The sequence below is a fragment of the Mauremys reevesii genome, unplaced genomic scaffold (genome assembly GCF_016161935.1).
Source record: "Mauremys reevesii isolate NIE-2019 unplaced genomic scaffold, ASM1616193v1 Contig1, whole genome shotgun sequence".
Lineage (NCBI taxonomy): Eukaryota > Metazoa > Chordata > Testudines > Geoemydidae > Mauremys > Mauremys reevesii.
In genome coordinates, this window is record NW_024100715.1 from 4088434 (window position 1) to 4229747 (window position 141314).

Consider the following 141314-nt stretch of genomic DNA (forward strand, 5'->3'; position numbering starts at 1 on the left):
AGAACAGCAAAAAAAAAAAACTTCCCTCCACCCGGATTTGAAAATAATCTTGTCCCTCATTGGTCCTCTGGTCAGGTGTCCACAGGTACTGCTTGTTAACCTTTTACAGGTTGACAAAAACCTTAACCCTTAACTAACTGATTATGACAGTTTCAATGGACCCAGAATGAATTTTTGGTTTGGTTTATTGACTCTTGACTCTTCATCTTGATTTGGGATGGGATACAATTTTGAAATCTCCCAAAGTCTCATGGATGGGAAAGGAGTTTCCCACCTAATTCCACCCCAAAGCCACATGGTCACTTTTGAAAATCACATACTCTGGGCCCAGTTGTGTAGAACGAGGCATCTCCAAGCTCTGCCTATACACCAGCTCGGCTGAGTCTCCAGGGTTGGCAACTCCTGCAATTTTTTGGCACTGTATTTGTTGCTTTTCGGCAAACCCCGGTTCTTAGAATGAGCTGATATGAGAACCTCAGCTTTCTGCTGTGTAATTTTTTTTTAAGCAAGTTTCTAGCCCACAGCATCATGGTGAAAAGCTTAAAATTATGACTCAAGTTCTCCCTCAAGACTCACAAACCAGAAGGCAACGAAAAAGAACCCAACGTTTTTAATACACATTTCATTTTTCATGATTTTTGTACATCTGGAGTTGGCAATAGTGGGTCTTGGGCTGTCATTGACCAGAAGGGATCTCTGTGAGAATCTCAGCTGACCTGTATAACACAAGCCGTAGGCCTGGCCTGGATTAATCCCTGTTTGAACTAGAGCAGATCTAGAAAAACATACAATCTGGATATTAAAAATTGACCATGCTGGAGAATCCACCACGACCTTTGATACATTGTTCCATTGGTTAATTATCCTCCCTGTTAGAAATTTACACTTCATTTCTAGACTGGGTTAGTCTGTCAGGTGTTTACACATTGTATTTATTGCACTATATAGTTGTTTGATTACAAGGTGTGAAGTAGGTAACTAGCTCACTAGTATGCAAATGTTACTGTTCATATCCTTTATCTGTAGTCCTACACGTGTCTTTGCCTCACTGTATATTCATGGGTATTTCCATTAGTTCCCTCTTTGAAATTAATATAATTAAATCCTGTTGTTCAAAATGGACTGGGGAGTTGTGAATAAAGCAGATTTCACCGTCACACTGACTCTACTTCACTGCCTCTGCCCTCCGTCATTATCAAAATTGGGCTGAACCATTTTTTGCCTTTGCTTAGACTTCACCCAAAAAAATTCACCTTTAGGCAAGAGCTCAGACATGACAGTTTTCAGCCCCAATGGAAGAGTTCAGTAGCTGCTGAGCTAGAGGAGTCGGTGGTATTCTCACAAACTCCATCAACAAAAATGAACTCTGCCCATTCCACATGCCAGAATGAGAAGCCACTCTCAGGAGCGGGTGCACGTGTTCAAAAAGGTGACATGAATGATCCCTGAACTCCCTGGGTTTAGATAAAACAAGTTTATTGTAGAAAAATATATTTTAAGTGATTACAAGTACTGAGGCATAAAAGTCAGAATTGGTTACAAAGAAAATAAAAAGATAAACCACATGCTAATGCTTAACGCAACACGCTAAATGAACTTAGAAGCAAAAAAATTTCGCACAATAAGCTTACAGCAGTCTGGCTGGATTGCTTCAACCAGGACCTCCCACACAGTTCAATGATGCTTCCTTTGTCTTTCAAACATTGTAGCTGCCATGAGTTGAGATGAGGGGAGAGACGTAATTTGTGTTTTGTGTGTGCTCTATTTTTATACAATTCTCCCTTCTTTGAGGATTATCTCCAGCTGGGGTTCAGGCAACAGACAGTCTGTTAACACAGGACGTCCAGCTGTTTCCATTGCCAATATGTAAAGTTCTTGCTCACACTCTTCTTCCTGGCAAAGAATGGCCACTTAACTAGGTGATAGTCCATGATACTTCATTTGATTATGCTGACATCTGCCTGGGACACCGGTGTGTCTTTGTCTCTGAAGAACAGGTTTGGGCCTGATTTTCTAACTCTGGAATATGTCACAGCAATGCTATACAGTAGAATCTTATAAATATACAAACAATGATACTGCAAATATTTTATCTGGACAATAATGTTCAGCAGATTATGAGGTCTCAAATGATACCTCACAAGGCATACTTTGGTGGAAGGGGATACAGGGGGAGGAAGAGGCGTGTTCTTGCTGGACCAGAGTCACTGGTGCAGTGTTTTCATCCATGAGATGTTCCTTTGCCCTTGGGCCTGATTTGCACATGCATGTACCTGAGTTGAAGATAAAAATAGCTGGTCTGAGGATGCACATACATGTATCTGCAGGCACATCCGCTCCTGGAAGTCTGGCCCGAAGACTGAAACCCAAGGCAGTGTACTGGTCTGTTACAGGAACAAGTGTCTCTAATGCCACTGTTTAGAGCAGCACGGCTTCCTTCTGGCAAATCCATTTGAATTCAGCACTGCAGGTTTCAGAGTGAATCCGATTCCCTTTTATCACCCCACAGCTGTTCACGTCGGTAGGACTCGTTACTGGGAACCTGTAAAACAGAGGAGAAAGGAAGCCAATGAGCCAAATTCAGAGCCTCTGTAACTCTGCCGAAATCAATGGAGTTGATTACATCAGGACAAATTTGTCCTTATTGTGCTTAGATTAAATGACAGGAACCTAGAGTAGTTGGGTCTTTATTCTAATCCAATGGGCAGTTTGAATTCTTTCATGAGCTTTGTGTAACACGTGCTAGCAAATCTGATATTTTTTCTCCAATTTGGGAGCTAAACTGAAAAAAAAAATTGTTTGGTTCAAACCAAAACTGATTCCCCCCCCCCCCCTTGGTTTTTCTTTCTGGAATGAAAAACTGAACAGGAAAAAAAAATCATCACGAGTCGAAAAACATCCCTACCTTAAATGAAATGCAAATATTTCTATATATGCGTTATTTTTTGTTTTGTTTTGGGAACATATTACATTTTTTTAATACACATTGCTACATTTTGAAACAAAGCATCATTTCAAAATGAAAAGTTGCAACGCTGCATTTCCAACAGCTGAACAAACCATTTTAACTTTTTGGTGGGGAAAAATGGGCAGCCAAAACTATTTGTTAATTTGGGTTGACTTCACAAACAGTTTAATTGCCCTAAAAATGCATTATTTTTTCCAGTGAATTTACTGGTCACTGATAAAAAAAAAAAAACACCACTGTAGTTGCGCAGGGGTCGGCAACCTTTCAGAAGTGCTGTGCCGAGTCTTCATTTATTCACTCTGATTTAAGGTTTCGCGTGCCGGTCATACATGTTAATGTTTTTAGAAGGTCTCTTTCTATAAGTCTATAATATATAACTAAACTATTGTTGTATGTAAAGTAAATAAGGTTTTTCAAATGTTTAAGAAGCTTAATTTAAAACTAAATTAAAATGCAGAGCCCCCCAGACCGGTGGCCAAGACCCAGGCAGTGTGAGTGCCACTGAAAATCAGCTCACGTGCCGCCTTCGGCGCACGTGTAATAGGTTGCCTACACCTGTGCTAGAGTCTCTGCATTCATAGAGCTGGCCCTGGAGCTGAAAGAATCTTGCAGTTTGGTTTGTTTAGATACCCGGCTGCATGTGCTCGAGGCCTATGAATAGCTAAACCAGACGGTGCCATTACATGTGCTTAAAAAAAATAAAATAGCAACCACCAGGCAACACTCACAGAGTTTGGTCTAACACAGAGTTGTCCACCCAGGTCCAGTCCTTCTCTGCAGATGGAACACTGAGCCCGAGCCAGACGTAATATTTACCCTGTGTGACGTTCTGTATGAACTCCTGCGGGGTGAAGACAGAGGGTGAGGACAACCTGCCAGAGCTCTAGGGTTCTTGGCTTCAGCCAGCAAACTGGACAGACTGTTCTCCAACAGACACTTGAGTATTTAGGATTTGTCTACACTAGAATTTCTTTTGTTGTTATAATGTCCCAGCACTTCTACCATCTGTGTCGCGGCACCAGTGGGAGCGCTCATGTAAACGGGGCTCAGGGCTAGATGACACAGGGTGGGAGTGCCAAGTGTCTAGGGGAATTAGGAGCAGAAGTAACAGTGGCAGTCACTTGTCACCCCATTGACAGGGACTTATGCTCCTAACTCCCTTTTGAGCTTCTGAAAATCACACCCAGAGTAGTTAATATACCTCTCTGCCTCCCGCCCTGCTGTTCCCCATGCTTAGATCCTGATGGGGAGGGGGCATCCATCAGAATGAGGCAAGAGGAGGAATACGCAGAGGCAGTGGGGACAGACAGGGTTGGGGCTCTCCCTGCTCTGTCACCTCTTGCACATCTGGTACCACGTAACCAGTGATCCCTCCAGCAGAAGTCTAGGACCCTCTGTTTTACATTACCATCTCCTCCTGGTCCTGGAGCACTAGCTTTCGAGAGCTCTTCGCTGAGCAGTCAGCACGGCTCTCGGTCCAGTTTTTGCTGTCTTTGGAAAACCAGTAACACTTTCCCCTGCGTGACAGCCAGTCCATGGGGCAGAGTTTGCAGCTGGAGCCGTCTGGAGAGAGATGTGGCGAGACACAGCATTAATGATCCTTAGCCCCAGGGAACGTGTGTGCTTATAACAGCTCAGAGAGGGTACAAATCTCACTGAGTTAGGCATTATTGGTGATCCCATCCAGAGGCTCTCTCAATATTTAACAACGAGAGCTGGGCAGAACATTTCCCTCAAAACCGTTTTCTAGCAGAAAAGCCGTTTCAACAAAATGTTCTCATGAAACCGTGTCAATTTTGACACATTCTCACAGAAAAAAGTTCCAGAATAACAAGTTTTTTTATTGTGGAAAAATGTTCAGCTCCGAACATTTCAAAATTTCACTTTGAATTTTATTTTATGGATTCTTATTTTTATAGGATTGGTATTATTTTATACATTGTTTCATGCCGTGTCATAATACGTTGAAAGATTCTGTGATTTTATTTTAATTTAATTTTATAATTCATTACGGGCAGCTGCTACTTTGTGCTGATCAAAAACAATGTTGATAAACTGCGGAGGGTTCAGAGAAGAATCACGAGAATGATCGGAGGATTAGAAAACCTGTTGTACAGCGATAGACTCAGAGCTATTTAGCTGAACAAAGAGACGGTTAAGGGGTGAGTTGATCACAGTCTGTAATTATCTGTGTGGGAAACAAATATTTCATAATGGGCTTTTTGATCTAGCAGAGAAATATAATGTGATGGAACCTGAAGCTAGACAAATTCAGATTAGAAATAAGATGTACATTTTTACCAGTGAGGGTAATTAACCAGTGGAACCATTTACCAAGGGTCATGGTGGATTCTCCATCACTGACCATTCTGAAATCAAGATGGGATGTTTTTCCGAAAGATCTGCTCTGGGAATTATTTGGGGCAGTTCTCTGGCCTGTGTCCTACAGGAGGTCAGACTAGCTCAGCGGTTCTCAAACTTCATTGCACTGCAACCCCCTTGTGATAACAAATGTTACTCCCAGGTGGGAGAACCGAAACCTGAGCCCTCCCCAGCCTCCCCACCCCAGGGGGTGGGGGTGCAAAGCCTGAGACCCGTCACCCAGGGCTGAGCTCCTCAGGCTTCGGCCCCAGGCTGTGGGGTTTGGGCTTCGGCCCTGAGCCCCAGCAAGTCTAACGCCCGCCCTGGCCACCCCATTACAATGGGGTCACGACCACTTCGGGGTTCTGACCCCCGGTTTGAGAACCGCTGGACTAGATGATGACAATGGTCCCCTCTGGCCTTGGAATCTACCAGTCTATGCTTGAAACATCGGGTCGTCTTTTCTTTTCTAGATCAGCGCGTCTCCGGTTTGTGCTGTAATGAAACAGTCTGGCACTTTGTGTCAAACTCTTTTCATTGCACGGCAAGGAGGAGACCCTTTGATCTCAGTCTCAAACTGTTTCATTGTTTAATTATGACACAAAGTGGCACAGTTTCAACAGGAGAGATTTCCCCTACACGACTCAATAGCCCAGGGTTGGGGGCACTGGGTGCGATTCCCCAGGTCCAGATCAGGCAGAATTCTGGGTTTCCCACATCCGGGCCGAGGGCTGTAGCTAGTGGGTATAACAGAGATGTGCTACCAGCCAAAATCCTGCTCTGTGCAGCTCCAGCTGTCCTTGATGTTAGGCACCTACAGGGTTAAGTGGCAGCTGGGAGTGGGTGTTGAGGATCCCAGCAGTATCGAAATGTTGGACTTAGGCTCCTCGAGTGACCATTAGTCATCTAAGTCCCTTTATGGATCCAGCCATAGGGTCCTCACTCAGCGTCACCCACTGTCACTATCGCTGCATCCTCGAGCGTCACCCAGAACCACCCAGGCATTGTCAGCCACTGGCATCAGCCAGAACTAGCTCTGCACGCTCAGCCTCAGCCGTACACGGCTACCTCCACGCTGCCCCGATCTCCGCTCCTCCCGCAGGCCGGCACAAAACCTGCATGATGCCCTCAGCCTGACAAAGCAGAGCCACCTGCTTCCCAATGCACGGGCCGTGTAACAGGCAGACGTGCTGCTGGTGTTACAAGAGAGCATCTGAAGTCACTGCTCAGGTTTCTGTGTGAGAGGTGGGTGAAGCTGGGATGCCTAGTGCTTTCTGGTGGGGGTGAAGGCCTTACAGCCCACTGGAGTGTGTTACTGACAGTGCTGTAGCAACATGGCTGTGCCTTTGTGGGGAAGGCTACGGGATACCCTGGTGAAATCTGAACTATCACTAAATACCGTCTTTGTTGGAGTATCTTAGAACAACCTGTCCTGCCGGGGGGAATTCAGCAAATAGTAAATTTGCCAAATAATGCCCTTGTTTTTGCACTCTGGCTATTCACAATTTTGGGTTGAATTCCACAAATCGTTTTGGCCCTAACTTTTTTTTTTTCTGGAAAAAGACAAATTGGTTCATTTCAGCCATATCAAAATGTGTCATTTCAACCTCTCATTTTGAAACAGTATTTCAACTTCCAGTCTGGCTAGTATAAAATAAATACATTTTTAAAGGGCAAAATACCCCTGAAAAATGAAAAAAAATAGTTTTAGGTTGACAAAATGAAGCCAAAATGAAGCTTTTTCATTTTTTTTCAATACATTGAACATTTTCCAAAAAATCCAGTTTTGGTTTGAACTGAACTGGTGTTTATTTTTTCTCCCCCCTGCCCCCCTTAGCCTGTTGTTTTGGTTCAGCCCCTGAACCGAAAAATCAATTATTCGCTCAGCAATTCTGTCACCCTGACAATTTCCCTGACTGACCACTGGAGGTCACTGTGCCCCACAATCCCCAGTGAGAGGTGTCTGCCATTGGTGCTAGTTGGCCTGCAAACATTGTCCAAATTAGATCACAAAACTATTTGCTTGTCTGTCCGTAGCCAGCACTTCTCCCCTTCCCCTGATGCCACCAGACTGGGAATTCAGGCACCCAGTGTCTGCCCTACCTCCAGCCACTGCCGAGGAGGCTTGGAAAGAAATTTCCTTCCTCTGAGCCCACTTGGATGGGGGAGGTCGGATATGGCCGTGTCTCCTACCCCTGGCCAGTGCTTTCTCTGATGGCCTGGCCTCTGCTGGGACCTGGTGCCAGATGTTAATATCCATGTTTCTGCCCCACCTCCCTGATCCACCTCTGGCCTCCCTCCTGTTGGTGGGGATGGGGAAAGATGCCCCAGGCTCATCTTCTCCTGGTCTGAGGTTGGAGGAAGGAGACTCTCTCTCAGCAGCACCACTTCTCGCAGACTCATAGAAATGTCGGGCTGGACGGGACCTTGAGAGGTCATCAAGTCCAGCCCCCTGCACTGAGCACGACCAGGTAAACCTAGATCGTCCCTGACAGGTGTTTGTCCAAGCTGTTCTTAAACATCTCCCGTGATGGGGATTCCACAACCTCCCCTGGAAGCCTGTTCCAGAGCTCAATTACCCTCAGAGTTAGAACGTTCTTCCCAATATTTAACCTGATTCTCCCTTCCTGCAGATGAAGCCCGTTAGTTCTCGTCCTGCCTTCAGTGGCCATGGAGAACAACTGATCCCCGTTATTTTTATAACAGCCCGTAACGTATTTGTTATCCTTGGAGGAAATATGGGAGAAGATCCCTTTCCTGCATCCCCCATCCACAGCATCCCCCCCCCTTCCCCCAGTCTCACTGTGTGAGAGAAAATCTCCAGGGCCCCCTGAGAACTGGGATGGGAGGAGGAGAGAGGTTAGCAGGCTGGCCTGCCCATGGCCGGCCTCCTTCAAACAGGCCCCTCTCTGCCTGCGCGGTGCATGGAACATGCCGTTGTGGTTACCTGCTGAGGGGCTCTGGGCTGAGTGACACAGACTCTGCTTCAGGCGAGACACCAAATCATCCAGGCTCCTGTTGCATTCTCTGCCGGGGGAGTGTCTCTGAGCGACACCGCTGCTCTCAGGGACCGATGAGACTGCGCCGGTGTCCGTCTGCAGGGAGCGGCCCTGGAAAACTTCCGAGCAGCGGGCAGGTGAGTGGTTGTTACTGCTGCTGTTATGGCCGCAGGAGCTCAGGTTGTGCACTTTAGGGGTCACTGATGTACGAGCTCCCAGGGGCCACAGGGCTTTCCCAAGGTCCCTTGTGCTGCACAGCAGCTGCCCCTAAGGAGGGCTAATGGCCAGGACACCTGTCCAGACCATGCAGTCCTAGGTGAGCGGCTCTGACTATGGGGGTTTCCCCAGGGCCGAGGCAGGAACAAGGAACAGGGTGAGAGTGCAAGAGACACAGAGGATACCTGCTTCTTGGTGACCGGCACTGGGGCTTCTGCAAGGGGGCGTTGCCAGGGAGCAGTTTATGACCAGGAACCCAGATAGCTGTCTGTCTGTCTATCCCCATGCACACCCTCCCTCCCTCCCTCTCTAGTAAATAAACAAATGGCACTAGGAAATACCCTGGATCTGCATTACCAATCTCTCCTCCAGACAGGAAACTGACCTGCCAGACCCTGAAATCTGCCAGCACCCAGCAAAGAGTGGAATGATCATCACTATTGAGGGATCTGAACAGTGAGAATGTGATGATGTGAAAAATCACCAAGGAGCATCTGTTGACCCTGGTAGGGACAGAGGTGATGATGGAGTGCGGCAGGCAGGAAGGAAGAGCTTTGTTCATGATGAATATTCTAATGCATTCCATGTTTTCCTTCATATCATGATGTTGAAAGTTCTCATCCAGGGGGTGTTTGACCCAAGGACAATCACTGGCCTAATGAAAGCCAGTGGGGAGCTAAGCAACCTCCTTCAACCTCAACAAAAGGGGCAATTAAGCCCCTTTATACGGCAGAGACAGCTGCAGGCAGCAGAGGTTACCACCCACTGCAACAGATCAGAGCTAAGCCAGGTGGGCGGAGAGGTTTCCTGGTTGGAAACGCAGGGGCTAGGTTATTGGCTGTAGCCTGTGTGTGTTGGAGGGGAGGAGCCAGGAGAAGCAGGTGTGAGCATGACACCTGAGAGGAAGCACGAGGACAGAACTTCTTGGGCACAGAGCTCAGTGGAGAGGCAGGCTTGGGGATTTCTGAGCAAGGAGACTTCCTGCTGCTGTTTGTTTCTCCTGTGATCAGAGAAACGGGACTTGGTGCATGTTTTTTGTAAATAAACAAGATGACACTAAGAACAGACCTGACTCATATTGATTTCTCCTGATGGCCATGGACAGCAGCGAACCATTCGGACCAAAGGGGCAACAATATTTGACAAAGACGACGTTTCCCCCCCAACTGGATGACCTGAGTTTCAGGAACCAAGCTCAGACTGGACCTTGTTCTTGTAACACTTTGCCCTGGCCGTGATGATGCGTCCAGTCATCACTGACAAGTGGAGCAAAATCTCAAGGGATTTATGCCCGGACAGGAGAACTGGGGCTACGTCGCTGAAGAGTTAGTCAGCTAACGGATTCTCCACGTCCAACATTTAGAAATTTGTTTTCATTCTGAATTGGAATGAAAAGTCAAAATTTTGACCTTTCCCGCAAAATGGAAACTCTGGAAAAAAAATTCTGTTCAGAAACATTGAACCAGTTGTTTCGATAATGTCAAAAGGTTTCACTGTGATAAGGTAAAAAGGCATTTCGTTATGACAAGTCAAAACATTTTCTTGTCATAATCAATATGATGATAAATGTGTAACATTCTGAAATTTAAATATATCATTATCATTTTGCTTTTTATAGACTGTAAATGTAGAAACAAAATGAATCAAAATGGGAAAGTCAAAACAAAACTTTTTACCTTATCGAAATGGAACATTTTGACCTTACTGAAACAAAATAAGTCAAAATGAAACATGGTTACCTCATCAAAACAAAACATTTCAACATTATTGAAACTCAATGAAAAAAAAATTAAAATTTGTTTGGATGTTTTTCTGGTGACAATTTTATAGACATTGACACATTCCCCTCAAACTTTCATTCTGATGAAACTGCATTTTCCAATGGAAAACCATTCCGTTGAAAACTTCCCAACCAGCTGCAACCACTAGGCACCTGTTCCAATGAAGAGCAGGCCTTGAGCTACTCACCCTGAACACCCAGTGCAATTACTGCTGTAGCCAGGATCACGTCGCCAGCCAAAGCAATCCACAGAACGAACCCGTGCCGGCGTGCAAATCCCCGGAGATCTGTGAGATGCAATATTCAGTGAAGCACTTTCTGTAGCTACTTAAGGACGTGTTAAACAAAGAGGCATATGTGCTTATCTACATTGCAAACAAAAACACGCCGTGCCAAATCTCAGAGCCTGGATCGATTGACTTGGGCTCATGGGGCTCGGGCTGTGGGATCAAAAATAATAGTGCAGATGCTCTGGCTGGAACTCAGGCTCTGAATCCATCACGGGATTTCAGAGACTGGGGTCCAGTCCAAACCTGGATATCTACACTGCAATTTTTAGACCTGCAGCCTGAATCACTTGGTCTGGGCTCTGACACTCAGTGCCACGGGTGTTTCTCTGCAGTGTAGACATGAAGGCAGTGTGCTACTGAGGCCGGTTGTAAAGCTGTCAGACAGGGATACACTATTCTGAGGAGTTCCCCATTGACTGGCTGGCCAGAGTGTTGGACTGTTATTTCCAGAGCAATGTGAAACTATTGGAAAAGTGGGTCAGATTTGAGCAGTGGTTTTAATCAGTCTTGTCTAGTCAGCCCATGAGAAAAGCCGCCAGCACCAGGAGTGATTTGGGGCGATAGACCAAACGGACACATAATCCATTGCAGTCAATGGGTCAGATTTGAATTGTATCTAAACATACTGTTCCTGTCTCGCACTCAGCATCCTGCTGGTTGGCTTAGTCCCTGCTTTCAGCGCTGGGCCACGAAGCCGAACCCTTCAGCATCTGTTCAGACTCCTCGTGTCCTTCTCTTCGCTATGTGCTGGTGGGACTTGCGATCGCTGGTGATGCTGAACATAACAACTTGCTTCAGAGGTGAGATCTGTGCTGGCAAGTATAATAGGTACCCCTCGGGCTGAGCCTCCTACACAGGCATCGGGCTAAATTCGTTGTGAGGTTTTGTCAGTTTCTGGTGGTGTGAACTGTGATGGAAATTCTGCTGGGGGAACAGGTGGCAGCTGCACAAAACATCCTCCCCCACTGGTGCGAAGGGGTGAATGCACACAGACACGTACACACACACACACACACACACAGACGCGCGCACACACACACACACAGACGCGCGCGCACACACACACAGAGACACGCACAATGGGCTTAGCTGGCAGGGAGAGAGACACTTTAGAATTCCCTGCACCAACAGTGATGAATTTGGCCCATTGTTTGCCCGACGATTAACGGACTCTGGATTTTCTTTGAGCCTTTGAGCTGGGAGACCTAAACAGTTTCTAAATCAAGCGACATTTCACTTGCTAGTCAAAGGGAAGAGAGACGTTTCTCCTCAGCCGGTTCAGATGTGAACACATCTAATGGCAGCCACTGGGATAACCTCACTTTGTCCTTCTGTCCCTTCCACCCTTCTACACAACTTCCATCCATCCCAGCCCCCGTCGGACTCCCTCGCTAGTTTCATTTGCAGCCTCGACGCCTGTCTCTGCCGCGCCATCTTGTCCTGGCTCCGGATTCTCATCTCCGTTGCACTCACTGAATTCAGCACCTGGGCCTGAGGCCGAGGACTGCAGTGGGGTCACCGGGTTTACACTGGGGTCACCAACATCAGGAACCTGGCTCCTCCCTCCAAATCCAATCATCAAACTCCGCTCACTGAGTCTCCCAGGGTGTTCGTGCTCAATTGCCACCCTGAACTTGCCCCTTCCTTTCCTCACTCCCAGCTAGACCCTTTGGGCCCGATCCCCAGCTGGGGTATCAATATAACTTACTGAAATCCCCCAGAAGATGTATAAAAGCTGCTGTTACATTTTACTGCCCTGGCATGTGAGTGTAAAGGAGGTTCCCAGCTGCAAAGATTCCAGTGATATTTATACACTCATGTGGCTGTTGAGAGAAATCAAGTGTTCTGTGTTATGCCAAAGAGAGGCAGATACCAGGACAAGCTTTTTCTGAGCACCGCCTGGTAGCTAGGGAATTGCTCTCTGAACTCTGCCGGCTAAACTTTAAACTTAGGACAAATCGGGAGAGAATAAAATCAAATACACTTACCGTGGTGCTTAAGGGAAGAGGGTTGGCAGGCAGGGGATGCATCTTCCAGAACGTTTATATCCGCGTAGATAATCTCCTCAGTCATGGTCCAGACAGCAAAAGACGACAGCACCCAGCAAGGGACGTTGTGTGGAAGGGCAGCCGCTGAGATGTACGTGCAATCCAAGGCGAGTGGTGCCTCCTAAATCAGGAAGTAGCACCTGGCCTATTTCTGTGCTGGGGATTTCCTTCATTAGCAGGTTACCCAAGAGCAATTGACACCAGAGGCAGAAAGCCGTCCTGTTGAGCAGCGAGCCCCCGACACAAGAAATTCTGCCTTCAAAATGGCCGTGACAATAAAGCGTTCAACGGTTCAGTGGTGGTTTCCTGCTGGGGTCGGCCATCTTGAATCCAGACACGTTGCCTTTTCTTTCCCAACAGTTTTGGGATGGCCAGGCCCATGCGTCGATACTCCCATGTCTACACAACTGGTGCGCTCGATGGACGCTGGGCGTGAATCCCCCTTTCACGGGGGTGGCTGCTCTGCTGCAGCGAGGTGAACTTGAGCGTGAGTCACAGCCGTGTAGAACCTGGTGTTAAGTGACTGGGTTCCCACAAGCAGCGGGGGCTGAGTTTTGAGGGGGCCTTCTCACCTTTATACACCCCCGAGGGCCCTGCAGCCGTCCCCGCTCATGTCAGCGTTGTGACAGCCGACTCAATGGCCACCCAGAACCAGCAGGGGTGGAAGTTCAAGTTAAGTTTCTATTACACCCAACCCAGCCACGACTCCGCTGCCGCTGGGCCAACGTGTGGCTTGGAAGCGAAGAGGCCAACGACTGGGCCCGTCCTGTGGGGAGAACAATTGTTATTTCATTTCCCCCCCCAAGCCCCGGGCACTTGGCGCTCCCCAGAAATGAGCCGGGCCCCTGCCTCCCAGCACTGGCCACGTATGCTCAGCTCTGAGACACCCAGTGAGGGTCAGCCACTGGCCCACGCGAGAGGAAGGATGAGGGTAACACTAACAGGTTCCCACGGTTGCTCAGTGTATGTGTGAAGGTCGTTGCTTATGCAGATGACAGCCAAGTGAGCTGTTAGAAGGGCTTTGAAAGAGGCTGGGACCTGGTAACAGGGCTTTGGTGACCCCATAAGGGCAGCATGGGAGAAGGTATATTCGGGGCCACTCCCCTCCCTGCTAACTCAAATTTAGCCAGCTGTGGGAGCTGCTCATGTTCACAGCTACAGGCCTCGGCAAACCCCTTCTCTGCTCAGCTACTGGACCTGCCCGCATCCATCTGCTGCTGGAGACCCCTCCGCAGCTTTTGGGGAGAGGGGAGCATGGACGAAACGAACAAGAAAAGACAAGAAGGGTGGAAAGGCAGGAAGGAGCGAGAGCGAAGAAGACTCCAGACTCATTGATGAGCCGCTGTTCTGTTTCCAGCCTGCAGGGGAGCCCCAGTTTGGGACAAGCGTGCTTGGGAAGGGGGTGCTCCAGAATTGGGAGTGTCCTGGAACAAGAACTCTGGGGCGCAGCGCAAGCTCATCAATCCGTGCACACCGCGTTCGCCCTACAGGGGTAGGTAACTCCCTGGGAAAGAAAATTATGTGCAGAACACAAGTGGCATAACCGGCTCTCCCAGGGGCAGGGCTGGACTGAGGTGCACTGGCAGAAATGTGGGTGAGATGACCCAAGGCTGAGACATGGGGGGCCCTGTGCATTGGGTTTGATGGGCGAGGCAAAGCTACATTTGTATGGGAGAAGCTAGCGTGGCACCTGCCAACTCCAGGCTTGGCTCTAATCAGCCCCTGAGTGAATTCACTCGCATGAACATTTTAAGAATAAAATGCAGATTCTTTCGGAGGCAGCACTGCCAGGCACTGGCCAACAGGAACTGTGGCATCAGCAGCCCTGATTCTTTCTCTTATCATCCAAAACTCATTCTGCTTTCCATGGGAGGAGAGGTGCTGAGCCAGGACGCAAGGGAGCGAGGTACCCACCTCTGCCACAGGCTCTCTTTGTGCCCTTGGGTGAGACACTTAAAGTGTCTGTTTCCCTTTAAGAACATAAGAATGGCCATACTGGGTCAGAGCAATGGTCCATCCAGCTCAATATCCTGTCTTCCAACAGTGGCCAGTGCCAGGTGCTTCAGAGGGAATAAACAGAACAAGACAACTATCAAGTGATTCATCCCCTGTCGCCCATTTCCAGCTTCTGGCAAACAGAGGCTAGAGACACCATCCTTGCCCATCCTGGCTAATAGCCATTGATGGGCCTATCCTCCATGAACTTATCTAGTTCTTTTTTTGAACTGGTTGTAGACTTGGCCTTCACAACATCCTCTGGCAAGGAGTTCCATGGGTTGACTCTGGCAGCATCAGAAAAAAACCCTCAACCTTCATGCCTCAGTTTCCCTTATTTAGACTGGTCCTCCTGTTGAGAGAAAGTGTGGCCTGGTGGCTACTGGAGAGGGACTCAGGAGGCCTCAGTTCTGCCAGCTGGGTGACCTTGGGCCCCGCTCTGTGACTCAGTTTTCCCATCTGTAAAATAGGGATAATAACACTGGTGTTCCTTTGTGAAGCGCTTGGTGCTTTATGGATGAAAAGTGCTAGCTAGGAGCTAGGGATTATTATCAGTCTATGTGAGGGGCTCAGCTAGTCCAGTGAGGAGGGACTGAGTCTGTTCTTGCGCCTTTGGCCTGGCGAAGTTGCTCCACACTAGTCATTTCCCTAGTGCTAAAAGCAGGCAGTATTTTTAGAACAGACTCAACTACTCTGCTTCAAGGCCTGTTCTGTGCAGGTATTGGTCAGTGAGCTCTGCAGTCTGACTGGAAATTACCTTACCACACAGCCGGGCTAACCCACAAATGACCTTATGGGTTTGGTTTTTTCCCCTCCCGTGTGGGCTCTGCTCACCTTCTTCCGCTTGCAATAGGTGCTGAAAGATGTTGTCTCTCAGATCTAGCTTGTGATGGCAGCTCCCTGACTTGCGCCCTCTTGATCTGTGGACCCGCCTCAAAATGTTGTTACTCAGGGTCCACACTCGACAGCCGCCCCTAGGGGTGAAGACCGGTGCCGGGAAATGGTTTTCTTTTTCCTCTGTGGAAATGTCAGATTGGTGAAAAAAAATCAAACCCCGAAATATTTAAGAGTCCCAAGTGTCGCTGCAGTGCCTCGTGGGATTTGTAGTTCCCCATAATATATCGATTGCAAACCTAGAAGAGGGACCACTGTGATCATCTATACCTCAGGTATAGCAAACACCAAGCAACTTCCCCAAAATCATTCTGATCTGAACTAGAGCGGGTCTTTTAGGACTAGCCTACACTAGATGTGCTACGGCGGCGCAGCTGTATCTATGCTGACAGGTGAGAGCTCTCCCGTCGGCTTAATAAAACCACCTCTGCGAGAGGCAGTATCTATGTCAGTGGGAGAAGCTCCGTCATACACTGGTGCTTAGGGCTGGTGTAATTTACGTTGTTCGGGGCGGGGGGTGGCTTATTCACAGCCCTGAGCAACATAAGCTATACCGACATAACCTGTAGTGTAGACAAACCCTTAGAAAAACATCCAATCTTGATTTAAAAATTAGTAGTGATGGAGAATCCACCACAGCTCTTGGTAAGTTGTTCCAATGGTTAATTACATTCACTGTTAAATATCTTGCACCTTATTTCCAGTCTGAATTTATCTAGCTTCAACCTCCAGCCACTGGATCTTGTTTGATCTTTTTGCCTGCTAGATTGAAAAGCCCATTATCAAAGATTTTCCCCCAGGTAGATACTCACAACCTTCTATTTGTTAAGCTAAATAGATTGAACTCCTTGACTCTATCACTATAATGATATGACCAAGTTGCAACTTTGTGGATGAAACCAGACAATCACTATGTTCTTCAATGAACTCACACAGGAGAATGGTAACTAACAAAAACACCCTGTCACCTGTGGATGAACACTTTTCACAGAGTGATCACTCCATATCTGACCTCTCAGTGCTCCCCCTCAAAGGAATCCTCCACAACACCTTCAAAAAACTGAGCCTGCGAGCTTAAATTCATTACTCTGGTAGGCTATGTCTACACTACCACAGTAAGTTCACCTAAGTTACACTGCTCCAGCTATGTGAATAATGTAGCTGGAGTCAATGTAGCTTAGGTTGACTTACTGTGGTGTCTACACCGCACTGGGTAGATGGGAGACACTCTCCCATTGACTTACCTTACTGTTCTCATTCGGGATGGAGTACTGGAGTCAATTGTAGAGCGATCTGCAGTCAATTTGGCAGGTCTTCACTAGGCCTGCTAAATCGACCCCCAGTGCATTTATCACCAGAGCATCAATCCGATTGTAGTGTAGACATAGCCTAGACACTAAAAATCCTGGACTGAACAGAGACACCAGATTTATTACTTATTACAACAATCGGTAACCTGCTAACCCCCCAACTGCCTTTTTTGTCCTGTGACTGCAGAGGTGTTAATGGGCCATTCCACCTTGAATGGTCCCTTTCAGTGTGTGCTAATTAGTTATGCTACTTACAGGCAACAAAATGGCAGATGAAATTCAATGTTGGTAAATGCAAAGTAATGCCCTTTGGGAAACATAATCCCAACTATACATACAAAATTATGGGGTCTAACTTAGCTGTTGCCACTCAATTAAGAGATCTTGGAGTCACTGTGGATAGTTCTCTGAAAACATCCACTCAATGTGCAGCGGCAGTCAAAAAAGCAAACCGAATGTTTGGAATCGTTAGGAAAGAAATAGAGGATAAGACAGAAAATATCATATTGCCTCTGTATAAATCCATGGTACACCCACATCTTGAATATTGTGTGCAGATCTGGTCACCCCATCTCAAAAAGATATACTAGAATTGGAAAAGGTTCAGAAAAGAGCAACAAAAATTATCAGGGGTATGGAACAGCTTCCATATGAGGAGAGATTAATAAGAATGGAACTTTTCATCTTGGAAAAGAGACGACTAAGAGAGAATATGATAGAGGTCTATAAAATCATGACTGGTGTAGAGAAAGTAGATAAGGAAGTGTTGTTTACTACTTCTCATAGCACAAGAACTAGGGGTCACCCAATTAAATTAATAGGCAGCAGGCGTAAAACAAACAAAAGGAAGTATTTCTTCACGCAACACACAGTCGACCTGTGGAATGCCTTGCCAGAGGATGTTGTGAAGGCCAAGACTATAACAGGGTTCAAAAAGGAACTAGATAAATTCATGGAGGATAGGTCCATCAGTGGCTATTAGCCTGGATAGGCAGGGATGCCAAACCATGCTCTGAAGTGTCCCTAGCCTCTTTTTGCCAGAAACTGGGAATGGGCGACAGGGGACGGATCATTTGATGATTATCTGTTCTGTTCGTTCTCTCTAAAGCAACCTGGCATTGGCCACTGTCAGAAGACAGGACACTGGGCTAGATGGATATTTGGCTTGACCTAGTATGGCCACTCTTACGTTCTTAATCTGTTGCACCCTGTATTTTGCTGTGATGCTGGGAGAACCTTTCCTAGCCCTGAAGAAGAACTCAGGCTGCCTCAAAAGCTTCTCTCTCCCCGCAGCAGAAATTGTTCCAATAAAAAATATCAGCTCACCCACCTTGTCTCTCTCTGTCACTCCCAGGCAGGGTTTCTAATCCTTTTAATCGTTCTTGTGAACCTTCTCTGACACCTCTGCAAGGTATCAACACCCTTTGTGAACTGTGGGCGCCAGCTCTGGACACAGGATTCCAGTAGCAACCGTACCAGTGCCGAATCCAGAGGTAAAACCATTTTCTACTCGTACTTACGATTCCCCTGTTTACGCATCCAAGCATCACAGCATCGCACTGGGAGCTCGCATTCAGCTGATTATCCACCAAGGCTCCCCAGGACTTTTTCAGAATTCCAGGATAGAGCGCCCAGCCTATCGGCAAGGCCCGGTTTCTTTGCTCCTACACGGATGGCTTTACATTTTTGAAGTATTATCATTAAGGGACTGAGCGGCTGGTTGGAGTAGGAAATTCCCTTTGATCAGTAAGCCCTGTGGTACGTGGGCAGTGTTAGTATTTGCACTACAGACATCCTGTAGATTGTATCAGCATTAGAATATGGGCTAGATGCAGGAAGCAGTGGGTGTGTCACTGCTGATACTGCTGCCTGTCATATTAACTAATATTGTCTCGTTTCCTTGTAAACTTCCCCTCCCTCCCCCAATCTGTCTGTATCCGCCTCTTATCGCTTGTCTTAGAATCATAGACTGAAAAGTTGCTGCCTTTCTCTTTTTTACCATGTAGAATAATAAAATAAATCGATTGGAATATAAATATTGTACTGTGTAGGCTATAGAGCAGCATAAACAAGTCACGGTGTGAAATTTTAGTTTGTGCTGACTTTGCTAGTGCTTTTGATGCAGCCTGCTGTAAAACTAGGCAAATAGCTAGATGAGTTGATGTGCCCCCTGGAAGACCCCTGCGTACCCCCAGGAGTACGTGTACCCCCAGGAGTATGTGTACCCCTAGTTGAGAACCACTGAACTAGTCTAACCTCCTGCCAAGAAAGATGCAGGATTTGTTGTGTCTGTTCCATCCAAGACAGATGGCTTAGACTTGGCTTGTCAGCTGTTTGGGGAAGGGACTATCTTTTCACCCTTCGTTTGTAGAGAGTTTAGCGCAACAGTGGCCTGGGACATGCCACTACGATAATGCAAAATAATAAATAATAACAACAAATCTCGGGCAGTGGAGCCTAGTGGGTCAAGCACAGGACTGGGACTCAGGAGACCTGGGTTCCATTCCCTGCTCTGCCACTGGCCTGCTGGGTGACCTTGGGCACGTCACACCTCTCTGTGCCTCAGTTTCCTCATCATTATGTAAGCGGAGGAATGGTCCCGCTATTGCGGGGAACTTTCCTGGCTTCTGCGCTACCCCGGTGAAGTGGGCTAGCGAAAGGATCTGAGTCCTCGCTCCCACTTCCTTTACCCAGAGGCCTCCCTGCCCTTGAGGACTCTCCTTCCACTCTCCTGTCTGGCAGAGTCCTCGTAACCCCAACAAGGCTGGGCCCTGGATTCCTGGGGGGCTCGACCCCCAACCCTGCTGTGGTAACCCAGGACAGGGGCTAGGGTGTCCCCACTCCGGGGTGCTCTCTCTGCACTGGGCACCTCCCCTGACCCACTGATTATTCCATACAATTTAAAGCAAATACAAGTTGTTTAATTAACAATTAATTTTCAAAAGGAATAAGGAAAAATGGGAAAGGTTAAAGAAAAACACATCACCCCGCTCTGTGGCAGGGAACATCACAACCAGTGTCTCTGGAACGTCAGAGCGGTTCACAGGCTGTTCCTTGTAGGTCCCAGGCCTCCTTCTCCAGCCCTGGCTGTGCTGCAGGGACGCTGCGGGTTGGACACTTGCTCTGGTGGTGGCCACACGCCCTCAGGCTCTAGGTGGCAGGACCCTCTAGGTTGCCCCTGCCCTGTCAGGGTTACGATCCCCCCCAAGTCTGGCCTGCAGAGCCTCTTGGCTGAGGCGTCTCCCTGCGCTGGGCCCACTGCCCAGGGTCCCCCTCGCTCTCCCCAGCTGCTCACCGCACCTGGCTCCGGACTGCTCCAGGTCCAGCTCCAGCTCCAGCCCCAGCCCCAGCTCCGCTCTGCCTCAGCACGGCTGCTGCTGCTGCTCTGCCTCCAGCTCCCTGGATTGCTCCTCTGGCCCCTCTGGCTCTGGTTGCTGCAGCTCTGCTCCCAGCACAGGTCTGCTCCCTGGGCTGCTTCTGTGACTCTGCTCCCAGCTCTGACCTGCTTCCTGGGCGGCTTCTCTGGCCCCTCTGGCTCTGGTGGCTGCAGCTCTGCTCCCAGGGCAGGGCTGCTCTCTCTGGGCTGTGCTCTGGCTTTTGAGCTGCAGCTCTGCTCCCGGCAGCTCAGCTCACTGCCCTGCTCTCTCCTTAGCTCAGCCCCACTCCAACTGCCCCAGGCAATTCCAACTCACATGGAGGATGGGACCCCCCCCCCCAGCCTCCTGACTCCCTGATTAGCTGCCCGCCCTGTCAATCAGGCTGACCTGGAGCATTGGCCTCTCCCCATTGTTCCTGGGGACTGTCAGTCTCAGGCTCCTGATTTCCAATTGACTGTTCCCCTTTTACTGATGGGAGCTAGCAACCAACCCCCCACACTGAATGTTAGTAAGGGGGCAACAGTCCCCTTACATGTAAAATAAGGCTACTGCCCGCGTTTGTAAAGTGCTTTGAGCTCTGCTGCTGCAAGGCACTAGGGAAGTGAGGTGTTGTTCGGCAGGAGGTCTGACTCAGTACTGCCAACCTCCAACGTCCCAAAATCGTGAGTCAGACACTAAAACAATCGCAGGAGATTGGCTACGATTCGTTAATAAAGTCGCCGCTTTCGTCTCCCCCCAAGCAGGAGCCCAGACGCTCAGCTGGCAGCGTTTGCTTTGATTAAAGACAGGCAGCAGGGCTGGCAGATAAAGGGAAGTTGCTCCCAGGGCTTGTCTGCCCAGCGAGAGGATACGCGCTTACGGGGATGTGAATGCTGAAGCTCACTGAATCGCTAACTAGTCCACGTAGGCCCTGCAGGTGCATGCTAGTTCCCGTAGCGTGTTTTAATGTTGTGTTGACTACATTAAAGCACACTAGGGAATGGCTGATGCACCAGCCTACACAGATCAGTTAATGTGTTACACGTGAGCAGGGGCGCTGGGTATCACAGGCCTCCCCAAACAGCCCGGCGTGGCCCCGCCCATGCTCCACCCCCTGGCCCCATCCTCCCTGTTTCCAGTCCCCGCTCTTCCCCCGTGGCCAGGCCGGAGCGGGGCAGGCTGGCCTGCAGCCAGGACTCTGGGCGGCTGGTGCTGGTGCTCGCGTCACCTGGCGCTGGGGGCTGCATCACCCTCCTGGTGCTCTGTGCTGGGGCCGCACCGCTCTCCTGGTGCTCCGGGGCTGGGGCTGTGCCATTCACCCAGTGCTGTGGGGCTGGGGCTGGAATCACGCCACCTGCCCAGGGCTGGGGCCTCGCCGACTGCCTGGTGCTCCAGGACTGGGGGTGCTCAGGCAGCTGGGGATAGGGCAGGGGGCCCAGTGGCCACGGTAGGGGTCTCTGGGTCTCTGGTGGGGGAGAGGGTTGGGAAGGGGCCTTGAGCAGAAGGGGAGGAGCCAGGGACTAGTCTCCTCCAATGGACGGTTCACACGCTGCCCATGTATGCTGATGAAATCACCCCCCTGGTAGTGTACAGTGCCCCACCGTGTAGACAAGCCCCGTGGCATCATGTACGGCTAGGCCGAGATCTTCAAATGCGACTAGTGATTGGAGGTGGCCAATCTGAAATACTTTAAAGGGGCCTGATTTTTAGAAGGTGGGTGGTCAGGTCCCTTTAGATGTCACAGGTTGGGCTCCCAAAAAGCACTAGTCACTTTTGAAACTCACAGCCAGGTAAGGTGTGTTTTTCAAAAGAGTCTAACATAACATCGGCGCCACCAGTCCCATGGATTTTCAGCAGGACTTGTGCTCCTAGGTAGAGCTGGGCACAAAAATTTGAATGAAACTTGTTTTGGAAAAAAAATGCAGATTCAGGTTTGACAGAAACATTTCATGACTTCAGGCCAAATTCGCCAAATTATTTCAGTCCACGTCCACCTGGCCCAAATCTGAAAACATTTTGTTTCAACATTTTTTTAAAAAGAATCATTTTGATGTTTCGATTTGAAATAACTTTTTGTTTAGAAATGTCTTAGTGTTATAATTGTAAAACCCCCTTAAAATAGCTCAAAATCAAACAATTGTTTTCATTATTATTATTATTAGGAACTGCCTCGGAACCAAAACCTCAGTTATTCCCCCAGATCTATTCCTAGGTCACTTAGATGCTTTTTGAAAATTCAACTAACTTAATAAAGTTCTAGGCAGGGCTTAATTTGTAATGAAAGAGGTGCTGGGAATCAAGCAATTTTTTTTACATTCATAACTGATGCAGCAGGCCCAGGGGCACCGGAGCTCACTCCTGGCACAAATTAAATACTGGTTTCAGAGTCATTTTTGGCCTGCAGTCAATCTTTTGATTCATTTTTGTCTTTCGCCTCACAAAAAAAACTCTACTCCATTTTACAGAGCTGAGAGGTCCCTGTTTAACAGCCATAGCTCTCATGTGTCCATCATCTGAGCTTCCTGTGTGGTTTCAGTCAGAACCTTTGAGGAGCTCTGTGGGCTACAGAGCTAAACCAAACCGGCCTTGTGACCAGTCAGAGCTGGTTGCTTTTCTAAAAGATGTAAGAGCAGGAAAAGACAAGACAAGACTCTGGGTGAGTTTTGGATGGTGCGGGATGAAGAATGATTCCTGGTGATGAATTTCTGATGGATGAGGAAGAACCCAAAACACCTGTCTCAAGGTGAGACCCTAGGGCGGAGGTCCCCAAACTGTGGGTCAAGGCCCTCTAGGGGAACTGGGGAGGAATGTTCCAGGGGGCGTGGCAGGGCACCCACATGAGGCGGGGAGGGAGCAGCACCCAGCCCCATGCCACTCCCGCCTCTGCTCCGGCCCTGCCCCCAGCCACACGCCTGGCCCCGCGCCCAACCTCAGCCCTTGAACCGCAGTCCGGCCATGCCGCTGGCCCCGGCCCCGCCCCCGCCCCTAGCCTCGACCCCTGGCCACGGCTCTGTTCTCGGCCCCAGCCTCAGCCTCCTTATCTCTGTCTGCATCTCCCCAACCCCAGAGCTGCAGCCCCACTTGGGGGCGGGGGGAAGTGGCAGACAGGGTAAGGGGGGGGGCACGACACTGAAAAATGTGGGGACCACTGCCCTAAGGACTAATTTCAACCCACGTCATGGTATTTCTAGTGGCAGTGCAGGAACGTTCTGAAGGGGTGTGGAAATCTCGCTCCGAGGGTACGTCTACACTACAGCTGGACGTGTAAATCCAGTTCAAGTAGCCATACCTGAGCTAGCGCCGAGCGAGCTAGCGCACTAAAAATAGAAGTGGAGCCTGTTGTAATAACGGGGCCCACATCTTTTGACTAATTCATCCACAGCTGTAAAAGTTTATAAAATGTCACAATAACCTGTAACAACAAATGAGGGGTGAAGGTACACGAGGGGAAAAGAGAGCCTACATTAGTCCAAACAAAAAGGCCGCCTGATATAATTCAAGGCATAGACACCGACTTCTCTACATAGGGGTTGCTTGAACCCCCGCTCCTGCCCCAGGTCCTGTCCCCACTCCACCTCTTCCCCCAAGACCCCACCCTGCCTCGTTCCGCCCCTGCTCCGCCCCACGCCCAGCCCCCACTCCACCCCTTCTCCCAAATCCCTACACTTGCCTCTTCTCACCCAGATCCGCCCCTCCCCCAATCACGGCCCATCCCCGCTCCCCCCCCCTCGCCCCCAGAGAGAGGGAGCCAGGGGACATGGCAACCTCCACCAGCTCTGGATAAATCCTGAATATCACCTGGGATACGAGAATTTGTCATCTCCTTTTCCCCCTGTGCCCTTTTCCTTCCTTACCTTTTTTCTTTCCTCTCCTCTCCCTCTTCTGTTGACTTCTGTGTAAGATCCCCCAGCTGGTGTCAATGGGCCGTATCTTCACTGGACTCGATGGGGCCAGATCCCAGCTGGGGTGAATCAATGAAGCTCTGTTGCCTTCAGAAGAGCGATACCAATTTACGCCACCAGGGGACAGGGCCCGTGGCGTTGTTTATTGCATGTTTAGAGATGTGTTTCTTATCACTGACAGGCGCAGCAGGGCGTGGGGACGGACTCAAGAATAGCCCCCCCAGTGCCTTGGCTGTTCTCGGTCCTGCCTGCAGCCTGCAACTTCCCTGTGACTTATTTCAGGGCATCGGGTCCAGCTTTGCCCTGTGATTGCTCCCTTTACGTGCTCCCCCACTTAGCGTTATGTTCTGACCCACGCTCCCATCCTCTTGCCCTTTCACAGTGCCAAGCCCTGCAGCTCGCGAGCAGGTTGGTCGGCCTCTTGCGTCTGAGCAGCTCCTGTGGTTTGACAGCTCGAGGTGGGGCTAGCGCTTCCTCTGCAGCCTTGAGTGCTCAGTCGGACAGGGTGAGTCTGTGGAGGGTCGTTGCTTTCTTCTCTTCTTGTCGTTTTCTGGGCAAGGCTGGAAGATGGAGGATGAAGAAGGTTACATGGTATTAAACCTCCGACGGCAGGAGAAAACCACCACCCGCCCATCATCAGGGAGGATCCAAGGTACGGACGTTAGAAAGTTGTGCTTCATGAGCATGTGGCAGGGAGAGAATGAGTGCAGAGCAGAAGTGCAGAGCGCCATTATTCTGATGTGTGTCAGACAGGCTTTTCTTTCACCCCGTGACCAGCCATTCCCTGTTCCTGTTCCGAAAGGGATATTTGCACTTTACGGTGGAGATTTTCAATGCTGCCTAAGAGATTTGGACACCCAAATCAAATACAAATGAATGGGATTTGGACATTCAGTTCCCATAGGCTCTGATTTTCAAAGGTCTCTAAATTTGGGCACCCAAAATCATCTGTCCCTTTTGAAAATCTTATTTTTAGGGTGTAGAACTGATGAATGAAATTGTTTTTAATTGTTCACTTTATTAACGTAACTTCATAAGTAAAGTTTTATGAATGAAACAACGTTCATTCATAAAACCGGTTACCCCAATAACTGGCTAATTGACAATAAAAATGCTTGTTAAGAGCCATAGCTGTTCAGTCAGCTGCCTTTGTAAGTTTCACTATCGTTCCAATTCCTGCTTAAATCATTGAGACTTGCACTGTTTCAGTATTGTAACTTCTGTTTACTGTTTGCCATCCACTACACTTGTCTATATTGTAACTTCTGTTTAGACAAGTGTAGTGGATGGCAAACAGTATATTGTGACTTCTGTTCACGGTTTGCCATATTGTAATTCAAACCCCATTTTAAAACACTCACTCCATTTTGTAAAAGCTTCCTCCAACCTTCCTTTTTTGCAAATCCTGCTGTAATCTTATTAGTTTAGTTTAGATGTGTGACTGAGGTATGTATGGATGATGGAATCAACCTCCAGCCCCAGCCTGTCCTGATGAAATAGAGTTCAAACACCACCGGCTGAAGATGCAGACAAGAGCCCTAACAAAGGAAGAAGTGTCCACCCTAAAAAGAAAAGGTGCAATAGAAGCAAGATCAAAGTCAGGTCCAAGGCTGAAAGTCACGCCTGCAACTGACAGGTGATCAATCACCAAACCCAGAGGCAGCGTGACAAAGCAAGACCTATAGACTCTGGATTCAAACTAAAGCCTACAAAAAGGATGGGCGAGATGGAAGACTTTGGAGGGTAACATTCTGCTGCCAACATGGAAGGGCATCGGTGCAGGCCCAACAGAGACCCAGCTCGTCCTTGTGCCCGGCTTTCCTGGCCAGTTAGCAGCTACAAGCTACGAACCCAAGCTATGTTCAGGACTGGTAACTATGCAGCAGCTGTGTGTGTGTGTGTGTGGGAGATTAAGATATTAGTTATTGGTCATTGTAAACGGGTGGTACTCACCCCTGCCGCGCCTCCTGCTGGTTGGGCTCAGATTGTCCCGCAGTTCTGCTCTGGAGCGCCCTCGGCAGGCTGGTGACCCGCCTGTTCGCAGGCCCCGGCGTCCCTCCCTGGACCCGGTGCCCCCTTTCTCTAACTGGGTCTCCCCCTCCCAGGGGAACCCCCACGCTACTATCCCCACTTGCCTCAGTAGTGGCCACTGACAGTCATGGTCTAGCCCCACACCCTGGGGCAGACTGCAGTATCAGCCCACTCATCACAGGCAATAGGGGTTTGGACCTGCTGCTTTGTCCTACCCCTGGGCTGCCCTCTGCAACTCCCAGTACCCTTGGCCCTTTGCTAGGCCGCAGCCTGGGTCTTTCCAGGCTGGAGCTTCCCTAGCCCCTCAGCCTGTTCCCAGCCCTGCTTCCCTCAGGTAGCTAGCCTCAGCCTCTAAGCAGCCAGGCCCATCTCTCTCTACAAGCAGAGAGAGACTGTCTGGCTTCCCTGCCTCTTATAAGCCCCAGGGCTTCAGTTTGGGGCGTGGCCCCCAGCTGCAGCCACTTTCCTAGCCAGCTCAGCCAAAAGCCCCTTCCCAGGGCTGTTTTAAAGCCCCACCAGGCGGGAGCCGATAGCCACTCCGCTACAGTCATAAATCAAATTATCATAATAAATGTGGCATCTTTGTCTTGTCCCCTGAAAAGATCCCGTGTAGTTTTGTCTGTACAACAAGGGCTGGCTGGACAACAGGAATTCCCTTGTGTGAAAAATGTAGCGGTCTCGGCATTTGTTTTAATTCTGCAGCAGAACAAAAATAAGATCCTTTGATATAGCAGGGATGTGAGCCTGGCTCCCTCACATCCCAGGGGAAATGCCATAACCACCCCTGAACCTGAGCAAACTTTGCTGGAACTGATATGCTTCCATGAGAAGTTTTGATGATTCTGCATTTTTCCAACAAAAACAGGTTTTTTTGACAAATTCCCGACCAGCTGAATGTGAGCTCCCAGTGTGGGGCTGCAACTGAACGCAAAGGTGATTCTTGGAGCCATAAATAGGAGAATACTGAGTAGGAGTAGAGAGGGGTTTTTACCTCTGTATTTGGCACTGATGTGACTGCTGCTAGAATACTGTGTCCAGGTCTGATATCTACAATTCAAGAAGGATCTTGATAAACTGCAGAGGGTTCAGAGGGCGGGTGCTCAGTGCTTTCTGAAAATCAGGGCCTTTTAAGGTCTCTAAATTTGAGCACCCAAAATCTCTTGTCACTTTTGAAAATCTTCACCCATAACTTGAAAAATTGCTGCGGCATTTTCTTCACTTGACTTTAGTAGATTTCATTTAGGCTAAAAAAAACCAAGCCAAGACTGGTTATGCAACTGTAAATTACTGCACATAGGGTTGCATGAGAAAGTTCGGTTTGTATTGCATTATGGATATTATCTGGATAACAATGCCTTAATGACATAACGTGAGACTATATTTTAAAAGGCAAAGATAAGGTTGACACCATCTCAAACTTTGCATGTTTTACAGATTCTCCTTTGAGTTCCCAGTGCTATAAACGCATGCTAGGGATTTTGGGGGCCGTTTGCATCATTCTGACATTAGCCGTGATCATTTTGACTGTCCTGGGTAAGTGTCTGGATCCCGTCTGTTTTGTAAATACGCAGGTGGTGAAGTTTCTTATGCCTTAGTAATTCAGCTTAGCTATTTTCTATCCATCGATCGGGGATTCTCAAAGATTTCCATGGCGCAGTCCGCCTGTGAAGGTCCATCTACGCTGCACACTCTTTTCGGTGGTGTGCAGAGCACATATACCCAAGTTAGGGGGGACATGTGGTGTAAGTGGCAGTGTAGATGGTGAGGCCCTGCCTAGGGGAACAGAGTTAAGATTACATACCCCAGGGTTCAGTGTCTCAGGTATGCCCCCTACACAGCTCTCTACTCACCCAAGCAGTGTCTCCCCATCTCCATTTCTATTTCAGTGTCCCACTCCCAGAGTCTTTCCCCGCCAAAGGGGAAGGTTCAGAAGTGGGAAAGACTCTGGCAATGAGAAGTCAGCAGTGAAAGGCTCCGGCAGCTCCCTGCTGTGGAGCCTTTACCCATTGCAGGGAGAGACTCCAGCAGTGGGGAAAGTCTCTGGCAATTCCCTGCTACCGAGCCTCACCCCACCGCCTCCTCCCTGCCAGAACCGTTCCCTGACACGTAGCTGTGCACCACAGCATGGACCAGTGCTGGGCAACCTGCAGCCCAGGGGCTGCACACGGCCCATCAGGGTAATCCACTGGGAGATTGCGAGACACTTTGTTTAGACTGACTGTCCGCAGGCACGGCCGCCCGCAGCTCCCAGTGGCCGCGGTTTGCAGTTCCCGGCCAATGGAAGCTGCGGGAAGCGGGGATTACAGATTCCCTGGTGCACATAATCTCTTACATTTATAATCCCTGTGCCAATGACAGCTATTGCTTATGTGGAAAGAGTAACATTAGGAAAATAATGTAATTGTTGCTCTTGTGTAAAGGAATTTAGCAGGTAAAAGCAAAGAGATTTAGTCCTGTGTGGCCAGCTTTTGCTACCACCAAGTGCTCACTGGTTCATCATGGGTTACAGTTTGAGAACTGCTGTCCTATACTCGGATACCACATCATTAGTAACATCAGGAAGAAATGGCCCCTGAGCAGGAAATGGCCCCAGTTCAGGTAAGCACATACGGATGCTTTGAAACTGAAGGCTGTGCTTCAGTGCTTTCCTGATTAGGGGCCTTAAAGAGACCAAGCTGAGAGGGGTTTCCAGCAGGGCCACCCGGGGGGGGGGGGGGGGGGGAAGTGGGGCAATTTGCCCACAGGGGCCCCCCATGAGAGTTTTTCGGGGCCATTGGAGCGGGGTCCTTCACTTGCTCCAGGGACCCCGGAAAACTCTCGCCGGGCCCGGGACCCCGGAGCTTCTTCTGCTCCGGGTCTTTGACGGCGGGTTCTGGGACGGAAGGACCCCCAGCCACCGAAGGGCCCTGAAGACCCGCGACAGGGGACCCTTCCACCCTGGGACCTGCCGCCGAAGTGCCGGGTCTTCGGTGGCAATTCGGTGGCAGGGGCCCCCCGCCACTGAAGACCTCAGGCCCCCTGAATTCTCTGGGCAGCCCTGGTTGCCAGCACTTTGGAGACAGGATCAGAATTCAAAACAACCTTGACAAATTGGAGAATTGGTCTGAAATCGACATGATGAAATTCAGTAAACACAAGTGCACATGCTACACTTAGGAAGAAAAAAATAATCAAATGGACAGTTACAAACTGGAGAATAAGCGTCATCAAGTCCAGCCGTCTGCCATGAGGCAGGAGCAAATACACCTAGACCATCCCTGACAGGCGTTTGTCCAACCTGTCCTTAAACACCGCCAGTAATGAGGACTCCACAACCTCTCTTGGAAGCCTGGTCCAGAGTTTAACTTCTCTTACAGTTAGAAAGTTCTTCCTAATATCGAACCTGAATCGCCCTTGCTACAGATTCAGCCCATTACTTCTCGTCCTGCCTTCAGTGGACATGGAGAACAATTGATCACCCTTCCAGGGATTTCCCTAGACCCTCCTTGGGGGGGGTGTACACCCCCCCCCCCCGAATTTCCCCAACACTCCCTCCCCATTACATGCAGTGTTGCCAATTTAGTTGGTGGTTGGAAATTTGAATTGTCATTCAAACATTAATACCCACTTTAAAAGCATACACAGTATATGAGAAAACACTTGTACCTGAGAAAGCACCATGGGTTTGAAAAGTCTGAACAAAGACTAGCCTCCTCACACAGCTGTTATTTATGACAATGCCGGCACGTTGGTTTCAGCAATGTTGGCCGACCGAATCATTTCATATTATGATTTGTAAGCCAGGTCTGACTGAGCTCTCCCCTGACAGCTAGTGATGAGTCAGATGAGGGGGAAAAGGCTTCAGGACCAGATTGTATGTACATGAACTCACCTGCTCTGCCCAGGTATCCAGCAGACAGAGCTGTGCTGCCCAAGTGATCGATTTTGGCTGGTGTTGGGTCCAAATCACTTATTAAATGTGGGGATAATGAAATGTTGGTCTCCTTATTGTCTGAGTAAAGGGCAGCAGAACTGTGCTTAGCCTGCCTGAATGAGGGGGTCTCCCTCAGGGCTTAATCTGTGCTAGGACTTCTCTAGGCTGGGCAGTTCATAGCCCTGGGACCTCTGGGCTGGTCACATCAGTTATGAAAGTAACAAACTTGCTTGAGCCCCGGCACCTCTTTCATTACAAGTTAAGCCCTGGTCACCCTCAACTGAACTGCACTTGCTAAGCAGGAGATTTGGGTGCCAGATCCTAGCACAGGGAGAGAGGGTGGGGCACAGGTGTTTTGCTTGGTGGTGTGGGCTCTGCCTAAGAGTCTGGGGACTTGGCTACACTGGAGAGTTGCAGCGCTGGTGGTGGCTTTACAGCGCTGCAACTCACAGGCACAATTTGACCTGCCCCCTCTCCTGTTTAGAGATAGAGCTGAGTAGGCTCCATAGAGTCTCTTGGTTTGTTAAGTGACCACTAGAGCTGAAATCACTGATAACAGGTCTAAGTGCTTAGACCTGCTGCAGGAGAGCATTTCTGTGGATGAGATGGCCCAGCCTGCACTAGCAGCGAGGTTCCCCTACTGAGAGTTCAGCTGAAATCACTGAGAGCTGGGTGGAAGCTCGAGAGACCGACTCGCAGAGGTCACAGTGGCAGGTGGCAGCAGAAGGAGGCAGCGCAGGGCATTGGGGACGGAGCGGTAGAGTGAACGGTGGCACAATGAACAACAGTGGCCAGAGCACTGGACTATGTTTTAGTGACTTCACTCCAGAATGCTAGATTTGTGACTGGGAAACTTATATAAATATATATTTCCTAGTATGCCAAGATTTTTAAAATGCATTATTTGCCAAGGCCATTATCTCACATAGTCGCTATCTCAAGAGGTCGTTATCTTGGGGAGTTTCTGTATTATTTTTTATATAAGAATGGCATACTGGGTCAGACCAATGGTTCATCTATCCCAGGATCCTGTCTTCCAACAGTGACTATTCCAGGTGCTTCAGCGGGAATGAACAGAACTGGGAATCATCAAGTGATCCATCCCCTGTCGCCCATTCCCAGCTTCTGGCGAACAGAGGCTAGGGACACTCAGAGCACGGTGTTGCATTCCTGCCCATCCTGGCTAATATAGTTCCATTGATGGAACTAACCTCCATGAACTTATCTAGTTCTTTTTTGAACCCTGTTATAATTTTGGCCTTCAGAACATCCCTGGCAAAAAGTTCCACGGGTGACTGTGCGCTGTGTTTGTTTATTTGTTTGTTTTAAACTTGCTGCCTGGTTCTTGTGTTAAGTGAAGGGGTAAATAACACTTCCTCATTCATTTTCTCCACATCAGTCAAGATTTTATACGCCTCTATCATATCCCTACTTAGTCATCTCTTTTCAAAGCTGAAAAGTCCCAGATTTTTTTTTTAATTTCTCCTCATATGGAATCTGCTCCATATCCTTAATTTTTGTTGCCCTTCTCTGAACCTTTTCCAATTCCAATATATCTTTTTTGAGATGGGGTGACCAGAACTGCTCACAGTATTCAAGCTGTGGGCATATCATGGATTTATACAGTAAAAGTGGAGGAGCTTGGTTTGCCAGACTGCTGAGCTAAGCCAATATTGACAACCTATATGAAAAGGCTGCAAAACACCAATCCTCTGGACTGCATCGACATGCAGAAAGCCTTATAAGCCAGTCACTGTCAAAGCCAATTTTAGAAGAACTTAATGAGGCTGATAAGAATGCAGGACACACACAACTCAGTTTATGTGACCAAACATGGTTGTTGCATCATACTTTCTATTTAAGCAAGAGATACCACACACTACAAACTGGAGGCCAATGTAAGTGGATAGATGATAGATAGATAGATGGATGGAGAGGGAGGGTGTGCATGGAGATAGATAGATGATATCTTGGTTCCTGGTCATAAACTGCTCCCTGGCAACGTCCCCTTGCAGAAGGCCCAGTGCCGGTCACCAAGAAGCCAATATCCTCTGTGTCTCTTGCACTGTCACCCTGTTCCTGCCTCGGCCATGGGGAAATCCCCATAGTCCAAGCCACTCCCCTAGGACTGCATGGTCTGGATGGGTGCCCTGGCCATTAGCCCTCCTTAGGGGGAGCTGCTGTGCAGCATAAGGGACCTCGAAAAATCCCTGGGACCCCAGGGACCTCATACATCAGTGACCCCTAAAGTGCACAACCCGAGCTCCTGTGGCCATAACAGCAACAGTAACAACCACTCAGCTGGCTGCTGCTTGGAAGTTTTCCAGGGCCGCTCCCTGCAGACGGACACCGGCGCAGTCTCATCGGTCCCTGAGAGCAGCGGTGTCGCTCAGAGACACTCCCCCGGCAGAGAATGCAACAGGAGCCTGGAAGACTTGGTGTCTCGCCTGAAGCAGAGTCTGTGTCACTCAGCCCAGAGCCCCTCAGCAGGTAACCACAACTCACTGTGGCCCTAAGCCCCTCGGCATGTTCCATGCACCGCGCAGGCGGAGGGGGGCCTGTTTGAAGGAGGCCGGCCATGGGCAGGCCAGCCTGCTAGCCTCTCTCCTCCTCCCATCCCAGTTCTCAGGGGGCCCTGGAGATTTTCTCTCAGTGAGACCGGGGGAAGGGAGATGCAAGAAAGGGATCTTCTCCCATATTTCCTCCAAGGATAACAAATACGTTACGGGCTGTTATAAAGATAACAGGGGATCAGTTGTTCTCCATGGCCACTTAAGGCAGGATGAGAACTAACGGGCTTCATCTGCAGGAAGGGAGATTCAGGTTAAATATTGGGAAGAACGTTCTAACTCTGAGGGTAATTGAGCTCTGGAAGAGGCTTCCAGGGGAGGTTCTGGAATTCCCATTACTGGAGGTGTTTAAGATCAGGTTGGACAAACACCTGTCAGGGACGGTTTAGGTTTACCTGGTCGTGCTCAGTGCAGGGAGCTGTGAGAAGTGGTGCTGCTGAGAGAGTCTCCTCCTGGTCTGAGGCTGGAGGAAGGAAATGAGCCTGGGACATCTTTCCCCATCCCCCACCAACAGAAAGGAGGCCAGAGGTGGATCAGGGAGGTGGAGCCGAAACATGGATATTAGCCTCTGTCACCAGATCCCAGCAGAGGCCAGGCCATCAGAGAAAGCACTGGCCAGGGGTAGGAGACACGGCCATATCCGACCTCCCCCATCCAAGTGGGCTCAGAGGAAGGAAATTTCTTTCCAAGCCTCCTCAGCAGTGGCCGGAGGTAGGGCAGACACTGGGTGACTGAATTCCCAGTCTGGTGGCATCAGGGGAAGGGGAGAAGTGCTGACTACGGACAGACAAGCAAATAGTTTTGTGATCTAATTTGGACAATGTTTGCTGGCCAACTAGCACCAATGGCAGACACCTCTCAGTGGGGATTGTGGGGCACAGTGACCTCCAGTGGTCAGTCAGGGCAAGTCTCAGGGTGAGCAGGATTCCTGAGCGAATAATTGATTTATGAGTTCAGGCATTGAACCAAAAAAGGGGGCTAAAGGGACAGAGGGGGGGAAAAAAAACTTTTTTTTTTCCATTTTTCAGGGGTATTTTGCCCTTTTAAAATTTATTTTATACTAGCCAGACTGGAAGTTGAAATACGGTTTCAAAACGAGAGGTTGAAATGACACATTTTGATATGGCTGAAATGAACCATTGTCTTTTTCCAGAAAAAAGAAAAAAAAATTTTGGGGCCAAAACGATTTCTGGAATTCAAGCCAAAATCGTGAATAGCCTGAGTGCAAAAAAAATGCATTATTTGGCAAATTTACTATTTTCTGAATTTCCTCTCCCCTGACCCAGCTCTAGGGAGCAGGACAGGTTGGTCTAACATACTAGTATAATGAACTCCAACAAAGACCGTGTTTAATGATAGTTCAGATTTCATCAGGGTACCCCATAGCCTTCCCCCCAAAGGCACAGTCATGTTGCCACAGCACTGTCAGTAACACACTCCAGTGGCCTCTAAGGCCTTCACCCCCACCTCCAACGGATACCAGAAAGCACTAGGCATCCCAGCTTCACCCAACTCTCACACAGAAACCTGAGCAGTGACCTCAGATGCTCTCTTGCAACACCAGCAGCACGTCTGCTTGTTACATGGCCCATGTGTTTGGGAAGCAGGTGGCTCTGCTTTGTCAGGTCGAGGGCATCATGCAGGTTTTGCTCCACTCTGCGGGAGGAGCGAAGATCAGGGGCAGCGTGGAGGTAGCCGGGTATGGCTGAGGCGGAGTGTGCAGAGCTAGTTCTGGCTGATGTCAGTGGCTGACAATCAGGGCCGACGGGAGGGGTGGGAAGCCGGTACAAACCACCGGGGCCCAGAAGGAAGCCCAGGGCCCGGCTTCCCCAGCTTCCCCCCCCCCCCCCCATCAGCCCTGTTTAGCTGGTCCGCCCTTGCTGGGGGGCCCCAAAAAAAAATTTCACCGGGGCCCAAACCTGCTCTCGGCAGCCCTGCTGACAATGCCTGGGTGGTTCTGGGTGACGCTCGAGGGTGCAGCGATAGTGACAGTGGGTGACGCTGAGTGAGGACCTGGGGCTAGATCCACAAAGGGACTTAGATGATTAACTGCCACTCGAGGAGCCTAAGTCCAACATTTCGATACTGCTGGGATCCTCAACACCCACCCCCAGCTGCCACTTAACCCTGTAGGTGTCTAACATCAAGGACAGCTGGGACTGCACAGAGCAGGATTTTGGCTGGTAGCGCGTCTGTTATACCCACTAGCTACAGCCCTCTGCCCGGACGTGGGAAACCCAGAATTCTGCCTGATCTGGACCTGGGGATGGCACCCAGTGCCCCCAACCCTGGGCTATTGAGTCGTGTAGGGGAAATCTCTCCTGTTGAAACTGTGCCACTTTGTGTCATAATTAAACAATGAAACAGTTTGAGACTGAGATCAAAGTGTCTCCTCCTTGCCCTGCAATGAAAAGAGTTTGACACAAAGAGCCAGACTGTTTCATTACAGCACAAACCGGAGACGCGCTGATCTCGAAAAGAAAAGACGACCAGAAGTTTCAAGCACAGACTCGTAGATTCCAAGGCCAGAAGGGACCATTGTCATCATCTAGTCCAGTGGTTCTCAAACCGGGGGTCAGAACCCCGAAGTGGTCGCGACCCCATTGTAATGGGGTCACCAAGGCGGGCGTTAGACTCGCTGGGGCCCAGGGCCGAAGCCCAAACCCCACAGCCTGGGGCCGAAGCCTGAGGACTTCAGCCCTGGGTGACGGGTCTCAGGCTTTGCACCCCCACCCCCTGGGGTCATGTAGCAACATTTGTTATCAGAAAGGGGTCGCAGTGCAATGAAGTTTGAGAACCGCTGAGCTAGTCTGACCGCCTGTAGGACACAGGCCAGAGAACTGCCCAAATTAATTCCCAGAGCAGATCTTTCGGAAAAACATCCCATCTTGATTTCAAAATGGTCAGTGATGGAGAATCCACCATGACCCTTGGCAAATGGTTCCACTGGTTAATTACCCCACTGGTAAAAATGTACATCTTATTTCTAATCTGAATTTGTCTAGCTTCAAGTTCCATCACATTATACTTCTCTGCTAGAAGAAAGAGCCCGTTATGAAATATTTGTTTCCCACACAGAAAATTACAGACTGTGATCAACTCACCCCTTAACCGTCTCTTTGTTCAGCTAAATAGCTCTGGCGCTTTGAGTCTATCGCTGTACAACAGGTTTTCTAATCCTCCGATCATTCTCGTGGTTCTTCTCTGAACCCTCTGCAGTTTATCAACATTGTTTTTGATCAGCACAAAGTAGCAGCTGCCCTTAATCAATTATAAATATTAAAATAAAATCACAGAATATTTCAACGTATTATGACACGGCATGAAACAATGTACAAAATAATACCAATCCTATAAAAATAAGAATCCATAAGTAAAATTCAAAGTGAAATTTTGAACTGTTCAGAGCTGAACATTTTCCACAATAAAAAAAACTTGTTATTCTGGAACTTTTTTTCTGTGAGAATGTGTGTCAAACTTGACACGGTTTCATGAGAACATTTTGTTGAAACAGCTTTTCTGCTAGAAAACAGTTTTGAGGAAAATGTTCTGCCCAGCTCTTTGTTAAACATTGAGAAAGGCTCCAGATGGGATCACCGATAGTGCCTAACTCAGTGAGATTTGTATCCTCTCTGAGCTGTTATAAGCACACACGTTCCCTGGGGCTAAGGATCATTAATGCTGTGTCTCGCCACATCTCTCTCCAGACGGCTCCAGCTGCAAACTCTGCCCCATGGACTGGCTGTCACGCAGGGGAAAGTGTTACTGGTTTTCCAAAGACAGCAAAAACTGGACCGAGAGCCGTGCTGACTGCTCAGCGAAGAGCTCTCGAAAGCTAGCGATCCAGGACCAGGAGGAGATGGTAACGTAAAACAGAGGGTCCTAGACTTCTGCTGGAGGGATCACTGGTTACGTGGTACCAGATGTGCAAGAGGTGAAGGAGATTTCTTACTGAGGATGCTAATGCAGCATAACGGCTGGCGTAGCTCCCACACGCTTTGCTCCCCATCTTCAACGGTGGGATGGGAGAGCCAGGAGAGCCCCAACTCCGTCTGTCCCCACTGCCTCTGCTTATTCCTCTGACCTGCCTCATGCTGATGGATGCCCCCTCCCCATCAGGATCCAAGCACGGGGAACAGCAGGGCAAGAGGCAGAGAAGTATATTAACTGCTCTGGGTGTGATTTTCAGAAGCACAAAAGAGAGCTAGAAGCATAAGTCCCTGTCAATGGGGTGACAAGTGACTGTCACTTCTGCTCCTAATTCCCCTAGACACTTACCATTCCCACCCTATGTCATCTGGCCCTGAGCCCCATTTACATTAGCAAAAATAAATGAGGTGTTCTTGTGGCACCTTAGAGACTAACAAATTTGTTTGGGCATAAGCTTTCCTGAGCTAAAACCCACTTCATTGGATACATGCAGTGGAAGATACAGTAGGAAAATATATACACACAGAGAACATGAAAAAATGGGTGTTGCTATACTAACTGTAATGAGTATGGCAAAACCCATTTTTTTTCCTGTTTTCTGTGTGTATATATATATCTTCTTACTGTATTTTCCACTCCATGCATCCGATGAAGTGGGTTTTAGCCCACAAAAGCTTATGCCCAAATAAATTTGTTAGTCTCTAAGGTGCCACAAGGACTCCTCGTTCTTTTTGCGGATACAGACTAACATGGCTACCACTCTGAAACCTATTGTGACAAATTCCTCCTCTACCTTGGTGGGTCCTGCACTTATTGGCAGATTTACTCGCCTCAGTGATCTTCCCCTCTGGTAGAACCCACAGTCCGGGTCAACTCCTCCTGTGTCAGATCAGGAGTTGGGAGGTTTGGGGGGGGGGGGAACCCAGGCCCGCCCTCTACTCCGGGTTCCAGCCCAGGGCCCTGTGGATTGCAGCTGTCTAGAGTGCCTCCTGGAACAGCTGCATGACAGCTACAACTCCCTGGGATACGTCCCCATGGCCTCCTCCCAACACCTTCTTTATCCTCACCACAGGACCTTCCTCCTGGTGTCTGATAACACTTGTACTCCTCAGTCCTCCAGCAGCCCAGCCCAGCCCACTCCTTGCACCTCTTGCTCCCAGCTTCTCACACACACCTCACTAACTGGGAGGCTTTTAACTAGTTCCAGCCAGTCCTTGATTGGCTTCAGGTGTCCCAATCACTCTAGCTAGCTCCACTGCCTTCTAGAAGGATCTTAATTGGCCCCAGGTGTCTTGATTAACCTGGAGCAACTGCCATTTGGTTACCATGGTACCAGGGATGTGTTTAGCCTGGGGCTAACATACCTGTTCCTCACTACTTCACTGTAGCCATCCGGCCTTGCCCCATCACACTATTTACATGAGTGCTCCCACTGGTGCTGCTACACAGATGGTAGAAATGCTGGGACATAATAACTACAAAAGAAATTCTAGTGTAGATGAGGCTTAAATGCTCAAGTGCCTGTTTTGAGGCCAGTCTGTCCAGTTTGCTGGCTGAAGCCAAGAACCCTAGAGCTCTGGCAGGTTGTCCTCACCCTCTGCCTTCACCCCGCAGGAGTTCATACAGAACGTCACACGGGGTAGATATCACGTCTGGCTCGGGCTCAGTGTTCCATCTGCAGAGAAGAACTGGACCTGGGTGGACAACTCCGTGTTAGACCAAACTCTGTGAGTGTTGCCTGGTGGTTGCTATTTTATTTTTTTTAAGCACATGTAATGGCACCGTCTGGTTTAGCTATTCATAGGCCTTGAACACATGCAGCCGGGTATCTAAACAAACCAAACTGCAAGATTCCTTCAGCTCCAGGGCCAGCTCTATGAATGCAGAGACTCTAGGAACTACAACAGTGAATTTTTGTCAGTGACCAGTAAATTCATTGGAAAAAATAATGCATTTTTCGGGGCAATGAAACTATTGGTGAAATCATCCCAAATTAGCAAATAGTTTTGGCTGCCAATTTCCCCCCCCCCCCCCAAGTTAAAATGGTTTGCTTGATTGTTTGAAATGCAGTGTTGCAACTTTTCATTTTGAAATGATGCTTTGTTTCAAAATTGAGCAATGTATATTAAAAAAAGATGTAAAAGTTCCCAAAACAAAACAAAACAAAAATATTTATATCTTTGCATTTCATTTAATGTAGGGGATGTTTTTCGACTCATAATGTTTTTTTTTTCCTATTCAGTTTTTCATTCCAGAAAGAAAAACCTAGGGGAAAAAATCAGTTTTGGTTTGAACCAAACAAATTTTTTATTTTATTTTTCGGTTCAGCTCCCGAACTGAAAAAAACCAATTATTTGCTTAGCTCTAGTAGCAGCCTCATAAGCCTCTATCTATGGTGTAGCCCAGGGCTCTCAAACACGCAGCCTGCGGGCCGCATGTGGCCCTCAAGGTTATTCTCTGCGGCCCGCGAGGTCCTCGCGGCCCCCCCGCCTTCCCCTAGTGTTTACCTAGAGCAGCCATGGCCCGGCATGCACCGGGGGCAGGGAAGGCTCCCTGCCCTGCCCCTGTGCTGCTCCGGGACAAGGAAAGAACGTGGGGGAAGAGAGGTGCAGGGGGGTGTGTGTTGATGTTGCTTCAGACACCGCCCCCATCAGCTCCGATTGGCCGCAGTTCCCCGTTCCCGGCCAATGGGACATGCTGGGGGCGGTGCCTGAAGCAACAGTAACACACACCCCTGTGCCCTTGCTCCCCCACATTCCAGCTGCTTCCCGGAGTGGAGCGGGGGCAGAGTGGGTGGGCAAGGAGCCTGCCCTGCCCCCGGTGCGTGCTGGGCCAGAGCCCGCCCCTCAAACCCTTCCTGCAGTCGAACCCCCTGCCCTGAGCCCCTTGCTGCACCCCAACCCCCTGCCACACCCCTCCTGCACCCCAACCCACTGCCCTGAGCTCCTTACCACACCCCAACCCCCGCCGTACCCTGCACCCTGATCCCCTGCCCTGAGCCCCCTGCTGCACCCCAACCCCCTTCCCTGAGCTGCCTGCCACACCCCTTCTGCACGCCGATCCTCTGCCCTGACCCCCGCTGAACCCCTCACCCTCCTGCACCCCACACCCCAACCCACTGCCCTGAGCCCCCTGCCGCACCCCTCCTGCACCCTGACCCCCTGCCACACCCCACATCCCCTCTGCACCCCTTAGGGGCAGGGAGGGGGTGGAGTTGAGGCAGGGATTTCGGAGAAAGGGTTGGAACGGGGGCAGGGAAGGGGTGGGAAGAGGCGGGGCAGGGCAGGGGCCTCATGGAAGGGGTGAAGTGGGGGCGGGGCCGAGGGCAGCAGTGGGGAGGTGTCAGTAATGTGGCCCTCGGGCCAATGTACTAGTCCTCATGTGACCCTTGTGGTCATTTGAGTTTGAGACCTGTGATGTAGCCACTAGATGGGGGGAAAGAGCTACCCTGTGCTAGCACGTGTTACACAGCGCTCCATTCAAACTGCCCATGGGATTAGAATGAAGACCCAACTACTCCTGTCATTTAAGCACAAGAAGGACAAATTTGTCCCTGATGTAATCAACTCCATTGATTTCGGCAGAGTTACAGAGGCTCTGAATTTGGCTCATTGGCTTCCTTTCTCCTCTGTTTTACAGGTTCCCAGTAACGGGTCCTGCCGACGTGAACGGCTGCGGGGTGATAAAAGGGAATCGGATTCACTCTGAAACCTGCAGTGCTGAATTCAAATGGATTTGCCAGAAGGAAGCCGTGCTGCTCTAAACAGTGGCATTAGAGACACTCGTTCCTGTAACAGACCAGCACACTGCCTTGGGTTTCAGTCTTCAGGCCAGACTTCCAGGAGCCGATATGCCTGCAGAGACATGTACGTGCATCCTCAGATCAGCTATTTGTATCTTCAACTCGGGTAAATGCATGTGCAAATCAGGCCCAAGGGCAAAGGAGCATCTCATGGACGTAAACACTGCACTATTGACTCTGATCCAGCAAGAACACGCCACTTCCTCCCCCTGTATCCCCTCCCCCTGTATCCCCTTCCACCATCATTGATTCCCTGGCTCCATCCCTTACTCCTTCACCCCTTTCTCTTCACCCCCAATGCCTCTTCTGCTTTCTGCCTCTCAGGCCAATACTTCAATTCCCTTGTTCTCCACCTAGCTCAGTGGGAGGCAGTGATTTCCCTACACCCCCCCTGAATTTCCCCAACACCTCCCCCCACCCAGTTTTGTGAGCTAGTTACATACCAATTTAGTGACTGTTTGGAAATCTGAATTTAAACTGAAACATTAATACACACTTTAAAACCTTATACAGTGTATGATAAAATACGTGTATCTGAAAAAGTAGAATAGATTTGAAAAGTATGAACATAGACTAGCTTCCTTAAACAGCTGTTGTTTTTATGACAATGTCAGTGCATTCATTTCGGTGATGTTGGCCAACCTAATCATTTCAAATGATGATTTGTAAGCAAAGTCTAAATGAGCTCTCCCTGACAGCTAGTGATGAGCTGGGGGCTAAGGCTTCAGGGCCAGATTGTATTTACATTCACACCTAATCTACCTAGGTATCCAGCAAACAGAGCTGTGTTGTCCAAGTGAGAGATTTTGGCTGGGGTTGGGTTACAAATCACTTGAATGTGGGGGGAAGAGGGGATGAAGTGTTGTTCTTATTGTCTGAGTAAAGGGCAGTAGAACTGTACTTAGCCTGTGATGATTTGAAGGCATCAAGAGAGAGGGTGGGGACCTGTCCCTCTCCACTGTTTAAAGACAGAGCTGATTAGGCTCCATAGACAATCTTTTGTTCTGTTAAGTGACCAATGCAGCTGAAATCACTGACAATCAGGCAGGGCTGGCTCTAACATTTTTGGCATCCCAAGCAAAAACAAGGAGCGCCACCCCCCTCCGAGTGTCGCGTTGCCCAAGTCCCCGCCCCCCCAAGTGTTGCGTTGTGCCGCCCAAGTCCCCGCCCCACCCACACCGCACCACGCCTCCTAAGCCCCGCCTCCCCCCAGCGCCGCCTGGCCAAACAAAAAAAAATAAAAACAAACCCCGAGTGCCGCCCCCTCCCAAGGTGCCGCCCCAAGCACGTGCTTGGTAGGCTGGTGCCTGGAGCCGGCCCTGCAATCAGGTCTAAGTGCTTAGTCCTGCTGTGGGGACAGTGTTCCTGTGGGTACAGTGTTTTTGTGTAAGAGACAGCCCAGACTGCACTAGCAGCGAGCGAGGTTCCCACACTGAGAGCTCAGCTGAAATCACTGAGAGCTGGTGGAACCTCAAGATACCAACTTGCAGAGGTCACAGTGGCAGGTGGCAGCAGAAGGTGACTGTGCAGGGCCATTGGCAACAGAGCAGTGGAATGAACGGTGGCACAACGAACAGACATGGCCAGAGTGAACAGTGAGCAGCTGGAGGAACAAGCAAAGTGCCTTCTTGTCCCCCACCTGGAAGGTGTACTCATGTGAAAGCACCTCTGAACTCTGAGTCTCCACTGACCAAGGCTAACACCGGTGAGTGGAGTGTGGTGGAGAGAAAAGTGAGGGGCACATTAAATAAACATTTGTTTGTTGGGCTATATTTTAGTCACTTTGCTCCAGAATGCTAGATTTGTGACTGGGAATGGAAACGTATATAAATATGTTTCCTAGTCGGCCAAGATTTTTTAAATGCATTATTTGCCAAGGTTGTTATCTCACATTGTTGCTATCTTGAGAGGTCATTATGTTGGGGAGTTTCTGTACTAAACATTTTTATTATTATAATTAATTTTTACATAAGAATGATCATACTGGGTCAGACCAATGGCCCATAGAGCCCTGTACCCTGTCTTACAACAGTGGGTAAGGCCAGGTGCTTCAGAGGGAATGAATAGAACAGGTTTCAGAGTAGCAGCCGTGTTAGTCTGTATCCGCAAAAAGAACAGGAGTACTTGTGGCACCTTAGAGACTAACAAATTTATTTTAGCATGAGCTTTCGTGAGCTACAGAACAGGGAATCATCAAGTGATCTTCTGTTGCCCATTCCCAGCTTCTGGCAAACAGGCTAGGGCCACTCAGAGCATGGTGTTGCATCCCTCCCATCCTGGCTAATAGCCACTGATGGACCTGTTCTCCAGGAATGTATCTAGTTCTTTTTATAATCCTGTTATAGTTTTGGTCTTCACAGCATCCCCTGGCAAAGAGTTCCCTGGGTTGACTTTATATTGTGTGAAGAAATACTTCCTTTTGTTTTTTTAAAAACCTGCTGCCTATTAATTTCATTGGGTGACTGCTAGTTCTTGTGTTATGTGAAGGATTAAATAAAATTTCCTTATTCCCTTTCTTCGCACCAGTCAAGATTTTGTAGACCTCTATCATATCCCCATTAGTCATCTCTTTTCTAAGCTGAAAATTCCCAATCATTTTAATCCCTCCTCCTGTTTCATACCCCTGATCATTTTAGTTGCCCACCTCTGTACCTTTTCAAATTCCAATATATATTTTTTAGGATGGGTGACTAGATCTGCACACACTATTCAAGGTGTGCACGTACCATGGATTTATATAGAGGCAATATGATAAACAAACTGGCTGTCACCTGAATCCCAGCTGGAGACAATCCTCAAAGAAAGGAGAATTGTATAAAAATAGAGCACAGACAACACAAATTACTTCTCTCCCCTCATCTCTACTCATGACAGCTACAATGTAAAGTAGCATTGCAGCTGGGAGACATTCATGACACTGCAACCTGTGGCTTTTTCATGGCTGGATCCTTTGTCCAAAGGATTTAAACGCTGAATCCTAAGAGAAGTGACCCAAGTGAGTTCAGTCAGGCCAGTTTCCCATTTCTCTGGACTGTATTAATAGTGTCAAAGCCCCCTGTCCGCACCCCCTTTTGGAGAAGGCAGGAGAGAAGGCAGCTGATTTATCAGCTATTTAGATCTGTCATCCTAATAATAAACAAGCTAAATGAGATCAAATGAAGCAATTCTATGTTGCATAATCTACCATGGAGCCTAGGAGCACCCTCTTAAATGCTCCCCAAGCACTGGGCAGCTCCAGCAGGGAAACTGCTCCACTGAAAAGGAGCCCCAGAGCTGGAAGGTTGGTTCAGGATATCCTGAACATCTGCTGCTATCCAGCTGCACTGCCTGGCAAAAATCCACACAGAGGTAGGTAGGTAGAGGGTGTGTGTGTGTGTGTGTGCGCTTGCGTCCGTCCGTCCGTCCCCAGGATGCAAAACTAACAAGAATTCGTTTCTAAAAGCTGCAGGACTCGTCTTTGGCTCAGGAAGAGCCATGGGTTATTAAAGGGCGAGGTCACTGGGGTAGAGGCAATTTACATAGTAACTGCAAGACGAATTCAGAGGTGTAGTAGTGCATTTCCGGCCCACACCAGCGGCTTCAGAACACAGGTCAAGAGACCCCCTAGTGGACAGTGATGGAATAACCAACCAAATGGAGAAGTTTCCTCCTGATCTTCATTACTTAGATGGTGGTTCATGCCCCGAAGAGAGAAGGTTTGGATCCCTTCCCAAACTCCTGTTCATTTCCTCTTTTGTATGAACAACAGTATCTAATGCCCCAGTCCTTTAAAAAACTAATCCTGCCAAGCTCTTGGCTTCAACGACATCTTGTAGCAGTGAGTTCCACAGGCTAACTGTGTGTTGTGCAAAAACATAGGTCCTTTGATCACTTTCAAATTTGCTGATTTTCAATTTTAAGTGTTCCCATTGTTCTTGTATGAAGACATGGATTGAATAGCAGCACCCCAATCCATCTTCCCCATCCCAGTCTTTGTTTTTCTCCCCTTGTTCACATCTCCTTATTCTCCGACAAGAACAGCTCCAATCTCAACCCATAAAAGTCCCACCTGGCCTCCCATCATTCTTGTTACCAGTCTCTGAACCTCCTCTAGCTCTGCAGCGTCCTTTTGGAGACAGGTGACCCGTACTGCACACGGTGTTCTGCATCAGGTGTCCCTTTGGTTCATATAATGACATCAGAGCATTTTCTGTATCATCACCTACTGTGTTCCTAATATACCCCAAAATCTTGTTTGCTTTGTTGTCAGCTGCTGCACACTCAGCCGAGGTCTGCACTGGGCGATCTACAATGACACCCTGGAACTGACGCTCCTTGCACTGAATGGGAAAATGCGCATAGATTTCAATGGGATCAGCAGTTCACCCTGGCTCCTTCTCCTGAGCTGTTGCAATTGCATTTGGACCTAGGAAGATGGATGAGTAATGCCTAATTCTTCTTCTGATGGACCCTATCTGTATTTGTCACACTGTATTTCATTTGTCGGTGGGTGGCCCATTCCTCTCATGTGGCTTGATCCTGCTGAAGTTTCCTCCTGTTGTTTTTCAGTTTGATTAACCTAATAATCCAGCATCCACTGGAAATGTTGCTATTTTATTCTTCAGCCCTTGTTTATAAACTATGTAAGGTGAATAGTGTTGTTCACTGTGAAAGAGTATAACCATTGTTCTGTAAAATGTATCTTTTTAAATACTTCTCTCCCTTTTTTCCTTCCCTCATGCAGCTGCCAATTTTTCAAGCCTCCCTACTCCATCCCAAAGGCTAGCTCAGATAAGGCGGAGGAAAAAGAAGACGCAAGATGAAATGTTCTCGGATATCATGGAAGTAACCCGCAAGGAAAGAGCTCATCTGAATGAGTGGAAGGAGGTGGTATCAAATTACAGGAAAGATGCCAGTGAACGTGAGGACAGGAGGGACGCCCAAGATGAAAGGTGGTGGCTGGAAGACGGGCAGGAAGATCAGAGGTGGCGGGATGCAACTCTGGGGCTGCTGCGTGATCAAACTGCCATGCTCTGGCGTCTGGTGGAGCTTCAGGAACGGCAGCAGGATCACAGAGTGCCGCTGCAGCCCCTGTATAACCACCCTCACCATGTTCCACATCCTCCTCACCCAGACGTGTAAGAACACGAGGGGGGAGGCTCCGTGCACCTGCCCACTCCACCCCCGTGGACAGCCCAACCAAAAGGCTGTCATTACTGTGAAATTTTTTTAGTGGCCTTTTCCTTCCCTCCTATCCTCCTCCCAAACCACAACCGGACTACCTTCTCAGTTCTCTCCCTCTTTTTATAATGAATTAATAAAGAATACATGATTTTTAAACAATAGCGACTTTATTTCCTTAAGCAAGCTGTAATCAAAGGGGGAGGGTGGGTTGCTTACAGGGAATGAGTCAATCAAGGGGGGTGGGGGTTCATCAAGGGGAAACAAACACAGCAATCACACCCTACCCTGGCCAGTGATGAAGCTCGTTTTCAAAGCTTCTCTGATGCACACTGCTTCCTGGTGTGCTCTTCTAATCGCCCTGGTGTCTGGCTGCGCGTAATCAGCGGCCAGGTGATTTGCCTCAGCCCCCCACCCCGCCATAAAGGTCTCCCCCTTACACTCACAGAGATTGTGGAGCACACAGCAAGCAGCAATAACAAAGGGGACATTGGTTTGGCTGAGGTCTGAGCGAGTCAGTAACGTGCGCCAGCGCGCCTTTAAACGGCCAAAGGCACATTCTACCACCACTCTGCACTTGCTCAGCCTGTAGTTGAACAGCTCCTGACCACTGTCCAGGCTGCCTGTGTATGGCTTCATGAGCCATGGCATCAAGGGGTAGGCTGGGTCCCCCAGGATAACGACAGGCATTTCAACATCCCCAACTGTTATTTTCTGGTCTGGGAAGTAATTCCCTTGCTGCAGCCGTTTAAACAGAGTAGTGCTTCTGAAGACGCGAGCGTCATGAACCCTCCCTGGCCATCCCACGTGGATGTTGGTGAAACGTCCCTTGTGATCCACCAGTGCTTGCAGCACCATTGAAAAGTACCCCTTGCGGTTTACATACTGGGTGCCCTGGTGCTCTGGTGCCAAGATAGGGATATGGGTTCCATCTATCGCCCCAACACAGTTAGGGAATCCCATTGCAGCAAAGCCATCTATTATGGCCTGCACGTTTCCCAGAGTCACAACCTTTTGTAGCAGCAGCTTAATGATTGCTTTGGCTACTTGCATCACAGCAGCCCCCATAGTAGATTTTCTAACTCCAAATTGATTCCCGACTGACCAGTAGCTGTCTGGCGTTGCAAGCTTCCAGAGGGCTATTGCCACTCGCTTCTCCACTGTGAGGGCTGATCTCATCTTGGTATTATGGCGTTTCAGGGCAGGGGAAAGCAAGTCACAAAGTTCCATGAAAGTGCCCTTACGCATGCGAAAGTTTTGCAGCCACTGCGAATCATCCCACACCTACAAAACTATGCAGTCCCACCAGTCTGTGCTTGTTTCCCGGGCCCAAAATCGGCGTTCAATGGCTAGAACCTGCCCCATTACCATCAGGATCTCCAAAGCACAGGGGCCCGCGGTTTGAGAGAATTCTGTGTCCATGTCCTCATCACTCATCGCCGCGCTGCCGTAGCCGCCCCCTCCTCGCCTGGCTTTGCAGGTCCTGGTTCAGCATAGACTGCACGAGAATGCACGAGGTGTTTACAACGTCCATGATTGCAGTTTTGAGCTGAGCAGGGTCCATGCTTGCTGTGCTATGGTGTCTGCACTGTTCACCCAGGAAAAAAGGCACGAAACGGTTGTCTGCTGCTTTCACGGAGGGAGGGGTGAGGCTGTACCCAGAACCACCCGTGACAATGATTTTTGCCCCATCAGGCACTGGTACCTCAACCCAGAATTCCAAGGGGCGGGGGAGACTGCAGGAACTATGGGATAGCTACAGGATAGCTACAGGATAGCTACCCACAGTGCAACGCTCCAGAAATCGATGCTAGCCTCAGACCATGGACGCACACCACCGAATTAATGTGCGTTGTGTGGCCGCATGCACTCGACTTTATACAATCTGTTTTACAAAACCGGTTTCTGTAAAACCGGAATAATCCTGTAGTGTAGACGTACCCTCAGCTGTAGACAAGTTGTGCGAGAGGCAGTTTCTCTTTGTCAAGGTTTTTTAAGCACCTTTCTGGCTGTATACGCATTGGGTTTGCTGCAGACCCAATTTCTCCCAGCGATGCAGCTTGAAGAGTTAATGCTGTTGTTATTCAGGTACGCGCAGTTACCTCCTCCCCTTATTAGAAGCCTGCAATGAGAGAGAACAAAGCCATTGTCAGCCAGTCGATGGGCCTTTCCTGTAACTGCCAGTGGGAGAATGTGTCTAACACCTCCAGACTGGATCGTGTGTGTGTGTGTGTGTGTGTGTGTGTGTGTGCGCGCACGCGCGCAAATTAGCCCACATCTACTATTGCAGGGAGGGAGGGGAAAGATGTTCTTACTAGATGAAGTTTTTCAGATGACGTTTATTCACCAAAAAACTCAATTTTTGGGTTGACACCTCCCTCAAATATTTTTTCTGGCTAGATTGACATGGCAGTTTGGGTGCCCTTCACAACACTGGAGAAGGAGCTGGCTGTAGGCCTGATAGCCCAGTCATTAGAGCACTTAACTTGGATGGAGAAGATGAGGGTTCAAGTCCCTACTCTGAACCAGGCATGGAGAGGACTTGATTTCAAATACAGGAGACCCAGGCTGAAGTGCCCTAACCAGTGGGCTATAAGATGGGAGGTTGACACCTCCATCGGCTTTGTGCATGTTTTTCCAAATTTCCTTCACTTTTAATTAAAAAAAAAAAGCAGTTTAAAACTGCCTGAAATTGAAATGAAATATTTTGTTCCAGGTTGAATGAAACATTTCATTTGACCCAAAATGAAAAAGCTGTTCAATTCCTTGTTTCGTCGAGAAAACTGAAAATGTTTCATTTCTGGCTGATCCAGGTTCTTCTGCTCCCAATGTTCAGTTCAGCCAGCGAACGACAATATCGCTCATTCCGACAGCTCTAGTTCTTACACCTTCCTCTGGGGCAGCTGGCGCTGGCCACTGGCAGAGACAGGAGATGGGGCTAGATGGACCTTGGGTCAGAACCAGCCTGGGCCTTCCTGTGCTCCTGGGTATGTGACAGGCTCATGTAGGACCTGGCCTAGCCGGGCTGCACTGAGGAACCCAATTCCTGAAGGTGGCAGTGAGCAGGGGAGTCAGTCTCCACTCAGGAGGGTTTCTCTGCAGCCCCTTTCGTACTGACGGTCGCTGCCATGTAAATAACTCAAACCGTGAGGTCTGTTAGGTGTGGTGGAACTGACACACTGTGGTGTCTTTTGCTTTCCCTTGAATCTCAAAGGACTCCGCCGTCTGGGGAGACAGGTGGCCACTAGTGCGTTCAGTCATCCTGACGCACATACAAACCCTGCTCCCTCTTTTTGATGTCTCAGTCCAAGACAGGGGTGTCAAACGTACAGCCTTGGACCAGGTGTCACCCCTTTCCTTCAGCCTCCGACTCCCTCCAGACTCTCCAAAGCAACTGGCCTGCAGCTCTCCAGGGACTGGAGTCTGAGTGGGAGGAGCTGAGGTGGGAGCTTGTGATGGACTTGGCCCAGAGAAGTTGACAAAATAATAATAATAAAAAAAAAAATCACAGCCTAACTTGTCAGTTTGGAAAAGCTGCCATGGTGCCTCATGGAAGCTGTAGTTCAGGTGCCTTGTGCTCCCCTTCTCTTCTATAGACCAGCTCCCCGGTCAGACTACATCTCCCAGGGTGCACCATGGTCTCACTATTGGTCAAGGGTAAGCAGTGCATTGTGGGAGATGTAGTGCTGATAAACTCCCATTCTTCTCTATAAGCTGAGCTCCATGTCTAGACTACATCTCCCATGGTGCCCCCTGACCTCTCTTGGCAAAGGGGATGTAATCCCTTGGCCACAGTGCACCATGGGAGATGTAGTCCAGTTGAGGAGTCCAGCCCATAAAGGGGAGATTGGGATACAAGGAAATGAAACTACAACTCCCATGAGGTATCAGGGCAGTATTTTCAGCTGAAATCTCAGTTTTTGGCCATTCATTTTTCCAATGGAAAAAAAAATCAAATATCTTCCATGAAGAGACATTTTGTGAAAAGATTTGATCAAAACCCCAATTTTCCACCAAAAACAGTTTCAATGAAAAGTTCTCAACAACCCTAGTGTTACCATCCCCCTAACAGTGCAGAACCCCTTTCCCACTGCTGAGACATGGATCAGCAGTGGGAATGAGCCCCTGTCATAAACATACAGCTAAGGGTAGCATAAAATCCCTCTTTACCCTGTAAAAGGTTAATACCTCTTTTACCTGTAAAGGGTTAAGAAGCTCAGATAACCTGGATGACACCGGACCAATAAGGGGAGACGATACTTTCAAATCTGTGGGGGAAGGTTTTGGGTCTGTGTCTGTTGGAGCCAGCCAGGAAACAGGGCAGGGGAAAATATATCTGAACTAGCATATAGTCTTGCAGAAATAGTAAGTAACAGCAGAAAAGAAATGAGTTACATTACCTTTTGTTTTAGTTTGTGAATTTTTCCTTGTGCTGAGGGAGGTTTATCCCTGTTTTTTGTAACTTTAAGGTTTTGCCTAGAGATGAAATCCTCTGTGTTCTTGAGTCTTTTGTCATTCTGTAAAGTAGTTACCATCCTGACTTCACAGAGGTGATTTTTTTAAAATCTTTTCTTTAATTAAAATTCTTCTTTTAAGAACCTGATTGATTTTTCATTGTTCTTAAGATCCAAGGGTTTGGGTCTGTGTTCACGTGTACTAATTGGAGAGGATATTATTCTCAAGCCTCCCCAAGAAAGGGGGTGTAGGCGCTTGGAGGGGGTATTTGGGGAAGGTAGAGCTCCAGGTGGCCCTCCCTGAACGTTTGTTTAAATCACCTGGTGGTGGCAGCATTCTGTTCAAGGTGGAATTTGTGCGTTGGGAAAGTTTTTAACCTAAACTGGTTGAAATAAGCTTAGGGGGGCTTTCATGCGGATCCCCACATCTGTACCCTAGAGTTCAGAGTGGGGAAGGAACCTTGACAGCCCCAAATCCCAGAGAGAATACAGATTTCCCTCACTCCCCGTCATTATTTTAGGGTTTACTTGGTGAACATTGACTCTGCCTGAATTCAGCCCCCACAACCTAGTGTTCAGAACCTAAACAAATAGAAAAAAAGACTCACGGGATGTTCAGATCAGAGCCATTCACCCATTTCCAGGGCTGCCCCTCCTGCTCTCTCCAGAGGCCAATCCAGTGCTCGGAGACGCCTTTGTATCGCATTATGAAAGCCTGTAACAGAGAAAAAGGAAAGAGTTTGATTCCACGTGTGCTGCTCACAGGGCTCCGGGCAGCACAGAGTCACGTTATACAGAAATGTTTCCGAGTTAGTTAAAGCAAAGTGTGGAACTGAAACAAAGAGCCGCTGGGTTCCACTTTAGCGCCTTAACCTCAAGCCCATCCCTTCAGCCCCGCCTCAGTCACGGTGCTGGGTACAACCAGTGCAGCAAACGTGGAAAAAAGCTGGGGACCCCAGAGGAATTTGTCACGCAACCCTGCCCCATTCTTTGGGTGCTGAATGAGGCAGGGGTCCCGTGGGAAAACACAGTAGGGGGCCACATAACTAAAGATTGGCTCATAACTGAGCCACACCAAAGGGAAGGAGAAGGAAAACCAGAGTTAAGGTGGCACTTGGGAGCTTTGACTTATTCCCAGTTAGAGCTGGGCAAGTTTTTGGTGACTTGTAAATTCACTGAAAAATTCTGGGCTGGAGTTCGTAGGTGCTACCAGGAGAAAATTAATCAAGTGGATTTGCTGAAACTTTCAGGAAAAGACCTCCCCTTGAGAGAGTAAAGTTCAGATAAGCGTCCCACCCCCACCCCACCAAGAACACAAAAAGCAAATCCGCAGCACAGTTATAAGCAACCTAAAAATGGAAATGCTTAGTTCAGTGGTGCCCAAACGTTTCCTGTGGTGTCCGCACTTACCAGTAACGGAATTGGTCAGAAGAGGAGCTTGAGCTGAAGGCGGAGCTGGGGATGGAGGAGGAGCTGGAGCTAGAGGCAGAGCTATGCTGAGGGCGGAGCTGTGGCTGGGGCCAGAGCGGAGCTGTGGCTGGGGCTTCCTCCCTGCCCCCTATGGGGGATGGCTCGGGCCCCACAATATGCCCCCACCCCGGAACATTCCTCTACACCTCCGTAGGGGAGGCGACACCCCACAGTTTGGAGACCACTGGCTTAGGCAATTTTAACGATATGAATCATCCCATGTGTCTACACTATCCTAGGTGGCGTCTTACCCCATCCCCCTTGTAGTTGAGCATCTTCCACTCATGAATTAAGCCACACGATTAACATGTTACATGTAATTTGTTCTCTCTCCCAAGGGGGAGAATCGTGTGTGTGTGTGTGTGTGGTGGAGCGGTTTGTTTTGGTAGGGTTTTGTTATTTGAAGTGCACATGCTACATGTTTATGTGAAGGCGGCCATCTTGGCTGACAGACTGGGAACCTCCATAACAAAAAAGCCCAAGTCACGCCAGCTGGAGCTAATGAAGCAACCCTCTCCAGTCAGCACAGCTCCTCTGTTGACGAGCAGTGCACAGAGTGTAACCAGTGACACGCTCACCGGTGGGTTACACTGATATCTGAGAAGACAGCTCAAAGAAGAGCACCTCGCTCTCGGAGCAGAAGGTGGTGAGGTTCTGGACAGTCCTTGGTTCCTGGGGGAGTCCATTCCCCAAGCTAGGACCAGCCACCAAGGAAGCTCCACCTCCCTCACTGAGAAGTTTTGCCCTTAAATGGTGCCAGAGGAGCAGAGATGTCAACCAAGGTCTTCATCCTGGAGCTTTCGGCTCTTTTAGGCACCCTGGGCCCAGGCCATGGAGCGCCTTGAAGACCTTGACCATAACTCCAGCATAGCCCATCGCCCCCCAGGGTCTGTTTTTTTCTCACCAGGTCCTGCTCACTGTCAATCACAGCCAGGGAAGCACCAAGCGCAGAGCAGTGTCTCTGGCTGTTGTTCCAGTTCTCTTCAGCCTCGGAGAAATAGTAGCATTTCCCTTGGTATCCGATCCAGCCGTCTGGGCACCAGGCCATGAACTGGGGCTGCGGTTGAAGTTCCTGCACTGAAATTGAGAGAGCGACATAAGGGTAAGAGATCAACCTTTCCCTCCACCGCTCCCTCGGATGCAAACACCCACCAGATGGAAATGAGGAAAGGCTCCAAAGTGCAACCTTAACCCTGGTTTCCCTGATCCTCCCTTTTTATGTGTATCAGTTATGATTAGGGACCTACCAAATTCACAGTTCATTTCCCTACATTTCATGGTCACAGCATTTTAAAAATCTTGACTTTCACAGTTTCAGGTATTTAAATCTTACATTTCACGGGATTGCAAAAAACAAATATATTTAAAAATAGCAAAATATAAACACGTCAAGCCCTTAAGACTCAGCGTTTCACAAACTGGGGGGCCCTGACCCAAAGGGGGTCACAAGGCTATTGTAGGGAGGTTATGGTATTGCCACCCTCACTTCTGCGCTGCTTTCAGAGCTGGGTGGCCGGAGAGCAGCAGCTGGTGCCCGGTGCCCAGCTCTGAGGGCAGCGCTGCCATCAGTAGCAGCACAGAAGTAAGGGTGGCAATTTTGTGACACCCCCCCACACTACAATAGGCTTGCAATCTCCATTTGGGTTAGGACCCCCAGTCTGAGAAACGCTGTGTACTTCTGTATGCTTTTACCGTATAGTATAAGGTACTTTTATAGCACAGAGTAAAAGTACACAAAAGACCAGTTTTCACAGGGGAGACCAGATTTCATAGTCCGTGACGTGTTTTTCACAACCGTGAATTTGGCAGGGCCCTAGTTATGATACTGTCTTTATGTGGTCACTGTTATGTTTTTCCACAGGACCCCTGCCTCATTCAGTGTGCAAAGAACGAGGCAGGGTTGTGTGATGAATTCATCTGGGGTCCAGAGTCCTGAAAAAACTGGCCACTCCCCTGAGAGTGGAGAGGTGGGAAAGGAGATCTGGGGGATATGGCAGCTAGAAACCAAAATCCCACATGACAGTCAAACACCTGCTGTTAAGCAGAAAAGCTGAGCCTGGCCCACTGAGCCTGCAGGCTAGAAATGGGACACACACCTAGCAGCTTTCTATACTGAAATCAGCTTTGGGAGTTACCTCCAGTACATTCACTCCTACGATTACTCTAACCAGCCACTAGGTGTCACAGTAGGTACAGGGGAGATTGTAGATCGGGGTAGGCAACCTATGGCACAGGTGCAGAAGGCGGCACGTGAGCTGATTTTCAGTGGCACTCACACTGCCCGGGGTCTGGCCACTGGTCCGGGGGGCTCTGCATTTTAATTTAATTTCAAATGAAGCTTCTTAAACATTTTAAAAGCCCTTATTTACTTTACATACAACAATAGTTTAGTTATATATTATAGACTTATAGAAAGAGACCTTCTAAAAACATTAACATGTATGACTGGCACGCAAAAACTTAAATTAGAGTGAATAAATGAATTCAGCACACCGCTTCTGAAAGATTGCCGACCCCTGTTCTAGAGTCCAGGTCAAACTCGGAATCAATGTAACAGGCCTTTAGTCGTGGCTGTTCCTTGACAGTGCAGTGTAGACACTCTGGGAGCTGCAGTTTAGGGTACAACTACACTGCAATAAAACCCCTGCGGCTGGCCCATGTCAGCTGACTTGGGCTCACGGGGCTCGGCCTGCAGGGCTATAAACTGCAATGCAGATGTTGAAACCCAAATTTATTTTTTAAAGTCACAATTTCTAAGCCGATCTCATGATTTTTGGGGCTTGACCCATGGTTTATCCCATGCTTGGGGTTACCAGAAATACAGCTCCTCTGGATAACTAAAGTAACTAACTATTATGATGTGGTTGTACAATGTTTAGTAATATCTACAGAGCCAGATTTCCGTATGCGTTAAAACTTGTAAGAGCTTTGGCCACATCCACCCAACAGTCTCCGGAAGGCCACTTTATTCATTGTTTCTCTTTATTTTGCCCATGGTCTCAGTTTGTTTAGTCTATTGAGAGTTGGTCTACACTTAAAAGTTAGGTTGACATAGCTACCTCGGTCAGGGGTGTGAAAAAAACCACACACACACACACACACCCCCGAGTGACATAGTCAAACCGACATAACCTCTAGTGTTGACGCAGCTATGCTGATGAAAGAAGGCTGGTGTTGATGTGGGTACCATTGCTCAGAGAGGTGGTGTTCCAACACTGATGGGAAAAATCTTTGGTCCGCGTAGGCTGGTTCTATACTATGGTGTTATGCCGGCATAGCTACAGTGACACAGCTGTGCCAGTGTAGTCTCCGTAGGGCAGACATCCCCGAGACTGTACATTCTTTGGAGGAGAAATTCCTTTCCTGTTTGTATTATCTCAGGAACTGACGTTTCTCCCTTTCGTTACAAGGATTTGTACTTACCCAGGAAGACAGTTTAAAGGGCCAGTTTTGTCATCACAAACAAGGCTCCAGAAGGGAGCAGGAGGGGGAGAGTCTGAAGATGCGCTCCTGGCCCCCATGGCTGATGCCTGAGAGGAGACAGCCTGTGACTCTGGGCATGTCTGCACGACAATGACACTGCTATGCTGCTGCAGCCCTGCCCCAGTAGTGCCGGAGCATCAAAACTTCCTACATCAACAGAAGGGTTTTCCCCATTGTGGTCATTAATCCACCTCTCCGACAGGAGGTAGCTAGGTCGATGGAAGGACCCTTCTGTCGATCCAGCTGTGTCTACACCGGGGGTTGGGTTGACCTAACTGTGGTGCTCCGCACATGGAATTTTTCACAGCCCTGAGCAGCGTGGCCAGATCGATGTAAATGGAACACACGGACACTGGGATTAGCCACTCACCTGCCAGAGCAACAACAGCAACAACCAGAAGGACAAGTACAACGCTCGCTGCGACTGTACATGCAGCACGTTTCCTGAGCCTGCAGCTACGGCCATTACCTGAAAGAGAAAAAGCCCTTAATTCTCCTGAGAGTGGGGTACCCAGAGTCAGTAGCTGCATCAGGGTCTGAGCGGCGTTGGTGCAAGGAGGCTGCCGTTATCTATCTATGGAATAGGACCCCAGGAGTGTCGGTCTGTCCGTGTCACTCTCGAACCTACAATGTCTGCAGAGTCACTGGGAAGCAATGGAAGTAGCTACTAATATGGCCGAAAGCCCTTTTTGTTCGGAATATCACCAGGTTCATTCACCACTGACATCCCCGGCCTGTTACTGCCCAATTTTTAAGTTCTCAGCCATTCAGACGTTACAGATTACACCCTGCAGCGTACAGCTACAGTCAGGGATATATCTATGCCATGCCCAGAGCCTAGATTAGCGGTTCTCATCCCTGGCAAGCAGGTTTGGACCCGGAAGACCCGCGGCGGGAGCCCCCCGCCGCCGAATTACCGCCGAAGCGGGACCCGCCGCTGAAGTGCAGCCCGGTCTTCGCGGTAGTCGGCGGCAGGGGTCCCCCAGCGGGTCTTCGCGGAACAGAAGGGGCCCCCCGCCACCAAACACCGGGCTGCGCTTCGGCGGCGGGTCCCGCTCCCCCCCCGCCCCGGCCCCGGCCCCGGCCCCAGCCTCTTACCCCCGGCTCCCTCCTCACCCGGAGTCTCAGCGCCTCGCCGAAACAGCCGCAGCGTGTGCCCGGCAGGGCCTGAGCTCCGTCCCGCTCCGAGCCGCGTGGTGAGGGGGCGGGGCTGGGAGCTCCACGCCGAGCGGAGGCAGCTGAGCTCAGCCCGGAGCTCCCAGCCCCCTCACCACGCAGCTCTGAGCGGGCGGGCTCAGGCTCCGGCGGAGACTCGGCGCAGTGCGCTGAGGCTCCAGGAGAGGGGCGGAGGCGGGAGCCTCCGCTGTTCTCTTGGGGGCCCCTGCGGAGCCCGGGGCAAATTGCCCCCTTTGCCCCCCCCTCTGGGCGGCCCTGATCCCAACACAGGGGCACATGTGGGCTACTCAGGAGTTTGAGCTATGTAGGAGAGGGGGTATTGTGTGTGCATGCGCACACGCAAGACAGAGAAGAAAAAATACCAAAGCAGACGGAGCAGGCAGCCAGAAAGCCAGACACAGAAGCACTGGCAGTGGAACCCTGTGAAGAAACCTTGAGAGCATGCTTTTGGGCACAGTGCTGGCTGAAAGACGCTGGGAACTATGAGTAAGGAAACTGTCTCCCATCATTTGACTCCCCCCGTGTTTGGGGTAACACGACTTTGTACTTTGTAAATAAGCCAGACTGTATGAAACAGGACCAGACCCCACTGTCTGTTTCTCCTCATAACTGCAAGATGCCACATTTTTGGCGAGTCGCTCAGGTCGAAAGGGATAAGAGAGGGTTTGATGAGAATCTGACTGCAGCTTGCTGCAGACAGACCAGCTTCTTAAGGCTTGCAATGGGGCAGGCAGATGCCTGTGTGCGAGGTCTCACATCTGACACAGGGCCCCTGTTCTCCCCATGCCCCTAACCCCACATGCACACGCACACTCCTGAACAACCTCCTGATTGGGGGGAGCTGGGTGGCCTGGCATCCGGGCAAACTGCTTATCCTGGGGGAATAAACCCAGGGCACCAGGCCGTCTGAGCATCCCTCCGGGTGTCCTTAGCCAGCATTTTCCACGGTCGTGTTTAAGGCTTAGCAGATGCCCAAGCAACTGTCCCTCTTTGGTATTTGCAGAGCCTCATCTGAACAGAGCCAGAGGTTTGCACATGTTTTCTTACAAGCGCTAGCTTCCCCCTGGCAGGTGTGGGCTGGATGCAGGGGGCAGTGGATGAGGTTCAATGGCCCCTGCTATGCAGCAGTGGGGGGGGGGGAGAGGGAATGGGGGGGTCTCAGAACAGGTGATCACAGTGGTTCCCTTTTGGCTTTACAAATGATGAAACTAGAGACCCCATTTAAGTACTCAGAAGGGGGTTTAAGTTACCTGGCTCCGCTCCGCTCTCGGGGTTTCCAGGGATCTCAGGATAAACCTCCAGCCATGGTGTCATCTCAGCGGGATCCATTCTTTCCTCTCGTCTCAGTGGGACACGCGGGCACGCGCTGGGCTCCTCCTTTCTCGCTATACCCGGCGCGGGGATTCAGTCCTGGTCGGCTGCAGAGATTCCTGGCTCCCGACGTGGCTGTTCTGCAACACAAGAGGGAACAGCCGGAACATGTAAAGGGCAGTTTCTGTGGATCGCCACTAGGTGGGTCGTGAAGTCAACACTGTTACCGACCTGGGACACGGGGCATGGGAAGTTCCCATTGGCAGATCACTAGACCCAACTTTCCCTGCTCTTTAAAAGGTTCTGAGGCCACATGCTTGGTTGAAACTGCTCCCCAAGACACTGCAGCCTCAGACACACTGGCAGGGGAAACCGAGGCAGGAGCACAGCAGAGCTCTGACTGGGTTCCCCAGACGCAGGTTCTCCCTTTGTATAGTATCCCAGCACCTTCCCCAGGCACAGCCCTTCTCCCCACCAGGCCTGCCCTACTCCCCTCATATTCCCTCCCCTTATGCCCTCACACAGCCATTTCTACCCACACACACTTCTGGGGGGAAAGGGAAGCAAGGCTGTGGGAGGAGCTTTGGGGCTAATAGGATTGTTCTGGGGAGACCTGGTGACAAAAAGTGGCACAGCAGGGAAGGACACCACCCCCAAAGCACCAGGCTCTGCTTGCGCTCCTGCCTCAGTTTCCCCATCAGTGCTGCCTCAGTGTGCAATGGAGCCTTTAAGTGCTGATGCCTCAGCATAGTGGGACTAAGCTCCCCACGTCAGACCCTTGCCCTGTGCACAGCCAGGGCCGTCCTTAGGATTTCTGGTGCCCTAGGCGAGATTATTAAACTGGTGCCCCTGTGCCTGATCTGCTCTTAGCAACACAAATATAAGCATACAGTATTGGAAAACTTGCGACATTCATGTTATTAAAACCAGTTTAACTTAATTAAGCACACTGTAATGCTAATGCACTAGCACTAAAGAAGTAGCACTATAGAAAAAATTCTGATTTGACAGAATGATGCAAATAATATATTTTTTTTTAATTTGTCAAAATTTTATTGGAAATTTATATGAAGAGGTATTGAAACAAAGATTTGTTTTTAATTAAAAGCAATCTTTCTGGCTTTTTTGGCTGCAAAATCAGTTTAACAAACTGGGTTTCCAAACAGTGGGAAAATATAACCCTAGTTTTACTGCTAGGTAAAGCACAAAGTGACCAAAATGAAGTCAGCACAGAATCATCTCATCTAGATTAAGATAGCACAGAAATGTTACAGAAGTCCTATTGTACCTTATTTTTGTTTGGAAAGACATTAGCAATAGCAGCACATTCACATGATAAAATACATGATAAATCACTGCCTCTAAAGTTCCATCAAAAACTGACATTTTCACAGCTCTAGCATGATCTGCTGTACAGATTCTTCACAAGGAAGTGTCCCTGGCCTTTTTAACTCATATTAACTATGTATTTACTTTATGAAAGTTGGAGAAAACATTGTGGAAACGTAAAACATTGGCTGCCCAACTTCTGGGCTGGCAAAAGCTATACTGACTCACAGGAAAAAAAAAAGCAGGAGAATCTTAGTACAACATATGGTCAGTCTATATCAGGGGTTGGCAACCTTTCAGAAGTAGTGTGCCAAGTTCACTGTAATTTAAGGTTTCTCGTGCCAGTAATACATTTTAACGTTTGTAGAAGGTATCTCTCTATGTCTATATTATATAAATAAACTATTGTTATTATCTGAGGTCCTGGCCACCGGTCCTGCTCAGGCCACTGCCAGCTGAGTAAATGAAACCCCAGACCGGCAGCGGGCTGACTGGGACTGGTGGCTGGAACCCTAGACAAGGATCCCAGGCCCTGCTCAGCCCGCTGCTGGTCTGGGGTTCTGACCACCAACTCCTGCCAGCCAGGATCCTGGCTGCCAACCCCCCTCAGCCCGCTACCAGCCTGGGATTCTGCTCACCCAGGCTGGCGGGAGGCAGAGTGGGGTCGGCGGCTGGGCTCCTGACTGGCAAGGGGCCGGCAGCCGGAACCCCGGAGTAGCAGTAGGCTGAGTGCTGCCGGCACCCCAGACTGGCAGCAGACTGAGCCACTCAACCCTCCACCGGCCCTGCTCAGCCCACTCAGCCCGCTGCCGGCTGAATGAATGGAACCCCAGGCTGACAGCAGGTTGAGTGGTTCAGCCGGCCTGCTCAGCCCGCTGCCAGCCTGGGGTTCCTTGGGGGTCCCCAGGCCAGCAGCAGGTGCTGAGTGGGGCCGAGGGCCGGTATCCCAGCTGGTAATAGGGCAGCAGCTGGAACCCCAGAGCAGTGATGGGCTGAGCTGCTCAGCCTGCCGCTGCGTACCATCAAAAATCAGCTCACCTGCCACCTTTGGCGCGTGTGCCATAGGTTGCCAACCCCTGCTTTATACACTGGTAAGGAGATGAGCATATTACAGTTGTTGGAGGGCTCTTATCAGGAGTAACAGGCTATAGGAAAGTCAGTCAACATTTTTTGTTTCTCTGATGAAAACTGGCCCACTCCCTGCCTCAAACCAAACCTGTCACTAATAATTGTCAACAACTTAATTTTCTGTTTTTGGCTAAGATATTGATTTAAAAAAATATTGAAATTGGATTCAGGATTGTTAGCAAGAATTTTTGGCAAACAAAGTTGTTAAATGACAATCTAAATGGCAACACAGTACTGCTTTCATGCTTGGCTCACCCCCCAGCCTGCTGGTCCAACAGCTGCAGTAGACCCCAAAATCCACCTCTTGGGGTGCAGAGTGGCAACAGCAGCAGCAAACCCTCAGGTCCAATCACATGCCAATGGGCACCACCACCAGCCTTATGGACCATGGTGAAGTTAGCACAGCATCTGATCTCAGGGACAGATCACCCATGGAGCCACAGCAGCTCATCCTGCCCTGTGTAGCTCCCCCTGGATGAGGTGGATCGCTGGCAGCTGCCAGCCCGGGGGAGAGGCGCTCCCCAGATAGGGTGCCCAGATCCAGATGTCCTGATTTTATAGAGCCAGTTCCGATATTTGGGGCTTTGTCTTATATAGGCACCAATTACCCCCACCTAGAGTGACCAGACAGCAAGTGTGAAAAATCAGGACGGGGTGGGGGTAAAAGGAGCCTATATAAGAAAAAGACCCCAAAATTGGGACTGGCCCTATAAAATAGGGACATCTGGTCACCCTACCCCAACCCCCTGTCCTGATTTTTCACACATCTGGCTAACCCCAGCCCAGCCCTGTGTGACATTCCAATCCTGGCGGAGGAAGTGAGTTACTTTCACTTTCATTCCTCAGCAGGCAGGCAGCCAGCCTCCTCCCCACCTAGCCCCCAGCACCTCACCCAACCCAGCCCTGATGGAGTGGAGGGAGGAGAGAGAGAGGGATGCTCCTGGGGAGGAGGGAGAAAGGAGGGGGTGCTCCATGGGGAAGGGGGGGAGAAGAATGGATGTTATGTGCAACAACAAAGGATACTGGTTCCAGAGCCGCAGAGCCTGCCTCACCTCACCTCAGCCGGGGGATGAGGGGGGGGGGAGAGTCACACTCACAGGTGAGCTCCTTCCCAACCCCTACCCCCTTCCCAGAGACCCCAGCAGCCAATCCCCTCCCTCAGCCTGTGCTGCATTCGGCTCTCTCTAGGACCCAGCAGCCTGCTCTTACATGCTCCACTGCTTCCCATCTGTCCAGGCTCCCGGCAGAGCGGTGCCCCCAGACCTAGTGGTGCCCTAGGCGGCTGCCTATTCTGCCTATGCCTAAGGACGGCCCTGTGCACAGCCCTATTCTCTTCAACACAGGAGCCCCCTGCACAGACACACAAACACCCATACATCCCCAGCCCCAACACACACCCACCCACCCACACACACACACACACACTGCCTCCAACAATGCTACAGAATCCTCCCATCTTGTGCCCCTCCTCTCACCCACTAACTCCCAGCTATCAAGTTCTTCTACACAGCTGCAATCAGGGCCGGCTCCAGACCCCAGCGCGCCAAGTAGGCGCGTGGGGCGGCATTGTCGGGGCAGGGCGGCATTTGGTTCCACCGGAGCCCCGGGAGGAGCGGACCTGCCGCAGGCATGACTGTCCCCTCTTCCCGCGGCTCCGCTTGAGCTCCCGCAGGCATGAGCCGCGAACCAGCGCGCCCGCCGCAGACACTTCTGCCCCGGCCGCGAGACCGGGGAAGGGCGGCGAGCGCGCCGCCCTGCTTGGGGCGCCGTAATTTCTAGAGCCGCCTCTGCTCAGACCCCCCAACCTGGGATCCCCCCGGCCCCAGCGCTCTCATCTGGCACGCGGCTCTCACAACTCAGCTGGTAGGAGACGCTCTGAGCTGACTAACCGCTCTCAGCGGCGGGGACCAGGAAGCACGTGGTGGGGGCGGAGCTGGCTCTCCACCAATCAGCGTCAGAGGGCGGGGTAGCGGGGAAACACAAATGTGCTCTGCGCCTCCAATTCCGCAGGCGTGACCGCAGTCCACAGTCCAGAGCTGTGCTTAAACTAAGCTGAGCTAAACTAAGCTGAGCTGAGCTAAAATAAGCTAAACGAGGACAGGACAGGACAGGACGCTGCGAGGATGTTTTGCTAAACCCGTATCAGAGTCTGTACATGCACAGAGAGGGCCCGGCCCCACACTCCCCCCTGTGGGTTACACATGCAGAACACTCCAGTGAAACGCATGACACAAAGTGTTATTAGTTTAAACAAATCTTGAACAGAAACGTTAACACAATGCCAGCCGTGAAGGCCAGCTGTAACCCCTTAGTAGCCGCACTGGCTATGGTACGACTCCTCTCACCAGGCAGCATTACACCCAGCAATACGCATTTGTTTTTCTCTGACGGTATGTTGACTCCCCGTCCCCTCTCCCTCCATCATGGATTGTCCAGCAGTTTTGAACCTACGGCTTTCACCTCCAAAACTTAATCGTATCCCACTTGAGCTAAAGGAGTCACTCCAGTAGCTGGTAACAGTAGAAGGTTTTTATCAACCATCCATTAGAGAAGGAGGCAACACACACTTTACATGTATGTTCCATGTGCCAGACAGGACCTTTACTGTCTAACATTCAAGAGAAGAGAACAAACAGTGTAACCATCAAATACAGGCACTGGGGGGCTATCAGCCTCATTTTAAAGCCCTTATGAGTTATTCGCTAGGTTTCCCTTCCAATCGGTTCCACACACATCTGGATATCCCAGGCCTCGGTTTAATTGTCCTAGGAGCAGTTTTAAGACAAAAGACATTGACATCTAGGTGTACGAATAGCACCAGAGGTACGTAGACAGAGGCAGACAGGCATTCTCTAGCAGCCTGTACATTTCTAACTCCCAAATCCACTAAACTTTTCGTTTCTCTAGCACTTTCCAAACGTCCCCATTTTCTGACATTCTACGGAAAGGTATTTTTTTAAAAGAGCAGAAGTGGGGCAGAATAAATAATAAATAAAACACTGATATGAAACCTCTGGCTTGTTTTTGGGTCTCTATAGCTTGTACTGTAAATCTCTCTAGATTCCCTGTACATACAACAGCATCCAAAACCATCAAGTACCCAGAGCTTTTGAACACATAAATACAAACAAATAACCGAATTGAATAAATCCACAGGAAAATCCAAATGGGTCACAGGCATAAAAAGCAGCACAGATCAACCCTCATTCATCCTCGCAGCCAGTCAAAACATGAACAGTGCACAGAAATCAAGGTTTTCCAAGGTCTTTGGTTACTTTGTTTGACAATTGTCAGAAGATTTTTTGATTGATAAGATTCCAACTTCCCTCTCCAATGTTTCATGCCACTTGCGCTGCCTGTTTTCTAAATCCCTAGAACTAAACTCCATTTGGGGATAAAAGAGTTACAAACTAGTGAGCACTTTAAATAGGTTCAGTGACTCACCAGATATTATTTATCAAATAATTATTCCGATAATATTCAGCTAGTGGTCACTGACCATTCAGTGCTCCCCTGTTGATTCTAAACTATTGCACATATAGACACCGCAGCTGCTCTGAGTGCATTAATTTAGGATAATTTGCTAAAGAATCTAGTTACTCCCTGCAACCAACCACATGGTTAATGAGACACCTTGAATCTCCAGCACTTTACTACTGAAGAAAAACTCCTGCTTCCCTGCCCACGTGTGGGTCTTTCCCCTGTTCTGGTAAATTTTAAGCCAGTGATTAGTCACTTACCTGCCAAGAAACTGAGCAGCGTCAGGAGCAGTAAGGGGACAGAGGGGCGTCTCACCTCCATGCCTTCATCTTTGCCTGTAGCTGAAACTATGCAATCTGAGCTGCGAATACAGGGGGAAGTGAAGCACAGAGGACACACCCTGCCATTCATCTTCTCACCCATTAGACAAACACTGGGGGGGGGGGGCTGGGAATATGCATAACTACATAAAATGGCTAGCGAGTAGTTAACCAAGCGAGCGGCTCAGACTGTCAGCCACCAAGCAGTTCAGAACTGGACCTTATTACTAATGAGCCACATTATCCTTCCCTGTCTTTGTAAAGTGATGACTGGTCTCACGCAGACGTGACAGAAATGAGCACTGGGTTATTTCAGCATCAACACCTGGACATTTCCACTCCATGTAAACGTAGCTTTAGGTGAGTCTATTTTCATCGTGTCTCTCGGGCCAGGTGAATCAAAGAGGCAGCCTGACTCCTCACGCTGGTAAAACAAAATGGCCCGAAGGTAGGTAGCTTTGCCTGCCTTCGCCTTCCACAGAGACGCTGGCAGCCACGTTGAATGGCAGTAGATTTCTGCTGCTACCAAAAATATTGTACAGCCCTGGCCCTTATCAGCCCAGCGTTAGAGAGCCTCCCACACGGAGATTAATGATCCCCATCAGATGGGGAGCCCGTTGTCTTCTTTGTCCATGCAACTCCACTGGCATTAGTGAGGTTTGAACTTGAGATCTTCAAGGGCAGACCTCTATTTCTTGAGCTAAAGGCCTGGGGATACTGATGGTGACCTTGGGAGAGTGCTTTGAGATCCACTGATAAGAAGTGCTAGATAAGAGTTATGTATTAATAGGTCATCACACACCCCTCTCCTAACATGGGTTAGCTAATGCACAGTAAAATTCGAGTGGAGACCAGTTTCTGTCACTTTTACCGCACTGTCGCTAGGTGAGATCAACATTGCTGCCCATGTCTGATCTCACCTCGCTCCGTAGCGTTGTCTCCATTACGGTTTTACAGCACAGTAGCTAAATCCATGGGGTGTGTGGGAGGAAATGACAAATCACACCTTTTTTGGGCAGTGAAGACATGGTCTAAGTCTGTAAGCTGGCTAAAATCCCCCAGAAGTTTCGCTCCAGCCGCAGCCGCTCCCGCCTGTAGCTCTGCCAGGCCCCAGTTTACTCCTGGGCGCGACGGGTCACCCCCCAGCGCGGCTCGAATGCCCTTTGTTCGCGCCCCCCGCTCGGAGCCCCGGCCCCCCGGCACTTCGTGGCTGGACACAGACACCTGCAGCGCGGCTCGCGGCCCCGCGCTTTGAGCGACGCTCCCGCTGCAGCGATCGGGCTGTGAGAGCCCGGCCTGAGCCCGTGTGCGCCCCTTGGCTGGGGAAACGCGTTCACACGGGGAGAGAGGGGGCGATGCCCCGGGACAGACCCGAATCTCACTGACACTTACCTCGGGAAGCCCTGGGGGCCGGACTGTTGTTTTGTTCTGGCTCCGGACAGTGCCTGGGAGAGTTCACACAGCTGAAGTGTTTCCAGCAAGTCCAGGGCCGCCCAGAGGATTCCGGGGGCCCGGGGTCTTCGGCGGCAGTGGGGGGCCCTTCCGTTCTGGGACCCGCCGCCGAAGTGCCCCGAAGACCCGCAACGGGACCCCCCCGCCACCGAATTACCGCCGAAGCGGGACCCGCCGCTGAAGTGCAGCCCGGTCTTCGGCGGTAATTTGGTAGCGGGGGAGGGGTCCCCGCCGCGGGTCTTCGGCGGTAATTCGGTGGCGGGTCCCGGAACGGAAGGGCCCCCCCGCCGCCGAAGACCGGGCTGCGCTTCGGCGGCGGGTCCCGCTTCCCCCCGGCCCCGGCCGCTTACCCCGGCTCCCTCCTCACCCGGAGTCTCAGCGCCTCCCCGGAACAGCCGCAGCGTGTGACCTGCAGGGCCTGAGCTCCATCCCGCTCAGAGCCGCGTGGGGAGGGGGCGGGGCTGGGAGCTCCACGCCGAGCGGAGGGAGCTGAGCTCAGCCCGGAGCTCCCAGCCCCACCCCCTCCACGCAGCTCTGAGCGGGGCGGGGCTCAGGGGCCCCGGCTGAGACACGCCGCTTGATGCGCTGAGGCTCCAGGAGAGGGGCAAGGCGGGAGCCTCCGCTTTTCTCTTGGGGGCCCCTGCGGAGCCCGGGGCCCGGGGCAAATTGCCCCCTTTGCCCCCACCTCTGGGCGGCCCTGAGCAAGTCCCATTACAATGAGACGCTAGAGCTGTTTTTTTTGTTGTTGTTTTTTTCATCGCACCATGTTTAATGGAAACCAGAGAAAGCCGATCTCTCTGAGATACTGTTTAACCCACACAGATTTTAAGTGTTGCTATCACTCCAGTTTGGGGAATTTTCTTGTTTCCTCAGCAGTAGTAACTGCAATTCATAGCAAGGCGTGCAACTGTTGGGGAAATGAGAGGGGACTGGTTACCGTGGCTGAACGCTTGGCGCCCTACATGTTAGTGGGATCTTTCCTCCAGATCACTCCATTCAAAGTACCATCACAAATTGGTTTGGACGTAGGAGCTGGAACTGGTGGGGGGGGGGGGCTACTGCACCCCCTGGCTTGAAGTGCTTTCCATCATATACAGGGTTTACAGACTAGGTCAGTGGCTCTCAGCCCCCGCACTATACAAATTGTTCCAGGACCCTAGGTTTGGAACGGCCTTCTTTGGGCATGTACTTATTGGGTTTCCACTGCTAAAGGATCCCCCCCCCCCCAGCCTAAGGGGAGGAGCTACAGGACCTCAGAAACCCAACTGATTTCGGGGGACAACTAATAAAAGAACAGGGACGGGAGAGCGGTCATAGGGTAAAAGAAGGGAGCCTGATGGGGACACCGAGCAGCAGGGCCGTCCTTAGGATTTCTGGTGCCCTAGGCGAGATTATTAAACTGGTGCCCCTGTGCCTGATCTGCTCTTAGCAACACAAATATAAGCATACAGTATTGGAAAACTTGCGACATTCATGTTATTAAAACCAGTTTAACTTAATTAAGCACACTGTAATGCTAATGCACTAGCACTAAAGAAGTAGCACTATAGAAAAAATTCTGATTTGACAGAATGATGCAAATAATATATTTTTTTTTAATTTGTCAAAATTTTATTGGAAATTTATATGAAGAGGTATTGAAACAAAGATTTGTTTTTAATTAAAAGCAATCTTTCTGGCTTTTTTGGCTGCAAAATCAGTTTAACAAACTGGGTTTCCAAACAGTGGGAAAATATAACCCTAGTTTTACTGCTAGGTAAAGCACAAAGTGACCAAAATGAAGTCAGCACAGAATCATCTCATCTAGATTAAGATAGCACAGAAATGTTACAGAAGTCCTATTGTACCTTATTTTTGTTTGGAAAGACATTAGCAATAGCAGCACATTCACATGATAAAATACATGATAAATCACTGCCTCTAAAGTTCCATCAAAAACTGACATTTTCACAGCTCTAGCATGATCTGCTGTACAGATTCTTCACAAGGAAGTGTCCTGGCCTTTTAACTCATATTAACTATGTATTTACTTTATGAAAGTTGGAGAAAACATTGTGGAAACGTAAAACATTGGCTGCCCAACTTCTGGGATGGCAAAAGCTATACTGACTCACAGGAAAAAAAAAAGCAGGAGAATCTTAGTACAACATATGGTCAGTCTATACCAGGGGTCGGCAACCTTTCAGAAGTGGTGTGCCAAGTTCACTGTAATTTAAGGTTTTTCGTGCCAGTAATACATTTTAACGTTTGTAGAAGGTATCTCTCTCTGTCTATATTATATAAATAAACTATTGTTATTATCTGAGGTCCTGGCCACCGGTCCTGCTCAGCCCACTGCCAGCTGAGTAAATGAAACCCCAGTCCGGCAGCGGGCTGACTGGGACTGGTGGCTGGAACCCTAGACAAGGATCCCAGGCCCTGCTCAGCCCGCTGCTGGTCTGGGGTTCTGACCACCAACTCCTGCCAGCCAGGATCCCGGCTGCCAACCCCCCTCAGCCCGCTACCAGCCTGGGATTCTGCTCACCCAGGCTGGCAGGAGGCAGAGTGGGGTCGGCGGCTGGGCTCCTGACTGGCAAGGGGCCGGCAGCCGGAAGCCCGGAGTAGCAGTAGGCTGAGTGCTGCCGGCACCCCAGACTGGCAGCAGACTGAGCCACTCAACCCTCCACCGGCCCTGCTCAGCCCACTCAGCCCGCTGCCAGCTGAAGAAATGGAACCCCAGGCCGACAGCAGGTTGAGTGGTTCAGCCGGCCTGCTCACCCCGCTGCCAGCCTGGGGTTCCTTGAGGGTCCTCAGGCCAGCAGCAGGTGCTGAGTGGGGCCGATAGCCAGTATCCCAGCTGACAATAGGGCAGCAGCCGGAACCCCAGAGCAGTGATGAGCTGAGCTGATCAGCCTGCCGCTGCGTACCATCAAAAATCAGCTCACCTGCCACCTTTGGCGCGTGTGCCATAGGTTGCCAACCCCTGCTTTATACACTAGTAAGGAGATGAGCATATTACAGTTGTTGGAGGGCTCTTATCAGGAGTAACAGGCTATAGGAAAGTCAGTCAACATTTTTTGTTTCTCTGATGAAAACTGGCCCACTCTGAGCCTCAAACCAAAACTGTCACTAATAATTGTCAACAACTTCATTTTCTGTTTTTGGCTAAGATACTGATATTTTTTAAAAAAAATATTGAAATTGGGTTCAGGATTGTTAGCAAGAATTTTTGGCAAACAAAGTTGTTAAATGACAATCTAAATGGCAACACAGTACTGCTTTCATGCTTGGCTCCCCTCCCCCCCAGCCTGCTGGTCCAACAGCTGCAGTAGACCCCAAAATCCACCTCTTGGGGTGCAGAGTGGCAACAGCAGCAGCAAACCCTCAGGTCCAATCACATGCCAATGGGCACCACCACCAGCCTTATGGACCATGGTGAAGTTAGCACAGCATCTGATCTCAGGGACAGATCACCCATGGAGCCACAGCAGCTCATCCTGCCCTGTGTAGCTCCCCCTGGATGAGGTGGATCGCTGGCAGCTGCCAGCCCGGGGGAGAGGCGCTCCCCAGATAGGGTGCCCAGATCCAGATGTCCTGATTTTATAGAGCCAGTTCCGATATTTGGGGCTTTGTCTTATATAGGCACCAATTACCCCCACCTAGAGTGACCAGACAGCAAGTGTGAAAAATCAGGACGGGGTGGGGGTAAAAGGAGCCTATATAAGAAAAAGACCCCAAAATTGGGACTGGCCCTATAAAATAGGGACATCTGGTCACCCTACCCCAACCCCCTGTCCTGATTTTTCACACATCTGGCTAACCCCAGCCCAGCCCTGTGTGACATTCCAATCCTGGCGGAGGAAGTGAGTTACTTTCACTTTCATTCCTCAGCAGGCAGGCAGCCAGCCTCCTCCCCCCACCTAGCCCCCAGCACCTCACCCAACCCAGCCCTGATGGAGTGGAGGGAGGAGAGAGAGAGGGATGCTCCTGGGGAGGAGGGAGAAAGGAGGGGGTGCTCCATGGGGAAGGGGGGGAGAAGAATGGATGTTATGTGCAACAACAAAGGATACTGGTTCCAGAGCCGCAGAGCCTGCCTCACCTCACCTCAGCCGGGGGATGAGGGGGGGGGGAGAGTCACACTCACAGGTGAGCTCCTTCCCCAACCCCTACCCCCCCCTTCCCAGAGACCCCAGCAGCCAATCCCCTCCCTCAGACTGTGCTGCATTCGGCTCTCTCTAGGACCCAGCAGCCTGCTCTTACATGCTCCACTGCTTCCCATCTGTCCAGGCTCCCGGCAGAGCGGTGCCCCCAGACCTAGTGGTGCCCTAGGCGGCTGCCTATTCTGCCTATGCCTAAGGACGGCCCTGCCGAGCAGAGAACCCCGGACAGCGCCCACCGCTCCTCAAAGGCGTCAAGGTATTTACCTGGCAGAGACACTAAACAGTCATGTGCCCCTTCATGCTTCGGGTTAACACGCCTGCTTGGGTTCTTTCGCAGCTCAGCACGAGTTAAAAGGAATTTAACCCAAACCGGCTTTAGAATCCCTTTGCAATTGCCTCTGTGTGCAGACAGTAACGCGTATCCGGATCCATTCTCAACCAACCATGCGGCCCAGCTCCGAGGTGGGTTAGGAATAAGAACAATTGCTGCCGATATGAGAAGCAGGGAAATTCTGTCACCCTCAGGTGGTGTGGCAGCTCGTACAAAAAAATGTGGTTTCCTGTCACTTGGACGCACCCGAAAACTAGTGACTAGCGTGGGAGGAAAGCGGAACTAGATGCTGAGCTCTAAGAAGCTGACATCACAAATCCCGCGCTCTGCCCTAGGCTCCTTTCAACAGAAAAGCCCTGCCCGAAAAATCCAGGCGCCTTTGATTCTAATTGCAGATTCCTACTTTGTTTCTATGTGACCCTTCCGCCAGGTGGAGCTCTCAGCTCACCTCCGCCCAACCCCCTACCCAGCCATTAATCCTACCCACCAACCTCCAAATCAACCCGCTCCTCCCGGCCCCCACATCGGTTCTGTCCCCGGCCCTGAGATCAGTCCAGCTCCCTCACCCCCAACATTTGCCCTGCTCCCAAATCAATGATGTCCCCAAATCTACCCTGCCCCCCACATCCACCCTGCCCCTTCAGCATCTCGATCTGCGCTGCCCCACCCATCCCAATCTCTGCTTCTCCCACACCTCCTGGAGTTCTTCACACACATACACAGGCCAGTGGGGGGGGGGCTGCAGCAGGGTCCCCATCCTTGGCCCCAAACTGGGTGTTGCAGAGGGTTATGGGGGAGACACAGAGGACCCCTTGTTTGTCTTTCTCACAGGAGGGGAGGGGTGAAGCAGAGCTGCCCTGAGAGAGGGTCTCTCTCTGCTCCCCCTTCCCCTCCTATGAGAAACTCGAAGCTTTGCCAGACAAGCTCCAGCACCCTCGGAAATCCCGTCGCCCTTGGAGAAAACACCATTGCAAGGGTCAGCGACACTGTAAATGCCACTTCCCTCTCCTGCACCGATGCACTTTCGCTCCACCCCCTTTCATCCCTGTCTGTGCCTCCTCACCTCAGGCTCACAGCTGGTGTTGTCTGGGTTCAATACTGGTATTTCTTTTTGAGGGGAAAAGTTACTTCTCCCCAGGGGTGTCTCTAGGCATTTTGCCGCCCCAAGCTCGACAGGCAGGCTGCCTTCGGCCGCTTGCCTGCGGAGGGTCCGCTGGTCCCGCAGCTTCTGCGGACCTCCCGCAGGCAGGTCCCCGAAGCTGCGGGACCAGCGGACCCTTCACAGGCAAGCCGCTGAGGGCAGCCTGCCTGCCACCCTCGCCGCGCCAGAAGAGCGCCCCCCACGGCTTGCCCCATGCGCTTGGTGTGCTGGTGCCTGGAGCCTCCCCTGCACTCTGCTATCCCAGCCCTGGGCTCTCCCCCAACCCCACAGCTCTGCTGGTGCCCCTCAGTCCCCAACCTACAGTTCCCTGTTATTCCAGCCCTGGACTCTCCCTCTTTCAATGCTCCTCAATCCTGACCCACAGCCCTCCTGTTATTCCAGCCCTGGGTTTGCCCTCCTCCTCCCAACTTTGTCAATGCCCTTCAATTCCAAACCCATAGCCCGGCCCCCTTCCCCACTGCTATCCCAACCTCAGACTCACCCCACCCCACCCCAGAGCTCTGCCAGGGCCCTTCAATCCCCACCCGCAGTCCCCTGCTCTCCCAGCTCCGCGGTACCCCTGGAAGGAGGGTGACTTCACGCACACACCCAGCTCTGCCTCAGGAGCTCAGTTCATCCTGATAGTCCCATTCCTCAGCTTGTAGCCAGCATCAGACACAGCAGCGAGGACTGTGTGGAGTTAGAGGGGACCCCTCCCGCAAGACCCCATTGAGAGGAGAGGTTCTCAAATGTATGTGATCGCACCCACATTCTGTGTGTTGGGAGTAGTTTATGTCCCCTTGCCACACATGGACATATACCAATAAAAAAAAATCAACACAACTCTCCCTAAATATTCAACCCAGCAAGGTGTTGATTCAAACAGAGCCAAAGAGCCCTTGTAACAAGAGAAAACACAGATCTATGACTGTGGTGCAGGCCTACAGTTCAACGGGTCTCGGCTGCATTGCAGCAAAGGGATTAAAGTTCAGATGGCCGGGATTGTGTATAACGCTCGGCAAACGGAACAGAAATCCGTCAAAACGCGCAGTGCCACCGGAGGAGCTGACACATTTGGAGGAATCAGCTTTGCTAGTCATGCCCTGCTATGGGTAACATGTGTGGGATACATCCCCCCCATCCCCAAAAGCTTCTCTCCCCCCCACCCCCTCCATACGTTCTGCACCCTCCGGTTTGAGAACCTCTGGTCTAGGGAACAAAGCAGGATGGCTCCTTATGGTCCTTTCCCAGGGCTTCATCCTTGGAAAAGTTTAATCCTTCCACGTCCCTGCCAGTTTGCTGCATCCCTTGGAGGGGAGGGAAATGAGGGTCCCGCCCCTAGACTATCAGTGGGACACAGGGGAGGAGGGGAGTGAAATGAGAGAGGGAGGAACATGACAACTACATGTGAGCAGAAGAATACAGTGGGGGTGGATAGCAGGAGGGGTTCTTATAACAATCCACTCCCTAGCATCTCCCACACACACACTCGATCTCCATCCCCAAATAGCCACACTACCCTCCACACACACACACACACATGATCTCCATCCCCAAAATAGCCACACTACCCTCCATCCCCAAATAGCCTCACTACAGTCCATACACACACACCTGATCTCCATCACCAAGTAGTCACATTAACGCACATACACACAAATCCCTACCTACCTAGTCTCCATCCCCAAATAGCTACACTACATCTGCCAGTGCCCCTCAATTATAGCCCACAGTCTCCTGCTACCCCGGCCCTGGGCTTCTGTTCCACACACAGCTCTGCCGGTGCCCCTCTGTCCTGACCAACGTGGAAGCAGAGCTGTAACTTGGCATTTTAGCATCCCAGGGGACCAAGCATATTTCCGCCTCTACCATTTTTTCTCCATAATTTTTCCACCCCAATTTTCCATCCTTCTGTCTTTGTGCCCTGGGCAGCCGCCTGGCTCACCCCACATACAGCTCTGCATAGAAGCATTATCTGAACATTATGGTTGCAATGTTCAAACCCATCAGGGATTTTATACACATTCTAGGCAACTTTGAAAATCTCACCCAATGCACGTAGCCAGTAGTGAGGTGACTAATACAGCACACGAAAGATAGATCAGTCATCTACCAAAGTCTTCTCCATCCAAACCCCAAAACAAACTTTGGCATGATACATAGTGTCTGTGAATCATACCAATCTTTTCAAATCCACTGTGCAACTGCAGCAAGTGCAACGTTCCTTAAGAAGCCCCAGTCCTGCAAACGTTTATGCACGTGGCTAACGTTACGCCCAGAATTAGCCCTACTGACTTCCGTTTGCTTGTTATTTTTATTTGCATTATGGCAGCACAGTTATACCAGGCCCATAATGCCAAGCCCAAGGCCCAGTCATAATCTGGCTCCATTGTGCTGGGTGCTGTCCAAAGAAACATCAGTAGAAGACAGCCCTGAAGAGCTCCCAGTCCAAGCAGTCACGGCAAACAACTCACCCGTGCTAAGCAAATGCTTCCGTGTTTGCAAGATCTGGGTCTAACACGGTCACGTTCATCTCTGTGTTTTCAAACCAACATTTTTGGGGGCCGGATACCCCAGCTGGTGTGAATCGGCTGTAGCTCCATTGGGGTCAATGGGGTCAATGGGGCCATATCCCCCAGCATGTTTAGAGATGTGTTTATCACTGACAGGCCCAGCAGGGCGTGGGGACGGACTCAAGAATAGCCCCCCAGTGCCTTGGCTGCTCTTGGTCCTGCCTGCAGCCTGCAACTTCCCTGTGACTTATTTCAGGGCATCAGGTCCAGCTTTGCCCTGTGATTGCTCCCTTTACGTGCTCCCCCACTTAGCGTTATGTTCTGACCCACGCTCCCATCCTCTTGCCCTTTCACAGTGCCAGGCCCTGCAGCTCACTAGCAGGTTGGTCGGCCTCTTGCATCTGAGCAGATCCTGTGGTTTGACAGCTCGAGGTGGGGCCAGCGCTTCCTCTGCAGCCTTGAGCCCTCAGTCGGACAGGGTGAGTCTGCGGAGGGTCATTTGTTTCTTCTCGTCTCATCGTTTTCTGGGCATGGCTGGAAGATGGAGGATGAAGAAGGTTACACGGTATTAAACCTCCGACGCCAGGAGAAAACCACCACCCGCCTGCCACCAGGGAGGATCCAAGGTACGGACGTTAGAAAGTTGTGCTTCATGAGCATGTGGCAGGGAGAGAATGAGTGCAGAGCATAAGTGCAGAGCGCCATTATTCTGATGTGTGTCAGACAGGCTTTTCTTTCACCCCGTGACCAGCCATTCCCTGTTCCTGTTCAGAAAGGGATATTTGCAGTTTATGGTTGAGATTTTCAGTGCTGCCTAAGAGATTTGGACACCCAAACTGAATCAAAATCAATGGGATTTGGACATTCAATTCCCACAGGCTCTGATTTTCAAAGCTGCTTATTTTTAGGGCTGGCTGGTCAACAGGAATTCCCTTATGTGAAAAATGTAGCGGTCTCGACCTTTGTTTTAATTCTGCAGCAGAACAAAAATAAGATCCTTTGATATAGCAGGGATGTGAGCCTGGCTCCCTCACATCCCAGGGGAAATGCCATAACCACCCCTGAACCTGAGCAAGCTTTGCTGGAACTGATACGCTTCCATGAGAAGTTTTGATGAATCGGCTTTTTCCAACAAAAACAGTTTTGTTGGCAAATTCCCGACCAGCCAAACGTGAGCTCCTAGTGTGGGGCTGCAACTGAACGCAAAGGTGATTCTTGGATCCATAAATAGGAGAATACTGAGTAGGAATAGAGAAGGTTTTTTACCTCTGTATGTGGCACTGATGTGACAGCTGCTAGAATACTGTGTCCAGTTCTGATATCTACAATTCAAGAAGGATCTTGATAAACTGCAGAGGGTTCAGAGGGCGGGTGCTCAGTGCTTTCTGAAAACCAAGGCCCTTTAAGGTCTCTAAATTTGAGCTCCCAGAATCACTTGTCCCTTTTGAAAATCTTCACCCATAACTTGAAAAATTGCTGCAGCATTTTCTTCACTTGACTTTAGTAGATTTCAATGAGGCTTAAAAAAAAAAACCAAGCCAAGACTGGTTATGCAACTGTACTGTAAATTACCGCACATAGGGTTGCATGAGAAAGTTCGGTTTGTATTGCATTATGGATATTATCTGGCTAACAATGTCTAATGACATAAAGTGAGACCAAATTTTAAAAGGCAAAGATAAGATTGATGCCGTCTCACCAAACTTTGCATGTTTTACAGATTCTCCTTTGAGTTCCCAGTGCTTTAAACGCATGCTAGGGATTTTGGGGGCCGTTTGTATCATTCTGACATTAGCCGTGATCATTTTGACTGTCCTGGGTAAGTGTCTGGATCCCGTCTGTTTTGTAAATACGCAGGTGGTGAAGTTTCTTATGCCTTAGTAATTCAGCTTAGCTATTTTCTATTCATCAATCGGGGGTTCTCAAAGTTTTCCATGGCGCAGTCCGCCTGTGAAGGTCCATCTACGCTGCACACTCTTTTTGGTGGTGTGCAGAGCACATACACCACATGTCCCCCTAACTTGGGTATAAGTGGCAGTGTAGATGGTGAGGCCCTGCCTAGGGGAACAGAGTTAAGATTACATACCCCAGGGTTCAGTGTCTCAGGTATGCCCCCTACACAGCTCTCTACTCACCCAAGCAGTGTCTCCCCATCTCCATTTCTATTTCACAGTGTCCCACTGCCCGAGTCTTTCCCCGCCAAAGGGGAAGGTTCAGAAGTGGGAAAGACTCTGGCAATGAGAAGTCAGCAGTGAAAGGCTCCGGCAGCTCCCTGCTGTGGAGCCTTTACCCGTTGCAGGGAGAGACTCCAGCAGTGGGGAAAGTCTCTGGCAATTCCCTGCTACCGAGCCTCACCCCACCGCCTCCTCCCTGCCAGAACCGTTCCCTGACACGTAGCTGTGCACCACAGCATGGACCAGTGCTGCGCAACCTGCAGCCCAGGGGCCGCACACGGCCCATCAGGGTAATCCACTGGCAGATTGCGAGACACTTTGTTTAGATTGACTGTCCGCAGGCACGGCCGCCCGCAGCGCCCAGTGGCCGCGGTTTGCAGTTCCCGGCCAATGGAAGCTGCGGGAAGCGGGGATTACAGATTCCCTGGTGCACATAATCTCTTACATTTATAATCCCTGTGCCAATGACAGCTATTGTTTACTGAAAAGAGTAACATTAGGAAAATAATGTAATTGTTGCTATTGTGTAAAGTAATTTAGCAGGTAAAAGCAAAGAGATTTAGCCCTACGTGGCCAGCTTTTACTACCACCAAGTGCTCACTGGTTCATCATGGGTTACAGTTTGAGAACAGCTGTCCTATATTCAGATACCACATCATTAGTAACATCAGGAAGAAATGGCCCCTGAGCAGGAAATGGCCCCAGTTCAGGTAAGCACATATGGACGCTTTTAAAATGAAGGATGTGCTTCAGTGGTTTCCTGATTAGGGGCCTTAAAGAGACCATCACCTTTAAATCTTCTTTTTTTTTTAATTGACAAAAACAAGCTAAATGTATCACTGCTACTGGGTTCTATTGACCGTCAGACCATTTACAATTAAAGCTGGTCAAAATTTTGTGAACATGTTTTTTCATTTAAAAAAAAAATCTTGTCTATCTGGAAACAATTTTTTGATTCCGACAACTTGTCAGTTGTACAAACAATTTCACTGAAAAGTTTTCAGTGCTTTGTTCTGTTTGTGAAAAAATTGTTGGGCTTTTTTCCATTTGTCAAAATTATTTCAGTTTTCGGTTTGCCACTGTGTAGATTTTGATTGGCGCAGGTTGCAATATGTTGGTACAAGATGTTTTTAATCCGACTCCTTGATACGATGAGTGTGCATGTCAATTCTTGACACTCTCCTGTTGTGTCTCACACAAGAGGCTCTGTGGTTTCCAAACACCAGGACAAATTTTATAAAACAAAATATGTCTAGTGTGAAAACAGATAGTTTTTATATTTTTGAAATTTTTAATAAAAAAGAAAATTTTCAACCAGCTCTATTTACAATCCAATTTCCTGACATTTTTAAGAGTGTTTTTCCTCCTCTGTCAGACCCTAGAACACTTTTCAGAAGTAACTAGTGACTTTGGACAATGGAGTGGAGAGTGAGCTTATAAATTTTGCAGATGCCACGACGCTGAGAGGGGTTGCACGCACTTTGGAGGACAGGATCAGAATTCAAAACAACCTTGACAAATTGGAGAATTGGTCTGAAATTGACACGATGAAATTCATTAAAGACAAGTGCACATTGCTACACTTAGGAAGAAAAAAAATCAAATAAACAGTTACAAACTGGAGAATAAGCGTCATCAAGTCCAGCCGTCTGCAATGAGGCAGGACCAAATACACCTAGACCATCCCTGACAGGCGTTTGTCCAACCTGTCCTTAAACACCTCCAGTGATGAGGACTCCACAACCTCTCTTGGAAGCCTGGTCCAGAGTTTAACTTCTCTTACAGTTAGAAAGTTCTTCCTAATATCGAACCTGAATCGCCCTTGCTACAGATTCAGCCCATTACTTCTTGTCCTGCCTTCAGTGGCCATGGAGAACAATTGATCACCCTCCTCTTCATAACAGACCTGCACATATTTGAAGACTGTTGTCAGGTCCTTGCTCAGTCTTCTTTTCTCAGGGTTAAGCAGGCCCAGGTTTTTTAGCCTTGCCTCTTAGGTCAGACTTTCTAAATCGTTGATCATTTTTGTTGCTCTCCTCTGGGCTCTCTCCAATTTGTCTACATGACTCCCAAAGTGTGGCACCCAGAATCAGACACAGTCTTCCAGGTGAGGCCTCACCAGTGCTGAGTAGATCACCTCCTGTATTGTACATTCAACACTCCTATTAATACACCCCAGGATGATAGTAGCCTTTTTTGCAACTGCCTCACATTGTTGACTCATATTCCATTTATAATCCACTGTAACCACCACTTAACCTCTTATTCCCCATTCCTAGCCTGCTATTCCGCAGTTATTCTCCTCCCCTCACTGCAGCAGTCCCTGCTTCTGGTCCTATTGGCTGGAGTCTCTTCAAAATATGATCTTCCTTCTCCTTTCTCACATGTGATATTGCACAGTGATAGCTAACGATGTTGACATTTAAAGTATCATAATTAGCAGAAAGAGCGAGGAGTACTTGTGGCACCTTAGAGACTAAGAAATTTAGTTGAGCATAAGCTTTCGTGGGCTAAAGCCCACTTCATTGGATGCTTACAGTGGAAAATACAATAGGAAAATATATATATACACAGAGAACATGAAAAAATGGAGGTTGCCATACCAACTGTAACAAGACCAATTGATTAAGGTGAGCTATTATCAGCAGGAGAAAAAAAACTTTTGTAGTGATCATCAAGATGGCCTATTTCAAACAGTTGACAAGAAGGTGTGAGTAACAGTAGGGGGGAAATTAGATGAAAATTAGCATGGGGAAATAGTTTTTAGTTAGTGTAATGACTCATCCACTCCCAGTCTAATTTCCCCACTACTGTTACTCGCACAAAAGGATAAAGTTAAAACAAAATAATTTTTTACCTTATTGAAACATTTTGAAACAAAATGAGAATGTCAAAACAATTCCTTTAGATTTTTTCCTCATCAAAAATTTTATTGACACAGACAAATGCCTGCAAAATGTTTCAATTTTGATGAAACTGCATTTTCCCACAGAAAACTGTTCCATCAGGTTTTTCAGACCCGTTCTACTGATAACATAAAGCAAAGATGCTAACGCCAAAGAATGAAACGAATGAGGCAGAGGCAAATTGAGCCCAGGGAAAATCGTTCAAAATAAAAGAACACCAGGGCCAGCTGGAAACAGACAAAAGCAGGCAAGAGAAATGTGGAAGCACTAAGAGATTACTACATGTAATAGGAAAGGGGGATGTAAACACTGATACGTACCTGTTTCACCTTTGTATTTAAATAGAAACAGAATAGAATTTGGCTCTGGATTTATAACAGTTCAGTTTTTTCTCCAAAGTGACTGACTGGGATCCATATTATTCAGTGCTTTATTACACACACATACACGAGAGTTCTCTAACCTCTGTTCACAATGATGCTGTGTGGGGAAGTTTTCCAGTGTGGCTCTCATGAAGGCCGGACGGGAACACCCCCAAACGCCCCTGCAGACAGTGATTCCGGGCAGAGAAGATTGAACAGCGCAGAAGGCAGCAGCAGCAGCAGCCCAGAGGACGTCCTCGCTCATCTGAGACAGAATCTGTGCGAGCTGCAAACACACAGCAGCGCAACAGGTAACCACAGCTTCTTCCATGCCTGAGCTGTCCCCCTGTCTAGCTCCTTAGGCTGCTCTAGTGCATCTGTCAGAGCTCCTCCTAGAAAAGTCCCTTCCTGCTACTCCACCCACATGTGCCACCACCCACCCATCCTCCAGAGCTTCTCTGCACTGGGTACCACACATCAGTGCTGTTCACCACAAGCATTTTCAGATGGGACTGTGGGGAGCAGCAGTGACACCTAGTGGCCAGCTAGGGTAGCTCTCGGTATATACAGTACCACGTGGGGGAGCACAGGCGAGTGGGAGGGGAAGGGATGGGCTAGAACAGATTGAGAAAGAAGGCAGTGGCTGTGCCGGAACATGGCATGAAGGGACATCAGGTGTCTACCCATCATGCCACACACCCAGCAAGAGACAGTCCCTGCCCCAGCTGAGATCAGGGCGCCGTCGTGTCAGGCGCTGCACAGACACAGGGAGAGACAGACCCTGCCCCAGCTGAGATCAGGGCCCCGTTGTGCCAGGAGCTGCACAGACACACAGGGAGAGACAGTCCCTGCCCCAGCTGAGATCAGGGCCCCGTCGTGTCAGGCGCTGCACAGACACACAGCGAGAGACAGTTCCTGCCCCAGCTGAGATCAGGGCCCCGTTGTGCCAGGAGCTGCACAGACACACAGGGAGAGACAGTCCCTGCCCCAGCTGAGATCAGGGCCCCGTCGTGTCAGGCGCTGCACAGACACACAGCGAGAGACAGTCCCTGCCCCAGCTGAGATCAGGGCCCTGCTGTGTCAGGCGCTGCACAGACACAGCAAGAGACAGTTCCTGCCCCAAAGTACTTACAAGACAGATGAACAAAGCAGTACTATCCTTATATGACAGATGTGGAAACTGAGGCACAGCAAGTTGCCATGACTTTTTCCCAGGTCACACAGTAGCGTGTGTGGCAGAGCTGGGAACTGAAGCCAGATCACCTGACTCGCAGTCAAGTGCCTGAACCCGGGGCATGGAAAGTGTTGAACCATGAAGTGTCTTTAGCCCCATTAATGCCGGGTCCCTTTCCCCCAGGTGGAGGCCCTGAGTGTAAACTCTGCCCCATGGACTGGCTGTCGCACAGAGGAAAGTGCTACTGGTTCTCTAAAGGGAATAAGGACTGGAATGGGAGCCGTGATGACTGTCCAAGGAAGAGGTCTCACATCCTGGTGATCCAGGACCAGGACGAGATGGTAATGTGAAAAATAAAGTGTGCCACCTACGCCTAAAACTTAGGTCAACCTAGCTATGTTGCTCAGGCGTGTGAAAAATGCCTCTTGTTTTAAATCTGGGTTGAAAAATTGTCAGTGACTGAGAAGCTACAACGACCCTTGGTAAATTGTTCCATTGGTTAATTACCCTCACTCTTAAAAATTTACACTTTATTTCCAGTGTGAGTCTGTCTAGCTTCAACTTCCAGCCATTGGATCATGTTCTACCTTTGTCTGCTAGACTGAAGAGCCCATTATTAAATACCTGTTTCTCATGTAGGTACTTAGAGACTATGATTACATCATCCCTTAACCTTCTCTTTGCTAAGCTAAATAGATTGAGCTCCGTGAGTCTATCACTTTAATCATTCTCATGGCTCTTCTCTGACCCCTCTTCAATTTAGCAAGATCCTTCCTGAACTGTGGGCACTAGAACTGGACACAGGATTCCAGCAGTGGTCACACCAGGGCCAAATTGAGAGGTAAAATAACCTCTCTGCTCCATTCAATATTCCCCTGTTTAAGCATCCCAGGATCACATTAGCTCTTTTGGTCACAGCGTCCCACTAGGAACTCATGTTCAGCTGATTATCCACTGTGACCCCTAAATCTTTTTCAGCATCACGGCTTCCCAGGGTAGAGGCCCCATCCTGCATTCTTTGTTCTTAGCTACATACATTTAGCCATATTAAAAACACATAATGTTGGCTTGTGCCCTTCCAGCTCGCTCTGTATCCCTGACCTGTCCTCCTCATTATTTATCGCGCCCCCAATTGTTGTGTCCGCTGTAAACTTTATCAGTGATGATTTTATTTTTTCTTCCAGGTCCTTGGTAAAAATGTTCAATAGCTTAAGGCCAAGTACCAGTCCCTGTGGGACACCATTGTAAACACACCTGCTCAGTGACAATTCCCTGTTTACAATTAAATTTTGAGATCTAGCAGTTAGCGTCCTAACAAGTGTTATATGCCAGTTCTATAGGGAAAAACAATTCCCTTGCTTGTTTTGGGTTCAACTGAAAGCCTCTTTGGAGATTGTGGATTAAGTTCTCATGTCCTTTGGAACGATTGCTTTTCCCTCAGGCTAAATTCACACTCCTGCTTTTCTCCACAGGAGTTCATACAGAACGTCACACAAGGGAAATATCCCGTTTGGGTTGGGCTTAATGTTACATCCCCAGAGGAGAAATGGACCTGGGTGGACGGCTCCATCTTAAACCAAAATCTGTGAGTGTTTCTTGCTGTTAAATATTTCATGTGTCTTGAGAAAAGCTGATAATTAAGTAACTGTGGAGGTTTGCAGAGTCGGAGAGAAAGGCTGGCCTTGAACTGGGGCTCAGGCAATCTGGATTTACGAACAGACTCCCTGCATGACCTCAGCCAAGTCATTTAAACTCTCTGGGCCTCCACTCCCCAGCTGTCATAAGGAATAATTATTCTTTGGGTGTTTTGTGTATTTAGATTGCAGGCCTCTGGAGGAAAGAACTGCTCTTGCTAAGTGTGTAGATAAAACGCCCAGCACAATGGAATCCTGATCTTGGTTGGGGCCTCTAAGCATTACAAGAACATACATAATACAGAGAGCCGGGGGGGGAATTCCCAACGGAACAGCTTTCTCTCTAGGAACGTCTATGCTACAGCGGCTACAGTGGTGCAGCAGGTGTGACGCTGTAGCACCAAACTGTAGACCCTTCCTACACATCGACCGAAGGGGTTTTCCTGTTGTTGTAGGTAGTCCACCTCTCCGAGAGGCAGGGGCTGGTTCTTCCATCAACCTAGCTACAGCTAGGGGGCAGGTCGACCTACGACATTGCACAGGACGCAACAATTTTCACAGCCCTGAGAGATGTAGTTAGGTCCCCTGAAGTTTTTAGATGAAAACCACGTCTCAGAAAATACCCATTCCATGCAATTGACATGTTTCCTGTGAATGTATCGGTTTTTCTCAATTTTTGATGGCAAATGATCGCAACAGTTTATTTCAGCGCCATCCATTTGATTCCATTGTGTATTACATTACAACATAACAGTCAAAAGATTCTGACCTGATTGAAACATTTTGTTAAGGTCTGTTTAGATGTTTCCAAAATGAAATTTTTGGAAACCTCATTTTGCTGTAAATTTCAATGTTTCGTTCTGATTGAGAACAGCAGCAAAAAAAATCACCAACAAACCTCCTGATATTTTTGGAATATTCCATGGAATGGAAATTCAATTTTCCGGCTTCTTCTAACACTAAGTCAAGTCCCCTCCCATCAGGAATTAAAGGCGATGGTGAATGTTATTAGGTAGGCAACTTCCCCTTGATTCTCAGGCCGCTCATGGGACTGCCGGGTCGGAAAGGATGCACAGGACTGCTTGAGGGAAAGGACTGGACGTTGGGCACTTTTGTGGCCCAACCACTGACGAGGAGGAGACAAAGAGCCACACTCAGCAGAGAGCCTGGCAAACTTTCTTCCAATCCACGCTTTCCCACTGGTGCCTCTAGGCTAGAGTGGTGAGTTCAGTCCCCAACAGCCGCATGGAGACCAGACGTGGTGGGAGCTTTGTGACATTTATAACCTTGCAGGGGAAAACGCAGAGCTAATGGAAAACCTACAGCTGAGCAGACCATTAGATTTAATACAAAGAGACGCTTCTCCGGACCTTTGTTTGAGAAGTCTAGTCACTAACACAGATTATTTCTCCCCCCCCCGCCCCCTTTCTTCCACAGGTTTCCGGTATCTGGTCCAGCTGTGAGAAACAGCTGTGGGGTGATAAAGGGGAATCAGGCGCGTTCGGAAATGTGCAGCGCTGAGTTTAAGTGGATTTGTCAGAAAGACGCCGTCCTGATCCAAGCAGTGACAGTAGGGGGGCGGTATCCTTAGAAAGAACAGATTCCCAGATAGAAAGGCCGTTCTGATTGTCTACTCTGACCTCCTGCATAACAAAGGCCAGCGAATGTCACTCAGTAAAAAGCTGATGGGAGAGAGCCACATGCTCCTCATAGTTAGGGTGACCAGATGTCCCGATTTGATAGGGACAGTCCCGCTATTTGGGGCCTTTTCTTATATAGGCTCCTATTACCCCCCACACCCTTTCCCGATTTTTCACACTTGTTATCTGGTCACTCTACTCCTAGTCCTCTGAAAGGTCCAGCTCACCCGTGAGAGAGTGGGAATTTTCTGTAATATTTTTGTATGACACCTGTGTGTGCCTCAGTTTCCCCCGTATGCTGCGTCGTCACCTAGGAGGTAGAAAAGGGCTGGTTATGCTCAGGCAGGGGTAGCTGACGCTGGTCTCGAGTGTGGGGCCCATGTCGTTGGAAGCCCATGAAGACAATGGAAAAGCCATTTGCACTTGAAGGTTGAGATTTTCAGTGCTGCCTAAGAGATTTGGACACCCAAATTGAATCAGAATAAGAACATAAGAACATAACATAAGAACGGCCGTACCGGGTCAGACCAAAGGTCCATCTAGCCCAGTATCTGTCTACCGACAGTGGCCAATGCCAGGTGCCCCAGAGGGAGTGAACCTAACAGGCAATGATCAAGTGATCTTCCTCCTGCCATCCATCTCCATCCTCTGACGAACAGAGGCTAGGGACACCATTCCTTACCCATCCTGGCTAATAGCCATTAATGGACTTAGCCACCAGGAATTTATCCAGTCCCCTTTTAAACATTGTTATAGTCCTAGCCTTCACAACCTCCTCAGGTAAGGAGTTCCACAAGTTGACTGTGTGCTGCGTGAAGAAGAACTTCCTTTTATTTGTTTTAAACCTGCTGCCTATTAATTTCATTTGGTGACCCCTAGTTCTTGTATTATGGGAATAAGTAAATAACTTTTCCTTATCCACTTTCTCAACATCACTCATGATTTTATAGACCTCTATCATATCCCCCCTCAGTCTCCTCTTTTCCAAGCTGACGAGTCCTAGCATCTTTAATCTTTCCGCGTACGGGACCCTCTCCAAACCCCTAATCATTTTAGTTGCCCTTTTCTGAACCTTTTCTAGTGCTAGAATATCTTTTTTGAGGTGAGGAGACCACATCTGTACACAGTATTCGAGATGTGGGCGTACCATGGATTTATATAAGGGCAATACTATATTCTCCGTCTTGTTCTCTATCCCCTTTTTAATGATTCCTAACATCCTGTTTGCTTTTTTGACCGCCTCTGCCCACTGCGTGGACATCTTCAGAGAACTATCCATGATGACTCCAAGATCTTTTTCCTGACTCGTTGTAGCTAAATTAGCCCCCATCATATTGTATGTATAGTTGGGGTTATTTTTTCCAATGTGCATTACTTTACATTTATCCACATTAAATTTCATTTGCCATTTTGTTGCCCAATCACTGAGTTTTGTGAGATCTTTTTAAAGTTCTTCACAATCTGCTTTGGTCTTAACTACCTTGAGCAGTTTAGTATCATCTGCAAACTTTGCCACCTCACTGTTTACCCCTTTCTCCAGATCATTTATGAATAAATTGAATAGGATTGGTCCTAGGACTGACCCTTGGGGAACACCACTAGTTACCCCTCTCCATTCTGAGAATTTACCATTAATTCCTACCCTTTGTTCCCTGTCTTTTAACCAGTTCTCAATCCATGAAAGGACCTTCCCTTTTATCCCATGACAACTTAATTTACGTAAGAGCCTTTGGTGAGGGACCTTGTCAAAGGCTTTCTGGAAATCCAAGTACCGTATTTTCCGGCGTATAAGATGACTTTTTAAACTAAAAAACAACCCCCAAAAATCGGGGGTTGTCTTATACGCCGGGTATAAACAGCTTTGGCTGAGCCAATCCTGGGAGGGGTCTCACTGGTGTATTCTATTAATGCATACAAAGCCTGCTCGGATTGGCAAAGGTTGTAATAGCCCACCTCTCTGACTCAGCCAATCCGAGCAGGCTTAATAGATGACACCGCTCCCGTGAACGCTCCGCCCTCCTTCTCCTCCCCTTCCCCAGCTTCCCACGAATCAAATGTTCGCGGGAAGCCTGAAAAAAGGAGCGGGCAGGTAAGCCGGGTGTGTGGGGGAGGGGGCGGGACGGCTCCTCCTGGCCCTGGCCGAGCGCCCCAGCCCGGTCCCAGCCAAGCACCCCCGGCTCGGGCTGGTCCCACCTGCGCGGCTCGGACCTGGCCCAGCTCGGGCCCCGCGGCTGCGGCTCGGGCCCGGCCAGGGGAGTCGGGCCCCGCGGCTGCGGCGCCGGTCCCGGTGTTGGCCCGGGGAGTCGGGCACCGCGGCTGCGGCACCGACCCTGGCCCCCGGCCGGGGTACGAGGCCCGGGCCCGGGCCGGGCCTGGGGCGGGGGAGGCGGGGGTGGCTCGGGCAGGGGGTCTGGTGGGGCAGACAGGGGATGGGGAAGGGGGATTGGGTAGGCGCCGCGTGGGAGTTCCTGGGGTCTGTTGGGATGGTGGTGGATGGAGTTGGGGCAGTCAGGGGACAGGAGCGGCAAGTTTGGCAGGCGGGGGGGTCCTGGGGAGGAGTTAGGGTTGGGGGTCTTGGGAAGGAGTGGTCAGGGGACAGGGAGCAGGGCAGGGGTTATGGGTTGTGGTTTCTGAGGGGGCAGGACGTGGGTGGGGGGTGTACTCACTGGGCGGTTCCCTACCGGGTCTTCGGTGGTGGGTCCTTCAGCCTCGGAAGGCAGGGTAGTCTTATATGGCGAGTATAGGCCAAAACCTATATTTTAACTGGAAAATTAGGGGTTTGTCTTATACGCCCAGTCGTCTTATATGCCGGAAAATACGGTACACCATGTCCACCAGATCCCCCTTGTCCACATGTTTGTTGACCCCTTCAAAGAACTCTAATAGATTAGTAAGACATGATTTCCCTTTACAGAAACCATGTTGACTACTGCTCGATAATTTATGTTTTTCTATGTGTTTGACAATTTTATTCTTAACTATTGTTTCAACTAATTTGCCCGGTACCGACGTTAGACTTACCGGTCTGTAATTGCCGGGATCACCTCTAGAGCCCTTTTTAAATATTGGCGTTACATTAGCTAACTTCCAATCATTGGGTACTGAAGCCGATTTAAAGGACAGGTTACAAACCTTAGTTAATAGTTCCGCAACTTCACATTTGAGTTCTTTCAGAACTCTTGGGTGAATGCCATCTGGTCCCGGTGACTTGTTAATGTTGAGTTTATCAATTAATTCCAAAACCTCCTCTAGTGACACTTCAATCTGTGACAGTTCCTCAGATTTGTCACCTACAAAAGCCAGCTCAGGTTTGGGAATCTCCCTAACATCCTCAGCCGTGAAGACTGAAGCAAAGAATCCATTTAGTTTCTCCACAATGACTTTATCGTCTTTAAGCACTCCTTAAATGGGATTTGGACATTCAATTCCCACAGGCTCTGATTTTCAAAGCTGCTTATTTTTAGGGCTGGCTGGACAACAGAAATTCCCTTTTGTGAAAAATGTAGCGGTCTCGACCTTTGTTTTAATTCTGCAGCAGAACAAAAATAAGATCCTTTGATATAGCAGGGACGTGAGCCTGGCTCCCCCACATCCCAGAGGAAATGCCATAACCACCCCTGAACCTGAGCAAACTTTGCTGTAACTGATACGCTTCCATGAGAAGTTTCGATGAATCGGCTTTTTCCGACAAAAACAATTTTGTTGACAAATTCCCGACCAGCTGAACGTGAGCCTGAAACAATAGCCCTGATATGTGAACTGCCCCATCCACTTTAACAGATGCTGACTTAAAGTCTATGAGTCTCAGGCCAGAAGGGACCATCATGATCGTCTAGTCTGGCATCCTGCACATCGCAGGCCACAGAATTTGTATACTAATTATGATACTTTAAATGTCAATATCGTTAGCTATTTCACTGTGCAACATCGCATGTGAGAAAGGAGAAGGAAGATCATCTTTTGAAGAGACCCCAGCCAATAGGACCAGAAGCAGGGACTGCTGCAGTGAGAGGAGGAGAATAACTGCGGAATAAGAGGCTAGGTATGGGGAATAAGAGGCTTGGTAGTGGTTACAGTGGATCATAAATGGAATAACAGATGAACTGTTATCTCTATATGACAGGTGGGAAAACTGAGGCACGGCAGATTGCCATGACTTTTCCCAGGTCACACAATAGAATGTGCGTCACAGCTGGGAATTGAAGCCAGATCACCTGACTCACAGTCAAGTGCCTGAACCCGCTGCATGGAAAGTGTTGAACCATGAAGTGTCTTCAGGACCATTAATGTCGGGTCCCTTTCCCCCAGGTAGAGGCTCTGAGTGCAAACTCTGTCCCATGGACTGGCTGTCGCACAGAGGAAGCCTTTTTAGAACAGGAAAAGGAAGACGTTATTTCAGGGTGGGTCCCCCTTCCTCTCTCCTGCTGAAGCTGTTCCACATCGCATAGGACACTTGAACAGTCGCCAGGTCGAGCGCGAGTGAGACGGACTCTCTAGCCTGGTGGCTGGGTCACTCACCTGGGAAGAGACCCAAGTTCAGGTCCCTGCTCCAGGCCCATTTTGTCGTCTGGAGGCGTCTCAGCTTTTCAGGCAGGGTGTCAATCCCAGCCAGGGAGGCGCCGATGGAAGAGCAGTTGCTTTGGCTCAAGGTCCAGTTTCCTTCAGCCTCTGAGAAATGGTAACATTTCCCTAGGTACCCGACCCAGCCGTCAGGGCACCAAGGGACAGCAAGGGAGCCCGGAGGATCAAATTGAAGTGTCAGTACTACCCCTGGGGGGAAAGAGAGAAAGTAACAGACGCAGGGTGACAGAGACCCATCTATTCTTGCGCAATTACACGCAGCAGTAAGAATTTCACACACACACTTTCCCCCTGAGATTAACCCAGCCCATCCTGTGCCCAGTGCTCAGATCTGTATATTTGATTCAGTAAAAATGAAAAAGAAGAGGATTTTATTTTGAAGAAGAAAAGCATCTGACTGAAAGTCACAGCATGAGACCAGCCACACTGGGTCAGACCAAAGGTCCATCTAGCCCCATATCCTGTCTTCAGACAGGGACCAATGCCAGGTGTCTGTCCCAGAGGGAATGAACAGAACAGGTGATCATCAAGTGAGCCATCCTGTCACTCATCCCCAGCTTGCGGCAATTGGATATTTGGAGCATGGGGCTGCATCCCTGATCATCTTGGCTAATAGCCATTGCTGGACCTATCCTCCATGAACTTATCTAATTCTTTTTTGAACCCCCATTACACTTTTGGCCTTCACAACATCCCCTGGCAAGGAGTTCCACAGGTTGACTGTGCATCCTGTGCAGAAATACTCCTTTTTGTTTGTTTTAAACCTGCTGCCTACTCATTTAATCAGGTTACCCCTAGTTCTTGTGTTATGTGAAGGGGTAAATAACACTTCCCTATTCACTTTCTCCACACCAGTCATGATTTTACAGACCTCTCTCATATTCCCACCTTAGTTGTCTCTTTTCTAAGTTGAACAGTCCCAGTCTTTTTTATTTCTCCTCCTACGGAAGCTGTTCCATTCTCCTAATCATTTTTGTCACCATTCTCTGCACCTTTTGCAATTTGAATGTATCTTTTTGGAGTTGAGGTGACCAGAACTGCATGCTGTATTCAAGGCGTGGGCGTATCACAGATTTACTTAATGCTATTTATGATATTTTCTATCTTATTATCTAATCTCTTTATTATTATTTATTTCTATCTTATTATCTAATGGTTCCTAATGTTCTGTTAGTTTATTTGACTGTCGCTGCACATTGAACGGATGTTTTCAGAGAACTATCCAAGATGACTCCAAGATCTCTTGCTTGAGTGGCAACAGCTATTTAGACCCATCATTTTGTATGTATAATTGGGACTGATTTTTTCTAATGTGTGTTACTTTGCACTTATCAACACTGTTCAATACATGCAGGTAGCCTGCATTATTTTAAAAAAAAATCTAGATAAAGTCCAGACACAAGATGACACCAGAGCCTCATCACAAAACTTTGCACTGACTGGCTCGGAGAAAGGTTTTAACTCAGTGGTGGGCAACCTGCAGTCCACTAGGGTAACGTTATTGTGGGCTAAGAGACATTTTGCTGACATTGACCATCCGCAGGCACCGCCCCCCTGCAGTTCCCAGTGGCCTTGGTTGTCTGGTTCCCTGCGGTCAGTGATTCCAGGCAGAGAAGAGTGAACAGCGCAGAAAGCAGCAGCAGCAGCAGCCCAGAGGACGTCCTCGCTCATCTGAGACAGAATCTGTGCGAGCTGCAAACACAGAGCAGTGCAGGTAACTGCAGCTCCTTCCATGCCTGAGCTGTCCGCCTGTCTAGCTCCTTAGGCTGCTCTGCATCTGTCAGAGCTCCTCCTGGAAAAGTCCTTTCTGCTACTAGGCCTACATGTACCTTTCAGATGGGACTGAGAGGAGCAGCAGTGACACCTAGTGGCCAGTAAGGGTAGTTCTCAGTATATACAGTACCACAGCAGAAAAAGCACAGAAGAGAGTGAGGGAGAAGGGAGTGGCTGTGCTGGGACATGGCATGAAGGGACATCAGGTGTCTGCCCATCATGCCACACACCCAGCGAGAGACAGTCCCTGCCCCAGCTGAGATCAGGGCCCCGTTGTGCCGGGCGCTGCACAGACACACAGGGAGAGACAGTCCCTGCCCCAGCTGAGATCAGGGCCCCATTGTGCCAGGCGCTGCACAGACACACAGGGAGAGACAGTCCCTGCCCCAGCTGAGATCGGGGCCCCGTTGTGCCGGGCGCTGCACAGACACACAGGGAGAGACAGTTCCTGCCCCAGCTGAGATCAGGGCCCTGTTGTGCCAGGCGCTGCACAGACACACAGGGAGAGACAGTCCCATTGACTTTTCCTTGCTATTTGTTCCTGTTTGCATTGTGAGATGTTTCTTATTCAGGATACATTATCCATTTGAATGGACTATATTTTCCTGTCGTTATTTTAAAAAGACTCGACAAACAAAATTTTTATTTAAAAAAATATTTATTTAAAATAAATAAAAAAGCCTTAAAGAAATCACGTTAGAAAACAACTCCTTTTGTCATATAATTATAATAAATAATAATATCCAGCTCCTATGTGGCTAATCTCGAAGCTAAGGGACCCAGCACGGACATCCATGAGTCATTTTTAAACTAACTAGGGCTCTGAGCCTCTGATCGGAATGTTAAATTAGGGCCAAACCCCACTGAAATCATGGTGTAAGAGGGTCCTTTGGAGGAAAAGTTCATCTAATTCTCTTCTTTACTGTCTCCAGTAGTTGCCGAATGCTGACCCCATAGGACACTACTGGGAGAGGGCTGGAGATTCTCACCTTCATGGGAGACATTAATCCCTCCCGCATAGTCATTGCTGGATACCCAGTACTGTTAGAGAAACTGCCCTTGGAAAGAAACCTCCCTTCTGCCCCATGCGTGTTGTGGTGAGGGATGCATTTGAGTGTTGTGTAATTATGTTGTGGAGCAGTCCTTTGTGGGGTGAGGGGCGGAGCAGTACTCTAAAGTCATGTTTTAGGCCTCCTGAAGTGTGATTTACAATACGGAATAATTAAGGAGCTGCCTCAGAGGAGTCCGTTGAAGAAGAAATCTCAGCAGGAAACTTTGGCTACGATCCACTGTCAGCTCCTGTCAAGGAAGCAAAAACAACTGTTCAGTGAGTGGTGTGGTTTTATATCTAGACAGAAGGAGCAATCTGAAACTTTGTGCCTGGATTACATTAAAAGAAATGATAAAAATAAGAATTAAATAAAGTCTCTAGGAGAGAGCACAGTGTGTGTATCTCTCTCTCTGTAACAGTCTGCGACACTGCTGAGAACCAAAGTGGCAGTTTGCAGGCAAGAGGTGCGTAGCCATTTAAAAGTTTCAATGCACAGAAAATAAAATTATCCAGAGGTTTATCACAATGCACAAGTAGTTAAGGCGAAGCTGCAACTGAGAGGTAAAAGGGTGCTATCAATTTGAAAAGCACATTTCCATATGGAAATTTGGTGTTTATTAGTATTACAAGTAACCTTTAAAGCCATGTCTACACTCAGATTTCTAGTTGTGTTTTAACAAATTTGAACCAACTTATGTTAAGTGGAGCTAGACAAATAATGGGTTTTTCAGTTTGCTGGCAATTCCAAAAATCTGGGAGGAAAAACATTGGTCTCAGGTCAAACCAAAAATGAAATGTCAACACATCAAAACGTTTAAACCATAATAATAATTTCACGTTGAAGTAGATGTTTTGACAAAATCAATTCAATTTTGACCATTTTCCCCTTTTTTCAAATATAATTAAAAAAACAAAGTCATTTTGCACAGAAAAATCAAAATATTTAATTTTTAAAATGTCAAAAAAAAATAATTCTGAATTTGTTTCCTTTGGTTTTTCAGCCAAAAAAAATTCACCCAGCTCTAGTGTTAAGTAACATGATTGTAGATTCTAGTGTAGGCATGACACCTATGTTTATTCCTTGTAATTAAACTGGGATGAAGAAGAATTTACAATTATGTTAAACACCTTAGGTAACAAATATTTGTCATATTTTAATGTAAGTGTAGACAAACCCTAAAATAACTGACAAAGACAAAAAGAAACCTTTTACTTTCCTCAATTTTTTCCTATCTCAGATGTCCAATGCCGATGATTTAAATGTCTATATTATTAACTATTTCACAGCTCAAAGAATGTAAGAAAAGAGAGGGAGGAGGGTCATATTATGAAGATCTTTATGAATGGCAGCTCATTCTGATGCTGCAGGAAGCAAATTTGGGAAATTATGCCAATTCCCACCCCCAATCAGGAAGGACCCACACGCCAAAAACCCAGCAGAACCCAGAGACCTTCCCCGATCATATTTTTAACATCTGAACAATCTACTCTGAGGGGCAATAGAATGGATCAGGCATTTTTCACTGAAACGTTTTTCATGTCAGACTGTTTCATTTACAAATGCAAACAGGAGCTACAGCTTATGTTTTCTAGATCAAAGTATCCAGCAGTACTGAGAAGCTGCCGTCTTTCATGATTTTAAACAAAATAATGGACTATTTCAACTTTTTCATATGATAACGTCAATAGCAGTAATGCATATTGTGCACTAATACTCACCTCATGGAATAATATCAAAAATGTAAATGAAATGAAATAAAAAATTCTAACCAAAAGTTTTAAAATGCCAATACCATTTTTTTTTCCTAAAACCAAACATTTTTCAGAATTTCCAATTTGGAAGAAAATTTCAAATATATTTGCGTGTGTTCTGATTCGGAATGAAAATATTTCGATATGTCAGAACTTTCGGCGAAACAGAAATTTGGAGTTCTGACCAGCTCTAAGTGGAATCTCAAATCAGTGGGATTTGGTTTGGAGGCCGATTGTGGGAGGACACCACTACTATTTTCCCTTTCCCTCCTTGGCTCAAGCCCTGGACATCAACAGGGAGTGGTTGCTGCTCTTCAAAACCACCCATGCCAGAGCCTGACTCTCATAAGCCACACCAAGATGGCGCAGGTTGCAGCAGAGATGAGGAGCAACAACCTTACCCTTATTTTGGCAGACATCTAACCGCTGACTGGAATACTGCAGAATATTTCAAGCACAGCAGCTGAGCGGTGGTTTGGCTCTGCACAAGGGTTATAGACACCCTCTGACCCTTTCTCTCTCCAGCATTTCATGACAGAGCTGATTAGACTCACTTGAGAGTCTTTTGTTATGGATCACTAGAGCTGAGATCATTGATAAGCAGGTACGTGCTAAGTCTCACATCTACTGTGGTGAAAAAGACTGCCCAGTCTGCACTAGCAGAGAGGCTCCCCCATTAACAGCTCACTAAAGCCAACAACTGTGAGTGGGATCCAGTAGAAGGAGAGGGGAGCGACGCGTTAAAGGAACATTTGTTTGTTGGACTTTCACACCGAACTGAGGCAAAGGCCACTGCCCAGCGTACTCCGGGGTGAGCGTTTTGCTCATGGTCATGTTTCCGAATCCTCCTTGTGGTGCTTTCTTGAATGAATGCCGGATTTCTTTACCCCTTTTCATTAGAAGTTTTCTTTGCTATACACAGATGCAGTGCTTGCAAGAGGGGAAGTACTGTGTCATTGAGGTGCCCGGGGTGGTGTGCAATTTTCCCAGAATTCTGGGTTGGGGGCTCAAGCCGGTTCTGTGTCATATTGTTGAAAGGAACCCCTAGATATTGAACCCGGCCCTTATTGCTGCTGACTCCACCTGGTAGAAGGGCTACATTCATAGGTGCTGGAACTAGGGGTGCTGGGGGTGCGGCAGCACCCCCTGGCTTGAAGTGGTTTCCATCACATACAGTGTTTACAGTTTGAGTCAATGGCTCTCAGCCCTCCCCCACCCCACACCATACTATACACATTGTTCCAGCACCCCCGTAACATTTACCTCCATGGGCATGGACACACTGCCTAACATCTGACTAAATCAGAATGGAAGTGTTTCAAACACCCTCTGCACTGGGGTAAATGCCGACACAAGATGCAAGATAGCGGGGTCCAGTTTAGCAAGGGGAATGAGTCTCGCAAGCTTTCGATCTGTTTTTAAAAAGCAGCAGTCTCGGGTTTTAGTTGTAGAATGCCGTGTACGGAAGTACTCCCATTTCACGTCACTCTCCGTTGGGCATATTTGCCATATAGATCATGGCTGGGCTGCAGGCGCCATCTTGGAATTCATCAAATTGAGCGGGAGTTGGATAAGATCAAACAAGATTAGGGTGCGGCCCAGCTGCCGGCGCCATCTTGGAATCCTTTAAATTGGCCGGGTGTTGGTTCAGCCCCTGGCTAGTTAGCCCTGTTCAAAGTACCCGCTCTTTACCGCTTTTGCAATTTATAGTGGAAAATGTTGTAACAACGGACAGAATAAATTCCACCTCAAGATGGGATCCTCTCAGAGCTACACAAGGGTCAGAGAAAAACAGCAAACCCTCTTTGTCCTGTCTCCTTATACGTTGCAGTGGCTGAGGTTAAACCCTGCCTCGCATTCAGATGGGACCATTTTAAAGCCCCTCTTTCACACTGCAACACACTGAGGGTAAACGCAGGGGTTCCCAAATGTGTTCATTGCATGGACCATATTTAAATATGCAGCTCAACCTATGGATTCTCCTCTCCTTCCATTCCCTACCATGCAGCGGTCCTTGTGGCTAACAGGGAACTGGACTAGAAATGATCTTTCAAGGTCCCTTCCAGTCCTATGATTCTAACTGCAATGGTTGATTCTGAAAAGTACCATTAAGAACCTATGTAACACTTTTATCTATGATTTTTTTTTTTTGGCAGCTGAAACAAGAAGAAAGAGCCAGTGCTCTGTGACCAGCTAGCTCTCTGCTGAGCCTCACCGAGCAGCCTGCAGACCACCCTCTGAGATCCTCTGAGCTACACAATTTTACCACGTGGTAAGTCTTAGCAAACATGCAAAAAAGAAGCTTTCTACTTTGGTTTTCCTGCCCCCATGCAATGCTTCCAAAAAATGGTTTTAAATGCTCCATTGAGCCAGAAACTTTTCACTCTCCTTCGTCAGCCTGGGGAGGGGAAAATAAAGACATGGGGAGCTTGGAAATTAATTGCTCAATAGGACCATGATCCTGATGGGTGTATCTCTTGGTGCCATGGACATTTAATAGTGAATGACGTCTGCTAGCGGATGGCTCTCTATATAACTTTCTTTTTAAATAAGTTTCTGTGAGGCTGATGTGCTCACTCCAATATTTAGAAATTAAGAGTGAGATTTTTAAAGATAAAAGCTGCTTTTTTGACCAAAAAATGAACTATTTTTTGGATTTTGGCCAAACTATTTTGGGGGCTTTGGAAATTGTGAAATATGCAAACGTTTTCTCAGATGGCACCGGCAGGCAAACCATGGCCTGTGTTGTTAGGGCTGGATCCAACTCCCCCTGAAATCAGTGGAAAAACTCCTATTGAAAACTTTGCAGGGGGGAGGGATAAACCCAGGGTTGTGAGTTCGATCCTTGAGGGGGCCACTTAGGGATCTGGGGCAAAAATCAGTACTTGGTCCTGCTAGTGAAGGCATGGGCAGGACTCAATGACCTTTCAGGGTCCTTTCCAGTTCTAGGAGATAGGTATATCTCCATATATATTCTGTCCGCATTTTCTGTAGAAGAACATCCCATTTTCTAACCAGCTCTAGTTTACACGGTGCCTGCCACCATGGAGTTCTGGTCACTGGCCCATGCTATGAGACAAACGCTAGATATTTAGTATGGTCTTTGAGAGGCCAGAAAAGGTAAGAATTTGTCTATCCTGATTAGAAAAAAAGTCTCGCCTTCAAAAATATTTTCTGACACCAATTTAAAATATAATTTATATAGTGATTTTTTTTTTGTTTTACAAAAAATTGTTGTTAATTTAAGTGCCACCATCATGCTTTGCTTTCCCCAGGTCACAAAAATATAATGGGTCCAGCTCCCTCCCTGGCGTACCTCATCTCTGTTGCAACAAAATTCCATAGGGTGGGCTGTCTGCTCTGATCTGTAACACAGTCACGTTAGAGTTTCACTTGCAGAGTCTATCACCCCAAAGCAGAAACTGGGTAGTGTGGGGAATCCTCCGTCCTCACTTTAATTTTGTCCCTTATTTGTCATTGATTTGTCCCTGATTCCTCATTGAAGAGGTTGAGGGGGCTTGCTCAGCACCTCAGCCAGGCTGACCACTTCTAACTTTTTAAGTTTTCTGCACGGCAGTTTTTAAGCAGTTCGTGCCTTGCATATTGTACCTTGTTAACAACAGTCACTCTGACAATGCTGATGTGGCAGCCTAAACTGTCTGAATTTGGGGAGTTACTAGAACAGGAAAAAATGTAACCAGTAAACTTAGATCCCACCCTCACTGTCCTTCTCAGGCTCACTCACTGTTCTTTCCGGTCCATGTCACTAAATCCAACATTATCCTTCTCCACATCAGTCCCTCTTTTACCTGTGGAAGATCGAAATTGTCCACATACCTGCTCGCTGAATGCCCTGGTAAGTCCATACTTGCTCACTGTGGGTCATATCTTCATTACTGCGGCCACAAGCAAACAGAAAAATCAAAATCTCCCAGGCAGAAGGGACACCAAGAAAGATAAATGTGAAGGGAAGCTGGAGCCAGCAGCACGGAGTTCGCAAAACCAGCCAAATAACAGTTATGAACCACGCAGTGCGATATCACTGCAGGCGAGAGTCTAACGTACACGTCTGGGCTTCGCTAGCTCGGTGCAGTGAGACACTGCAATGAACAAATATGGTCACTAGACAGCTGGGGGGAGTGGATCAGGAAGTGCTTATGCAACAGGGCTGTTAGCATTCTGCCAGCACTCTCTGGCCTCTTTCCATCTTCCTGATTCATAGGGCTCTTCTCCCCACTCTGTGTGTGTGTGTGTGTGTGTGTGTGTGTGTGTGTGTGTGTGTGTTCTGGATTCACCCACTGTGCCTCTGTGTGTGTGTGTGTGTGTGTGTGTGTGTGTTCTGAATTCACCTACCGTGTGTGTGTTCTGGATTCACCCACCGTGCCTCTGTGTGTGTGTGTTCTGAATTCACCTACCGTGTGTGTGTGTGTGTGTGTGTGTTCTGGATTCACCTACTCTGTGTGTGTGTGTGTGTGTGTTCTGGATTCACCTACCCTGCATGTGTGTGTCTATGGCCTGTGTGTTCTGGAGTCACCTACTGTGTGTGTGTGTGTGTGTGTGTGTTCTGGATTTACCTACCGTGTGTGTGTGTGTGTGTAAGGCAGAACACAAAAGGACCAGGAGCATCCGAAGCCTGGTGTCTGACCCAGGCAGAAAGCTGGGGATTGGTTTTTGGGTCAAGGGTGCAGGAGGAAAAGATTGTCTGTGAAGAAGCTATTTCTTGCTGTTTGCTTCTTTCTGGGTTCACAGACCCAAGATTTTGTACATGCCTTGTAAACAAATAAGATTGCATCCAAAAAATACCTGTCACCGGGGCGGCGCTGCGGAGGGGGGGCCTTGCAGGGGCTATCGCCACCCCAAAATTTATCTTACCCCCCCACCCCATGTAGCACCCTTCCCAGTGCAAAGGTCAAATGTTCCACAGATACTTCTCTGCTCCCATTCAAATTCATTCTTGCCATCCGGCAGAGCGGGGGGATTGAACCTGTCCCCACCCATGCTCCACCCTGAGGCCCTCCCTCACTCGGCCTCTTCCTCCCAAGGCCCGTCACTCACACAGGTGGAAGGGGGTGGAGGGGTACGAGGGGTGGAGAGGAGCGAGTGTGGGCGTGGCCTCTGGGCAGAGCACAGGTGGACATGGGGGCGGGGGCCCCAGTCAGGGCACCGAGGCCCCTTCTGAGTGTGGGCCTGGCTCCACGTCACCGGTGGGGCCATTGTAAACCTGGTGCTGGACACACCCCCTCTCATGGCATCTCCCATTGGCTAGTTCATGCGAGGAGCCCCCTAGCCAGCTGGTTGTTGTGGCTCCCATGTGGAGGCGCCTATCTCTCCCCATTCACCTAGGACCACATGGCATAAAAAAGTGGCCAGGCCATTAACCATCTTTTGTGCAGCTATTCTGCAGCTGAAAGGAACCTTAGAAAGGTTTACATGCCCCTGGGAGAAGGATTTAACCCATCACAATTATCTGAGCTTGCTGTGTCCTCTTTCTATGAAGATTTTCATCTTGCATGCTCATACCAGCGACTCACCATCGCCATAATAACTGCCAAGAAAAATCTCCTGACATATCTTGATGCTGTGATTGGATGAAATTCATCTGGTGATTATCCTGATATGTTCATGTTCTGATTCCCAGCTGGTCTTTGGAAAGTCACTCTCAATTGGAAGAGTTTACGACTGTTACCCTGTGGGTGGCACTCACTCTTTTCTGGTCCCTTCACATTCCTCTCTCTGCTAAGCAGCTCTGAGCTCCCAGGTAAGACGTGCCTCTTGTATCTTGCAGAGGTATTGAGTTAGTGCAATAGTCAGAGGATATGCAGAGATGGGTAGCAAGATAAAACCCTAGCATAGATAATATGGTGGAGCACTGTGAGGAGGAAAGAAATAGGAGTGTGTGACTCTACTCTTTCTCTCTCTCTCTCTATTTCTTTCTCAATTCTGTATCAGGGAAGTACGTTAGGCCTCAGTTCTGAAATGTAACATCTGGGATTTCCCACACAGAGCAGGGGAGAGGAAACTGAAGAGTTGTGTGTGTAATTTAGACTGTAAGTTTTTTGGAGACTTTAATTTTTCTGTAAAGTCCCATGTACATCTGTCTAAGCAACCAGACTAATCGATATGAGCCCTTTTCAGGGTAAGGTTGCCTACATCAGTGGTTCTCAACCAGGGCCGCCCAGAGGATTCCGGGGGCCTGGGGTCTTCAGTGGCGGGGGGGCCCCTTCTGTTCCAGGACCTGCCGCCGAAGTGCCCTGAAGACCCACGGCGGGGGCCACCTGCCGCCGAAGCAGGACCCGCCGCCGAAGCGCAGCCGGGTCTTCAGTGGTAATTCAGTGGTGGGAGCCCCCGCCGCAGGTCTGCAGGGCACTTCGGCGGAGGGTCCCGGAACGGAAGGGCCCCCCCTGCCGCCGAATTACCGCCGAAGACCCGGCTGCACTTTGGCCTTCCCGCTTCTGCGGTAATTCGCCGGCGGGGGGTCCTTCCGCCCTGGAGCGAAAGGACCCCCCACCGGTGAAGACCGGGAGCGGCAGAAGCTCCGGGGGCCCGGGCCCCGCAAGAGTTTTCCGGGCCTCCCAGAGTGAGTGAAGGACCCTGCTCCAGGGGCCCCGAAAAACTCTCGTGGGGGCCCCGGCGGGACCTGGGGCAAATTGCCCCACTTGCCCCCCCCCCTCTGGGCGGCCCTGTTCTCAACACCCCTGGGGGTACACAGAGGTCTTCCAGGGGGCACATCAGTTCATGTAGATATTTGCCTAGTTTTACAACAGGCTCCATAAAAAGCACTAGCCAAGTCAGTACAAACTAAAATTTCATACAATGACTTGTTTATCTGCTCTATAGACTATCTGCTGAAATCGAAGTACAATATTTCTATTCCAATTGATTTCTTTTATAATTATATGGTAAAAATGAGAAAGGCAGCAATTTTTCAGTAATAGTGTTCTGTGACGCGTTTGTAGTTTTATATCTGCTTTTGTAAGCAAATAGATTTTAAGTGAGGTGAAACATGGGGGTACGCAAGACAAATCAGACTCCTGAAAGGGGTTCAGTAGTCTGGAAAGCTTGAGATCCACTGGCCTACATCATATTGGTGATTATGGAGAGAGGGATGGTGGTGAAAGAAAATAAAAACGAAAGGGAAATATGACACGTTAGCCTGGGTGTCCTTGCCAAGTGGACACATGATGTTGCATCAGCTTGGAGAAAGGAAAGAGAATGCTGCCACGAGGTGAGATGTGTCCAAAAGGAATCTGTTTCCTCCAGCAGATCCCCTAGCCAGCCAAGTTGAAGCATGCGTGTGTGTGTTCCTTCCACATTTCTCTTTTCCTTCTGTGCCTGCTCCTCTCTTTCCCTCAATTTTTCATTTCTCCTCCCCATGATTAACCTTTCTTTCCCCTCCCTCTCTCTGAGTCTCCCCCTTCTCCTTCTCTCCTTTCCATCCCTTTCTGACCCTTTTTATCCCCAACAAACTTTTCTCAACCTGTCCCCAATTTCACCGCATGCTCCCCACTTCCCTCGCTCACCGGAGGAGGAGTAGAAATGCGCCTTGAGGCTCAGCGTGGCTGAGAGCAGGGATTGAAATAGATTGAAACAGGCGAGGGGAGCCCCTCAGCACACCAGCCTCAGAGGAGAGGCGGCTGTGAAGGGGCCCACACGCTCTGCCATGGAAAACAACCAGCCTGTGAAATCTACCGCTCAGAACCCGCAATGCCAAGGCAACTGTCTTTAACTCATCCACGGAAATGGATCTCGGGCTGTAGCATCCCTGACATCACAACTACCTCCTGCTTACATGGCTCCGGAACTGACTCTCCCATCGCATTAGAATTTGGGAGGGGCCTGCACTGCTAGAAATGGACAACATTTTTCTTCCTTTCGGAGAAAAATGCAGATTCAGCAACACCAAAATGGCTTATGAATGATGATTAACAAATTGTTGTGGTCATGGGGTGCATGTATACTTCTTTTATTCTCCTTTCACACACACACCCCAAATGTTGAGCCACTTTTGCTCCAAATCTGGAAAAATGTATCCTAAGCCAGCCCTGACGTGGGAAAGTTGAGATGGACAGGTGAAAGTCTCAGTGATTTAACAGGGGATTATAATGGAAACACTTAGGCAGCCTTAATCACAGCTATTGCCAGTGCTGTGCTGTTGCAAACCGACAAGAGATCCTGACTATGGGAGAAAGCTCAGGGCCAGCATTGCTTACAGCTGTCTCTTATGACGTGGGTGTACAATACTTAGGCTGTTGTGGTGCTGATCTCAAGTCGAGGCCTCTAGGTGGTACTATAAGACACCCAATAACAGAAACTAGCTCTGCCACTTTTGAATAACGTACACTTCTTTGCAGCCAGCCGATACTGATTGCAGCCAGAAGATACAAGAAAGCAATGTGCTCCACTTGCTACCTGAATCAATCAGAGAATGGAGGAGAAACAGCTAAGGCACTTACTAACCCTCCAGGTTCACAGACAAAAAACAGACCAGGTAAGCGAAGCTTCGCTGTCATTAGACAAACAGAAGAATGAAAAAGAAGTATGGAAAGAATTGCCGTGTTTACAAGCTTACCACTGAGCCTTTAATCAAAAGGTTCACAGCGTTCCGGGTACTTCTGAGAATTGTACTTTTATCAGGTGTACCAGAACGCTGTTCTCCTCCCAACAGAAGTACCAGAACTGGAGTATTCTGGCATGACTCGGGCCCTGTTCTTGTCTGATCCTATTTCTTAACCATCGGCAGTTGTGGGAGGACAAGAAATAGCTGCATAGATGCTCAGTATTGTGTCTCCTTCACACGCCTTAGAAGACAGTGTAAATTGCCACACTAATTGTTACATAACATAACACTACAGGCCAGCCCTATGTACTCCATGGCAAACTGGATTTAAATTCTGCTTCGGTGTTCCTGGATTTCTGTTGCATCTCGTGGAAATTCTCTGGTGGCATCAGATAAATTACAAATGTGAGCTCTTATGAGATTAAATATGAAAAAGATAATGCAGTCAGTCAATGGTGGATTACCACTGGAAGAGCGCTTGCTTTCTGCTTCCTCCTCACCCTGGCCCCGGGGTCACGGCAGGGGCACAGAGCTTCTCCAGTCTCACGGCCACAGTGGGGGTGCGGAAAGGAGCAAGCAGGGGGAGGGGCCACGGGGAAAGGGGTGGAATGGGGTGGCACCATGGGTGGGGCCGCAGGCGGAAAGGATGGGCGGGGCCACGGTATTTAAAACAGACTTCAGCAAGAAACTGCAGAACTGGAATTAATTTGCAAACCGGACACCAGCAAATTAGGCCTGAATAAAGACTGGGAGTGGCTGGGTCACTACAAAAAGTAATTTTCCCTCTGTTGATATTCACCCCTTCTTGTCACCTGTTGGGAATGGGCCACATCCACCTTGATTGAATTGGCCTCGTTAGCTCTGAACCCACTTGGTAAGGCAACTCCCATCTTTTCATGTGCTATATATTTATACCTGCCTACCATATTTTCACTCCATGCATTTGATGAAGTGGGTTATAGCCCACAAAAGCTTAAGCCCAAATAAATGTGTTAGTCTCTAAGGTGCCACAAGGACTCCTTGTTTTGTTTTTAATTTCATGTTTTTCATCTTGGGTATTTTTTTTTTGACCATTGACATTTTTGAAAAAACTTGAAAAATTAAAAGCAATTTCACAACTGTTGTGAAATTGTTCATTTTCCAAACAGCTCTAGTTATAATAAATTAAGCTTATTTTATTCTGTTCCTACCTTTTCTATATGTGTCACATTGTTATCTGTAAGTTTTAGCGTTAACACTCCATAGTGATGGACTCTCCGAGCTGTTGTTTCAGGCTTTCTGCAGACTCAGGCAGATACTGCTGCATTGGTTGCACTCATGTCACCTTTTCAAGCTGTTCTTTGCAACCACGAGGACTAGAAACACGTATTTTTAGATTAAAGGTCAGATTCTGGAGCACCATTATGCAGCAAGGTATGAACCCTGCCGCCACAGAATTGTAGAATACGCAGGGCTCTGGCTGTAATGCACAATATTACATTCCCCAGGATTTACTAGCAAGTGCAGTTCACAACAGATAACGATTGCAAAAGAATACTTGACCACTGGGGGTTTGGCTGCAGACACTGTTGATAAATGTGGCTTCTCTATCTCTCCTCAAGAACATTAATGTGTTTTTTTGTTTTTTTTGTTTGTTTGTTTTTTCAGATGAATCTCACTTCTGGCTTTGCCATATCCTCTGGAAATATAGATTAGTCACGGTCCTGTTTCTAGTTTTTCTCATTATTGATATTATTGTTTTGGCAGGTGAGTTGACAGCAATTCCTAATTGAGTTTTTGGTGTTTGTTTTCCCTTCACAGTCAGAATCATGGAAGACGCACAATCCAGCCTCTCCAACCTTAGTAGTGCTGAATCAGCATGTGATAGGAAAGCAAAGAGCCTGATTTGCTTCATCCCTCTGGCTGAATCTAGTTGTTTCACCCCCATCAAAATAATTCTTACAACCTTCTGGCTGAGAATCTCTAGGGCCTCTCTGCTTTGGAGTGGGGACTTGACATTTGACAGGGGAGGTGGCTTTGGGTATGTCTACACGGCACAAATAACCCAGGTGATTGGCCCCCAGGTTGGAACACCCGGGCTAGCTTCGCCCAGGTGCAGGCGTCCCCACAGCAAAGCCCTACCCGAGTTACTGTGTCCTCACTGGTTATGTGCTTCCCATGTCTCACTCGGATTTCTGATGGCATATCCCATGGTTCTTTGTGCCGAGACGCTCTGGGATTCCTTCCCAGGCACTTGTGGGAGAACTTCTCTGTCCTTCAGGAGGCGTCGTAAGAAAGGCCTCGGACAACAGTCAGCACTCGAATGACTTTTATAGATTCATTCACTTGAGCGATTTAGCCTGCATCCTTCCTACAAAGTTGGTGGGTTCCAGCCTGAGTTAAATCAGAGCCTAGATCCTAATCCATCCCCCAGCCAGGTCAGCTAGTGTGGGCATAAATCACCTCCAAACACATGTCATTGTTTTTACCTGTGTGGACGGGAGCTAAAACCTGGGGGAGAGCCTGGATTAACAGTTCAGTGTAGACATACCCTTTGTGTCAAGGGCGTGCCGCTGGCGGGCCCATGAAAAACCACCCAAATTTGGGGACGTTATAAGCCTTTGAAAAAATTCCATTCAGAGGTGCTCAGTAGAGATTTGTTAGAGGCTTGGATTTTGCGTGGCCTCCTGGCCTTAACTTTTGAGTGTTTGACTTTGCAAACGTAACTTTCCATGTCATTTTTGTCTGTATTAGACTGTAGATTCCTCTGGGAAGTAGCCAGGTCTTAATTCTTACGTATAACATTCTATGCGCACCTCCGTCCATATCTAAGTACACCTCTACCCCAATATAACATGACCCGATATAACATGAATTTGGATATAACGCGGTAAAGCAGCGCTCCGGGAGCGGGGAGGGCTGCGCACTCCGGCGGATCAAAGCAAGTTCAATATAATGCGGTTTCATCTATAACGCAGTAAGATTTTTCAGCTCCCAAGGACCGCATTATATCAAGGTAGCGGTGTAATCATAAATGGGCCACAACAATAGAGATTTTCCTAGAATGTGTAAAATTGATAGTGGTTTAGGGGCATTTTCCATCCCTGAATGGTCACGTTTGCAGATAGGAAGGCCGGAGCCCTGGGTGTAAAAATGCATGGCTCTGTCTGAACTTCCCATAACTGCACATATAAATAGGTTCTCAGCACCTGAGATCGTCATTTAGATGCCTACCTAGCATTTAGCCATGCAGCTATCTCATGTGAAGTCTAAATGTGATTTCAGGCGACCTCTGCTGGCCAAAAAGCACTCCCAGCCTCAGTTTCCCTCCCCAAGGTGAGCGTCCTTAGTTTTCCAGACACCAGTCAGTGCTGGAAATGTGGCTGAACCCTCCGGCTAAGTTACAAACAAATGTAACCCTATTCCCTGGTAACAAAAGTCGAGCTAAAAGTCCCACCCTCCAGGGTGAGTTCCCAGTTCCTTCTGGGTTACCTTTCCGTCTCTCTGGGATGGAGCACTTACCCCCCAGGCTGGAGTAGCAGCCTCCTGCAGACCCTACCTCAGAGCCTTCCAGAGGCTCCTACCCACTCTCTGTGGTTCCACTCTCAACTGATTTATTTCACCCTCCTTAGTCCCACCCCCTCAGGCTCGGAAGCACACAATTATATATGGCACAGGTCAGGCAGGCCCCATCTCTCCTTAAAGGCCAAGTCCTCCGGTGACGATGTTATTCCACAGTATTGGCATACCCATTTCATCAAACCCTGCCATCAGCCTGCGGTTCTTGTTTCTGATTGCCAGCTTCCAGGTACGTTGCACATTAAGCTGTTCACCTCCATTGCTTGCTAATATGCTATGACGGAATTTATACTGGGGATCTGGGGCCTGGCGTTCCTCCCATTGAGATCAACGGCAAAGCTCCTGTAGCTGTAGCTTAAACTCCGGTGTCGATCTTATATCTAACAATATAAGCTGCAGACGGGGTATTTGAACCTGCCAATAGCACATTCCAAGTAAAATACAGAGAAGGGCAATAAAAATGATCGGGGAATGGAGCAGCTTCCTTGTGAGGAGAGATTAACAAGACCAGGACTATATAGCTTAGAAAAGAGACAACTAAGTGAGGAGATGATAGAGGTCTATAAAATCATGAATGGCCTAGTGCAAGTGAATAGGGAAGTGCTATTTACCCCTTCACATAATACACACACTGGGGTCACCTAATGAAATTAACAGGCAGCAGGTTTAAAACAAACAAAAGGCAGTATTTCCTCACCCAGTGCACAGTCAACCTGTGGAACTCCTTGCCAGGGGATGATGTGAAGGCCAAAAATATAACTGGGTTCAATTAGAAGTAGATAAATTCAAGGAGGAAGGGTCCATCAATGGCTGTTAGCCAAGAGGGTCAGGGATGCATCCCCATGCTCCGGGTGTCCCTAAACCTCCAACTGCTAGAAGCTGGATGACACAGGGGATGGATCACTCGATAAATTGCCCTGCTCTGTTCATTCCCTCTGAAGCATCTGGCAGCAGCCACTGTCAGAGACAGGACAATGGGCTAGATGGATCATTGGTCTGACCCAGTATGGCCGTTCTTACGTTCTTGTCACCCAAGTGTAGACCCCGCACACAATTTTGGGGCCACTTACGTCCTATTTTGAGAACTTAAGTGGGTGGCAGGTTTAATCCTTGTACGCAAGCTCTCAGCCCGGGGTGGAATATCACTCTTTGCCTCTGAATCCTGTACAGAGAGGGGATAGGAAAGAGCCTCATTGTTGTGTTAATTTCGTTTTCAGTGGTTAGCAGAAGGCCCTGCCCAAATCATGCTGCTGCCACATGTCCAGTCGATTGGATTGGGTCCCAAGGCAGAACATACCCATGGAAATGCTACTACTTCTCCCAGGTCGATGGGGACTGGAACTCCAGCCAGAGAAACTGCTCTTTGCTCGGTGCCTCCCTGGCTACAGTTGACACCTGGGAGGAAAAGGTGAGAAACTCTGCGATCCCAATAGTCCTTGGCAACAGCTAGATAGTGACTGTGGAGATGCTGCGCGGAACTCTGTAGTTAAACCTGAGGAATATTTTATGCTAGGACTCAGCAACTCTAGAACAAGGAGATGCCTCGGTACCAAGTCTCATGATGAGAAGCCAAAATAAGGCCCTGATCCTGCAGTGCGCTCCACGCAACCAGATTCCTGCACTCCCAGAGGCAGGGGTCTGCCCAAGCTGAATCTATTCTAGTCCAGTCTATAGAGCAGGGGTCGGCAACCTTTCAGAAGTGGTGTGCCCAGTCTTCATTTAGTCATTCTAATTTAAAGTTTCGTGTGCCAGTCATACATGTTAACGTTTTTAGAAGGTCTCTTTCTATAAGGCAGTGAGTGCCACTGAAAATCAGCTCATGTGCCACCTTTGGCACGAGTGCCATAAGTTGCCTACCTCTGCTATAGAGGTTCTTATGCTGCACTCATCACTGATGGGCTAATAATATTCTTATTAATATATTCTTAATAATATAATAGCCTTTTTTGCCCACAGCATCACACTGTTGACTCATTTCAATTTGTGATTCCCCCTTTAGCCACTTATGGGATGAGGGCCTGAGTACATCTGGGGATAATTGGCATGTTAAAATTGTTCACGTGGTCTTACGTTCCACGTATAAAAAACACTATTGGATTTTTTCCCCAATCTCTGATGTATATTATTGCATAGGCTGGTCCTGTAAATGAGTTCCACGTGTGGAATGTGATGCAGACATTTGTGTCTTTACTGCATCTTCTCCATTAGCTTCTCAGTAACATGTAATGCACAATATTTGTTTTCACTTTTTTTTTAATAAGGAGTTCATGCTGCACTATAAGGGACGCTCAGAAACCTGGATTGGCCTTACCAGGGAAGAAGAAGACAAGCCCTGGAAATGGGTAAATGGCACCCCATTCAAGGACCAGTAAGTCCCTTTCTTTACGTTCCCTTTCTATCATGGTCTAAGGTGACTAACGTGCAGGGAGATATTCTCAGCTGGTCTTCATTGGAATAGCTCCATTGACTTCTGCAACTTAAGTGGAGCTATATGACTTATGCCAGCTGGGAATCTGCCCCACTGACTCCAACGGGGTTGTTTGTTTTTTAAATCCCATGGCCTTTGTGTTGCAGGTTTCCAATAAGGGGAGGAGGTGAATGCGCGTATCTGAATGACGACAAAGGTATCAGCAGCTCAAGATGCAGCACAGGGAGACGCTGGGTCTGCAGCAGGCCAGACTGATGCACAAAGCCAAGGCAAAAGGCAATGCGAGGCCTTCGGAATGAGGGAGAGTGATTAGTCGTCACTTTGCTTTCTGAACTGGAGATATTGACCCTTGTCGACTCACTGAGGACTGGTCCAAACCTGTGTTTCGATGGAAAATTGGGCTGGGAAATGTAGTTCTCATAGATTCTGAGGCCAGAAGGGACCACTGTGATCCCCTCTCCTAGATGGGAGACTGCGGTGCATTGTGGGAGACGTAGTCTGACCAAGACGCCTGGCATGTAGAGGAGAATGGGAGCATGAGGAAACAGAACTACATCTCCCGTGAGGTACCACAGCAGCATTTCCAAATCAAAGTATTTCAATTTGGATAAAAAAATTGAAGTTTTCTACACAAAACCCCTCCCCTATATTCTGACCAGCTCTGGTCTCAACTAATGTGCCAAAGTGTCAGCATTAGGGCCTTCACTAACGTAAACGTTATTTTTCTGAATATTAATATATTTTTCCATATGACCAGCTACCAAAACCATTAAAGAAAACACTATGTTCTTCCCTTCCTCCTGAAGCAATACCTCTTCTACCAGCTTCTCAAGCTGGATGTTGCAAACAAGCTGTTCCCAAAGGACTGTAATCACGCTGCTTTTCCTGTAGTGTGAAATGAGAAGACGGTCTTGCTGTGGAAAAGGTTGAGATCCCTTGATCTACCCACTGCACAAACAATTCACGAACAGGCATTCTCATGTTAGTCAATAAAAAAAGTGGGAGAGACACTCTGCGTATTGGACCTTATTCGCTAAGATGTGAGAGGTAGCTGTGGTTAGGTGACTAATAAAGCAATAAGCCAACGAAGGGTATGCAGTGATAGGCTACTGGATTGTCCTGTGGCCCCATCCTCCGTTATTATTATCATGAGTCATTGTGTATTATGGCTGTGCATAGAGGCCCCACCTGACATCAGGACCCCGCTGTGCCAGGGGCTGCACAGACACATAGGGAGAGACAGTCCCTGCCCCAGCTGCGATCAGAGACCCGTTGTGCTGGGTGCTACACAGATGCACAGCGAGAGACAAGCCCTGCCCCAAAGAGCTTGAAATCTAAATATACAACGGGAGTATCGTTATCCCCCTGTTACGGATGGGGAACTGGGGCCCAGGGAGCAGGGGTGCTGGGGTGCCGGTGAATAAACAAACTGTACCCAGAAAATCTCAGTGCTCTGAGACGTAGAGATGCAGGACCGTGGTCACGCTTTATCCAGTTTGTCCACATCTTTCTTAAAGTCCAGAAGACACTGACAAAAAAATGATCCACGGTTTAGAAAACATAACTTCTGAGGAGATGAAAGACTTGGTCAAGTTCAGTCTAGAGACGAGATGGCTGAGGGGGGACATGATAATAACCTGCCAATATGTAAATGGTTCTTATACAGAGGGCTGTGATCAATTGTTCTCCCTGTCCACAGAAGATAGGACAAGAAGGAACCTGCTGAGTCTGCAGAAAGGGCGATTTAGGTGGGATATGAGGGGAAAAACTTCTAACTCTAAGGAGAGAGACTCTGGAACAGGCTTCTGAGGGAGGTTGTGGAATCCCCATCACTGGAAGTTTTTAAGAACAACTTAGACAAGTCACTTCCCTGAAACAGCCTTACCAGCTAGCCTTACTAACCGGGTGGTTGTGCATATCCAATCTAGTTTTGCTAGACATGGCGTATCTGACCTAGTGATGTCTGACAACGGGCCCCGGTTCAGTGGGCATGAGTTTAAACAGTTTGCAGTGATGTACAGGTTTCAACATGTAACCACTAGTCCCCATTCTCCCCAACCCAGCAGGTTGGCAGAAAACGGTACTAAAATAATAAAATGGAGGCTGAAAAAAGGACGCAGAGTCAGACTCTGATCTGTGTTTATCACCGTTAAATTACAGAATGGCACCACCACAGTATGGGTTCTTCACCAGAAAACTGCCAACAAGCGTGCCTGCACTGTTAGAAACTGATGTTAGCGTCACTGGGGATTTTCAGATGTAGAACGAGACAGATAAGGCAAAGCAAAAAACTGAAGATGATTTGGGGTCCCAGGAGCTGCCACCACTTCTGAAAAATGATCTGTATGATGGGAAACACTGGTCGCAAATAGCAGCGGAGTCACAAGAGGTTGCCTGGTGGTTGACTGAAGCTGTGACCCTCGCTGGACACATACTATGGAAGAACAGGTGACGCTTTCTCCAGATCTCAGAAGAAAGGGAGATAACGGGGACAGAATCAGCTGTTTTGGCTGAGAGGGTCTCAGACTGGCAACAACCACACTGGGTTGAGACAATGGAAATCTCAGACAGGGAACAACCAGACAAGTGGACTTGCTGCCTCCTGACAGCTGTAGAGCTGATGTTCCAGGGGAGACTGCACAAGGCACCTCAGAGATTAGTTGAACATTGTTAGTAACTGTGTGTTGGTTTCACGTTGGGTTTTTCTAGGTGTTACTAAGTTTTGCTTAGAAGAAGAGATGTGGTACTGGGAGGGAGGGGCTGTTCCTGTAAGGGCTAAGCTTCCCAGCCAGAGAGTCTCAGTGGTGCCATGGGAACCTCTTTGTAGGTGTTATTTTGCACAGCCAGTTTGATTCAGACTGAGAATGAAGCAGAGCTGATGCAAGCAATTTAAGCTTTGTATGATCTCTGACTAGCTCAGGGACCATGGTGCTGTCTGCAATCTATGGCCCCTGTTGCCTTCCCATCCTGCCCTCAGCGACCCCTCTGCAGTCCTGGTGCCATCAGTGGATTTGCACAGCTGGAACTCACTGATGCATGAGCCTGAATTGAATCCAGCTCCCGCTCCCAGAGCTGGGCTCACTCCACAGAGAGGCGAAGGCACTAACAAGTTATCTGAGCCTCTGTAATCAGGAGATGGGACTTGGATACCTAGAGGGAGCAGATATGCTGAGCGAAAAAGGACTGCTTTTATAGAGGCATTTTACAGAGAGGAGTTGCCTGTAAAGTGGCTAAGACTGCTGCAGAAGCCGATTGTAGTAACACAACCCCACTGAAGATATAGGTAACTGCACACTTCCCACTGTTCTTTCAGACCAATGCAGAAGCCAGCCGTACTTAAGCTCATGCACAGAGATCACAGAGTAGTGACAGGAAGGACTGAGTGCTGCTAGCTGGTAATATCATCAGTAACACCTGTTGGTAGCTATGCCACTGAATTACCGCAGGGCTCATTGATCAGAGAGAGTTTCCTGCTACAATCCATGAGTCAGTTTCTTAGTCACACATTTGCCAAGATGTAAAATCGGTCTCTGTTACGTGGCTGTGAATCCTGATTGGTTGGTAATTGGGAACAAAGGACCGTCCAGTCCAGATTGGATCAGTGGTCCATGTACTCCAGAGGTCTCCAAACTGTGGGGCGAGCCCCCCTAGTTCCACCCAGTCCCAATCTGCCCCCAGCTCTGCTCCGGTCCCTCCCCCCAACCGCGTCCCCGTCCCTGACCCCGTCCCTCAGCCTCGGTGCAGCTCTGCTCCCAGCCTCGCGCCAGCCCCCAGCCTCGACTGCCCACTGCAGCTCTGTTTTTGGCCCAGGGCTGAGGCTGGGGGTGAGGCCAGGAGCGGAGCCTCACCAGGCTGCCAGCCCAGCTGCCGGCCCCGGCCCCACCACAGCCCGGCTGCAGCTCCGCCTCCGCCCAGGGGCATAGCCAGGTTCTAAGAGCAGGGGGAGCAAACATTAAAAAGCCCCCCCTTGGCTCCTCCTCGGGCCACGCCCCCCCTTGGCTCCTCCGGCCGCGCTGCGGGCTGCCATACTGCCCCCTCCCCTCGCTCCTCTGGCCGCCCCCATGGCCCCCCATGGCTCCTCCGGCCATGCCATGCTGCCCCTGCGGCCCTCCCCATGGCTCCTCCGGCCGTGCTGCCCCCGCCCCGTGGCTCCTCCGGCTGTGCCGCCTCCCCTTGCCTGCAGGAGCCCAGCGCTGGCCCCGCAGGCCAAGCTTCAGAGCGGAGCGTGGGCCCCGCCCGCTGGCGCCATGGTAACCCCTAACTAAGGCACCGCTTTTGGAAAATGTGCTGAGGGGAAGCGGCTGTTTCCCCTGCACCTCCCCAGCTATGCTACTACCTCTGCCCCCAACCTCAGCCCCTGGCCACAGCCTCGCTCCTGGCTCCAGATCCACCCCCAGCTGCAGTCCTAACCTCGGCCCCCTTATCCTTTTCAAAGAAAACGTAGTTTGCTAGCATCCGGTCTGGCAAGAAATCACTTCTCAATGGCTGTGGTTGTGAAACCCTCATTTCTGTATTGTTTTATCTTTATGGCCCCCACTTTTCTATTAATCTGTCCGGTTCTCTCATTGTTTCTGCCTGCGGTAGAATTAATTTTGCCAGGTGTAAGTTAATGAGGGTAGTGGGATATGATTGGTTAGAGAATTATGTTACAATATGTTAGGATTGGTTAGTTACATTTCAGTGAAATGATTGGTTAAGAATGATAGAGCTGAGACTATTACTATATAAACTGGGGTCAAACGAAGTGTGGGGGAAGGAAAATTGGAATCACATTTGCTAAGGGGGGAATGGGAACAGGAAATAGGGAACGGGGAACAGAGACACGGGCAAGGCTCTGCGGCGTCAGAGCTGGGAAGGGGGATGCGGGGTAAATGCTCTGCGGCGTCGGAGCCGGGAAGGGAACACTGGGGAACAGACTATCACATACAGATAAGTCCAACCGGTGTGCAGGGCTTCGGAATATGCTTGCTTGGAAACTAACCCCAGTAAACATCGCATTGTCTGCGCTTCGGACTTCTGGTCTTCTGCTTTCTGTCTGTGTGAGGAGAACCAGGGGAGAGGGTGAAGGGAAAACCCTCTAACGCACCACATTGGTTCTGTTTTGCAGGAGACTGCAGTGTGAGGGAGCCCTTCCTGAGCCATCTCTGTCGTGGGAGCACAATTGACACCTTTTGCGAGCAGCAGACCAAAGAGATCACACAGGAAAGGAAGGCTAAAGGTCAGTGACGACTCAGGCAACGTTCGTTACGCTGTTGAGGCTTCTGAAGTAGAGACTTTCCAGTAAAGGAGACAGGCCTCAAGCCAAATCATATAAAAATAAAGCATTGTGCTGGCAAAGCCGAGGGCTAGCTTCCCCTCAGAGGAGAAAGGGGCAGTGCCTAATAAGAGGATTTTCTTGGTATGGTTCGTTTATTTACAGAAGGTACAAATGCCCCTGCCCAGGACTTAGCAGCTATTCTTCAGCCTCTCTGATGAGCTGGCAACATCCTAGCTCATTAGTGACCCTAGTTGGATGTAATGGGGCATAATTAGAAACCAAGCCCAGCTGTGGTGGTGAAGCAGAGCACTACTTAACTAGGGCTGGGGACTCGGCAGAGGAGGAAGATCGTGGAGAAAGGAACAAAGCAGGTTCCCCTCTGGGAAGAGCCTGAGGAGGTCAAGTGGAGAGACCCACCTGGGGCAGAATCGGCTCCTGAGGGGTAGCCCTGAGAGAAGCCCTACATCAGGGAAGAGAAGAGAGGCCCAGGAGGGGTGGGAAACCAGTTCACGTGGAATTTTGGACTCCCAACGGGGAAAAAGCCTGGGAAGTCAGTGCCTTGATGAGAGGGAGGAGAAATGAGAGAAGCCCAGGAGGGTTGAAGGACCTTTTGTGAACATCAGCTGGGACGCTGAGTACCCCAGAAGCGGAGTGAACCGTTGCGTGACTCTGCTGGAGGAGAACACTCTGAGGGTGAGTTGGGAGATGACGCAGGCTGGGCCATTGCACATCTCTGGGAGAGCCCAGTAGGGGCACCGGAGAGGAGGACCCCATGCAACATTGGGCCAGAGAAAGGGGCACCCACAAAGCAGAGACATGCTCTTCCAGTCCTGTTTCTTGAAAAAAAGAGACTGCAAACAGTTCACAGGCAACCCTTGCAGAAACACCAGCTAAGGGTATGTCTACACTGCAAAAAAAGGTGTGTCTTTTCACTCACATTAGCTAACTTGGGTTAAAATAGCAGTAAAGACACAGCAACTTGGATTTTAACTCAGGGTTAGCAGCTCAAATTCCACCACCGGCTCCTCTGTAGGCTTTAATTTGAGCTACCAACCCAAGTTAAGAGCCGAGTTGATGTGTCTTCACTGCTGTTTTAATCTGAGTTAGGTAACCCAGGTTAAGAACCCACAGAGTGACCAGACAGCAAATGAGAAACATCGGGAGGGTGGTGGGGGGTAACAGGAGCCTATATAAGAAAAAGACCCCAAAATCGTGACTGTTCCTATAAAATTGGGACATCTGGTCACCCTATGAACACACCTTTTATTTTTCAGTATGGACATATGCTAAAGCCCTGTCAACAAGGAGCAGCTTTGTCTTTCTTGGAGTTTGTCTTCACTGCAAAGTCAGCTAAAGTTATAACTCAAATGCTGCCCTAACTTGAGTCCTGTTCCCACACCAAAGCTTTTAATTCAAATGCAGTGTTGCTTGTAGCTCACGTTATTGTCCCATTGGAGAGTACAACTTGAGTGAGCACAACTCATCAGCTACTAACACAGCTGCTCTGTAGTGTGGATGCAGGCTAGCACAACTTCAGTGCCACTAGTCCTCCAGTGCCTTCCCACAATTCCCCAGTGTGCCCCAAAAGGACAGACAAGTTCTCCAACAATTCACTGGGAAAGAATTCCTAGAGCAGCTCAGCTCACTGACGAGCTGGAGGATGTATCCTGAGAAGTGCTAGCACCACATTCAGGTGAGAACAGAGCCATTATGGACATGGCAACATGAGTGTTATTTTTGCAGCATGGGCATCCTCGCTGGAGCTAGGCTAACTCAGGGTAGAGTTCTGCAGCTGACTAGTTTCTCAGTTTGCTGGCACTCCTGAAATATCAGGAAAAAAATTAGTTTCAGATCAACCCAAAATGAAAAGTTTTCAAAATTTTCAGCATACCGAAAAGTCAGAAAAAATTCATTTGGGGTCAAAGAAAAATGGTTCATTTCACCCACAACGAAAAGGTTTTGTTTTGATTTTGAGCTTTTATTTTATACTGAATAAAATTGAAGGAAATTTCAAACTGAAAATTTGTTTCAAATCAAAATATTTTCAGAATATTTTTTTAACTGAAACAATTGGTAAATTCAGCACAATTTCACAAAATGTTTCAGTTGTCCCAAATCTGCATTTTCCATAAAAAACAGTTTTGGTTGAAAAATTTCCTATGTTCCCCTCCCAATTCTACTTGAGAGGAGTCACTCCAGTGCAGGTCAGATGAGTTAACTCTGCAGTAAGGATGTAACCTGTGGACTCTTGCACAAATCTAACTTCTTAAATCACTCTGTGGCCCATTTCCTTCCTCAGTAACTGGATTTTACACCTAATAAATGACCAAATGGAAGCTGCAAATCTAAGATGGCCTCAAGAGATGGCCTGGCTACTAATCCTGAGATTTCTGTGTGCATAACAGCAGAAGTTTTCACCTCTTGCCATAACCATACTCTGTGATTTCATCACTCCTTCCTAAGAAAATACTACTATTGAAGCAGCTGACATCAGGCTTGGGTCTCAACAAACCAGCAATATAAAGGAAGATATACAAATGGTCTTTTTTCTGATCAGAGAATGAATCAGAACTTATTGGTTAATGACAGGCAGTGCTGAATATGGAAGAATCTGCTATTTATTTTTTAAAACGTGTACATGAATTTATTGCTCATGGGAACAGGGAGAGCTGACACAGTGTTCGGTTATGTAAGGATACCATTTGGCATTGCCGAAGTCCATGCAGTGTTTCAGAGAAAAAACAGTGACATTGAGAAGGTCACATTGGTCATGGTGGAAATCAACTCCACACGACCTCTCAGTGTGACACTGTGGCTAAGAAGGCCAAAGACATCCTTGGGTGTATAAGGAGAGGCATATCAAGTAGGAATAGGTGTTACATCTGTATGCAACATTAGTGAGACCGTTACCGGTCTGTCCAGCTGTGACATCAACTCTGAAGCTCCTGGCAGGGTTGCCTGGGAGGATTGACCCTGGAATCCTGTGAAGCCCTGAGCTTCTGCTGCCAGAGCTAAAGGGCTTCTTTGTTAACCCTGAGGCAGTCGCAGACTCCTAAACCTCTAAACCTGGTTCAGCCACTAGAGGGAGACATGGAGGCGCACTGGGTTAACCTGCTTTGCACTTAATTTAGCTAGTCAAATTTTTTCTGTCAAAATGTTACTTTTTCCAATGGAAAATGGATTATGTGCAAAACAGACATTTTCTTTCCAAAAAATCATTTTAATTCAAACTGTTTGGAATTTCATTGAAAAACAAATCTAAAATTCAGTTTAAAACCAAAAAATGTTATTTTTTTCAGATTTTTTTCTTTGTTTTTATTAACAGATCCATTCTTTTATAACAGAAATCTTATAACTTAAATAGAGATACTTAGAGTACATCTATACTATGCGCCAGATTGGTGGGTAATAATCGATCCCCAAATCGATGCCCGTACTCCACCTCGGCAGGAGGAGTAAGCCGCGTCGACGGGGAGCTGCGGCAATCAACTCGCCAACGTGAGGACAGCCAGGTAGGTCGAACTAAGATACTTTCGCATAGCTGAAGTTGCGTATCTTAGATCGATCCCCTCCCACAGTGTATTATACACAAATACACATTTATAAACTGGCCTATGTAAGTCCCTAGAGCTGCATTGGCAAGACCTGCTACCAGTCACTTTCCTCAACTTTGTGATCTTGATCACATATTGTGGTTGATGATTTTCTACTCTTTGTCTTCCTCTTCTATCTTTTAAGTTGCTAGCATCAGTTAAAGTCTTTCATCTCACGTTTAGGTCCAAACTTCTGTTTTTCATGCATTTGAGTTGTATAACCAATGTATTAGCTGTCCTATCAAAATGCTGCATAATGTTAAACTTCAAACACACACACACAGAAAAATATCAATGAAGATAAAAAATGTCTCATTTTCACTACTTTTTTCCTGGAGAGGGAAGGGAGACATTGCTGAACAGTTCTATGTAAAATGTTAGCTCCAAAGTGTATGTTTTGCCCTCTGTGTTTGAAAAGCTGTAACAGTTATAGGTATTTCATTTACATACAGTCAAACAATCTCTTTTCCACCATGCCTATAGTTCTTAATTTCTTTCTCCTTCTGATATTGTTTCTGGTGGTGAGTTTCTGGCCTGTCTGCCTTTATGAATTGGTTGTGTTTGCCAGGTCATGCTGTGACAATGGACACACTCGCCTTGAAAATAATATTTGGTTTCACTTAAAATGGTTTTTGAAACTCCCCTGTGAAATAACCACTTTGATTTAAAGAAATCTGTTCCCATTGCAGCAGCCGCTCTGAATGCTCCAGAGACAAGAAACACTTCTTGCTACATACAAACTGGAAAACGCATTGACAACAACATTACAATTGGCATTTGGCAGATTACGTATTTGCACTTTTTAACCCCTGTCAGCATTTGGAGGATATAGTGGTTTGTGCAACCGAAGCGACAAAATATTAAGACTATTTTGTGTCTGACCACCACAGAGGCGGGTCGAGTTATTTTCCGTATAGGTTTGGTACATGTTCAGGTCAAAGCCACACATATTTGGGTAGCAGCTAAGCAGATATGGGGGCTGAGTTTGTTGCAATGGAACAGAAATTCAACTTCCGCTGCGCGTATATATAGACATATATCTGTAAACAACCAGCCACACTCAACATTGATTGTGTGCATTTTGTTAGCATCTATAGAACACAACTGAAATCAGGCCTCCATTGTGCTGCACACGGTAGTAGGAAGAGGGCCTGAAATATAAACCTTTGAATCACAGGCCTGGTATGAGGCCCGAGGCCTGGGCTAAAGTAGTGGGCCAAGCTTTGCTGATATAAAGCAAAGTCAGGTTGTGAGCAAGAGGTAGGCCCTGCTCACAGAATCTGGCAAGAACAGGGCTGATAGTGCAGAAACACACATTCCTAAGAGGTACTAGGCACAACACAATCATGAAAGAACATTCCAGAAGGGTGGTACCAGACCACCTTGATAGCAAAATGGAGTCTCAAAGAGAGTGTCTTTGTCCAGCCGAAGGGATAGTGAAAAGTCTGGCCACTAATTGAGCTGCATCCATTGTCACGGGCATACACTCATTGAGTGTACTTGTAGCAAGTATAAGGCACCTATACAGTGCTTCATCGACAATCAACCAGGCCGGGTGCCTTCATACCTTAACGGATCTTGTGGTCATTGGGTGGTTCGCTCAAGGTCTGCTGTGCCAGGTCTCTGCGCAGAGCTGGGATGGCACACAGAGAGAACACACACACACAGCCAAATATCTGACAACACACACTGTACCAATACATAGTAAGAGACACCCCATGCCCCAAAGAGCTTCCAGTCTAAATGGGAAGGAGAAATGAAGGACTGAGGCCCAGATATTTAAGTGACTTGCCCAAGGTCACTTAGTGAGTCTGTGTCACAGCGCTGGGATTTGAACCCCTAGCTCCCAAGCTTGTTCCTTATCCACAAGAGCATCCTTGCTCCCTAAGGTTCTCAGAGCTTATGCAAGGTAGCCTACATACGCTCCAACTCCATACCTGCGGGCCGGTCCCTGTGCATTGGGAACTCTATGGAACTTGTGCACAGATCCCTGACTCTCAAGTTAACCCCCCGCCCCCAACCCCCACAGGAAAGAAGAAATCAGCCGTGATGTGCCATCTACCCAGTGCCGTCTCTTTTCACAGGGAGCATCGGCACAAGAACTTGACGATCCCAAAGCTGTTGGAAAGGGAGAGGGGACAGGTCTGGATTGGGTTGCTCCCAGCGGGTCTGGGAAATACCTGTTGTAATTTCATTTCCACGCTCTTTCTCAGTTTTTATGCAGCAAAAAATGTTGGGCCCCCTCTAGCTTGCAGAGCTGCTGTTTACAGGAAAGCATGGGGGCGTCTGGAAGCCAATCAATTCAATGCCTCCCAGCTCTGCAAGTGCAAATGCCTTGATTAAAACTACACGATCGGTTCAGTCCTTAGCCTGAAATGGCGAAGGAAATCCACAGAGCGGTGATAGGAAAGAAATTCAGCAGCTTCTGATAGATAACACTTCCTGGCTTTGGATGTGTTGTTCATTTTGTTTTATGCATAATAGGTGGTTCTCCTTATTCACAGCTCTGCTTACTGGCGTGCTCTCATCTCAGGCTGTATGTGCCATGGCTGCTGATGTCGTCTATGCTGATTTAAACATCCCGGGAGCCCGCTTACCTCGTCCATCTCAACCCCACAGTGAGTGTTTCCTTCCTTCCTACTTTTGTGCTAAGATTGGGATTTTCAGCCACATCTCCCGGTTTCTGACTGGAGATGAGAGTGCAGAGACAGGGTCCGGAATAGAGGCACCAGTCTGTGTAATACAGAGTCAGAGAAATGTAGGAGTAGAAGGGACCTTGCCGGGTCTGTGGTCCATCCCCCCCATGCTGGACAGGACCAAATCTGGGCCTTGGGTCTAGCCGAGTAAATGACTATTTATTAGTTGATATGTATAGTACAGTATATTTTAAACTTTGTACTGTGTCAATGTAAATGTCTCCCAGGCCGCTTCAGAGCTAATTGTAGCCCTAGCACAGAAAGACAAGCAGAGTATTGTTTTGTCAGAGAATCCTTAATGCTTAGTTTAGTTTATTATTTACAGACTTGGGGTGGAAAGAAGTTAACGCTGTAGGTGACAATGTTTCCTGCCGAGTGTCTCTAGAATAACGGGGTAGGTGGAGGCTGGCACGGATTCACAGGGTCTACTCTGTGCCCCTTCGGCGTCTCAGACCCCCAGGGCTCACACGGTGCCTCAGCGGTCCATGGACCCCAAGACTGGGTCTTCTGGCACCAGTGATCCATCCCTGCCACAAATCCAGCCAAGCCAGACCCCTGTGGGTGGCTTGTTCTGTACCCCTCCAGCGTGCAATACGCTCAGGGTGCAGCGACACAGGCAACCTTTTCAGAACAAGGTAACAGTTATTAGTCACCTGGCTACAGACTCTGAACATCCTTGGGTTGGCAAAGAAGCAAAAGTTACACCATCGTCCATCCTGGCCACGCCAGTGCTATGAACCAGCCAAGCTGCAATGGATTTCATCTCTGGCCCTCTCTCTGTCCCTTTGTCCTCCCCAGGGGAGAGCTTCTCACTCCCTGCATAGGGAAGCCCCTATTCCAGCCACCCAGCACCATTTTCCCTTTTGTTCTCCAGCTTTGTTCACATGTCTCACCTAATGAAGTTTCCTGCTCTTAGGCATTGATGGTTCAGTCCTTGGGACTTCTTTCCGAACCTTCTGTTGATGTGGGTCGGTTTCAGCTAGTGCATTAAGGACCCAATTCATTCCAGCCAGGCAGCGAGGTGACACACACACACACGTCTCCTGCTCTTTTCCAGGAGCAGTGTTAATTCCCCTCCTGCCCGACACGTAGGTGGCAATGCAAAGTTCAGAGGAAAACTGAGGCACGCATAGGAATCGTGAAAATATTACAAATTTTTCCCACTTTGTCACAGAAGGGATGAAAAAAAGCTTCCGCGGTTGAGTTTGGGGAAGAATGAGCGAGAATGAGCATTGAGATTCGGGATGCTCAGAGAGTGAATTTAAATGTATTATTTCAGAAAGCAGGGCAAAGACTCTGCTCTCATTTAAACCAGTGTAAACCCAGACTAACTAGTTCTGGAGTCACTGTGGATTGACACCACGGTCACTGAGATCAGGATCCAACCCCGACTCCATTGATTGCAGTGAGTTCACTCCGGATTTACACCAGGGTCGGTGAGATCAGAATTTAGCCCTGAATCCTTCAGGTAAGACACTTACATTTGCAACAGAGACATTTCACTGTGCTAACAGAGAATGACATGGGCTAATGGAGATGGACCATCTTTCCTTTAGAAGAACTGGCTGAGAGTACAGCCCAGTGGTGCTCAAATATTTTCCTTTTTGAAAACTGATGTATTCGGTCCCCACCTAGTCCCAGTTCAGCGTTTCCACACTTGGTTACCTGAACCATTAATCATAGAATCATAGGATTGGAAGGGACCTAGTCCAGTCCCCTGCACTCATGGCAGGACTAGCACCTTTTATAACATCCCTGACAGGTGTTTGTCTAACCTGCTCTTAAAAATCTCCAGTGATGGAGATTCCACAACCTCCCTGGGCAATTTATTCGAGTGCTTAACCACTCTGACAGTTAGGAAGTTTTTCCTAATGTCCAACCTAAACCTCCCTTGCTGCAATTTAAGCCCATTGCTGCTTCTCCTGTCCTCAGAGGTTAAGGAGAACAATTGTTCTCCCTCCTCCTTGTAACAACCTTTTAGGTACTTGAAAACTATCATATCCCCTCTCAGTCTTTTCTTCTCCTGACTAAACAAACCCAGTTCTTTCAATCTTCCCTCATAGGTCATGTTTTCTAGACCTTTAATCATTTCTGTTGCTCTTCTCTGGACTTTCTCCAATTTGTCCACATCTTTCCTGAAATGTGGCTCCCAGAACTGAACGCAATACTCCAGTCGAGGCCTAATCAGCATGGAGTAGAGCAGAAGAATTACTTCTCGGGTCTTGCTTACAACACTCCTGCTAATACACCCCAGCACAATGTTAGGATTGGGGGTTTTTGCAACAGTGTTAAACTGCTTAGTGATGCTAGGTCTGAAATAAGTACAAATCCCTAGATCTTACCTGGAGCTTTTCACCCCTAGATCTCAAAGTGCTTTACAATGGTCAGTATCATTATCCCTGTTTTACACATGAGGAAACTGAGGGACAGAGCAAGAAAATGACTTGCCCGGCATCACCCAGGTGGTCAGTGCAGTAGCTGGGAAAGAACTGTGGTTTTCTGCATCCCGCTCCACCAGTCCATCCACGAGGCCGATAAAACAAAACGAAAACAAGCTCGGTTTAAAGCCACCCCCTCCATGTTCTCCCTCAGCTGTCAATTTCTTCTTTTGGGGCAAGGACATTACATTTATCCACTCTGACATTTTCTCTGGCTGCCGGCAGCCCTCAGAGCTCTGATCTTATTTAATTAGTTATGTCCCCATCCAATTCTGGTGTCGTCTGCTGATTTGATGTACAAATGTTAGTGTAATAAGGGCACAGGCAGAGCTGTTTACTTTTGGTGTTCGTTGCCCTAATCTTGTTTTCTGGACTGTCACATGCAAGACGTGTGGCTGGGGTGTGAAGGGATTTGAGAAGGAGGATCTTAAAAAGCAGGAGACGCCCTCTGTTGTCTCTCTCATGAAGACTATTTTTGCTCTTTGTGGTTTTCTTTGGTCTCGGATAAAAACCTTACCCCTTTGGCTGAGTGGTAGCCATATTCACAGCCTGCCAGGCCAGCTTTCCTCTGCCTGGGCCCAAAGAAACATCTATTGTGCCTCTGTGGTATTGTTTCCTCTCCAGGGAGCCACACAGACCAACACCTCGATTCAGCTGCTTCTCACTAGGGTGGCCAACCCTCCAGGATTGTCCTGCAGTCTCCAGGAATTACAGATTAAATCTTAGGTCATGTGATGAAACCTCCAGGAATATGTCCAAAATTGGCAACTCTTGGGGTGCCAGAATAGGGGGGTGGCTAGAGGGGCAGAAGGGCAAGCAACAGGGGAGGGAGCAGAGAGGAGTGAACAGGGGACGGGGTCTTGGGAGGAAGGGGTAGTGCAGGAGCAGGGCCTCAGGGGAAGACCCAACATGCTGCTGGCTGGTCACAGGCTCACACCAAGGTTCAAGGACAGACAAGTTCTTCCACAATACGCTGCAGAACAATTGCTATTGTTTTACTACTTCGGGATAATATTAGGGGGTGCATAGTTCTGTCTAGACAGTTTCAGGGAGGCTCTTAAAATGGACATTCGCCTGACGGACAGCTGTATCGTAGCCCCCAGAATCATGATTTATTTATCGTTCGATGAGCAAGAGTAGGGTGGTCTGGTGGCTAAGATGCTGGGCTGTGATTCTAAAGATCTGAGCTTGCTCTGCCGTAGGTAGACTTCCTGTGGGATCATGGGCAATCTCCCTGGACCTGAGTTCCCAGCTGTAAAACCAAGGTGTCAGGACTTTTCTACTACATAGGAGTGCTGCGAGCAGTTGTGGGGAGCATATCTGCGGGTGCAGTATAGACTGGTGTGCCATCCTCTTGCAGGGGTTTCTGGACAAGCTTTAAAAGAGAATAACGAGGAATCCGGTGGCACCTTAAAGACTAACCAATTTATTTGGGCATAAACTTTCATGGGTAAAAACCCACTTCTTCAGATGCAGTCGCCATGCATCTGAAGAAGTGGGTTTTTCACCCTCAAAAGCTTATGCCTAAATAAATCTGTTAGTCTTTAAGGTGCCACCGGACTCCTTGTTGTTTTTGTAGATACAGACTAACACAGCTACTCCCTGATTCTTGTTTAAAAGAGAATGTAAATCATCAAGTAATTGCAATATTTCCTTTTTTATTATAATTTCCCCAAATACGGAATTGGCCAGATTTCCATCAGTGTCCACACTGGCATCAACTTGTCTTGAAGATCGGAGCGGCTGGGTACGTTGTCCTGCTGATGACAGTCATAGTGCTGAGTGTTTGGGGTAAGTCGCTCCACAGCAGTTATTCGCTTCCAAGCATATCACAGGCAGTCAGATCACAACCACACCTATTGTTAAGGCATTTTTATTACAAGGGACGTTTTTTGGTTCCTATAATTTCCCACAGTTTTCACATTTTGAGCTAAATTTTCCCCATTCATTCTTAGCAATATTTTTTTTTAAAGTTTGAGCAAAAGTAGCTCAGCTGTTCTTGGATACGACAAAAGTGGGGAGGGGAAAATAGGCTTATGACTTTTTTAATTTTTTTTTTAATTTTTGTTAACAGTTCTGACAGCTTAACAGGGAGTTTGCCATAGAAATGAGTTGGGGAACCAGAGAACCAGCTCCCCTAGGAATTGGGCAGCCCAGAAGTCAGGCATTATATTTTATTGCAATTTATGTTTTATTTTTAAAATTGGTTAAGAGAGCTACTCTTCTAAGCAGCAGTTGTTTTTGATGTCTTAGAAAAAAGATTTCTGGCTAACACATGGCATTGAAACGAACTTGCTGTCGTTAGTACTCAGGGCTTCTCTGATTTTCTTGCTCAATGTGTCAAACGGTTTCATAACATCAAACAGGGGACACATCCAACAAGGAAATAAGATAAGCGCTCGGGCTGTTTAAGACAGCCGGTAGCTGCTGCTTTTAATAATTAAAAAAAAATGAAATGAAAAGAAATTGAAAAATAGAACCAAATATAAAAACTCAATAAAAATTTTTATGATAAACAATAAAAATTAAAATTTGATTTCAAAATTTTGAAATATTTCAGCATTTCATTTTGAAATTTTCCAATGCAATTGTTTTGATTTTTTCCCCTAAATGATATCTTTTTTTAAAATTTCCACTCCACAGAAAATTGCAGAATTTCTACATTTTCTTCCAAACAATTTTGGAATGAAAATGTCGTCATAACACAGTGGCACAGAAATGTGAATGTTGACCCACTCTACCCATCAGTTTGGGGGAGACATTTAAAAGTTCTAGGCCTTGAACACATGGGTCACCAATGTTCCTTTCTGTGGTTCCTTAACGTTTTGATTTGGGGATGGTCTAAGGATTTGTTGATGCTGTTTTTTAATAGTTCAGTGTGCATGAGCTGTGATTTTTGTTATACTAGGAGGATGGTTTTTAATAGCAGATCTGCGCCCGTAGCACTTTGCTTGCAGATAGAATTTAAATGGAATTTCTCCGATGCCGACATGGAGGGTTTCCCCAGTTTAACTAAAGGTGTGAATTTAAACAAATTTAGTTAAAACAACACAACCCCAGTTGTTGACCCTCTTATTTTGGCTTAACTTGATTGGGAGCAGATTTAAGGAAAACTGAAATAAGGGCATTGCTAGGAGTGCTAGTGATGATCATGTAGTATTCAGGCCGGTATATTTGCCTGAGGTGGGCGTCGAGGCAGTCTTCAAGTATACGCTTGTATATTACACTCCCACTCTATCCAGCAACACGTTAGCTCTATCGCGTATCTCTTGTCACCCCGTCTGCGTGTGGGCAGATGTAACACACGGTGTCTTTGTTCTTTGTTCACACACCTTAGTAAGAATATAAAAATATCAAAAGGCAAACGGGCAAACAACTCAAGACCCCACATTCTATCTCAGGCAAATATACAGGCCTGAATACTACATTATCATCACTGATTGGCCCCCTCAGAACCCCCACCCCATCCAACACCCCCCCCCCGCTCCTTGTCCCCTGACCACCCCCTCCCGGGACCCCCCCCAACTGCCCTTTGGGACCCCACCCCCGATCCAACCCCCCTCATGCTCCCTGTCCCCTGACCGCGCCAACCCCTATCCACAGCCCTGCCTCCTGACAGGCCCCCTCAGGACTCCCACGCCTATTCAACCCCCCCATTCCCTGTCACCTGACTGCCCCCTCTCGGGACCCCCCACCCCTAACAGCCTCCTGGGACCCCACCCCATCCAATCCCCTGCTCCCTGTCCCCTGACAGCCCCGACCCCTATCCACACCCCACCCCTGACAGTCCCCCGGAACTTCTACACCTATCCAACCCCCCACCCCGGTTCCCCGTCCCCTGACTGCCCCTCAAACCCCCGGCCCCTTATCCAACCCCCACCCACCCCCAGCTCCCAGTCCCCTCACCATGCCACTCAGAGCGGCAGGAGCTCGCAGCCCTGCCACCTGGCTGGAGCCAGCCACGTCACCACGCTGCCCGGCAGGAGCAGCAGGCCAGAGCGCTGGTGGCACAGCGAGGTGAGGCTGCGGGGGATAGGGGCTGGGGGCTAGCTCCCCAGCTGGGAGCTCAAGGGCCGGGCAGGATGGTCCCGCAGGCCGTAGTTTGCCCACCTCTGGCCTAGAGCGCCTCCCACATAAATACCCACTCACCCAGCTCCCCGGCTCAGTGAAAGTGGGAGATAGAAGCAGGTGCTGAAGAGGTGGTGCCTGAAATCAGGGGTGCTCCAGCAAACCCAGGAAACTGACTGGCTCCGGTGCAGAGTGCAAGAGGCAGCAGTGCAATATGCAGCCCCTTGCTTCTCACACGCTGCCCATCATCCAACCCTTCTATGAATCAAAGGCCACCCAACATCCCTGCTGCAGCCACCATCCAATCTGTGCACTGAATAAGCCAGGGTTCTGGGTGGACAGCCTGCGTATCATACTAACGCAGAGGCACCGGGGGAGCAGAGGTGAAGTTGCACAAGCAAGCTTCAGCCGAGACATTTGCCTAACTTGAGAACTTCTGCGACCTCCATGGTCTTTGAACATAGCAAAAGCCAGGGAATTGTAGGAATTTTCCTGCTCGTTTTCACGCCCGTTATACTTGCCAAGAAACAACTTAATCATTCTCAAGAGCAGGACAAAATGAAACAGACGGGATCCCAGTGCATGAATTCACCTGAGCTGCTCAGGAAGGCCTTACCTTTGTTACACAGACAGGAAAAGTGAGAAGGTGCTGAACGGTTGTAGCGAAGGAGACGCTCAGTCCATCTGTTTCTTTCAGTCCCCCCATCTCTTTCCCTAGCGCAGTCACTAGATGCTACTGAATGAGGTGTAATTTATAACCCCATATAGGCAACGTTTTAAAGCACGGCCCACAAAGTTCATTCACGTGGATGTTCTGCTGAAGTTTTTCAGGGCTCCTCGGGGAGTGGACGGGCCCCTGAAGGTGGGGCGGTCGCCGAAAGACCCAGAAATGAAAGCAAATGCGTCTCCAGCCTGGAGAAATTGTCTTACCTGAAACAGCACCTGTGTGACCCACCCCAAAGCAGCTCAACAGGTAACGTCACAGGCGCTGACTTTCATTTTTCTGGGCAGGTGCAGCTTCAGTGGGTTGTTATTTAACCTCTTTTTCTCCACGCTGTTTGTAGGATCTGCTTTTAGCCATTCGCTCCCAGCCCCGAAGCCCCTGTGCTGGTATTAGAGCTTGCTGGGAAATGGGAATTTCTGTTCTGTGGGAAATTCCAACCATTTGGAATTTTTTTTTCCCATCAGACTCAGAACCAAGAGCTGAATCCTTGACATTTCCTGGGAAACGAAAATTCCAAACAATTTCGATCCAGGACCATTGCAATATTCCAGTTTGATAATGTCAACGCCCCCTCCCCCGAGGCCCCACCCTCGCTCTCTCTCTTCCTGTCTCCACTCCACCCTCTCCCCGTTGCCCCCGCCCACTCACTATTCTCCACCCCCTCCAAGCCCCTCCCTGACCTGCCAAACAGCTGATCAGCAGCTACAGTAGGTGCTACAGTTATATAGATAACTCATTAATGACGGCTCTTTCCAATTCCCCCTCCAGAGGGCTCCAGGTGTGTATTTTGCCCCAGGGACTGGCTGCCGTACAAGGGGAAATGTTACTGGGTGTCTAAAGAAACTACAACGTGGAACAGCAGCCGTGATGACTGCTTAACGAAGAGCTCTCGTTTATTGGTGACCAAGGACCAGGAGGAGATGGTAAAGTTAATTTTCTTGCAGGATTTTGGAGCACTGCTCCGTAATAAACCACTGTGGGAAAATGTACTTCCAGCCCCACCGATAAGCCAGCAGATATTTTGTTTGAAGGTCGGCAGCTCGGAGTGCTAAGATCCCAGGGACAGTATGTAGGGTTGCCAGCTTGGTAATATTTAAAAACCCGACACTCCAGCAGGAATGCCGGAACCTCCCCTGCCCTGCTTCTCCCCCCAAATCCCCACCCCCATCCATTCCTCTTCCCCTCTCCCCCCATAACTCACTGCTTTCCCCTGCCCCCCAGGCCCCCGGCCTGGGTCAGGAGGAACGTGTCTGCAGAGCTGGGGCTGGGAGCTGCAGCTGCCCAATGAAGATAAGAGGTGGCCCCAGCTGAGTAGGGGATGGCACAAGTGATGACCCAGGGCCTCCCCACTCCCCCTGCCTGCAATGACCGGACTTTGGGTGTCTGGTCAGTAGATCTGACCGGACACTGTCAGGTCCCCTTTCCGATTGGACTTTCTGATTGAAAACCAGGCACCTGGCCACCCTAACAGTATGTTGTGGTGGGTTTTTTTTTTATCACCCTTGTGATTTTCCCCACTGCGGCATTTGAGTGTGGTGCTGTCAACACTGGAGCAGACTTCAGAGAATTAGAGCATCATTTATTCACCCAAATGCCTGTCTCGTACACTTTACAGGATTACATACAGACGATCACATCCGAGAAAAATTCTGTTTGGATCGGATTAAATTTTAAATCTCCCGAGAGGACATGGATTTGGGTAGACGGCTCCCCCTTCAATGAAAACCTGTGAGTTTCCTAATGTTTGTACTGTTTGTGTTTGCAAACAATCTTATTGCTTCATTTGCAGATTCAGAAGCCACAAAATGTCGCACTTCACCTCCTTTGAAATTATTGCAGTATGGGAAAACTCAAACCCATGAGTCCGGTCCCCCAAATTGTGAGATTTGTTTAAAAATCATGAGATTTTTTTAAAAAATAATGCATTTAGGATTCTTTGCCTTCTTGTTTTCAGGGTCATGTTTTCAAGCAACAGGAGGGGCAGAAACTTTGTTTTTAAAAAAACAAGCTGAGATTCTCCCATAATCACCTGACTCCGAGAGCTGGGACTTAAAGAAAAGCACAAAATAGCGTGAGACTTGCAGTAAAACTGCAAGAGCTCCCAGCACTGCAGAAGTGAAGGTCACAACAGGCGTCACTGGAAAAATTTGGGTTTTCGTGTGTATTTCAGGTGTCATGATAATCAGAGAGCCAAATTCAACATAACATACTTGCAGATTCTAGGAACATAACTCAAACCCCAGCTCATCCTTCCCAGGTGATCAAACATGGGAGTTTGTGTACAGCTAACAAGGCCTGGTATACATCTAAAAGTCATACCAATATAACTATATCAGTTGGGGGGATGAATTGTTAGTGATATAACTACATCATTATGAGCTGTACTGGGGACACAGTTACACTGATCTAAAGGTGCCTTAAACCAGGACAGCATATCCCCATACAGGAATAGCTATACCAGTATACGCACTTTTATTCCTGTGGGTACGTCTACACTTAAAACGCTACAGCGGCACAGCTGCTTCACTTCAGTGTAGCCACTACCCTATGCCAACAGGAGGGGTTCTCCCGTCGGTGTAGTTAATCCATCTCCCCAAGAGGTGGCGGGCAGGTCGACAGGAGAATTGTTCTCTCAACCTAGCGCTGGCTACATCGGGAGTTAGGTTGGGATAGCTGCGTCTCACGGAGTGTGGATTGTTCACACCCCTGCGAGATGTAGCTGTGCCGATATAAGTCCCTAGTGTAGCCCAGCCCTGCTACATCTTGCATCTGCTGTGGTGGGAGTTTTGCTGCTCTAATTATACGAATGCAGCAAAAGTGGCCAAACGTTGTATGGTTAAACCACTGCCAGGTTAAAGCAGATGGAGGTTGGTGTGTAGCTACAATCGATGTAACAGGATCAAGCCATAAGGCTGCTCAGTCCCTTCTCTACCGGCATTAGCCAGCTGTCTGGGCAAAAGACTAAATGTTTGTATCCCCACTCAGGGTGGTACCCACGTGGGTCTGTTCAGTGCCTGAAGCACCGCTGGGCAGGCAGGAACGCAGCTTTCTTGACCGCTTGCATTTTTTCTATAGCTATTTCCTTGTTTTTATCCCCCTCATTATAAGGCAGCAACTGGGTGTTCCTGCTCCTAGAGAAATCTTCACATGGGACCTGATCACCCCCCGCCCAGTTACATCTTCCTGGCCAACTGGCTGCTCCCGGTGCCTATGCCCCTAGCCAGTGCTGGTGAGCACCTAATGGAATCCCATAATGCCGGTGCGACCCCGTAAGGTGCCGGGGCCACTGGACTTCCAGCAGTCTGGGCGGCTGCGTTTGCAACTGCAATATTGCAAGAGCAGCTTTGTTTCTCTCCATTTACTGTAATATTGCCCCTTCCTCTCCAGCGCTTCGTTAGTTCCTGAGTGATTTGATCTCCCACAGCTGTGGAACAAGGGAACCAGCTGGAAACTTGAGGGTGATGGAGATGGAGGAATTTTCACCCCAAACTTGGTGGACAAATAGAAACTGGCTCTGCAGAGGCCCTTGAGTTTCCCCTTTGGTTCCCCCCTCCACTTTCTCCAAACCCCCCATTTCCCCTTCAGGCTCCTCTTGTCCCCTGCCGCCCCAAGGCTCCCCTCCTACTTCCCTCAAATTCCCCCACTCTCCCCATCTCTTTGCCTCCTCCATCAGATTCCCCCTTCCCTGGCTCCCCCTACTCCCGCCTAGCCCCTTCCTCTCTGGGACCTTTTCCCCTGGAGTTTTGGGAGGAGACAAGGAAGGGGGGGTGGGATCTCCTCTCTCTGCCTGAGGCCCAGAGCCAGTCAGAAATGGGGAAGCTTTGGATGCTAAGGGGAGGGGGACATCACCAAATATAAGTGCAGGGAAACCAGGAAGAATTTTGAAGTGGCATGTGCCATTCCCTGCTGCTTAAAACACCCGTCCCTCTCCCCCCATCTCAGCTGAACACACAGTCACGCCGTCTCCACCCCTCAAGCACACACCCCTGAATCAGAGACTAGAATCCCAGAGATATCTTGGCTCCTAATTCCCATGGATTTCAGTATTTAGGTAGAAGGGATTAGGGCCCTAATTTTCATTGAAATCAGTGAGAGTTTGGACCCTAACTACCTTTGAGGATCAAGGTCTGAGTGACTTGCCCAAGGTCATGCAGGGAATCTGTGGCAGAGCCTAGAACTGAGTGCTGATCTCCTGGGTCCCCACCCAGTGCAGCCTTCCCTTTGAAACGAGAAAAAAGCCAGTTTCCTGCCCCACGGGGCCGCTACAGACCCAACTCCCTGTGAAGACTACACACATTGGCAGTGACTGTCTCTTTGATTCTGCAGGTTCCCCGGAGCAGGGAGACCCGGTGAAAGAAACTGCGGGGTGTTAAAAAGAAACCAGATTGCGTCGGAAACCTGCAGCGCTGAATTAAAATGGATTTGCCAGAAAGACGCGCTCCTGATCTAAGCAAGGCTGGTCCGGCTCTGTTGTTGGTGCAATTGACGGAGAAAAGGCCTTTCGTCTTGGTCTGTCCCGTGAAGATTATCACAAGGGCTATGTACCTTTCTTTGTTCCATGGTTTGAAACATCCGGGGTCGGATCCTCAGCTGACATAAATCGGCAGGGTCTCGATGAAGTCAGCAGACCTGGGGGCCAGTTTACATGAGATGGGGCTGATGCGCCATGGTTAATTCACTGCTCTGGCTGCGTGGTCTCATGTTGTGCTGTTGAGTCTTTTCCCCGGTTCTATCTCGCTCTGAGAGTCACAGTGGGGACTGGACACCAAGCAACTCCCTTGAAGGCTGTCACGGCTTCCAAAAACCACGGACAGCAGGAAGGAGCCCTGCCGCCAACCTGGGGCTGCCAGGTTTTTTAAGCACAGTCCTCACTAATTGCCTCCCTGCCATTTATGGCACTCACTCTCTTCAGGTGTGTTCAGCTCAGACCCCGATCCCACGGCACTCTAAAAAAATGTATTGTCTGAAGATGTCAGTTCAATTCAATGGTCTGTCTAGCCGGGATCCTCTCTCTGACAGCAGCCACTGCCCCAGAAAAAGGAATCAATCTCCTAGAGCCGTGATTTTAAAACTGTGTGTCATAACTATAAAGGGAAGGGAACAGCCCTCCTGTGTGTACAATACTATAAAATCCCTTCTGGCCAGAGACACCGAAATCCTTTTACCTGTAAAGGGTTAAGAAGCTCAGGTAACCTGGCTGACACCTGATCCAAAGGACCAATAAGGGGACAAGATACTTTCAAATCTTGGTGGGTGGAAGTCTTTGGTCTGTGCTCTTTGCTTTGGGAGTGTTTCGCTCTTGGGACTAAGAGGGACCGGACATCAATCCAGGCTCTCCAAATCTTTCTGAATCAGTCTCTCATATTTCAAACTTGTAAGTAACAGCCAGGCAAGGCGTGTTAGTTTAATCTTTGTTTTCTCAACTTGTAAATGTTCCTTTTTGCTAAGAGGATTTACCTCTGTTTGCTGTAACTTTGAACCTAAGGCGAGAGGGGGTTCCTCTGGGCTCTATGAATCTGATTACCCTGTAAAGTGATTTTCCATCCTGATTTTACAGAGATGATTTTTACCTTTCTTTCTTTAATTAAAAGCCTTCTTTTTAAGAACCTGATTGATTTTTCCTTGTTTTAAGATCCAAGGGGGTTGGATCTGCACTCACCAGGAATTGGTGGGGGGGAAAGGAGGGAGGATGGTTAATTTCTCCTTGTTTTAAGATCCAGGGGTTTGGATCTGCGTTCACCAGGAACTTGGTGGCGAAGTCTCTCAAGGCTACTGGGAGGGAGATAGTCTGGGGGGACGGTAGACAGAGTTTCCCAAATAACTTAAAGGATTTGGGTGGTGGCAGCAAAACCAGATCTAAGCTGGTAATTAAGCTTAGAGGTTCTCATGCAGGTCCCTACATCTGTACCCTAAAGTTCAGCGTGGGGAAGGAACCTTGGCACTGTGGGTTGCAATCCAGTTCTGGGTTGCGGAATGTAAGGCACTGGGTCTCGGCAGCTCTGGTTAGCAGTGCCGACCAGGTCATTGAAAGTCCTGGCGGCGGTGCTGCCCAGAAGTGCCCCAGAAGTGGCCAGCAGCAGGTCTGGCTCCTAGGCGCGGGGCCACAGGCCTCCGTGTGCTGCCCCTTCCCCGAGCACCGGCTCCACACTCCCATTGGCCAGTTCCCAGCCAATGGGAGCTAGGGGGAGGTGCCTGAAGGTGAGAGCTGCGTGGAACCACTTGCACACCTCCACCTAGGAGCCGGACCTGCCGCTGGCTGATTTCAGGGCACAACATTGTCCGCAGTTCCAGGACAGGCAGGAAGCCTGCCTTAGCACCCCTGGTGCACCACTGACCGGGAGCCGCCTGAGGTAAACCTGCACCCCAACCCCACACTCCAGTCCCCTGCCCCAGCCCTGAGCCCCCCACCCCCCAACCCAGAGCCCCTTCCGGCCCCAGCCCGCAGCCCTCACCCCCACACTCCAACCCTGAGCCCCTCCCACACCCCAAACCCCTCATTCCCAGCTCAACAATTTTGTTCAACTGGGTCACCAGAAAAAAGTTTGAAAACCCCTGTCCTTTAGGAACGGTTATTCCAAACGGCTCCATTCTGGGGGACATTTCTCTCCAGCCTGGCAGCTGGGGAGGCTGTTGTGAGCTCTAAAGCAGCAAAGTTTGGGGTCCTTGTAACATTTTTCTAAGCAGAAAAAATTCCTTGTTGCAGCATCGCCTGCCTGATATGGTGTCGGCCTAGCTGCTGCCTCAGTTTCCCCTCTCTCCGGTGGGAATCTCCTGACCTTCCAGCCTCACTTGGTTGTTGCAGAGACCTGGCCCTCCAGCTAAGTTGTAAAAGAAAAGCCCCCCCCTCTTCCAATGTCTCCGAGGCCATAAACAAACTCAACAGCGGCTGCTACCCCACCTCAGGCTGGGCACAGCTTCTCCTTTCTCAGGATCTGTCTTCTTGCTTCCAGTTCTTCTGCTTATTCACTGTTCTCCCCATAGACCCTTCTGGGGTTCTTAGAGTCTCTGACAAGCACCAACCCCCAGGGCTTCCTGCCTGGCATCTCCCATCTTCTGCTCCGCAAGCTTCTGTCCTCTCTCCATCCCCAGAGGCCTGATTTAACCCCATGACCTGCCTGTCATGTGACTTTCCTTATTTTTTCCACCTGGGGAAGCAAGCTGAGTGTAACAGGTGGGGCTAGGACCTGCCTCCACTTAAAGGGCCACCCACCCATTTTCCATCTAAATGTCCAGTCTGTTTTTGAATCCTGCTAAGCTCATGGCCTCAATAACATCTTGTGGCCTTGAGTTCCATAGGATAATTCAGCAGTGTGTCAATAAAAGATTTACTTTCATCTGTTTTAAATGTGCTGCCTTTCCATTTCATTGGCTGTCCTCTTGATTTGATTTATTTATTACTTGGAATAGATGCCTACTGCTCATCTATGCATTACGAATGAGAGTAAGACTGTTTGAATATTTAATTAGAAAAGATTTTTGGGAGCATCAACTGAGTGTCACTGCTTTTCCGTCCCTTCCAGACTATTCTCTTTCTGTTTCCCACATCGATCAGGTTTGGCACAGATCCAGTTCTTCTCCGTCTCACAGTTTGACGAGCTGACGCCTATGTCATTCAGATACGCACAGTCTCCTCCTCCCCTTACTTCGAACCTGCAACCAGAAGCCGCGGCGCTAGAATCAGTGTGTAGCCAAGGCTTGTTGGTCACACCCACAGAGAAGCATAAACTTGTGTGGATTTTGTTAAGCTGGGAAAGCCCCTGGGTGGATGGAAGCTGTTATTCCGGTTAAAGAGCATTTTATTTTGCTTTCTCTTATACCAATTCCCAGCTGACTGATGCTAAACCAGAATAAACAACGGAAACTGAAAGAAGAATGTCCACACTGCCTTTTGCACTGGTTTAACTAAACCAGTTTAAAGTTGCACCATGATTTAACAGGGACTACTCTGAATGTAGACCAGCCCTGAGAGAGACAGTGGAATTCTCCACACCAAAACAGAGTCCTAGAGGCAGTGTCTTATCTGTTCTTAAAAATCTCCCGCGACAGGGATTTCACAACCTCCCTGGTAACCTATTCCAGGGCATAACTACCCTGACAGTTAGAAAGTTGGACAATCCCCTGTCAGGGATGGTCTAGGTGCACATGGTCCTTCCTCAGTGCAGGGGACTGGACTAGATGACCGCTTATGAGTCCCCTTCCGACCCTACATTTCTATGATTTTGATGATTCTATGAATGGAGTAACAAACTAAACCCACAAGGGGTGGAAATGCTGATTTTTCACCTGTTTTTGACCCATGTGCGTTTGTCAGGTTGATCTCCATTGTTGATCTCGCTGCACTCAGCACTTCCAACACCAGTGACTAAGCACTGAGATAATTTAGACCCAGAAAGAGACTCACCGATTGTCAAATTCGGTGCCGTTGGGCCACTTCCACGACTGGCTGGGCTCCCTTCTGAGGCCGATCCAATGGTAAACGCTGCCTTTGTACCGCAGAAGGAACGTCTTCAAAACAAACAAAGGGGGACCATTGTATTGCATGGACGAATGGCTTATGTTTGACACCCTGCCCATAACATCTTCCAGCCTAGACAGTAGCTAGCATGTGAAAAAAACCCAGGAGGAGGAGCGGGGGGCATTTAAAAAAAGAACAACTTTTTAGGTCGCCTTCCTCCATTGTCACAAGGCAAAACAGGGCACAGGCCCCTGTGTCTTTGCTTTCGAGGGGACATGTAAGGGAAACCGCGTTGCTCTGTGCAGTGTCTGGGTGCTGGAAGGCAAAGGGTGGCTTTATAGTACAGGGGAAATGCCTACAGCACTCGAGAGCCAGGCAAAATCAGGCCGTCTCTTGAGCCAGCCACTTCTCCTGTCCATCCATCCGGAACCACTGGCTGTGCTGAGCTGGGCGGGGAGTGAACTCCCAGGAGATGAGCAGGGCTGGAGCTGAATTCCTGCTCGGGGGCAGGCGGCCAATGAGCAATTTCAATCATGCGCTGGCTGCAATGCTGCAGCTCCAGCCAGGGACCTGGGAAAGATCATTCACTCTGCCCTCCCAGCACGAGACACACAGGGGCGCCCCACGCTGCAGGGCCTGGGCACTGTCCCATTGGCTCACGGTCTGTCGTGCCAAGGCCCGTCCATTGCGCTCACAAAACACCCGGGCCCCTCACCATCTCCAGGCCACCGTCAATCCCCGCCAGGGAGGCGCCGTGTGAAGAGCAGTAACTCCGGCTGGCGGTCCAATTCTTTTCGTCCTCAGAGAAGAAGTAGCACTGTCTTCGGTAGCCGACCCAGCCATCCGGGCACGATGGGACGTCCTCACAGTCCAAACACGGTTTAGCGGTTCTGACTGAAACACAGAATGTAACACAGGGTAAGAGGCTGCCCCCTCCTCATCTCTGTATCCAAGGGGAACACGTCGAAATAATCCCCTCAGACCAAGCCTCAGAGAATCCCCTAAGCGGCTCTGGCAATTGCTTGGATGAAGTGGTGGGCCGGGACGTTTCCAGTAAGGCAATTCCACACTCGCATGCAGGACATGACCTCACCTTCCAAACGCTTAACAAATGAAGGGGGGGGGGGGCCGAAGATGCTCAGTCTTAGTCCAGCCCCCTTCCCATTTTTCAACCAGCATTAAAAAAGAAGTACGAGGCAACTACAGGAGCTACGACCCGGGAAGCCGTTTGGCTAAGCGTTCCCTAGTGGCTGCAGCGCTCTGCTGGCTCCCCCAAACCTCGCGAGGCCGTCAGCTCCAGGCCCTGGAAACGTGCGCTCGAGCCAGCTCCAGATCCAAACAGAAAACGCAGAGAGTGAATCCATAAGAGCTGCACACTCACCTGCCAGGGCGGCTGTGGTAGTGATTAAACCCAAGATCAGGACCGTGACTGTGACTGTTGCAAGGATTTTAAGTGCTCTAGTTTTCCTGAATCCGTAACCTGAAAGAGACCAATATATTAACACTCCTGGCCCGGGGCTGTTGCAGGAGAGAAGAATCTGAGTTATTTATTTATTGTGGCCTAATGCAGAGACAGAGGACAGTTTGCACACCCCCTAGTCAGTCACTAGCTGCTTGGTAGATCAGAGTTTATAGCTATCTCTGATCTACCCTGCACTGAATATGGGATTATGAATTTCCTCCTGAGCTTTTCGACAGCACTTATCACCGTAGTAACTCGGCGAGATATTTAAACAAGTAACGATTACAGACCTGCATGGAACAAGCCAACCTGCTCCCTGCACAGCTGTGCTTTTGCCATCATGTCCCAGTGAAACAAACTGGGATATTCAGCCCTGAACCAGAGCGAGAGAGACAGGGCCACAGTCCCAAACGGGTGCAGCTAGCAAGCCCACCAAATGCCCCTGCACCCTGTTACACAGCAGCCATAAGCACCCGGCTGCAGGGAAGGTTGTAGCAGTAGATGTGAAGCAAGCGGTGGTGCTCATAGGAAGCCGGTGGGGTGATCAGATCCCTGCTGCATTCGCAGGCAGGCGTTTGGGCTGCTGCACCCGAAACTGAAAATACGGCTTCATCTGCGTAAGCCGCAGTGTCTCTCCCAGGCAGAGCGGCTCCACCTACCTGGGTCCTTTCCTCGCTCTTGGTCTCCATTGCTGTTAAGGGGCCTGTCCAGCTGCTGTTCCTTGCAGGTATCCAGGCCATTGTACATCCTTTGACTTTCTGTGTCATTCTCTATTAAAAAAAAATCACAATTCTGCTTGAACCTGCTATAGTCACAGTAACAATGACGATGATGCAACTGAATGATGAGAGGGGAAACATTTTCTGCGGTGTGTTTCCTTTGTGCGTTGGACAGCAGCTTGTGTTGCTATTATTTGTTATCTGCATTACATTAGTGCCCCTTTGTGTGCCACACACAAATAACTAAAAGCTGTTCTCTGCCCCAAAGAGCTTACAATCTAAGGGCAGGTCTACACTTAAAATGCTGCGTCAGCGCAGTTGCGCTGCGGTAGCAGTTTAATGAAGACGCTCTAAGCCAATGGGCGAGAACTCTCCAGTCAGCCAATAGGATACTTACTCCACCTCCCTGAGAGGCAGTAGATATGTTGACAGGAGCAGTTCTCCCGTTGACATAGCACTGTCTACACTGGGGGTAGGTCGGTATAACTATGTCGCTCAGGGGGGTGGATTTTTCACACCCCCTGAGCGACGCAATTATACCAATATACGGCTGTAGTGTAGAACTGCCCTACAGCCCCCAACCCTGCAAACACTTATGCCTATTTAACGTCACACACTGAACAGTGTCCCTGAAGCCAATGGGGCTACTCGCCGCACAGAAAGCTAAGCATGTGCATTCATTTGGGCAGGATCCGAGCCCACCTATAAGACAAGATCCAGTGGGTGAATCCAACAACGAGATGGGAGGAGCCCTGAAATGATTCTGTTACTGTAACTAGTACATCATCGGTTCTGTCGGTTCCCCTGTATATTCAGTCAAGTTCCTGTTTTGTTTCAGCTCAGCAAAAAGGGAGTGAAAAACCAGCTAATGACAAAAAGATATTTGGTTGTAATAAAACCTGTCAGGGAGATTCTGGGTTAAATGCAGAAAACCGCAGCTGATTTTATCTTATTTATTAAAACTGATTTAGTTTCGGGATGACTGTATCGAGGGGAACCTTAAGTTTTTCCCCCTGCCAGATTTGTTTCATACCAGACAATACGTTGCTGCCAGGGGCCAAGATCGGGAACTGCTGGGGGTAATGTCAGTGATGGGGAAGTGAAGGGATCCCCTAAAGCAGTGTTTCTCAACCTGGGGGTTGCGAGCCCCTGGGGCGGGTCATGGGCAGAGCCATCCCTTGGGTAGGGCGAATCGGGGCAACCGCTCCGGACCCCACGCTTTGGGGGCTCCGTGGGCTAGTGCAATTGTCCAGCGCGGTTGGTCCTGGAAGGTGAATCTGTCACTTCCACAGGGCCCATCATCTTGTTGGCAGTTAGCGGAGACAGCTCCTGGCTCGGCCGCCCGTGTTTTGGTGCAGCGAGTCCCCCGCCCCGGCTGGAGCCCTGAGTCACTGCGGCGCTATGGCCAACAATGGCCCCCCACAGTAGGCACCAGCACTACCAGCAGCAGCAGGCAGCCCAGCACCAGGCCGGATCCGTCCCGCTGGCCCAGCCACCAATGCATAGGGTGACTAGATAGCAACTGTGAAAAAACGGGACAGGGGGTGGGGGGTAATAGGTGCCTATATAAGAAAAAGTCCCAAAAAAGAGACTGTCCCTTTAAAAATGGGACATCTGGTCACCCACCACTGCAGAGCAGGGCCCCTAAGCCGGTGGGGGTTGATTTGTTCCAGGCCCTGCACCCCCCTAGGGAGGGCCCTGGTCGCGGGATGGGCTTTGGAGGTCACAGAAGCAGGGTCAGTGTTAGGGGGTGGCAAACTGGGCAGTTGCCCATGGCCCCCTCCACAAGGGGGCCCCACGAAACTGAGTTACGTGCTGCCACCCTGGGTGGTGGGCTCAGGGCTGAAGCTGAACCTGAGCCCCAGTACCCAGGCCAGAAACATGTAACTTAACTTCCCGGGGCCCTGGGCGATTGCCCTGCTTGCCGCCCCCTGATGCCAGCCCTGAGCCGTAGTCAGAATTTACTTAATGATATTTGAGGGTGGGGGGGGTGTCACAATTTTATTTCAAGTCCAAAGGACATCGCCAGCACAGATAGGCTGAGGAACACTCCCTTTAAGCAAAGATCAGTGCAATAGCAGTACGTCCTTCGCATACTTTCTCTTTTACTACTGATCTGAATCACAAGGCAAGGGGTCACTCCCCTTCCCCCCCCCCCACCGTCTTCTCTTCGGTCTGAAACTCATGGCAGTCCCCAAAAGAGGCTCAGTTTAGAGACCGGACCTGGCCCATTCCTATTCTTGGTGTCAATACTGCCTAGTACATGGGTGTGCGCTTAGATCATCCCCTCCCCCAGCCCCTGGCTCTCCCCTCTCTCTGCCTCTCTCCACCCCTCAGCTAACTCACCCCTCAGCTTTGCAGTATGGTTCCAATCCCCCTCTCCCCACTCCCTAAATAATGAACAAGCACCAGAAACAGGCCCCTGCTCCCCACTTCGCCCTGGTCCCGGAGAATTGTACTCACTGAGTCCGGGGACTGAAAGAGAAAGAACATTGTGGGTGCTGAACTATATCTGGGAAACTCCACCCCCTGGGCTGGCGGATGGCCAACAAAGCAGCAGCAGTGAGTGGAGTGGGAGTTGCCTGCTGGGGAGGGGACAAAGGCATCAATGTTATGTGTGGGGAGCAAGGGACAGAGGTGGAGTGAAGCACAAAGCTGGAGTTGCAAGGACACCTGGATTTGGGTCCCAGCTCCGTCACTGACTCCCTGTCTGACCATTAGCCTTCTATAAGGACAACAGCCCTGCCCTGCCTCGCAGGGTAAATACAGTCAAGATTGCGAGATGCCGACAGTGGCAAGAAAAGTACCATAGATGGAGAAATGTGTGGAGGATCAGCAGGGGCGGCTCTAGCCATTTTGCCGCCTCAAGCACGGTCCCACGGCTCTGGTGGACGTGCCTGCAGAGGGTCCGCTGGTCCCGCGGTTCCGGTGGACCTCCGAAGCCGCATGAACAAGTGAACCCTCCGCAGGCACGCCAGTGGGAGGTCCACCGGAGCCGCCTGCCGCCCTCCCGGCGACCGGCAGAGCACCCCCCGCGGCATGCCGCCCCAAGCACGTGCTTGGCGTGCTGGGGCCTGGAGCCGCCCCTGAGGATCAGGTGTTGTCTAAGAAGGAATGTTGTGACACAGTCTCATCCTTACTTGTTGGGAACAGCCCAGTTCAGTGAGGAAACCCAAAGGTGGGGAAAGCAATTTTCAATTCTCTGTTCCAAAAACACCAACACAAATCCTGCGTCAGGGCAAAATCATGAGCTACGGCGGAGGCACAGCACATGCTTATGACAGAGCACCGAGGCCCTGGCAGAGATCAGGGCATCATTGTGGAAGGTGCTGTGGTCATGTAAAGCGAGAGGCGCTCTCGTCTCCAAAGAGCTTACAATCCAAACACAACATCGTCTCTTGGCAATAGCTGCAAGTAGCAGATCCCCTCGTAGATTCCAAAGCCAGGAGGGACTATTGTGATCATCTACTCTGACCTCTTGGATAACGCAGGCCAAAGGCCTGCTCTGAAAATAATCCCTAGAGCCGAGCTTTTAGAACAACATCCAAGCTGGATTTGAAAATTGTCAGTAATGGAGAATCCCACAGGACCCTTGGTAAAGTGTTCCAGTGGTTAATTACGCTCACTGTTAACAAATGTCCTGTTATTTCCAGTCTGAATTTGTCTAGCCTCAACTTCCAGCCATTGGATCATGTCAGCCCTTTCCCTGCTCCGTTGAAGAGCCCATTATTATATATTTGTTCCCCATGTAGGTACTGACAGACTGTAATCAAGTCACCTGTTAACCTTCCTGTAGCAGGGCACTGGTGCAAGGGCACCTAATTAGCCCCTGCTCAGCCAGCCCCAATCAGGGGAAATAGATTGGGGCTGGGAAGAAGGCTGGTGCCTGGCCTTTAGAACTGGCTGCACCTGCGGGCCTGAGGGTTCAAGGGCTAGAAAGGCTGGTTGGCAGCCAGAAGGAGGGAGATGGCCAGGGGAAGGTTAGTCTTCAGGCAGAGGGCAGACTCTGGGTGGAAGAGGAGATTGTAAGGCCTGCAAGCTGTACATAGTATATCACTGGTGGTGGGAGAAATGTGTAAATAAAGCCACAGGTGCTGCAGAAGGAGAAGCCCCTCTGTGCTTTACTGGGGCAGCCAGTGGGCCCCAGCAAGAGGGGCGGGCAGAGGACATGTTACGCTTCCCTTTGTTAAGCTAAATAGATTGAGCTCTTCTATAAGGCAGGTTTTTGAATCCTTCAGTGATTCTCATGGTTCTCCGAACCGTCTCCAATTTATCAACAACCTCCCTCAATTGTGGGCACCAGAACTGGACACAGGACTCCTGCAGCGGCCACACCAGTACCGAACACAGAGGTAAAATAATCTTCTGCTCCAACTCGAGATTCCCCTGTTTATATCTCCCAGGGTCGCATTAGCTCCTTCAGCCACAGTGTCCTATTGGGAGCTCATGTTGGCTGATTATCCACCATGACCCCCAAATCTTTTTTCAGAGTCCCTGCTTCTCAGGGTAGAGTCCTCCATCTGTACGTATGGCCTGCATGCTTTTCCCAGGGATATGACTTTACCTTTGGCCGTATTAAAATGTACATTGTTTCCTTCATTCAGTTTACCAAGTGATGCAGCCCACTCTCTATCAGTGACTAGTCTGCTTCATTGCTTACCACTCCCCCAGTGTTTGTGTCACCTGCAAACTTTGTGAGTGAGGATGTTATGTTTTCTTCCAGGTCACTGATAAAATTTGTTAACTAGTGTAGGGCCAAGAACTGATCTTGCAGGACCCCACAGGAAACAGATACAATTGGTGACAATTCCCCCTTTACAATTACATTCGGAGACCTGGTGAAGGAGGTAATATCTTTTATTGGATGAATTTCTGTGGGGAGAGAGGCAAGCTTTCAAGGCACACAGAGTTCTTCTTCAGGGCTGGGAAAGATTCTCAGAATTGAAAACTTGGAGATCTAATATAGAAATGTAGGACTGAACGGGAACTTGCAAGGTCATCTAGTCCAGTCCCCTGCCCTGAGGCAGGACTAAGTATTATTTAGCCCATCCCTAGAAGGC

The 141314-nt window shown here is 48.9% G+C and overlaps 5 protein-coding genes and 1 pseudogene across 9 annotated transcripts; 4 read left to right on the forward strand and 2 right to left on the reverse strand.

Moving 5' to 3' along the window:
• Nucleotides 1-1375: 1375 nt before the first annotated feature.
• LOC120392512 (killer cell lectin-like receptor subfamily F member 1) lies at nucleotides 1376-18905 on the reverse strand. 3 transcript variants are annotated; one of them, XM_039517312.1, is made up of 8 exons: nucleotides 18382-18905; nucleotides 15492-15674; nucleotides 12603-13428; nucleotides 10513-10611; nucleotides 8277-8447; nucleotides 4377-4531; nucleotides 3697-3809; nucleotides 1376-2542 (listed from the first exon to the last, which is right to left on the reverse strand). In XM_039517312.1, exons 3-8 carry the CDS (start codon nucleotides 12685-12687, stop codon nucleotides 2419-2421), a joined length of 747 nt encoding a protein of 248 aa, XP_039373246.1. In that variant the 5' UTR covers nucleotides 12688-13428; nucleotides 15492-15674; nucleotides 18382-18905; the 3' UTR covers nucleotides 1376-2418. The 3 variants fall into 3 exon arrangements, with proteins under 3 accessions (XP_039373246.1, XP_039373247.1, XP_039373249.1); XM_039517313.1 differs by lacking the exon at nucleotides 15492-15674; XM_039517315.1 differs by lacking the exon at nucleotides 8277-8447.
• Nucleotides 18906-24686: 5781 nt separating this feature from the next.
• LOC120392376 (killer cell lectin-like receptor subfamily F member 1) lies at nucleotides 24687-40691 on the forward strand. The gene is made up of 6 exons (XM_039517091.1): nucleotides 24687-24771; nucleotides 27585-27683; nucleotides 32383-32553; nucleotides 36341-36495; nucleotides 38178-38290; nucleotides 40203-40691. Exons 1-6 carry the CDS (start codon nucleotides 24687-24689, stop codon nucleotides 40324-40326), a joined length of 747 nt encoding a protein of 248 aa, XP_039373025.1. The 3' UTR covers nucleotides 40327-40691.
• Nucleotides 40692-71731: 31040 nt separating this feature from the next.
• Nucleotides 71732-83093, forward strand: LOC120392377 (annotated as a pseudogene).
• A 9453-nt stretch (nucleotides 83094-92546) lies between these two features.
• LOC120392526 (C-type lectin domain family 2 member D-like) lies at nucleotides 92547-108160 on the forward strand. Of its 3 annotated transcripts, none has more exons than XM_039517342.1 (7): nucleotides 92547-92903; nucleotides 94456-94571; nucleotides 100651-100787; nucleotides 102504-102602; nucleotides 105632-105822; nucleotides 106676-106782; nucleotides 106989-108160. In XM_039517342.1, the coding sequence occupies exons 3-7, from the start codon at nucleotides 100691-100693 to the stop codon at nucleotides 107095-107097; spliced, it is 603 nt and encodes a 200-aa protein (XP_039373276.1). In that variant the 5' UTR covers nucleotides 92547-92903; nucleotides 94456-94571; nucleotides 100651-100690; the 3' UTR covers nucleotides 107098-108160. The 3 variants fall into 3 exon arrangements, with proteins under 3 accessions (XP_039373276.1, XP_039373277.1, XP_039373278.1); XM_039517343.1 differs by lacking the exon at nucleotides 92547-92903 and adding an exon at nucleotides 93970-94079; XM_039517344.1 differs by lacking the exons at nucleotides 92547-92903; nucleotides 94456-94571 and adding an exon at nucleotides 97958-98057.
• Nucleotides 108161-119797: 11637 nt separating this feature from the next.
• On the forward strand, nucleotides 119798-130068 carry LOC120392378 (killer cell lectin-like receptor subfamily F member 1). The gene is made up of 6 exons (XM_039517092.1): nucleotides 119798-119856; nucleotides 122519-122617; nucleotides 125718-125867; nucleotides 126387-126541; nucleotides 127234-127346; nucleotides 129945-130068. The coding sequence occupies exons 2-6, from the start codon at nucleotides 122590-122592 to the stop codon at nucleotides 130066-130068; spliced, it is 570 nt and encodes a 189-aa protein (XP_039373026.1). The 5' UTR covers nucleotides 119798-119856; nucleotides 122519-122589.
• Nucleotides 130069-133063: 2995 nt separating this feature from the next.
• LOC120392524 (C-type lectin domain family 2 member D-like) lies at nucleotides 133064-136304 on the reverse strand. The gene is made up of 5 exons (XM_039517339.1): nucleotides 136195-136304; nucleotides 135455-135553; nucleotides 134789-134967; nucleotides 134020-134123; nucleotides 133064-133268 (listed from the first exon to the last, which is right to left on the reverse strand). Exons 1-5 carry the CDS (start codon nucleotides 136280-136282, stop codon nucleotides 133115-133117), a joined length of 624 nt encoding a protein of 207 aa, XP_039373273.1. The 5' UTR covers nucleotides 136283-136304; the 3' UTR covers nucleotides 133064-133114.
• Between the last annotated feature and the right edge of the window lie 5010 nt (nucleotides 136305-141314).

Excerpts from the sequence above, each read along its gene's own strand:
- LOC120392512 (XM_039517313.1), bottom strand. The coding sequence starts at position 12,687 with ATGACTGAGGAGATTATCTACGCGGATATAAACGTTCTGGAAGATGCA. Across the intron at positions 10,612-12,602 it reads CTCTTCCCTTAAGCACCACG|ATCTCCGGGGATTTGCACGC; the intron begins GTAAGTGTATTT and ends TGCATCTCACAG. Across the intron at positions 8,448-10,512 it reads AATTGCACTGGGTGTTCAGG|TTTTCCAGGGCCGCTCCCTG; the intron begins GTGAGTAGCTCA and ends GCTGCTCGGAAG.
- LOC120392376 (XM_039517091.1), top strand. The coding sequence starts at position 24,687 with ATGGAGGATGAAGAAGGTTACATGGTATTAAACCTCCGACGGCAGGAG. Across the intron at positions 32,554-36,340 it reads AGCCCAGAGCCCCTCAGCAG|ACGGCTCCAGCTGCAAACTC; the intron begins GTAACCACAACT and ends ATCTCTCTCCAG. Across the intron at positions 38,291-40,202 it reads TCCGTGTTAGACCAAACTCT|GTTCCCAGTAACGGGTCCTG; the intron begins GTGAGTGTTGCC and ends TCTGTTTTACAG.
- LOC120392526 (XM_039517342.1), top strand. The coding sequence starts at position 100,691 with ATGTGCTCCACTTGCTACCTGAATCAATCAGAGAATGGAGGAGAAACA. Across the intron at positions 100,788-102,503 it reads ACAGACAAAAAACAGACCAG|ATGAATCTCACTTCTGGCTT; the intron begins GTAAGCGAAGCT and ends TTGTTTTTTCAG. Across the intron at positions 105,823-106,675 it reads TTGACACCTGGGAGGAAAAG|GAGTTCATGCTGCACTATAA; the intron begins GTGAGAAACTCT and ends TTTTTTAATAAG.
- LOC120392378 (XM_039517092.1), top strand. The coding sequence starts at position 122,590 with ATGACAGTCATAGTGCTGAGTGTTTGGG. Across the intron at positions 125,868-126,386 it reads ACCCCAAAGCAGCTCAACAG|AGGGCTCCAGGTGTGTATTT; the intron begins GTAACGTCACAG and ends TTCCCCCTCCAG. Across the intron at positions 127,347-129,944 it reads TCCCCCTTCAATGAAAACCT|GTTCCCCGGAGCAGGGAGAC; the intron begins GTGAGTTTCCTA and ends TTGATTCTGCAG.
- LOC120392524 (XM_039517339.1), bottom strand. The coding sequence starts at position 136,282 with ATGTACAATGGCCTGGATACCTGCAAGGAACAGCAGCTGGACAGGCCC. Across the intron at positions 134,968-135,454 it reads TACCACAGCCGCCCTGGCAG|TCAGAACCGCTAAACCGTGT; the intron begins GTGAGTGTGCAG and ends TCTGTGTTTCAG. Across the intron at positions 133,269-134,019 it reads GGCACCGAATTTGACAATCG|GTTCGAAGTAAGGGGAGGAG; the intron begins GTGAGTCTCTTT and ends TTCTGGTTGCAG.